Source organism: Plutella xylostella, chromosome 23 (genome assembly GCF_932276165.1).
Source record: "Plutella xylostella chromosome 23, ilPluXylo3.1, whole genome shotgun sequence".
Lineage (NCBI taxonomy): Eukaryota > Metazoa > Arthropoda > Insecta > Lepidoptera > Plutellidae > Plutella > Plutella xylostella.
The window spans coordinates 2543603-2670561 of record NC_064003.1 but is presented as its reverse complement, the minus strand read 5'-3'; the positions used below and the strand labels follow the sequence as shown (position 1 = coordinate 2670561).

At 38.1% G+C, this 126959-nt stretch overlaps 7 protein-coding genes across 10 annotated transcripts; 4 read left to right on the top strand and 3 right to left on the bottom strand.

The window, feature by feature from the left end:
* Positions 1 to 8343: 8343 nt before the first annotated feature.
* LOC105384730 (probable oligoribonuclease) lies at positions 8344 to 9606 on the bottom strand. Its single transcript, XM_011555008.3, has 3 exons — positions 9431 to 9606; positions 8993 to 9231; positions 8344 to 8735 (listed from the first exon to the last, which is right to left on the bottom strand). The coding sequence occupies exons 1-3, from the start codon at positions 9501 to 9503 to the stop codon at positions 8367 to 8369; spliced, it is 681 nt and encodes a 226-aa protein (XP_011553310.1). The 5' UTR covers positions 9504 to 9606; the 3' UTR covers positions 8344 to 8366.
* Positions 9607 to 10276: 670 nt separating this feature from the next.
* LOC105384731 (mitochondrial proton/calcium exchanger protein) lies at positions 10277 to 18702 on the top strand. The gene is made up of 7 exons (XM_038113368.2): positions 10277 to 10437; positions 10810 to 12032; positions 12449 to 12719; positions 14996 to 15143; positions 15804 to 16077; positions 16447 to 16623; positions 17200 to 18702. The coding sequence occupies exons 1-7, from the start codon at positions 10392 to 10394 to the stop codon at positions 17347 to 17349; spliced, it is 2289 nt and encodes a 762-aa protein (XP_037969296.1). The 5' UTR covers positions 10277 to 10391; the 3' UTR covers positions 17350 to 18702.
* A 1100-nt stretch (positions 18703 to 19802) lies between these two features.
* On the top strand, positions 19803 to 28181 carry LOC119692520. 2 transcript variants are annotated; one of them, XM_038113387.2, is made up of 4 exons: positions 19803 to 19960; positions 20402 to 20765; positions 21205 to 21299; positions 22110 to 28181. In XM_038113387.2, exons 3-4 carry the CDS (start codon positions 21210 to 21212, stop codon positions 23835 to 23837), a joined length of 1818 nt encoding a protein of 605 aa, XP_037969315.2. In that variant the 5' UTR covers positions 19803 to 19960; positions 20402 to 20765; positions 21205 to 21209; the 3' UTR covers positions 23838 to 28181. The 2 variants fall into 2 exon arrangements, with proteins under 2 accessions (XP_037969315.2, XP_037969316.2); XM_038113388.2 differs by lacking the exon at positions 21205 to 21299.
* Positions 28182 to 28361: 180 nt separating this feature from the next.
* On the top strand, positions 28362 to 90746 carry LOC105384732 (leucine zipper putative tumor suppressor 2 homolog). 3 transcript variants are annotated; one of them, XM_048629565.1, is made up of 7 exons: positions 28362 to 28699; positions 35128 to 35255; positions 77480 to 77606; positions 78046 to 78163; positions 87409 to 87531; positions 88758 to 88986; positions 89740 to 90746. In XM_048629565.1, the coding sequence occupies exons 2-7, from the start codon at positions 35160 to 35162 to the stop codon at positions 90439 to 90441; spliced, it is 1395 nt and encodes a 464-aa protein (XP_048485522.1). In that variant the 5' UTR covers positions 28362 to 28699; positions 35128 to 35159; the 3' UTR covers positions 90442 to 90746. The 3 variants fall into 3 exon arrangements, with proteins under 3 accessions (XP_048485522.1, XP_048485521.1, XP_048485523.1); XM_048629564.1 differs by having other exon boundaries at positions 87406 to 87531; XM_048629566.1 differs by lacking the exons at positions 28362 to 28699; positions 35128 to 35255 and adding an exon at positions 53275 to 53863 and having other exon boundaries at positions 87406 to 87531.
* A 27-nt stretch (positions 90747 to 90773) lies between these two features.
* On the bottom strand, positions 90774 to 102622 carry LOC105384753 (ionotropic receptor 25a). Its single transcript, XM_038113386.2, has 13 exons — positions 102307 to 102622; positions 101690 to 101839; positions 101144 to 101446; positions 100536 to 100950; positions 100175 to 100289; positions 99664 to 99903; positions 99057 to 99445; positions 96231 to 96434; positions 94450 to 94635; positions 93837 to 94021; positions 92696 to 92843; positions 91380 to 91629; positions 90774 to 91117 (listed from the first exon to the last, which is right to left on the bottom strand). The coding sequence occupies exons 1-13, from the start codon at positions 102389 to 102391 to the stop codon at positions 90989 to 90991; spliced, it is 2799 nt and encodes a 932-aa protein (XP_037969314.1). The 5' UTR covers positions 102392 to 102622; the 3' UTR covers positions 90774 to 90988.
* Positions 102623 to 103000: 378 nt separating this feature from the next.
* Positions 103001 to 106253, bottom strand: LOC119692521. Its single transcript, XM_038113391.2, has 3 exons — positions 106101 to 106253; positions 104893 to 105092; positions 103001 to 104422 (listed from the first exon to the last, which is right to left on the bottom strand). The coding sequence occupies exons 1-3, from the start codon at positions 106124 to 106126 to the stop codon at positions 104292 to 104294; spliced, it is 357 nt and encodes a 118-aa protein (XP_037969319.1). The 5' UTR covers positions 106127 to 106253; the 3' UTR covers positions 103001 to 104291.
* A 10247-nt stretch (positions 106254 to 116500) lies between these two features.
* On the top strand, positions 116501 to 120338 carry LOC105384754 (cAMP-dependent protein kinase catalytic subunit 1). The gene has a single exon (XM_038113267.2). It carries the CDS (start codon positions 116831 to 116833, stop codon positions 117890 to 117892), a length of 1062 nt encoding a protein of 353 aa, XP_037969195.1. The 5' UTR covers positions 116501 to 116830; the 3' UTR covers positions 117893 to 120338.
* Positions 120339 to 126959: the final 6621 nt, after the last annotated feature.

Genomic DNA, 126959 nt, shown 5'->3' with positions numbered 1-126959 from the left:
TTCAACACTACACTATTTTACAAAGAACTTTATATATTCTACCTATTTCATAGGATCTACATACATATAGGTATTTTATACTATTATATAAAATTACATTGTTTTTGTTAACCATTGACGGATTTTATGTTATGTTTAAATTTTATTTTACTTAGTTATTTAAGTTTGTTTTTTAATTACTATTCTTTTTGTACCGTATGATTTGTATCTTAAATGCTAACCAAATATACTACTTTCACCCTAATCTTACTCAAAATGTTGACAACAAGCCACCTGTTCTCAAATGTTACAGTCTGCCTACTGGTTACTCACGGCACAGGCTTAGCCTAGTGTGAGAACCCTAGCTACCATAGTTTTTTTTTAATCTGGTCCAAATAATTTATAACTGTTTTATATTCATAATATTTATTAACCTGTGTAAATTTTTTGGTTAAATAAACATTTTTTCATTTTTTTTCATTTTTTCAAAGCACGCCACTAGATGCGATATTTAGCTTTCCGCATCCAAATTAAGTTACAACTTGTGTATTTTATTAATCTTTTGGGGTGTAAGTACAAATAAAGTGTATTCTATTCTATAATCGGTTTTGTCTATGGTGGAAAATCCCAACAAGTTACTGTGACTTGTTGGGAATTTTCATTTTTATAATCCCAACTAGTTACAGTGTTACAGTTGTATGTGACACGTTGGGAATGAAGGAAAAAGGTGTTTCAACGAGTAATAGAGTGTGGACTGATGGGAATTTTGAACATAAAATTCCCAACGAGTAACAGTGTGACTGGTTGAGGTGTGACTGGCTGGGAACAAAGGTTTTAATGTTATAAGTTGGCCATATTATGCTGACAAATCAACTCAAAATTCTTTCACTATTTAAGTAGGTATTTCAGTTAAAAAAACATTTACTTTTTTACTGATAAATGTAAATAATGAAACCTTACCGCTAAGGCTCAGCACGAAACGGACCGCTTATTGTTTTATTTTATTCAGAAAAGTTAATGCAAGAACATAATACACTCTGGTTTATGTTAGACGTACCTACATAGACGACCGAATGGCGTAGTGGTTAGTGACCTGACTACTGAGCCGATGGTCCCGGGTTCGATTCCCGGCTGGGGCAGATATTTGTTTAAAGACAGATATTTGTACTCGGGTCTTGGGTGTTGATATTTATATTTAGTATCTATCTATCTATGTATTTGTGTAGATATATCAGCTGTCCGGCACCCATAACACAGGTTCTGCCTAGCTTGGGGTCGGATGGCCGTGTGTGAGATGTCCCCACATATTTATTTATTTATTTATTTATTTATATTATAGGGTTGTTAACTCTTTTGAAAACAAACAGACCCAGATCACAGCAGGGTTACATTAATTATCATTACTAGCTTTAGTTTTAAAAGTCTGTCCGGTTACGTACCTAACCTCCAGCTATTTTGAATAAAACTAGCGAGGCCGAGGGTTGGTTGTTAAGTTGCGTCAATTAGCAAAACTAGAGTGTAAAGCAGATACTTAGGTATAGGTATTTAAGGGTTACTTAGTTATTTATGAAAATTAAGTAAAGGAGGTTAATATTATTGAAACCCTTTGTTTTTAAACCAAGGATAGGAACTTACTACGTACCTATATAAGTAACATCACGTACAATACAACATAAGCAAACCAAGTAACAACATGCACAAAAAGAAAGAAAAAATAAACGAAACTTTCCTTTTCTGTCACATACATTTCATAGAACTATAATTTTACTATCAGCATACGGAAGTCAGGGACGAACTTACACAAAAGCTTCCTAACTCATACAGAGAGCTTTGTCACAAAAGCTCCATCATATTTAAAGTTCCTGTTCCGTCCTTCTATAGCCACTGTCTTGTTAGTTGTTTTACTGCAAGTATAGTCAGATTTACTTATAAGGTTCTACGTTGTTTTTGACGCTTTTGTTTTAATTTCATAAATATTGACATGAGTACTAGGCCTAATGCATTGGTGGCAGTGTACTAACAAATCGCATTTTATTCATTAAATAAAATCGCTCATGTCCTTCAAATATGAGTCACTCCAAGGTTATAGCCATAATCTCCAGGCCCGGAAGGAGGGTTGGAGATATAACACAGTACTAACATTTTACTTCCACACACATACTATATTATGAGTACAATAACCGTACCCTTCTTACCATCAGTGGTCTACCGTGGTATGGGAAAAGAAAGAGTTATTATAGGCTATCTAAAAGGCGGTTCAGGAAAACTGAAATAAAAATGTGTGCGTATAAATCTATGTCGTGTTTATTAAATCACCAGTCAGGCTCAGTGGAATGGAGAAAAATGGTGGCGAGCTTACCCTTTTAAAGAAGATATTATTATAGGTACCGATAACGACCGTAATTTTTCAGGTAAATAGTCCTCATCTGCAGTACCTGAATAAAAAACTCTTTCACTGAAAATCTAGGGCCATCAGATACATAACCTACTAAATATTAATTAGATAAGATTTCTTTGGTTTTTCTTTCATCTTTTTATAAAATGTTTTGCTCAAACCGTTAGTAAACAATCGAGGCAGCTTTATGCAATCTATTAGAGTCTTAAGCAATCTAAAACTCATACTTTCTAATTAATTTGTACTAATCGCGAACGATTAAGGATACTCTGGGACCACCCTCAGCTGATCCAAACAACTATTAGTAGCGCTATTCCATTATTCTAAGCAATCCTAAGGCCGTATAAAGAAAGAAAGCTGGAAACTTATAAGCGCTTAATTTTTCATACTTTCCCGAACCAGCGGTGATAAGCGTGTGAAAAATATCTATAATAATAAAGTAAGCTTATATAGGTAAGTTTCCCACTTTCTTTCTGTATACTGCTTAAAGCAAGTGTGATAAGATGCGAATTCCGAGATTGCTAACCCACGCGGTAAAACTGCGATAAATCTGGTAACCTATTATGGTATTATTGCGTAGGTAGCTAAATCATCCATCATCTTCATTCAACTGTCAAGAAAGTGTTTCACATCTCAAATCCCTTCCCGGGAAATTCATAAACCGTAGCACAAGTCCTAGCACCTAACTAGTTAACTACACACATTTTATTAAAAGTAAGGACAAAAACTCTTTTAAAACTATTGTCACTCAGTTGTCCGAAGACATAAGCAAGATCAAAGTTTAGTTAGTATTTCACCCTCGACCACAAGGGTCCGTACTATTCTATTTCTTTCCAAATGTTAGTTAACCAGCTCAAAAGTGCAGAGTAACAAATCACGACGTTTAAGTATTTTTGATTTTGATTTAATTCTTGAGACCAATTTGACTCTACCAGTTTGAAAATCCCTAACATCCCTGAATAGTTCTTGGTCCGCTCGTGTCTGCTTGGCGATGTAAACCAATTTATCTGAGCTCCGGATTGTGATAACAACCTCGTTTTAATTAAACTTCGACGTAGTCTGCAACCGCAGCGATGCCTTGCCGACTTACTGTACTCGTGATTAGGCACCGTTTGGAACTTTTGTAATTAAGCTCGTACTTACGTTACACTTCATCGACTAGGCAAACCAGAAAGCCAGTCAAGAGAGAAAAGTTCTCAGCAATTATAAAACAGGGAAAAGTATCTACAATAAGTTTATGTACCATTTATACACGCGTCAAACTTATTACACCCAATTTTATTTGACAAGAGTGCAGAGATGTCGTGTAGGTAGAGGCGTACAGCGTACAACCACCTTGCAAATAACTGAAATAACAACAAGTTACAGCTGAAATGTGGATGTGGGTCGGGCTACGACGACGCTACGACATTGCTACGACACGACTCTGCTACGACGTGTTGCTACGAGAACCCAAGTTTGTTTTATTCAGGTACGGCAGGTATTTTTTTCATCACGACCAAGGAAAAGGAAGGGTTATAATATAATTTATGATGACCGGTAGCTATCTTGGTACCTATGTAGAAACTTAATGTAATTAGTGAAAAATAACGAAGTGCCGACGTATTATATGCCATATACATAAAACAGCCATTCTGTCTGCGCCTATATTTAACAAACTAGGCTTCCAGAATTTTCTCGTTACATTCCTGTAACGAAACCTTCAGCGGAGGCCACCGATCAATACTGCAGGGCGTAAATAAACCAACATCGCCAGCGGCGGGCGATATAATAAACCTTTTACGATTTTCAATACACTTGGCCAATCTCTCGCTATAAATATTATCGATGGTTCTGGCTAAACCTCACTTCATTCACTTGATCCCTATAAGTAGATGGCTATCTTATGGCTATATGCAGCTGTTAAACATGCATTGGGTTATATATTTATATATTTTTTATTATATATATTTTTTTGAAAATTGTGACTAAGGTTCCTGAAAATTCTGAAGTTCATTTCGTATTCGTAGAAAAAGAAGTACTTAGATTCACGCCTTTTCGGCTTGCTAAGTATAACCTTTTTGCAACATCCTGTACACATGAAATATGTATAAAAGTGTCTACGGAAGAGTAGGTACCTATGTGCATAAAATAGAATTTGAAGATAAATTTTCCACCGGCAGCGGCGATGAAATTGTCGCCTTTAAATTTCCCTGTAAAAGAACGAGAGAGGAATTTTATTTCCCTTCGTGTCACCTACTTTTTACACTTCCGCGAATAGGAGGTAACGTTAAATTATTAGAAAATTAATATTTTTCGCATTCATTATTTTTATCGATGGTCAACACGAATTTCCTGTAAAGAGTGCTGAGGAACACTTTTTACCTTGCAACATTGTTACAAAACTTGCAGCATACACAGAAGTGATAATCTGCTCTCACTTTTCCTCAAAATATAAATTGTCAAAATATATACGGTTAACTAGATTTTTCAATAGTCAGATAAAAGTTATCTGAGGAAATATTCTGATGCTGCTGCACCTGAATGTTTGTATTAGACAATGACAGCAACAAATGAGAATGGCCAAATCTGACCCGATTTGCAGCCACTAACCAAACCTATTTTTATTCAATGATAAAGGTGTTCTAAATGAGGGCAAAATATTTAAAAAAATCTAAACCACGTTTAAAAAAAACTTAGTATGAGGGAAACATCTAGTCAGTACAAAGACTTGATCTTTCAGCACCTATATCTTCGTTCTCCCATGCCGTATAAAATAAAATTTACACCAGGATATACTGTAGTCTAGGGCATGCAATACCGGTAATTTTTTCAATACCGGTATTGAGTCCCGGTATTAGAACTCAATACCGGGATCCCGGTCAAACTGATCTGTCCTTTTTTTGGATACTGTGGGTGTACAATGTACATGTCCCACACCACCTATTTTACTTTAACTCATTCCAACATGACTTACCCTTAATAAATTCAGTCAGATAAATTTCCTTCAAACAATTTTACATCGAGGTCGTTTTGTACTAAAATAGCAATAACTTTTTTGTTAATTGAAACAATAGCAACGTTTCATACCATTTTGGAAACTGCATTAAATGAGAAATCTTTTCAAATAAGGTGCCAGGTTTGCGTGGTATATTTTTTTTACAGTATGTAGAGTCAAAGTTGTTTATAAAAAAATACGATTACCTTTTATGACTTTGAAAACCGTGTTTTTTTTAAACATACAGCATTACTCGATATTTTTTTGACTGCGATCAATAGCAGGGCTATACAGGGTGATGCAACACCATACAAATTCTAACAACATGGATTTTTATACCGGCGGCACGCAAAAAACTGATCCAAGGTGTCGATTTTCAGCAAATTTATAAAAGTGTCAGTATCTCGAAAATTATCGAGTTTTTACTAAGGTCATATTGTGATATTCTGGCCTCTCATGAGCTGACCTATCAGCCCTTTAAGGGATGACGTTGACTTTTGGGACACCCTGTATGTTACATCAATGACGCCACAGCAGTGTGGCGGATCATGGCGCTATAGAGAAATGGCCATTATCCTTTATTTTTGAAAAATCTGCCCTGTATACTTATATATTTTTTACTTTTAATTATTAGTCTGCCAAAAAAGGATTTATATCATATTGGAGACTGTCCTAAAACGGTCCTCTCGAAAGCTTCTCATCACCGGTATCCAATTCCTTACCATATTATTTCTTATAGGTATTACCTACTAACTTACTTATATCGTAACTTTATCTTATGAAAGTTCCAGTTTCCAGGTAAGTTCATTTCATTCCGAACGCGTAGCGAAGTTAGGCACAAGTAAAACTTATCAGGACAAAGTAGATGAACAAAACTTTCCTTGGAAACTTCACGGCTTATCCGTTATATCCACCTAAATGAAGATAAAAAAAACCTTTTACCAAGTCTCGTTTTTAAGCCACCGGAAAAAAGGCATTTAAGCTCGCGTGACTTTTTCAAGTAAAAGTAGCCGGATATAGGATTTCCGGTTCGTTGTAAATTGTTTTCTTTACCACCCATTTACATTCTGACTAGTTTTAAAGCTGCGCCTAACATGAGGTTTCATGATGTTCTGCGTTATGTGCACAAGTAGAATTGAATATTATCGCTGATCTTGCTGCCTTCGGTCCTGTCTACTGCTTAACAACAACTAAACAACACTTCTGAGTCTTCTGACGTAAAAATCTGTGAAATTTTCTAAACACTGTTTATTTTCAGGTACTTACACCGCATGTTTTATTATTATTATTGTTCATTTATTTATAATATTTCTTAATAATTTCGATCACTCGAACTTTTAGCAGGGTCAAGTATTGTCATAAAACCATTACTTAACTCTATACTACAAGGTACTACGTTACGTACTCAGTAGGTACTTACAAGAAACCAAAAGACTACAGACAGATAGATAAAATCTGGGCGTTAGGTAGGTACGTAGGTTGAACTCTGGATTCATTGCAAGCTGAGGTCATCAAACCATTACACTTGAGAAGCTTCGATAAACAATTTTATCAAAGTTGAGAAGACAACACTACTGCCTGAAAGCACCCTACCCTAACTAACCTAACCATTACTAAACTTTTTTATGGAAGAGATATTTTCTTGGGGTTTAGGAGTCAGTACCTACTTAATTTAAATATTCAAGAACAATCTCATCAGGACCAATAAAATTTACTTCTTACTTCCGAGGGGTCTCGCATAAAATAGGATTTACTTACCGAAGGTACTTATACTATCTACTTATATACTTACTTTTTTGTAACAAAAATAGTGATTTTTTCTGTGTGTGTAAGTTTTCTCTGTTTTATAGATCCTAGTAGAATGTAAGTTTGGTTTCTACATACTGTAGGCATACCACGGTTGACCTACCCCAAAAGTGTATTTATTTTAACTACAAGCTACTGCCCAAGTGTTTGGGTTAAACAAATATACGAATCCCTAGTCCAGTCCGAACTCGTCAATCACAAAACCACTTAACCTTTCAACCTGAAAAGTCTAGATAAAAGGTTGCAAACGGGTCAGTAATCAGAACTTTTAAACTTCCAACAAGAGATATAGAGAAAAAGGTTTAAAATTGGGACTAACATAACACCGACTAGAAGTGGAACAATCAATGTATCTCTGCCTACTCATAACCTAAAGGTAGGCGAGTTATAAAATGTACCAATTTGATATTCAAATAACTGATACCTTCTATCTCTCTTATAAATAAAACACGTGAAAAGCTTTTACGCGTCTATTTGCTCACTTATTCAAATACATACATCTACCTCCAGTCTTTTCAATTCAACTATTCTACACATTCCAGGTGTCTATCGAAAGGTACCATCCTCGATATAGCTTCTCTCCTGTCTAACTTGACTCTTACGGCTCATGAGATAAGAACTATGAACTAAGCTAGTAGGTAGTTAGTGCCATATGTACGACTTTCGCCTAGCTATTTACTGACTCCGCACCTTGGTAAAGTAAATAGGGGAGGGTAAACAGACGAAGCCGCGGCCACGACTGTAGGTAGCTAGACTGGGTACTTAGAACCTGGTTTGCTGAAAGTTATTGACGTGTGTTGGGTTCAGCTTGGGTTAGTGAAAGATTTATGAGAGAAATTGCTTATACATAAGTATACTATACCTATACCTTTTGAATAACAGAACTGTCAGCTTCGTAAGTAGCTTTACAATTTTTTACAATTTATTTATTTAGTTGTCAAATTGCACACCACCTTTTATGTACTCTAATATTTATTAGTTTGACAAGGTACGAAAGTGTATAGCTACTTAGCTAGTGGTAGGTAGTTATGAAGTCGATATGGGTGTGGCGTTGTATGGCATGGCATCATAGCTTTCGTCAACAAATGATTTGTTGTTGACCAAAGCTTACAAAGGAAGTGACCAACTTCCACTATAATTAATACTTAGCTAATTAAAAAAGGTAAGGTAAAATAAACAAAGAACATAATGTAGGCAAGTGACCATGATTTATTTATCCACCTTATCATCATCTTTATTCTTGAATATGTGCTCCCTATAATATTTGAGCTCCTCAATGCTTTCTAAGATATCACTCATGGTTCTATGTTGGAACTGTTTTGGTGGCAACCTCGAGAACTCACTTTGAAACCAGCGCTTTGCTAGTTCTTTGACTGTACTGACATCTATTATCCTATAATGCATGTAGGAGTCAAATTTGGGCATATGTTTCCTTAGGAAGAGCCGGTCCATATAAACACTATTGCCTCCCAATGGACACTTATTCTCTGGTGCATGTTTCTGGACAAATGATAACACTTGGCTTTCTGCATCCTTTAAACTGACCTTAGATTTTCGGCTAGCCTCCGTCAGTCCACTCTGTAATGAAATAAAAGGTTTTTCTAACTGTATTTATACAGAAATATGTATATTTGTATAATACATAGCTGCATACTTTAGCTCTTCCTTTCAATCAATTAATTTCCATTTAAATTATAATTATATAAAAAGCATCATCACATAAAAATCTGATGCTACCCCTAATCAAGGGCATAAGGCTCAAAGTATAGTAAATAAATCATAATAAACATACACAGCTTAAGTTCACAAGATAATAAATGAAGAAAAATAAGTACCTCACCATGCTGTGTGATGCACCATTGGTTCATAGAATCTAGAACCTCGTCTGGTTGATGAATTATCAGATTGGGACCTGTAGCAATGACATTAAGCTGGGCATCAGTGACTAGGCATGCTATCTCCAATATGTGGTCCTTGTCTATGTCTAGACCCGTCATCTCTAGGTCTACCCAGACTATGCGCTTAGCGCCATCCCTGATTATACCGCTCATTGGGTTGCGGTGAAGTGTGATGCCTGAAAAAATTAATGAAAAAAAATAATCTAAGGGAAAAAGGTTTATAGCTTTGATTATATCGTTACAACGGTTTATAAGGACTTATTTAATTAATTATTTACTTACTTAATAGATGTACGAATGTATTTAGGTTATTATGTATTGAGGTTATTATTTTGAATAATAACCTCAAAATAGTTTTTCAATAAGACAACTTACCAGTAGAAAAATTACGTCCGAAATAAATCGAGGTGTTACTGAAGGTTTTAAATATATTCCGAGTAAAATTCATTTAAAAATAGTAAATAATCAACACAAATAATATTAAATTCACAGGTCAATCAAAGAAAACAGCCAGCCAGCCAGAGCCAGCTGTCACATTTTTTGAGAATGTCAAAACAAAAGTAAACAAATGAATACGATATTTATCTGTGAGTTTACTTTCTTTTATAATGCTCTTTCACATTCTCCACGGTGACCAAATCAAACATAGGGTACCTAATGGGAGTGTGAATCATGCGGAGTTCACACTGTGGTATAGTACCTAAAGATTTTTCGGAGCTACAAAGAGCTAAGCAAGAGACCGTTATTATTCTGAGGATAGTATAAATATTTTATGGTGTACACAGATTAGAAACTAAAAACACAACCTTGCCTGAGGAAATGGAAATAAAAATATTTTGATTGGTTGTTGTTGTATAATAGGCACATGATTGGTCCAAAGTATGCAGATCCGTATTTTCATTGGTAACATGAAGAAAAACATAGGAAACAAAATTAACGAGACCGTAGATAATTTATTTTTCACACCGGTTTGCCAATAAAACGGAAATGGAAACTTTGGTTTTAGCCAGTTGTACCGTTTTTTTATAATATCTAAGTTGTGTATGTTATTATCTAATAATAGTGACTTTTCTAACTAATCCACCCCTGTGGATTAATCACTTTTGCTAACTATACCTATTCTCTCTAAAAGTCTAAAAGCTGCAGAAACAATGAATTCCTTATTCTTAGGTTTTTAATTTATCCCAGCCACAATGACAAATTTGACAGATCACACGAGTTGTTGTAAGTGAAAACTAATTTATTTTCGAATTGTCATGGTGTGGAAAAGTTGATTTTGTTTTTATAAAATTTTACTTCAATATTATTGATACGACTGCTCTAAAGGTGCCTGAAGATGAACAGAATTATCTTTTCCCAGTGCCGGTGCTTAAGAAAATCAAGTAAGTAGCGACATCAATCATATTCCGGTAGTGACATTGGACTTACTAACCTATTTCACCAAGAGCCACTTTTATTATGAATGTATTATGATTTCATCTTTAAATGTATTCCCCTGACGACGATATTAAGGTGTAAATGTAAGGGTATCACCTGCCCTTACTATCTTAGTTAGGCTACCATTTTAAAACTATAAATATAATGGTGATACTATCTCAAGGTTTTATGCAATCATAACATAACTCATGCAATATATTTTTCAATATATATTTTAATAGTAAATAAACAACACGTTAATTCAAGTAACACTCTATTTATAATAACACAATAACACAGGAGATGCATCATAATAATACATTTATTTGACTTTTTAGATTTGATATGGGAATCTAACCAGCACAATCCTTACATTACCCTGTCAAGGCCATTGTCCTACTACACAACAAGAACTCCACAACTGCAGCAAGATGCCTACAGGAGGCCTCTGTTCAACTCCAGGGCATACCTGGACCTGCCACTCATCAGACCGATTTCCACAAGCATGTGCAACTATGATAAAGATCCCCTCAAACCATCCTCCAAAGTAGAAGCAACAGTTGAAACAGTAAAGAAAGACCTTGAGGAGAAAGCGAAACTGCCACAAAAGGAAGTGAAAAAAAAGAAAAGTATAGGCACACGGATCATGGATGAGCTAAGGCATTACTACCATGGGTTCAGGTTATTTTTCATTGAAATCAAAATTTCTACTGCACTCGTGTTCAGTCTGGTGCGAGGTCACCAGCTTACTCGGCGAGAGCACAAGCTCCTGGTCACTACTATCGGTGATCTCTTCAGAATGGTGCCATTCATTGTCTTCATTGCGGTGCCATTCTTGGAGTTTACCCTCCCGTTGTTCATCAAACTTTTTCCCAACATGTTGCCGTCCACCTTTGAGAGCACAGACCAGAGAGAAGCAAAGCTCAAACAGCATCTGAAGGTCAAACTAGAAATGGCCAAGTTCTTCCAAGAGACACTGGACCAAATGGCACCACAAGCCAGCAACAGACACTCAGATCTCGCTAAAGAGTTTTCAGTGTTCTTCAGTAAGGTCAGAACTACTGGTGATGTGGCCACAAGTGAAGAAATTATGAAGTTCTCTAAATTGTTTGAGGATGAGATTACCCTGGACTCTCTTCAGCGGTCTCATCTGGTTGCTCTGTGTAAGATATTGAACTGTACGTCCATTGGAACTAGTGCCATGTTGCGGTGGAACTTGAGGATGAAGCTACGGTCTCTGGCTGCTGATGACAAAATGATAGCCAAGGAGGGTGTGGACAGCCTTACCTTCAATGAGCTGCAGCAGGCATGTCGGGCGCGAGGAATGAGGGCTTACGGAGTGTCAGAAGAGAGGTTGAGGAAGGAGCTACGGAACTGGCTAGACCTGTCACTTAATGAGAAGGTTCCGCCATCCCTGCTGCTGCTGTCTCGTGCCCTGATGGTTCCGGACCATGTGCCTACGTCGTACAAGCTGAAGGCAACTATCTCGGCCCTGCCAGAACAAGTTGTCACACAGACAAAGGCTGCCATTGGTGAGAAAGAGGGTAAACTGGACTTTAAGGTGAGTTTATTTCTATTATTTGGTTTAGCTAGTATTGGAATTGACTAAGTGAGGACCTCTACTCCTAACCAGCATAAACATTTGTTAATATTATTTTTATCATGGCAGTGACAAACACTTGAGCATTAAATGGCTACAAAGTTTTCTCTATACATTATAAGGAAGTAACTTATTTTAGGACCCGCCTTTCAAGCTCCACCATATTTGTTAGTAAATTACAGTTTGGCAATACTCTAAAGTTGGTCCTTATCCGCATAGGATGGCAGTTGGCCCACCTCTTATTACATCCACCCCTTGTAACTAATCACAGGCGAAATTATTCATGCTAAACTGCCTACCATGTATAGGAGTGTTTACGAGTATGTTAAGTTGTTAGTTGTTGCACACATTCTTAATCTTAACCTTTCCCATTCCAGACCAAAGCAGACGCAATCAAACTCGAAGCGGAAAGGATCAAGGAAGAGAAGAGAGAAATGCAAGAGGCAGAAAGAGAGAGGCAGATCCTCGAAGCCAAAAAGAAAGAGAAGGAAGATCTCAAGGATAAGGCTCCAATCATCGACACGGGCTCCGAAGCTGCAATGGCTGATTCTGCTCCAGTAGTGAATGTGGACTCCGCGAAGGAAAAGTCGGAGGAAGGACTTTCTGGAAAGGATATTGAAGTTATTGAGGACGCTTTAGAGAAATTAGGTAAGACTACTGATTATTTTTTAATAAAAAAAAAAAAACACACACACTCACGCCTTGTACTAATGAACTCCCTTGCGGGGTAGGCAGAGGTGCATTGCTGCACCCGCCAGAGTGTTATGTTAGTCCCAATGTAATAGGGGGCAGGCCTATTGCCATTTTACGGGCACATCCAAGACCCGAGAACAAATATCTGTGTTTAAACAAATATCTGCCCCAGCCGGGAATCGAACCCGGGACCTTCGGCTCAGTAGTCAGGGTCACTAACCACTACGCCATTCGGTCGTCATTTTCGTATTTTTTGATTAAGTTTTCAAATAAAATAGGCTGTAATCACATTGACAAAGGAATAAAGAGAGGACATGGCATATCCACGAAAAAAATGCGCCTACCTAAACTTTGGTGTCAATTAAAATGGCGGCTTTTTTCTTGAAAAATGTAAACAAATTGTTTGACAGCTGAAGTACCTTGTGTTTGGATGTCAATCAACATGGCGACCGGTCGCAATGTTGTAATTTTAGGCAAAGACAAAACTACTGTTGTCCTTTTCTACGTAGGATAACACCAATAAGTTAAAAAGAGACGACGATATATTTTTAAGTACCGATTTTTATGCCAGGTCCTCTCTTTATTCCTTTGTCAATGTGTAATCAGGAGTCTTTGGGTACTCAATGTACCATAAAGTTTATTTCTGAAATAGATTAATTAATAATTATACAACTTTTTTCACGCTGATTAAGTACTTACATCCAGGTTTTCTCAAACAATAATAGAATTTCATTCTTACTATAGTAAAATTATTAAAATCACAACATCTTATTCACACAAATAGATATGAAGTAATTTGGCAGGACTCCATATTGTCAGAATAGTATTTTGGTAAGAAGTTGGAACTAGCAAGTTCAAGTTTATTTTGTGGCCCTGTCACTATATTACGTACGTGCCTACACAAAAGAAATGGAAACTAGTTCTGCATATTTACGATTACAAATTCGCTTGTATGTGCGCTTATCATGACCTACTGACAAATAATATGATGTGTCCTAAAGTACCTATATGCAAATTAAGTTAAACATAATCTGATGTTGGTATTGTTAAGCCTAATTTTCCGCAGTAGACCTATTAGATAAAGCCAATAGGTATCAATAAAAATACATCCAATCTTTAAAGGTCGTTTAGTGACGGTTATACACTTTATGTTGAGATTATTGTTAACTGATTATAAATGATAAGTTTGATATTAACTGCAGTACATTAACATCAAATTGTACCACACGCAAGATAGCAAGATAATATATTATTATGATAAAGAATAAAAAAAGTTAAGTAAGTTGAACATGAATATTTGAAAAATTATAACATAAAATTAGTTACTGGGTAAGTGCATGTGAAGTTACGTCACATTCCTCTTTATATAACCTTTGAATCATATTAATCACGCTATGTGAAGTTCAGTGAAACACGTGGTGATAATGTGTGTTTTATCAGTTCAATGTTTATTTTCCGATGGCTAACGACGAGACATGGCGTCGCCTAGACTATGACGTCATCGCACTCTGCTGCCAAAAAATATACAAAGATATAAAATAATGAAAGTACGTAATGTCTGTATTGGACATAAAGAGGGTTTAAATGAGTTCAGGCGACCCTCTGGATTAGGAACTAAAAATGCAATGATATCTCAAAAAATATTTCCCATTATCCATATCACTAATTATGGTGCCCAACTATCCATAATAGGTGCAAAAATACTGAATGTAGAAAGAAACCTCATTTAAATATACCCCACGGCAAACTAAAGGTACTGTTAGTTACATAAAGACTAGCATAGATAGTATTCCAGTAGCGACTGATAACATTGTAGACGTCATTTATCTAGGAAGTCGCATCTATGTAAAATACAGCGGACGGAGCTGATTAGTATTCAAAGCATTCATTCAAATGTAGGCCAATAATGAAGTCTTCTCTAGGGCTCTATTGTGTTGCGTAGGAAGAAAATAAACGACGACGATCAATATTATTTTAAAATGTCTTCAGTTTTGTTGCGTTTTCATCTGTTTTGCATCTCATTTTTATATTATTCATACTTACATACATATATTATAATGGCATAGTTTTATGATAGCGGCCGCTAGAAGCACTACAATCAAGTCCATGATCCGTTAAGGCTGTGAAAAAATCAGCCTCTATTGTACATACATAGATTTATAATTTATAAAACAAAATTCATAGGCTTATTCATCTGTTCCTATCTAACTTTCCCACTCACTTCTCCTCAGCGGAACAAAAGAAGTCGCTACTCCTGGAGCGCGAGAGCATCCAGGACATGAAGGCGGAGCTGCTGGACTACAGCGAGGACGTGCTGGAGCTGGACGAGATCGTGAGCACGCGCCGCGCCGACCTCAAGCTGTCCAAGGGGGCCACGAGGTACCGTTGATACTAGACAACTACACATAATTAACCTTACTCTTAAGTCACTATCAATGCTTTTTGAGGCAGCTAGGAGGTTACGAAGATTTGAAACGGGAGTTTCTGAACAAAAGAACGAGTTTTCGAGTGAAGACCACGAACAAGCAAGCGTAGCGTAGGTCCTCCGACCCTGTGGACCAACGACCTTATGCTCAGTATACACGAGGATAGTTTTTCAGCTCAGGATACCCAAGTTTAGTTTTTCACATTGAGATGATGGCAAGCTAGTATTTCTACTTAGTACAAATGAAGATAGTTCGATAATAAAGTTATCATGTAGCCATTCCTAGCTTACTAGACACTACGTAAAAGTAAAAAATTTAAAAAGTTCTTGAATCGAAATTTCGTATTATTGTAAAATACCACAACATCCGCAGCTAATTAATAAATAATTACCGCGTACACCGCAATGCACTCTAAAACTCGTATTACCCTTCTATCCTATCCATACATATCAACTATGCTTTCCACTTTATTCAATTAACATAAAATATTTACCTACTAAACCTTTACCACATTTGGTTAACATGAAACTATTGATATTTATTACAGCTCGCAAAATTCCTCACAAATCTCACAAAAACCGTGACATTAATTTCAATCTTCTCTGCATTCCAGATTATACAAGGCAGTCAACAACATGATCAGCAAACTGGACGCAGTCTTGGCAGAAATGGAGAGCAAAGAAAAAGCTCTGAAGACCACCCTCGAGAAAACTCAAAGCGAACCGGAGAAAGCCAAAGAACATCTTATACACATTGATGAGCTGATGACGTCTATTAAGAGTCTACAGAAGGTTCCAGACGAAGCTAAATTGAAGATGATACAGGATGTTCTCGGCAGATTGGACGATGACTTCGACGGGCAGTTGAAGGTTGATGATGTTATGAAGGTGGGTTTTGGTTTTTCATATTATTTTATTGGTCATTTGGTCAACTAGCTACTCTGTGCGAGCTTTCATTTGCTTTTAAAGGATTTGCCGTGAGTTAAATTAGTCAGGGATAAAATTGATGAAAGAAACCAAGCTAAGATATGACGATGGCATGTAGGTAAACGGTATAAGTTAAAAAAAAATTGTAGTTTGTCATCATAACAAACATTACAAACTCTCATTTCTTTTATCTTTACATTATGAACGACATGTATGATGGAAATTTAATTGTTTTTTATGTATACACTAGCAGTGCCTACCGTAAACTATGGCACACAATAATATACCAAACACATAACCAAGTTAACATAACAATTCCACCACCAACAGATGCTCGAGATAATCGGCAACGAGAACGTGAACCTCTCCGAGAAGCAGATGCAAGAACTCATCGAACTGCTGGACAAGGAGGAAGTACTCGAGGTGGAAAGCAAGATACAGAAGGCTTTGGACAAGGCAGCCACTGCTGAGAAGGAGAAGAGCGCTAAGGCCACTATTGATGGACGGGTATGTGTTGTTGGATGTGGTGTTTTTTATATTATTTTTTTATATGTGGGACATCTCACACACGGCCATCCGACCCGAAACTAACCTGTGATATGGGTGTGGGACAGCTGTTACATCTAAGTATACAAATATGTACATAGTTTTCGTCGACCAGACACAAGGCAAACACAAGTAAAATGTTTGCCCAGGGCCGGAATGAACCCGCGGCCCCTAGCTTCGGAAGCAGCTTCACTACCATCTAAGCCACGGCGCTGTCAAATATGTCTGATAGTCTGTTTTAGATACGGTAACTACGTACCTATATGCGTAGTGTACTTCATGCTAACATTGTAAGTAATAAAATCGTTCTTCTCATCTGTTGTCGGTGACAAATCCTAGATTTGGACTTCGGTTTGTCAATGTGATGAAGGGTTTATGCGTCCTCTCTAGAGGTGTATTATGTCCTTTGAACTGGCCAGTCGGAATAGCTATCAGTTACTCATTTCGTTGAAAAAAGAACTTACCGTTTGGTAGAGGTGACCTTTTCATAGAGTTCCAAAACCATATTTATTAATCTTAATAATTTTCCCTCCCCAGAACTTATTCGACCTCATAAGAGAAGCGCAGCGGCGGCGGGAGCTCAAGAGGCAAACAGAGAAATTCGGAGAGGACTCACCTTTACCCAAACGAGACGAGATCGTGACCAAACCAGAGGACAAGTCGCCGCCGCGACCGGAGAAACAATGAGCCATAGACTACGCACGTAGTCATAGACTAGGTAGACGAAGTTGTAAATAAAACCTTTTTAGTTGAGCTTGTGTGCGGCCTTCTTACGCGTTTGACCGCCAAATTGGGTAAAGATGGCTGTGGATTGTGGTTTCTTTCCAATATAATTTTGCATGAATCCTATTGCGGGTGATAGACAGGTCCTTATGTCTGGCTTAGTTGAACAAATGACAACTAAAATGTATGGATTTAACAGCTGTCATAGGGCTCATGCTATGATTTACAAAGTAAAGTTCACTTGAGATTATTTAACGAAAATGACAGCTTTTATGGCGGGTTCAATGGTTTATGTAGTACGGGAATATAGTGTAAATGTTGGTAGTTTATGTTGCGTTTTCGTTAAGTAATTTAAAGTACTGGCATCTGGGACTGGGTCTGCCCTTCAGGTTTTAGTTATAAAGTACAAGCTGAAATGATTCCACTAAAACAACACTAATTGAAGTACTTACCCAATACCTTAACCACAAAACCGGAAATATTTAAAACCTACTGCGTGATATAGTTATGTGTTCAATATGCATGTCATTCATTTCCCAAACAAAAGTTTTGTAACGAATCCCAAAATAGACAAATGCAAGTTAGGCTTGGCCATAAACCATGTTTTTGAGTCATGAATTCTAAATTTTGTATGCTTAATCAATATTCTAAATAATGTTGTTAAAGTTAACCTAATGACAATAAGAACTTTTTGTAAACATTTAATCAATCACTTTGTAAATACAGTTTTAAATGTTTAAGTTATTCCACATCATACAAAATAAGGTGTTGTAAAATTGCTGTTGTGAGTTTCTTTAGTGAAAATGTCTGCAGTTGACTTTATTTATCAGAGATTTATTGTTATGTATCTATCGTTTATGCATTTCTGTGATCACGACTCAGTCATAAGTTTATTTTTAATGTGATTTAGTTTATTAGTTGGAGACTCTGTTATGCACAAATTGGGGCCTGTTATCTAGCCAAGTCATCATGATGTGAGAATCGGATTTGCATTTTTCACAAATGTGTAAAGATGAGATGTTAAACTAGTTATGTTTGTAACTATTTATTTTACCGTTAATGTAAAGTCCAACGATTATAATGTATTTTTCATAATGTATGTATAACGTTTAAAATTCCAATTCCCATCGGGAATACACATATTAAATTTGTTTATTTATGTTAGTACTTATGTATGTTAATTTTCTGGCAAATACTTAATAAGTATCTCTGTCGCAGTGTAACATTGGTATTGTGTATTAGTTATATTATACTTAGCTAACTTTGAATAGATGTGCTGAGATGAATAAACTAAGAGAATAAATATCGAAAAACAAATCATAATTTCATTTATTCTTCGCTAGTCCACCATGTAAAAGATCTTTTAGACAAAAATAAATATCTAGTTGTTCTATCCTACCTAATCAAAATACACAGCAAAGCAAACTGTAGATGTAGGTAATGGATCATGAACCTCGTCCAAGACGCTGGTGATTGCCATAATCTCCACGCTAGGTAGGCGGGTTGGAGATATCATTCAACTCAAACTTATACGACCCGAGAACAAATAAAATCTGTCTAAACAAATATCTTGCCCTCTCGACCATGCAGTTGTTTCATCCAAAAAGGGTATGCTACTATCACCTTTCGGCCTACTACTCTGCCATCTGTATACCTCGAGGAGTTCACAGGAGTCCGCCATTTTGTTCTATACTCATGCTATGCTCAAGAAAAGTAGGTAGGTAGGTACGTCGTGTGAAGTGGAGTATAGAAGCATGATTGAAGATATTGCAATCGGAACACACTTTCTTGGCGTCAAATACCTACAACGAATCCATTACGATGATATGATCATGATAGAACTTCAGACCAAGGACTTTGTTCTATAAAGTCCTTGCTTCAGACAACTTCAGAAGAGATGTATATTCCAAGGACTTTGAATTATATTCCGAACAAACTTTCAAATACCTACTTTATGTTTGTATAAATAAAAAATATGAAAAAAAAATCAAATAGGTTTTTGGTTTTTTTTTTAAGTACAGGTAGGTAGGTAGGTCTACCATCTTATTTTATTTTTATTTAAACAAACAATAAATTTTAATACTAAGCTCTAAAACTAATTAACAACCTAAACTAAAAAATGTATTTAAAAAAGTTTTTCTTGCCAATGTAGTAGGTCTATGTTGCCAATACTAAATCATAGGATGCGATCCAAAACAAATAAATGTTGCATTTTGTAAAGTCCTAAAGATTTCCTACAAACATATAGTTGTTCAAAATTGCCGCTGGAAATGTCAGGTTCCAAGTCGCTTTTCATTGGCTTAGACTGGTTTGACACGCACCAATCAGAGGAACTATTCAAAAAATCCGCCATTCAGTATCCAGCTCTGTCAATTTCGTCGCCATGTTTAATGATTTTGAAAATCAACGCGATGTCATTGGTCAACTCTTGAAACGTCATTACATTTTTGACGGCGTTGCGCAAAAATTATCATTTTTTGACTCTCACTACTGTAGCTCGCCATGTTTTTTTTCATGTGGGGTGTGTGTGTGTAAAGTTTATCATGTTATTTTAAACCCCACAAAACCGAAACAGGTAAGAAATTGTTATTTCCATCTAATCTTTGTTCCCATCGCGGAAATAGTGCGCGCAACCTCAGTGAAAGTGCATCATGTAATACTGTCACCTTCTTGTGAAATTGCATCGTTCCTGTCTGATTATTCATGACTCAGTGCAAAATAAAGGACCAAGGTTATTGCATCCTGAGTGCGCAGGTTCCTTTGTTGATGAAAACTGCATAGCTTGCTAACCTGGTGCATCTAAATCCGTGATTGTGAGCCATCCCACCCAATTTTTCACCTCTGACGTTTTGGCGCCATCGCATCGCATCGACCCATTTGGCGCGTCAAGCACGACCCAATGCATAATGTGCCTTTCCTTTGTAAATATTCAATACGTCATAACATTGGTTGCAAATGTTTTAGTACTATAGAAAATTGCATGTAGGTGATACCTTGAACCTTATTCGCATTGCAGAGTCACGGGGAGCCCGAGTGCGTCATTGCTGCGAGCTAGTGACCATGCGACCGCACTCACGGAACTAGACGAGGGATCCTTTACTTCATAAAAAAATTGAATCACTAGCAAAGAACAGGCCAAAGAAAATAAGGATGTATTAGTTGTAAGACATCCTAAAGGATCGATTTCACCTCACACGGCCCCCGGCGTTTGTATAATGGACACACGATTTCTGACCACCATGATGGTGTTTGACTATGGCAAGAGGTACCCGGGGCAGGATGCGTAAGCACAAACGGGAGAGACAGGCTCGTGCCTGCCGCCCCGCCCAGTTCAGCATACTTCACTCACACTACAATCTCATCTAGACCCGCTGCAGCAGGTAAGAAACACTCTTTACTGCTATATTTATTTAAGGATCCGGTCAGCTAAGTTGGCTCCCAGTGGCCTAGCTAGAAATATGCACATGATTTAATGAGGCCATCAAAAATGTAAACAAACTTGTTTTTGGAGAAATCAGAAGTTGTTTGTGGCTAGTACTGTTGTTAAACATTCTCCCTCAACACAATGATTGATAAGGAAGCAAGCTGGAATGCAGACAAAGTTCATTCAATGATGACATCACTATTTACTACACATATTTTGTATTGGCATATTGTTCTAATTCAATTTAGTATAGACTCTTAATGTATACTCATTTGTGCTCCAGTCCTTGTTTTCTCAATCCCTAATGAGCAGAATGCAGCCATTAGCTAATTACACTCATCTACATGTTAGGGCTAAAGTTCTTCCACTAATTCTGTTATTTTTTGGCTGCAAAGAGGACATGAAGTGTTGGAAGACTCAGGACAGGGACCATATTGGTGGCAACGTAAAAGTGAAGATGGTCAATCACCTTAAGAGTCCTTATAGAAAGGTCGGTTATTGCACTTATTGCACAATGTTTTTCTTGGGCAACAAGATAAAGTAGGATCTGCGAATGTGACTGATAGTGACATATTTTTTCTGTATTACTATATTGTAATGGTGGTTGATTGGTGTGAAATTACTTGTATTTAATCTGCCTTTGTGGAAATGTAGACTTGTTGCCTTTGAAATCTGGGTTGCACCTTAGAGTAGTAGTTGGTATGGTCTTCCCCTTAGTTTGATTGCATCTAGTGTGTGTGTGAGTTATTTTGAGTTAAGTATAATATTCCAGCAGCAATGCACCTCTGCCTATCCTACAAGGGATTACATTAGTACATTATGTTTGTTATATTAAAATATTCCTGTCCCTAAGTCCCTATGTGTTTAACCTGTGAATAATATTGATAATATTAGATTTGTCCTGGGCAAATTACATAATCATACTTTTAAGTTATTTCTGCCCCTTTAGTTTACACACATTGTGTTATCAAGATCTCTACAGTAATGGTATCTGATTGCTTATGTATACTTTGGCTTTGTAATAAAAGATTATTACCATTTGGGATAAAAAATTAAGAGATTTTGAAAGTTAAATGTTATCTACAGTATATTTATCTCCAGACTTAAACATAAAAAAACCATTATTTCTAGTAGCATAACAACCTCTTAGCTTTTTCTAGCCTACTATGTTAATTTTTGGATTGTAATCGATTATGTAGTCTTAAAATGAAACTCAAAGAACTATGATAATATGAGATACCCACTACCATCAACACAAAGCCACAACTTCCTTTTTAAAATTCGTCTCTTCTCTTTTCAGGAACCAGACTTTGACAACATAGTCGACCAACTCTGCACTCGACTACAGGACATCAAGGATCACGGCGCTACAGAAGTAGGCATGCACCTAGACTCCCTGGAGCAAAGAGAAGCTGTCCGAAGGTACTACGCTGCATTCCCGGCTCTGAAGAAAGGTGAGGAGTCGCCACAGCAGTATTATTTACCTCCGCCGGCTTGGTGTCGCAAGATACCGGACAACACAAGCAAAGTCAAGATGCAAAGTGAGTCACTGTCGAAGGATTACAACTCAAAGAAGAAGCTTTCAACGGGCAAGGAACGTCGCAACTCATACCACGGGCAGAGGAAGGGAAAGAAGCGCAGTCACAACCACAGCCGGTCCTTTGACAGCAAGGAGCACCTCCCCGAGTGGGTCACTCACGAGGGAGTCTGGGACATGGAGACTCAGGACCCCATCAAAGAGTTCATCAAGGCGATAGCAGTGGACGAAGGCTACGGCACTTGTGAGAACACAGTCACGGACGACTTTAGGGAGATGGCCCAGGCAAAGCTGCGGATGCAGGCCGAGTGGGACGAGGGGCAGGTGAAGTGGGATGTGGGGCAAGCGGAGTGGGACATGGGGCAATTAGGCTGGGATGCAGGGCTGGACGAGCGCTGGCCCGGCGAAGACGAGCTGAAGCCGCGCTCGCCTATAGAAGAGGAACTATACGCCAAGTTCGAAGCCAAGTTCGACCGCAGCATCGAGGCGCTGTGGGCGCGCGACGCCACGCCGGACGAGTGCCAGGAGCTGCCCATCGACTTCCACGACCTGCTGGCCTCGCCCTCCGACCAGAGGGACAAGTGCGAGACCGTCTGGTCGCCCACCGACCAGCGGGACAAGTGCGAGACCGTCTGGTCGCCCACGGACAAGTGCGAGGCGGTGTGGTCGCCCTGCGTGTCGCCGGCGCAGCGCCTCACGGAGCGCCTGCAGCCGCTGAACCTCAACGAGCCACTCGACCTCAGCCGGCCCTTCATCGCCGCCGAGCCCTTCTCGCTGTACAGCTGCGACGGCATCTACGAGGCGGTGGCCGGCGTGGGCGACGTGATGCGCTCGCTGGCCGCGCTCAACCACAGCCGCGGCAGCCGCTTCGCTGAGGTGGTCCCGCGCCGCGCCCCCCGCCCCCCCGCGCCGCCGCGCCCCGCCCCCGCGCCGCCCCGCCACGACGACGACCCGCTGGTCTCCGAGCGCACGCACTTCAAGCCCATCCGCCGCTCGCCGCCGCCCGCGCCCGCGCGCTACGCCGACGGCGCCACCTTCGACGTGCGCGCCTCCCTCTCCCCCGCACCCTTCGCCCGCTCGCCCTCCGGCTTCCTGCGCCTGCCCGGCGACGACCTGCGCTACCTCGAGTACCGCACGCGCAGCATCAACTACGGCCGGCTCGGCCTCACGCCGGCGCAGCGCGAGGGCAACGACCTCGACGACGCCGCCTGCTTCCGGCTCAAGTTCGCGGTGACGGCGGCCGAGTGCGCCGTGCAGACGGACCCGCCGGCGGAAAGCGGGCGGGCGAAGCGCATGCGCGGGGCGGAGGGGGGGGACGAGCGCGAGTGGGACGAGCTGCTGTCGGACATCTCGGCGGCGACGGGGCTGGCGGGGGGCGCGGGGGGGGAGCGCAAGCGCCGGCACAGCGCGCGCCGCTGCCCGCGCGCCTGCGCCGTGCCGCACGCGCCCTTCCTGCGCTGCGGCGACGCGGCGCGCCCGCTGACGCGCTGACGTCATCACCCAGCCCCCGACGACGACCCTGCACACAAGCCAGTGAATACTAGCCGCTGAAAGTCGGGACTTGCATGCCTTAGGCCGTTAAGAAGCTGAAACAGAAACGAGCGACGGTAACTCTAAATGCATCATTCTAAGTAAGGAGTACCGAGTGTTTTACTGGTCATCTGCATCGTTTTTAAGTAAGTTAATGAAAGCTACGGTATTGTGGAAAATCGTAAGGCATGCAGTCTCAGTAAAGATCGTTTAGACTGAAACACTGTTATGTTTAACAGTGATTCAGCCTAAACATGTCGGCGTGGACTTGTGACGTTGTCAGGCTTCTCCCGGGTCGCACTAGGTTAATGTTTATTGTGAGCTTATGCACCTCTACTTGTACTGAATCAGCACATGACTCAGACGACTTGGCTTGTCGATGAAATGAACATTTTACAGTAGTCATATGATCATGGTAGCCTCTCGTATACTTCACGTCTTGACATAGACTCGACTCTTGAAAAAATAATATATTAAAAACGAACCGTTTGTGCCATTGATGATAGAAAAGAATCCGTTATTTACAAAGTTGCTTATTTTTGTTAAAAAAATCATGAATTCTGTTGACTGTTATTGATTACATATTTTTACACTGAATCTATGTCAAGATGATTATTTATGATATGTTTAAATCAAACTCATTGCTTTGCCTCATGATATTGTGTAAGTGGCAGGGTGTGCGAGGTCTAAAGTATTTACATAATGTTAGATACTTAGAACTGAAGATTCGACTTGTTATGAATTGATGACGGCAATAATGGGTGGTAGCACTCGAATGGCTCGCGAAGACTATTGTCTCGATTATTTACGAGAAGATTAGATACTGAAGTGCTAACATATCTATAAACGATGTAGTTTTTAATCAAGGGGAAGGCGTTATGGATAGATCATTAATTTTAGTTCAATTTCTTTGTAGTGGTTTCATAAGTGCTGCTTGATGCAATGCTCTTACACTTCGTAATCTGTAAAGCGTCAAAATTTGTTTGTCGTAACCCGAGCAAAGTTAAGTATTTAAGAATAATAACATTGCATATGTTGCTAGCATCGAGCCTACAACGCAGTGAATTAACTAATTATTCTTAGAATTAACTTCTCCTAAAAGGCACTTTGGTGCTACTTTTTTTTTGTTCAGAATCAAAGTGTTGTACCATTACGGTATGCTATCGAAGGAGTGTGCGAGCATTGCGTACAAGCAGGGACGATTCTAATATAATTCTTACAATAATATCGTCCAGAGTTGTTCAAAATTGTTATTGTAAATTGTAGATAGAACTGGTATTTTATTTTTGTTAGTATTTTTTCCGTTTTCCTCTGTAATATTCGAAAATTCTATGTTTAAAGACCTGCTGTTTTACGTTTACCTTTTCTTTCTTTTTTTGAGACAAATACGAGAATGTTGTATAAAGAGATGAAGTATCTTTCGTTAGGTTAGCCGATGTTGAAGGGTTTGTTGTAAAGATTGTCCAATGTAAGTTTTAAGTTTAGCGGCGTTGTATTGTGCCCGCTCCGCTTATGTTTAAGATTGGAAGCGGTGTAGGGATGTAACAAGGAGGATAATTAATAGTATCGTGGAGTGCCGTGCCGTGTCTTATCTTGCTATAATGTTATGTACACTGGACATAGGCTACAGGGGAAAACCCTACGGTGTGTTGGAAACAGTTTAATCATTTTTTGTATCGTGCTTTATATAATATGGTGCAGTAGCCGTGAAACAGTTCCATACGCCACTCGCAATGGACATGTAAATACGAGTTATCAATGTAGTAATACCCATTCGGTTTGTAGTCATAGCAACTGTCCTTAGGGAGTGTTGCACGGCTGTTGCACATTTGTAACATAATTTACGACATCATATATGAATTGCAATGGTTCATATAGGTGGTAACTGTTAATAGTTTATGTAAAGCATAAGAGACGTACTTGTTATATTTTGGTATATTTTCTAATTATGAGGTCCCTGTTGTATACAACGATAGTGTATGTGCAGAGCATAATATGAAGAGGCTTTGCGAGTGTAGTGTCCTTATCTTGTAATTGTCAGTGACATCGAGCTCTGCACATGGCCTCAATATATTATTTATTCCCTCGTATTGTAGCTACAATTTCATATACAAAATTGAATACTTGTGCGAACTTTGCTACTGATGTGTCGTGTTTTATATATTTTATTTTGTGTAGTGTGATTTACTTCTGTTTGTTAATTATAACTGAAAAGAAAACGATAAAACCAAATAAAAATAAATGTCGTAATAAAGTTCGTAACAAAGGCTGCATAGTGTAAATATATATTAACGATTTATTCATGTCAAACTCTTTCAGTTATGTATTTTAATTATCATTATTTCCATATCCAATACCTTTCGAAGTATTTAACCATCACGCCTTCGTTAGGGTCAGTTTAAATATTTTATAATTTCAAATCAAAATCAGTTGGATATGGAAATTTCTATATTTTATGTATATACAATTATATATTAATTTCAGTTGGTATGTTTGGATCTGTATAAACTTAGTTTACTCATTCTTATTAATTTTATTCACGTTCGTAAGAGTAACTGCTCATTTTTCATTCATCCACTAAGTTTATATATTGTACTTATTCCATTGTTAATATTCGCTAAATGATACCTCCAAAAAAAATTAAAAAATATGAAAAAAACAAAAAAGATTAGCATCAAGGTTGCATGTAATATTATGTTTGGTTAGAAATTAATCTCATATAATGTGCGAATGCGCTTGATTGCCTGAGTTATCCGTAAGATCCACGGAAATGCTTGTTTCTCGACGAAAATATAGCGTTTTGAAATGAGCCGATTAATTTAAGGCGGCCACACTCTGGGGACTGCCCTTTCCTGTAAGTTAAAAAAATAAGCTTTCAACTGTCATTAATGTTCACGGCACCTATTACAGGGAAGGGTTCACATTTATAATAGTAACGTAAAATGATGTGGCCGTCCTTAAAATCTTGATGTGATGTTGCCCATGGGACATGTTGACATTCGATTGATTGTAAGCAATTTGAGATTGGGCGGCATCACATCATGTCTAATGCTGAAAGTAGAAATGGAAAAATAACATATTCTAAATTAATTAAAATAAAAGCAATTTCTATCTTCAATCTAAATTCTTTTTCTGAAAATATGCTTTATTTAGTTTATGTTTCTACTTTCAGGATCAGATATGTAATAATTAATTGTAAGTGTCCCCGGAAATTAAATAATTTTGTAATAAGCACCACACACAGTTGGGGTGAGCAAACCGGGACTCAATTCGAAACAATCAACTATTTGAATACTCAAAATTCGCATTCGTTTGTTCACGCCAACTGAGCTATGTAATCGAAATTAGATCTTGTGGTAATTATTGTATACTGAATAATTAATGTAACACCCTCATAGTCAGCAAAGTAATTAATTGTTATGACTTGTGTTTTAACTTTTCGTAGATTTCGTTGAGATGAGGAAACGTGTAATCTGAAAGTTGGTTTGATAACTGTTGAAGTAATGCGAGCACAACATTTGCAATGTCATGTTATCGTATCGGCAACGGGGGAAATAAAATGAAATTTTTGATCAGTCACAGAACAAATTACGACCAAAGCGCCTCACGCGTACGGTTTAGGAACTATAATATAATACCATACTTTTTTTCAAGCACTTCTAATATTAACTAAGATTTATATTCAGTTTACATAAGGAGTCTTGTGTATTTTTCATGGTTTTTCAACAAAACATTGCTTAATCTACCCGCTGCCGATACGCTGACTTGAAATGTGGAAAGCAAGGCTGTGTGTAACTAATACCTGGAGATAAATACACCTAAGGTCTTGGTTACACGCATATTTGTTTTCTCAATCTCTGCGAGACGTTTCTTTCTGAGAGTTTTATTAATTCACTAGATAATAAAACATAATGTTTATACCGGGGTAGGAGCTCTGTAAAGGGATAGCCACATGTTTTAAAGTTTATAAACTGAAATTTTTAGACATGTAAACACTGTTTTTTTGTGTAATTCAAACGAAATTAGTATTTCAATCGTAGCATGTCCCCGAATAGGGATGAAAGAAATTATTATGATGAAGATCCATAGGATTCTTAGATAGTAACATAAAATTTAATAAATAAACACCATGTAAAGTTTATATTCATAATGCATCCATAGTGATAATCAAGATAACTATTGGTTGCGTTTATTTAGAAGTGTTTGTAAATCCCTGAAAAATAGTTACCATTTTCATATTTTAGATTATGCTCACTACTCTGGTTCTTGCCAATTTTGGGAAGAAAATAAAAATAATACAATCCATCTGTCTGTCTTTTTTGTTCCTTGCATAAGATATAAGTTTCCCAACTAGCTAGAGTTACATAGGTAGGTAACAAAAAATCTTGGTCTGGGTAGGTCCTAACTCCTACCCTACTTGTTATAGCAGTTCTATTTAAACAAAACTGGTTCCAGTTATCTTTACCTACGAGATTTTAGACCCTCCATTCATAGCTCGGGAAGATCAAGAAATAAACAAGGACTTACTGGGCCTTCCAAGTCCTATCTTCCGCCTCACTCGCTCCATCGAGAGTGAGCGAGAGGCAGCGACATACAAAAACCATCGCTACACTTTCGTCTATTGAAATGTGAGCGGTTCTCAGTGGTAGCCGGTTCGTCGATTCAAAATAACAGCTTATCGCCGCGTTAAAAAAACAACTGAACGTCCAAGTTGAATGAAGGATTTATTTTGCCTCATTTCTCTGCCAAAAGTGCCGTGCTTGAACTGTGAACCTGTAAATTTTAAGTGAAGTTTGTTCCGGTACATAAGAAAATATTATTTGGTGAGTTGATTGTTTATTATTGTTGTCAATATCTTACAGATACAAACTTAATGCTAATAGTATTCTCTTCCAGCAACATAAGAGTAGGATTATAATACTTTGGATATAAGTTGATACGGTAGGGTAGGTTACTACAAAACAATTCATTTTAGATTAATTTTAATGCTAGAAGAATAATGTTATTTATTAGAAGTTCACACAGCGGTACTAATTTAGATGTGTGAATGGAGGAACGGTAACCGAAGACTACAAACAGTACAAAACGGTATCTACAAATTTGTTATATTTAATTATGTATACAATACAAGTATTATTTTCTAGGTATCTACACAAATTTTCGTTTAACTAGACCTATTCTAACCTGCAGTTAAGGACCACCACCTCTTTTTTCGCCTATTTTTCCCCGACCACTAGTTTCTTTCACTACATAATTATTTATGTATAATTGTCTATTCATACGTTATACCTACATTTACCCTAGGCAGACAGATACACATACATACACATCTACGTAGATGCCCAGCATAATACTTACTAACCAGCCTCAACATTATCTACCTACTTAATTCAAGTGAACATGCACAAAGAACCATAAAGTACCAGCCCCGAGCTCGGCAGAACGGTCCACAAATCAGAGAGCTCATTAGACCCCCGACTATACCATAGCAGATGTACCGATAGCCCCAGATGCGCTGAAGCATGGAGAGTTGGTTGGAGACCTTATGGAGGATTCTTATAGGCGGGCGTTTAAACCTCATAAGAAGGCCTCTAATGGGACGGCTATTTAACACTGTTTATTGGCAGACCCTGCTAGCTGCTGTCTTCGTCTTATTTCACATTATAACCTTATACTTACCCCTTATTCTAAAATGTGCAGTGCAGCCTTTGAATTTGTATCCGACTTCGAAAAAAGAGTTGGTTCTTCAATTCGTCCATTTATTTTTAAATATTCCTCTTCGTCATAAAATACATCTTACTGACTACTGAGATGCAAATATTATATAGTGAATTATGACTAAACTATAAGTTTAAGATTCATCGGTTATCTATAGACCTAACTATACCTTCTGTGACTTCAGCCCCTATCGAACCAGAGTAGGTATAGTATCCACGTATGTAGCTAAGTAGTCTAAGTACCTACTTATTATTAGACATAGCTAACTACCTAACTACCTATGTTGCAATAAGTAATTAAAACTTAACGAAGCAGAGAAAGAACCAAGGCAAAGGAAGAGTGTTACGAGTTACATAATTCATCACGAGGCCTTTGGTATAGAATAAAATAAACCTAGGTTACCTAGATAGGTAGACTAGGTATATTGGTAGTACTTTTTAGCTTTTGTTCCGTCACAGATCAACTTTTACATCATAATCATCATACTATCCAAATCAGGTCATTATACTGTATTATCGAACCAGGATAACTTTGCATCGAACTAACAACTTAAAAAAATATCTAAGAGCCTATTCAGTATCACTAACTAAACAGTCGTTTGTTAGCCTAACTTGAGTTGTAGACAGCAGCAGCATAGGTACCTGCTAGGTATTCATGTAACCTAAAAAGAGTACCTACCTACCTAAGTCTAGATTTACATTAGGAATAAGTTTTTGCATACACTCTTGTAGGTTTCTAACCTTTAGTATTAAGTTACGTTCGGTATCAAATATCAAGATCGAATCGGTCACGCTAATTCCGAGTAATCTCACTGCCTAGGTAGATAGGTCTAACTACATACAGGGTGGAAAAAATTGATGAGGCAGGAAGGGCACCTATATTAACATAACACTTAGGTACTTACCTACTTATTTTTTGAATAATAAAAAAAAATTACGGGATAAACTCTGAAATCGAGAAAATTTTGATTGAGTAGGTAGGTACTTATACCTAGTTATGTTTTACTTGCCCATAATGAAAATTCCTCAGTATGAGATGTAAGTAGATAGATAGATAGAATATTCTTTATTTGTACAAAAGAATACATTATACAAAGCTTAAATATAAACACATAGGTACAAAAAAGGCGGTCTTATCACTAAAAGCGATTTTTTCAAGACAACCTTTAGGTGGAAGAATATTTATGTTCAGATAGGGTCAAGTGTACTAAAGAATTTATTAATTACTTAACTATAAATACCTACAAACTAAACAATATACTTACGTGAAATTATACTTATATACCCATAACAATCATATATATCATATAATAAACTACATATACCTACATAAATATAATTATCAGATTTAAGTGCTTACATGCACTACCCAACGGGAACATCACTGATAAAAAATCGCATCCTGTAGTATCATATAACTACTTACCTATGTGTATGTAAACTAGTATTACTGAAATAGAACCCTATTATGCTAACTGCCAAGCGAAGCATAGAAAATCGTCATTGACGATTTCAAATCTAGGAAACAATAAATGCGGAGTTATTGAACAAAAATCAGGTCAAACGTGAGAGCTTGTGATAGATTTAGACAAGAAGAGAATAAATAAACAGTTGATTTTATACATAAAAGGATAATAGAAGTAATTTTCGTGATGCCGTCCAATTTTGTTTCTAGAGATCGTGGTCCATTTCGATGCTTAATTATTTATGCTGCTGGGCAATAAAATTATTTGAAATGTAGGGCGCAATAAAATAAAAGGCTATACCTACCTTACCTACCTATAGGGTATTTATTTATTTTCTAATAACTAACTGTCTAACTAGGTTATCGAGTAACGATTATGATCAGGTAGGTAAGGTAGGTACATACGAACCCAATTTGGCAACCTACTTAGGTAGCTCGCAATCTCACTATCTCATCAATATGCAATAAGATTAGAGGTTTTGAAACCTGACAGCACCTAACTAATCCCTGTGAATTTTGAATATCCGATATTTTGTAAATGAGGATCAGGGGGGTTACTCTGTACTGATGAAAAACTAACATAACTACGAGAGCTACAATCAGCACGTTTAACTATGTTTAAGATAGAGCCGTGGCTGCAGCGCTCTGAAAATTATTTTTCGTCATAGGTACTTATATTTCCTTACATTACTTAGAGTGGCCACCAGTACCTTCGTATTCCTGCCACACGTGCAGCACACAAGCTCGAGAGCCTCTAGATTGCAGCTATTTATCTGGCTTGGCATAAAACGCCAAACGCCAGTCAGTGAATTATGTTGGAAAATATCCGTTAAATCCGAGAATCCAGCCGCTCCAAGTACCTAGTCACGGTGCCCATGCCCCTACAAGATAATCTGCGGACTGACGAGTCACGACCAATCCCGAGATATGAAATGGCAGATCTAATTATTCGGTCCCGCCATGGAATATCCACCTTAAAGCTTGAGAGGTTAAGAGTGGTGTTAGCTGCGGTTTCGCTGTGTTTTGGTTATCCTAAATCGAGTGCTTTGTCAAGCTTCGAACACCGAAATGTGTAGTTTCTTGTTCTGTTAGCGCCGCCAAAGGTAGCTTTGGAGTGGATGGAAGCACCCTGCCCCCCACGGTTAGATTTTTTATTATTATTTATGACTAGGTTGGTATCTGCTCTGCTGGTAACTGGTGTCCTTTATTTTATTTTTTCAGTCGTGTCTACTGTTAATTTATTTTGAATTTTGATCAAGTACTTACTTAGTTACTTTTATATTTACGGTACTTATTCGTATATACGGCTGCCACGCGATACGATTGGGGTGAGTGTGGTGTGATAAAAATATCACCCGATGCCCTGGGAGGAATCGTAGCTTGGGAGGTCAATTAATTAATGTCCCTATGGTATTATACGACCATAGTGGTCAGTTTTTTAAATCATGTTAACTATGTGACCAAAGGTTTCAAATTAATAACGCTAGCATGTTTGTTTAAGTTTATTAGGGTAGATATAAATGTCAGTGAGGGAGGATGCCGAATGTTTGGATATAGAAACATTGATATTGTATGCCATGCACCGAACCAGCCTGCCCCATCTATCTTTTCCATCCTGTATAATTATTAGTTCCTATACGTACAGGCACATTCACAACCTGCCACATACTTCGGTGGAGGCTGAGCCATAGACTCGGGTGTATCCTCATATTTTCCCACAGGATACGCCTGGCTATGGGCCATCGGGGCGGGCACCATACATTGTGTATTCAATGCGATAGTAATAATAATATCATCGAAGCAGACGGCCCTCCATTGAAACGATAGGGAAAATTAATTTTCTATTGCCGGAGCACCACCCCCCGTATTGTGCCTGGCTCAGACTTCCTGAGTGTTCAATGTTCTTCTTGGAGAGATATTGGCTTAGGTAACTTAGGTTATCCTCCTCAACCAAAAAGTTAGGCGCAATATGTTTAACGCATGTACTTAGGTACCTACACCTATAGCATCAGCATAGATGAACTTCTTCAAATTAAACTTGTTTCATAAGAATGGGTTCAGTCGTTCAAAACTTAATTAAGGTAAGAAATTAATACAATTACAATACAATAAGTACATGCCTGCTGTTATAAAAGTTTAATGTTTATAAATATTAAGTACTTACCTAAGACGTACATAATTAACTTTCTCTAAGATTTAAGTAGGTATCATTGAAAGTTATGAACAACACCCACTTACAAAATTACCTACCTGTAGACAAAAATACAGTTATTAATCTGGTCGACCTTTCTAGATTAGGTAGGCAGGTACTTACAGATTTGGATTTACAAACTTGTTATCTGGCCTGATTCCATTCTTTCCACATTTATTTGGAACTGAGAATATAAAATTGGAAGTATTACCTACTTATGCTTTTCTATAAAACTAAAGTGATAGATTTATTTAGCCGTCTAGAGACAAATTACAATTGGTTATTACCCTTAACTTAAGGGTAATGACCAATTGTAATTTGGTCTCTTAAGGGCCTTAAGAGACCGTCGTTAAAATGCATTAAATAAGAATAAGGGTGCCTTTCCACCAGAGATCTGCTATGCGATGAAGTGAAAGAAATCCGTTCTCACTTATGCTATAATGTTATTTGCAATAATATGATTCGCGGATATCAAACGCATTCATAGCAACGTAGGGGTAGCACATATCTAATGGGAAATCACCCTATGGCCAGGAAGAAGTCAATGTCAATACTTATTGTAAATTGCATTTTTTAGATGTAATATTCTATAATATATCTTATTATACTTAGACACAGAATCAGACGTGTTCGAGTTGAATGAACGGCCTCGATCGTCAACGGTTGATTGCCAATTTAAATATATTTATTTATCTCCCACAACACAATACACATCCGCCTCGGAACATTATTTATATGACAAATTCGATTCGAGTTTTTCTTGTTTCTTTTTGTAGGTTTTTACTACGACATCATAGCCAACGGCTGATTTTCTAATGGGTTTTAGTTTGGTACGATGATGCTACTTTTAGCTTTTACGTTATTGAATTACATAACACAAGGATAAGTTACATATTCCATTGAGTATTTTAAACCTATAAGTACCTGTACTTACCATATAATTAATATATGGTGCTCTGTGATCCTAGACAACAGGCTCTGTAAGTAGATTAGTGCTGAAAAGGTGCTGAAATACAGAATCATGTAAGTATATCCCATTCCACGGGGAAAGAAATCTGATACAAACAAAAACTACCCATTATTCGAATAAGGGTTCTGTCTTCTGTCCCTTTCCCCGTGGAATGGGATATAAATAGGGATGATCAGTTTTAGAGCAGCAGAGGCTTTAATTAACATTTACATATTATTATCTTATTACCTCTTGATGTTCCCACATACTATAGTGTAAAAGGTGAGCAAAATAGGTCAGTGAAATAGCATTGCTACTCTCAGAGAGGTCAGGTTTCTTTGCCAATTAGGTACTTACTGTACAATTTTTCCAGTTGTGTTTTTGCTTTATTGCCGTCTAAATTAATGAAGCAATGATTATGTTAAATATGTTAATCATTATTATTTTTATTTCCAATGGGTTGGTGCAATATTCTCCCAACTTCTTAATCGGCATTTAATAACGGCTCTTCTTATTATTAGGTATAAAATTAAAAAAAGATAATTTCGTTTTTATATGGCATTAAAACTTTTAAAGTATGAGACTCATGTTTTAATAAATTTATAGCATATAAATGGTCTTATGTATCGTGCATAATTGTGTTAAGAAGTTGTCTTCATTTGAATAGGAGCATTCAAATAAAGTCAACTTATGTATGGATATAAAGAGCGAAAATATTATAGTTGACGATTAAATTTAGAGTACTCACTTACGTACTAAATTTTGCTTTTACCATCGTAGACATTTGTTAGGATAAACAATTGAAAATTGTTTCCCTATAGGTTCAAAAATTATTGAATTTCTTCTAAATTAATATTTTGGCGACCAATAAAACTCTAATCTTCCAATAACCATCTCCAACCACCCTTAACTCCGTCATTTCTCTCCAGGTACCTCGAATGACACCCCACTGAACGCCCCTATGGGTGGTCCCGAGGGTGCGGGGGACGTCCCCCCGCGTCCCCCCTCGCCGCAGTTGCCGCCCCCGATCCTGCCTTGCAGCGGCGTCGCCCCACACGTGAGTACCTCCCTGTCGTGGAGTTTGAGATTGGGATGAAGCTCCTTGGTGTTCTGACAGCCTAGTAGGTGCTACTGTCAATCGTGGTGATCCTCACCCTCTGTTGTGTATACTTGAGATTTGATTTGAAGCTCCTTGGTGTTCTGACAGCCTGGTAGGAGATGTCTATTGTGATGAATTTAACATTCATAAAGTAATCCTTCAGTGTTGTACTGGGTAAAGACGTACTAGAGACGTACTATAGGTACGTGCATACTATGCACTGCATAGATTAGGTGTGTTATGTAGGGAGCTTTCAAAAACTCGCATATCTGACCAATACCAATAACTGGTGAGTAATGTGACATAGTATATAGTAAGGTACTGTAAAAATTATATATATAAAATAAGAAAATAGGGTTATTGAATAAAACTAGCCATAGGATAAAATATAAAATATAAGTAACCACTGTAACCAAAACTAAATTATTTATGTAAGTACTATCAATTACGGATATCAGTTTCTTTTCGCGAACATAAACTTACATTATCAGCACACGTCTGGTATAGGTTACCAAATTTATTGGCATCGCAAATACCAGCTGCAGACTTATACAGTCAACTACAGTCAAACACCATCCTCAGTATCCTCACCAATCATATTTCACTTAAACGTTAATAACTTAGTGCAAAACGCCGATCCATCTTACTTTGCCGACTTTCCATCTGAAACTTATCATCAGTTTAAAAGCTGTAACGGTATCCCGACGAAAGTGACATATAAATCATATCGCATAAAGATGACATTATAGCCGTATCATTCAGCATAAATTCTGACTGTTAGTGAGTCGGTAAATATCAGATAAGCTATGGGTGGTAATCTGGTAAACCTTTAAGTATCTGGTACGCCGGTAAACTTTATAAATGCATCGGTTTATAGTTTACAACAAGCAAATTCATCCGTCCATTTTCCCGGAAGACGAAACCATGATTCATCTGTGGAAATGAAACGTTGTGCAACAAAGCGGGGTCCTGTTATACGCATCTTAGTAGGCAAATGGCTCCCCGTAAACAGTAGATCCGAACTAGCAAAGTGGCTCGCAGCGCTGAATAAAATAGAATTAACAGTGTCAAAGGAGGTCCGAGTAAGCCCCATAAATCGTAGGGCTTGCAGTCAGGGGAACAACGGAGCGTTTCATAACATCGGGTAATTGTGGTGGTGTACCGGCCGAGCGTCATAATTCCTCAGTAACTGTGCTGACTGCTCGTTCGCAGCGTATAATCTGATTCTATAACGATTGGCTAAACCGCGAGTGCGCGGAGGTATCACAAATCTCGGCTATTTATGCGGTGGAAGCGCTGGGGCCGGCGGCGACAGGCGGTAATGTTGAGGGTCCAATCTGCTTACGTCCATAAATTGTACGTGTAGCCCCGGCTGGCGGCCGGTCGCTAGAGAGGCGCCGCCACAGTTCTCACGCGGCGGGCTCGACCTCTGCCGCCGCGTCACCTCGCCTCTGAAAGCAATGACAATAAAATTATGAGGACGGATCTGGGATAGGTAATAATTATGTTGGTATGTTAGTTCTTGATTAGAGCTACGACCGTCGGTCGTCGCCTATAGTTAAGAGATTTTATAATTTAATAAAGTGTTAGTGTTACTGCAAACTTAGGTACGGTTAGTTTTAGAAAAGTTTATGGACACTCGAATTGGTCCACCAATCATATCGTCATCATTAGCACTATGCACCATATCATTCGCTTTATCCCTGCTTTTTCCCTATAAACCGAACCTTATTTTCACAGTCCACCTTCATCAGCTAACCCGTCTATCGTGGCTTAGTTTTGTCGAAAGGCTCTGAATTTCTCTAGAACAAGGCCAGTTGGTAATGGGCTCCACTGACCGTTACCGAGGAGAATACAAGCACTCGGACAGTACTTGAGCTGGGGGTCACTCTATTTGACGAAAAACGAAGTTTCGCAGCGCTGCTGCGCGAACCACGACTGTATCCTCCTTGTATTAAACTGCCGATTGCACTTGCGTTTTTCGTCAGTATAGAGCAACCCCCCTGCACCCACCGTGACGAGAGGTGATAGAGCGCGGACATGGAAGTAGAAGGAGTATTCTGCTACTGCTTGCAAAACGCCCTTGATTTTTATAAAACCTTAACATAAAGATAAAAAACTTTTTTTTTAACAAGTGATAATTCTGAAGTACCTACAGGTAATTATAGGTACTTATTACTAAAATTAAAATTTCAGGTTTTTAGCTATAACACCCGTTGCTCCAAATTCTATAACTTTCCTCTTATAGGTATATTTATTAGTTGTACTTATATACTTAAGAAGTAAGTAATGTACCCTGCGTCCGCCACTCAACGAAACAATCATCTCACGTATTTTATTTACAACTCTTTTTATTCATCCGAGAGTGGTGCAACTTATTATCTACCTACATTAGATGTTCATTGTTCGACGCCATCACCCTTTGTTCCTTGCACCGTCCACGTTAACTCTACATTGTTGCTAGATGTGCCCGCATATACCTAGGTAACCTAGGTATGTACCTAGGTTCTCACAATGTGTTCATAATAGGGATGAACCTTTTGAAAGCAATAAGGAGGAGGGGATTTGTCTCGGCTTTTATTGTTGTACTTACCTCTATTCCCTGAAAAAAAACAACTGCCCTATACTTACTAACCTATGATGAGTAAGGTCCTCTTGTTTCCATCGTGGCGATCACAACACCCAGATTGTAGCATAGCGTCACAGACAAAGGGTCGCCTCGTCTGGGCATCACCTCCTCAATATTTACGTTTTATTTTATACCTCTACAAAGTGATGTAGAACTAGAAAGCAAAGCATTAGTTCTGTGCTGAATAATAAATATATCCTTTTCCAAAGAAACTTTGTTGGTCACATGACTTTTTACTATGGAGAACGACTAGGTATTTTTTTTCGCGAATTTCCAAAACTCGTAGAACAAAAGTGGTTCAGAATGACCCCCTGAGTCTCCCCCTTTCGGATTAGTATACCCTTTTTACAACACCCTGTAGATGTATATTACTACACAGGTAGGAATTTATGTGAAAACTTAGCGCATGTCCGGAGCGCTGGCAGGATGCGAGGGTTGTATACAGGGTGTTATTTAACTCAGGGTGGTGATGGTGAGAGCTTATACTTGATTAAATGTATTTTTTTATTATTAAACCGACTTCGAAAAAAGGAGGAGGCAAGTAATCAATCTGTCTGAATGAATGATTCTTTTGTATGTAGTATGTACATATGTTCAATTGTTCACTGATATCCGTTAAATAAAATAACAAAAGTAAACATTTAGACGCGACAGCATCAGAATTATATCCTAGATAAATTTTATCAGACCATTACAAATCAGCCCTTGGATTGAAATCAACCTGTACGTCAGTACACGTTAGAACTTATTTCACGGAGGATGCGCATTATAGTACTTATCTAGACATAAATAAGTACCTACCTAAGTGTAAGTAGATGGTCTTTTTGCGCTTTGAATGCACCTAGACTATAATTATAATCTTTGAGACCGCTTGGTTTAATGTTATGTAATATTTTCTATCGCTATTAACGGCGAGCTTTTAAAAAATAATACAAAGTTTTTTTATACATTTCTTTCTATGCTCTCTTTGTTATTTTTGTTAAGTACTCGTATATTGAATGGGTGTTATGTTAACGCTGTCTATGAGAATTCGAAACGTAAGAATTTTATATTTTTTCAAACATATCTACCATACCGACCTATTTTACTCGTTTAGAATACGTTTTAAACATCAATCGGATGTAATCCTCATTGGGAAACACATAAAGTTCATTGCGACGAAGAGCTTTCCTCGGCCTTCCTCATCCATACTCTTACCAGCTACCTGTCGTCGTCGTCCTAAGGTCGTTGTCGGTGTAGCTAGCCGGTTGGAGGGTGATTTCTCTATATTTTCCTCTAATTTCAGATCACCACTCGTGAAGTTGCCAGGTCTAACAAATAAAAGTTTATCACTCCTTTTCAGAGAACAAAAGCTCTGCCAAGGTAGAGCCTCTATGGATTTCTTGTTTAGTCATCAAATCGAATTAAGATGTCGTAATCTACGATGCAAACAAATCTGTTGACTTACCGTGGTGCTTTGGGTAGGAGTAATTGATTCTGAATTAATTGGCTCATGAAAGCCTCATCATTGCGCTCATCTTCAATGTTGCCATGCTGACCGTACCTGATAATGTACTTGATTGGTTTTGATATTATTATATTCTATTCTCTTTATTAACAATGGTTCAGTAATTAGACTAATTAGTCCATATAGGATAACTTGCAGTTGCATTAGGTTTTTATTGTTAAAAGTTTGTGTTGTGTATTCTGCTGTGTTGCATGAATTATATTATGTGTCTGTGGGTCGACAATAGTCAACATACCTACGAGTACCTAGGCTTAGCTTTATAGGTGTTATGATCAAGATCATTCTCCCACCAAAATCTAATTCCATGATTGATTTCTAACTCGCTAAAACAGTGTCAGAGGATTGTCACTAAAGTCACGATATTCTCCAAAAACTGGCAACACCAGGCTACCTATTCTCGAGTAGGGGTGGGCGTCGATCGTCAGGCGGGCTTATGCAAAATGCCAATTAGCCGGCCCACCTGCGTCAGTGTAGACTCCACAACTCCACATCCATCATTCAACGTCAGCGGGGTTAATCTATCGTGACAAAAAACGAACGAACGCGAGCTGTTGTGCTATCGGTACAACGCAACGAGCAGGCTGCGCTCCGAAACTTTAGTTTTTCTAGAGTCACCCTCTCAGCTCCCAATAGCTACTGCCAACTCAACTGGTCATCATAGCCAGTGATGTTCATTTGTTCGGGACTGGGTGAAGCAAGAATAGGGGCGGCTAGGTTCAAATTGATGTTGTAGAATAGATGGGTGGTAAGGACCTCACCATAGAATCAGCATAGCTACATAGCATAGAAGCTTTCCGAAAGTCATCGTGAATCAGATAAATGCTGCCGTGGGACAATAACTTACGGACCTACTACTGAAAGATGTTTTATATTTATCATAACCAAATTGTTGTCCGTAGTATTCGTCCTAAAAAATATACATAGCAAACCGACTCAATCTAAAGGCAAGTTCACACTTCTCACACGCTCCACAGTTTCAATCATTGTAATTACGTATAACGAGTTACGAGTGCTTGAACTTTTCCAGCTCAAGATCTTTGTCAGTCAGATTGACAGGTCGTCCTTGTCTCATTGAAAGGCCGTGAAGAGGACAGAAAAAGAAACAAATGAAGATCGGGGCATCTAGTTGGTCTGACGGATTCAGTGGCCCATTATAATACCTCTACATAGTTGCAATGTATTCTTTCGATGAGTGAGCGTGAATGGTGATTTTAAAAATAGATTCTGCGAGTCGTCTTTTGCTTTTATTGGTCCAGCTTTTTCTTGCTTTCTGTTGAGCTAAGATTAGCTTCCTTTGCCGGCTTTGAAAGAAAACTAGTTATATCCTAGGTACTCTTGATAAAGAATGGTAAGGAAATAAATACGGTTTTATTTAGTAATAGAGTTAGAGGCTATCTCACACCAAATTTTCATACTATTCACAATTTACACTTTCTATGTGGTCTACCTATACTTATGACTAAATAAGTTTTTTTTTCTAAAATTAACCTACTTACTTTAAACCAGCTGAAAGACTCTAGCCCACACGATTTCCCACACGTCAATAAGTCTCTAATACCAAAATTTAATAACAATTTCACCTGCAACCATATCCAATATTGCCATCATTCTCTACTAGCAGCTAAGTGGTATTGTATGTGTGTCGACGAGATCGTGAGGTGTTCTGGCCTAATTTTGTATAAGTTCACCCCGGCTTGTGTATATGTATACATAATGTATTGTTGTATATGTGCAGTGTTTGTGTAAGTAACTTCCTTTTTAGGCAGAGACAAAGGACTGCGCGGGTCATTCCAGATTGCGGAAAACTAAGTTTGAAGCGATGCTGTCTCGACTTTATCTTGTAGCATTAAGCGTACCGATTGCATGGCCTTTATTATTATTAAATTCTTTATTGCACAAAGTAAATTGGTACAAAGGCGAACTTAATGCTAGCAGCATTTTCTACCAGTTAACCTTTGATGATGTTGAAAAAGTGATTGGTAGTGCTTACAATAGAAGATGGTCTAAATTGAGTACCTAACCAAAATATTAATATAACTATACCTATACAATATAAATAATACAATATAAGGTCTTTCTCGTTTGCTTTATGTTAAGCTGAAGTGACCCTCCTGCTGCGTATGTGGAAAGGTTTCAGGTGCTAAACGGTGGTGTTTAAATGGTGGCCAGACATTTTATTTCGTTTTAAACTACCTTTTAAATGGGACCTTCGCTTACACTTATTTTTCCTGTGGGAATGTTATTCTGTGAGTGTTCTGCGATGATGATTTTGCAGACCCAACTGAATTTCTCAGAATTTCTAATGAAATGACAGTGTGTGTTAGAGATCTTCAGAAAGTGATTTGAACAGATGTTCATTCCGATGATCAGATTGTCAGGGTTCAGCAACCATTTCAACTCCCTACGTCACTCCCTATATAGTTGCTTATTGCATCTCATTTTGCATTCTCACAGATGCAATACCTAAGTACTAAAGTATATCCTTGTTCTCAGGTAATACCTACCATGCTTATAACTTTTACATAACTCTAAACTTATACTGAACAAAAGAGGACACCAAACAGCCCCTTTGTTTAAAAGCAATACGAGCATAATTTATTGTTTTTGTTCTGCTGAGAATGTGTAACAAATCATATTTTATGTGGACAGCGCTTGTCACAATTTGTAAAACAGTCTTTATTATACATTGAAGAAAAATTACTTTCGCTATCCATCATTCAGTAATGGACACTGAATGATAGGATTTGGCACGAAGAATAGATCTTTGAAGTCTGTAGGTACCTATACTTACCTATAATAAAGAATGACAATATCATGAGTATCCATTAAGTAAGTCGTAAGAGAACTCAGGTAACCGACATAGCTCTTAAAATCTTCGAGCTGTTGAAGTGGCAATGGGCCGGCCATTTATGCCGAAGAACCGATGACCGGTGGGGTTCACAAGTGGAGACCTCGTTTAACGAGAGAGATTGAGATACCTACTTACCACCCATTTATACCTATAAATATCCTTCCACCCTAAGGTTGTCTTGAAAAAATCGCTTTAAGCGATAAGGCCGCCATTTTTGTACATATGTGTTAGTATTTAAGTTATGTAAGTTTATTTCATGTGTGTGTGCAAATAAAGAATATTCTATCTATCTATCTATACCCACTACAACATCAACATTAACCTCTAGCTGCCCCTATTTTTGATTCAGCCAGCCCCAAACAAATGAACATCACTGGCTATGATGACCAGGTAAGCGTAGGGTGGGACACCATCCAGCCCACTGCACCGCCGACCTTAGGCAGGTATACGGTAGAGGCTGGATGAGGAAGGCCGAGGAGAGAATGTTGAGAAGCCACTTGGGAGAGAACAATGTATAGTAGTGGATCATTATGGGCTGATCATGATGATCGATCAGGATCTTTATGGATATACCTTATGGCTGGATGAAGAAAACTGTGGCGAGTAAGAGTATTGGGGCGCTCTTTGATTGAGGTCACAATCACAAGGCAATACTCTGGTCTATACATTCAAGTTCAGAAGTGGGAAATTTTGGGCTGATGATGTCTATATCCTACGTTTAGTTATAATAATATCGATTGCCTTATCCATCACAACACACTTTCTTCCCCCCACCACGTCCAAAACAACAACAAAGACCCCCCAACAATTACCCCTCCATTCGGCCAATAACTTCAAATTCCGAACCATTATTCACCGCACTTAGAGACTCTTCATTTATTAACTGCATTTCGAGCTTTAATTAAAACGGAGTCCAATTTAATCCAATTCTGAGGACGGACGGTACAAAAGCATTAATGAAGTTACGTTGACGGGCGGGAGAGTTATAGTCTATGGTTTGTGCTGCAGTAGTTACCTCCAGTACTGTCGGAGCTTCATCCAAGTTTAGTGAGATATTTATCGGTTGAGAAGTTCAGGGTCTAGAGAGAAGGAAGATTCCTTTTTGTGCCTAAATATGCCAGGGGTTTACTGAAACAATATTCCTTTTTACAAAATGGGATTGTAGTGTAGATACGTAGACAGAATGATACTGCAATGCAATTCGGTTAAGAAAATGGAATGATAATTCCCCTGGTAAAGTTATTCAGCTCGGGACCTGCTCTGCGCTATCGTCCAATGTTTGCATGCATCTCATTTCGGAAGGCCTACTTACTCGACTGTACGTTTCCAAGAGCTAATTTTCCTATCGGATAACCAAAGCGTGGACCGGTGGGGTCACTTTATCTTATGGAAACAGAAGTTTCTACGCGCTGCTTCTTACCACTACTCTAACTTGTTTCTTATTAAGCTGCGAGAGCTCTGGTTCGTTCGTTCGTTTGTTTGTTGTTAAGATAGAGTAACCTTCCGGGTCATACCTCGGAGCGGTGAAAGGGCCTAGAAAAGTGTTCTGTTCGAGACAACATTTCCATGAAAAGATGTATCTGGAGCCCATTTTTCGTTGTATGTCATCCAGCTGGCCCAGTGACCGAGTAGACTATTCTGGACAATAAAGAGATTTCGAATTTTAGCTGAAATGAATAATTAAAAACGCGTAAACGCACAAGAATTTATTTTATTTTTTTGCAATACCATGCATCGATGGACGATTATTGGATGATGGTGTTACGGTAATAAGCATATTATTAGGGATACAAGGGCCACATTTTCGTCCGTTTCGGAACTTAGACATAAAGACGCATATTACACCAATGTATTTTTTTTTGTAACGGGAATAAATTGCTCGGCTCTCCAGAATAACTCCGCCAGAATATGTGTGTTACCATTCAATATACATCACGAGATTAACACAAACGATACGCGTCGAAAACTGGTTGGTTTGAGACGCCATAAGTGGTCGTTTAACTTTCGTTATGGCAGATAAAATTGTATGCAAGTGTCTTTGAATGGCCCTCGGCAGTTTGGGCCATGGAGTGCCGGCCTTGGCTTCATTGCTACAACAATGTCGGTGGTGGTAGGTCATCGGAAACCCGTGGAAACTGGCGGGTTAAATGATTTTTTATGACTTACTCTGATAATGCCATGATCTCCTCTATAACATATATGTGAGGCTTGCCTGGAGATAGAGATCAAGAAACTAATGGGATGCCATCCTATGATATTTAGTTTCTAATTGTTAAAGTACCATTCAATTCGTCTCCTTGTAACATTAGATCTGTTACCATAAAGACCAACGATTTCGAGTTTTGAAACTCAGTTAGGTATTTTATAATTGTTTTCGAGTCTTGATGTCCCGAAAGATTTTGATATGCCCAACGCATATTACCTAGATTTATTGTGACTGTGACTAACATATAGCTAAGTGGGGTGCAACAAAGTACATCTAGGCATCACATATAGAATTACAGGGGGGCACCATGAGGTCACCCAACTTACTTGAACTTACCCAAACCTAGAGCACGAAATATTTGACGCTTGTGAAATAACGCTTGGCGCTGGTTTTTTTGTGAGATTCATTGATTGAATATGATTTTTTTTGCACTTCCTTACGTTCTGCTCCTGAACCTCCTGCAGGTTGACTGGTAGAGGATGCTCTTAGCATTAAGTCCACCTGATTGTACATCTACTTTTGTAAATTGTGCAATAAAAGTATAAATAAATAAATAAACCTAGAGGAAGTGTTTAGTAGCGAAAAGCTATAGATACTAAGTATGGCGTTTTGTCATCGTTCGGACACGAAACCTACTCGATAGCTTCTCCGATCTCAAGGAATTTAATAGTTAACTCTCTCGCAAATCTCTCATATTTTTTATCCGTCAATGTAAATAAAAGCCGACCAATTTTCGGAGTCGAATGAAAGTGTCGAGTGGGCTTGAAGCACCCGAGGTGTCGGCACACTTTCTCGACAGTACGATAGAGGCCTTTCTACGGAATTAGTGCTTAAATTAAACTGCATAAAGCGTGATTGCTGCAATCTCGCCGGGCGATCACGGCCAATGGGGATGATGGAATGTCAATGTATCGCAGGGTTTCTAGGTCTGCAGCTGGGCTAGGTAGAGACCTAGCTTTCATTGGCTTACAGATTTAGTTACCTTCTACATTAGTGGCAATCACCATGTGTGCCCAACCTGTGTACTGTTGAACTACTTATAAGCTTATAAAGTATATGACCGAACTGAAGAGGAAAACCCCGATTATTTGTAATCAGTTCAACTGTGAAAACAATCCCCTTTCAAACTTATAGATAATTAGATAGATAAATAGTACTGGATAGATATAATTATTATCATCTTTATGTGAACTACGCTGCTTAGTAATGCGAGTATACGGAAATTACATTATGTAGTAAGCCCATTTCCGTACCTCACTAAGCAGCGTAGTTCACACACCCACATTCTCTCCGAGTAAAAACCATAAACAATTGTACCCGCAAGCCGATACTGATCTTGACCTCGCCTCGGAGGGTTACTCTATACTGACGAAAAACTGATGAACGAGAGCTGTTGTGTAGTCGGCACCTTTAATACAACGAGATAGAGTCGTGGCTCACGCAGCAGTGCTCCGAAACTTAAGTTTTTCGTCATGAATATAGAGTGACCCCCCTGAATGTGGAAAATCACGTGAATAGTGACAGTGTGCTGATCTCTGGAGTCTCTGGACACAAGGAACCTCCGGTTTCTTCTTCTTCATTCGTGAAAAGGCACTATATTTATCATTAAAGATTTCGCGAGCTTACAAAAGTTGGTCAGCCGAATCAATTTTAACGTCCTCACAAACATCATGAAGTAGTATTATGTACTTACATAAAAATATGTACTTGCATAACTACATTAAATACTGTTGGTGTACATATTTTAATTGTATCGATATCTTGATTAATTGCTGTACCGATTATGTAAAAAACTTTCATTATTAGAATATTATTACGCGCTGAAAGTTAACGAACTGATATAAGAGGATGTTGATGATATTTAATTTGACTATTGGTATCTAATTATCACCACTTATTAGTTATATGAGTTTAAGATGCAGGCAAACCATAGCGGATACAGCAATAAAAATAATTAAATCAATTTGTACAAGTAACTCTTTGCAAAATAAAACTTGCTTACAAAAACTTCTTACTAGCAACAGTCCTTTACAGCGTTTTAAAAAAGTCGTGCAATTAAACGTAAACTCGAATTCATTTTAGTAGCAATTAAGTAACGTTACATTACTTTATTGGCTATTTAAATTTATGAATGGAAGCAGTATCCATTGATCGTTTAATTTTAATTGAAGGTAAATAAAGGAATCCAGTTTGTGAAATTTAATTGTTCTGAGGCCAAATTCTGGTGACTTTGGAGATAAAATCCGGGTTTCTTTTATAAATTGACAAAACCTCTAGGTACTTCAGTTCTGTTCACTGTATTTTTGGACCACCATTTCACCAGAATAACTCCGTCTAGGAAAGCAAGACTAGGTAGGCAAGAAGTTTTGACGGTAGGTCGGTAAAGCACCGATTGCATTCGCAAATTTACATGTATTTTTTTAAAACCTATCATCAACATAAGGCTACCAAGACCTCTATGTAGTCACTATGTCGTCTACTAATAAATTATTCGAGTCGTGATATAAAATTGGACATGATGGTTTTTGCAGTAAATTGAGTAATCTTCAATTGGGGAATATGCATTTAAAATATTCACTTGCTTCAAGATTACATGATTTTATTTTTGACTATTACGAAGAAAGTCTCAACAACAAAAAATCACGCAATAATATTATGGGTGCGGCTCAAATTACTATAGAGGTGGGTACCAACTACTAATAAATGGTTTCGGACGCCCTCTGGCCAAATATGAGTCATGTTAGTTGGTAGCGTTCAAAAAGTTCTCAGCCAACAAACTAAATCGCTGCGTTCCAGAATTCTTTAATCGTTTTTTTACCTGTTCTCAGGCTCACAGATGGTTGCTGGTCTTCCGGTATGTACTGCTATTCTTGTGAGGATTACGTACCTACATACATTCATAATTATACATGTGTAAAAAGTAAGTATTGTTAGGTGTAGCAGCAGCGAAATCTATCGGTGTTTGCAGTCATACCGTCCATCTAGCTAACTGGAAACAATTAAGTTTTTGTTCTTCTGCCGATTCACCTCATTAGATGGATAGCTTTTGGGCTCTACGGTGTTCTGTGGAAGAACTAATACTTAGCCGCTGGGCAAAAGCAGCAAGCATGAAATAAATAATAATTATGTCACAGTTTAGTGATCGTGGAATAGGAGTACAAAAAGCTACACACATCGTTGAATAGTGAAGCAGATTTGACCGACAAAAGACAGCTTAGCGGCTCAGCGATTAGTAAATACATAAGCATCTAAATACATAAATAATAAATAAGCATATAAACCCAACTAAACACTCGTCCCACAGCTCATCTCGAGTGTGTAATTTCACGGCACATTTGTGCAGGCCTCCTCGCGATTTGGGACGCCACACAACCAGCATTAGGAACTGACAGGGCAAAGGATGCAGCTTATTTTTCAACTTAGATTAACGATTTAGGAACAAGATGGTGTGTCACATCACATACAAAGACAAAGCAAAATACTTTTTGTATTTTGTTTACTGTAAAGTTGTGGTGGTAAAAAAAGTTGATGAGTTTTACATCGAATAAAAAATATTTATTTTCTGAATATCACTTAAAAAGTAAGCTGAATAATAAAGCATTTTTCTTTGACAAGTTGTTCCAAAAGTACTTATCACATACATATTAGGTCCTTACATATGAAATTGGCGTTTTCTATAGGAGGAACATAAAGTCGTTTTTTTTTTTAATGAAATATATTAAATTAATCAAAGTATGTACCATTGCTATGTATGCACTTTTGCCATCTCATAGGTAGTTCATTGATCCCTTTAATAAAAAAACCATTCGGGCGGGAATCAATAAAATCTTTGAAGGCGGTTTGGACTGCCCCATCGGAGTTGATTTTTTTTCCTTGCAAGTAGTTATCCAAATTGCGAAAAAAATGGTAATCTGTTGGAGCAAGGTCCGGAGAGTACGGTAGATGTCTAAGACATTCTAATTGAAGCTCCTCTAATTTGGTAGCCGTCTGTTGTGCAGTGTGTGGTCTAGCGTTGTCCTGAAGCAGCAGTGGCCTAGAGCGATTGACCAGCCTCGGTTGTTTAGCAGCTAGCTTTTCCATCATGGTTTGCAGTTGCTGACAATAGATATCTGCCGTAATCGTCTGGCCAGATTTAAGAAAGCTGTAGTGAACGACACCGGCACTAGTCCACCAAACACTTACAAGCAACTTTTTTTTAGTCAATTTTCGCTTAGGGCAAGATTTGGCTGGTTCGCTAGGGTACAGCCATTGCGATGAGCGCTTCCGATTATCGTAGAGGATCCACTTTTCATCACAGGTAATGATTCGATTTAAAATTCCTTAATTATTGTGCCGGTTGAGTAACGTAACGCAGCAGTCGACGCGCCTCCAAGCCACCTTTCAAGCTTTTTCACCTTCCCAATTTACTTCAAGTGGATTAGAATAGTTTTATCACTAACACCGGAGCCTGCAACTAACTCGGACGTGGTTTGCGATGGATCCGCTTCCACAATAGCCTTCAATTCTTCATTATCAACTTTGGTCTCCGGCCGTCCACGAGGCTTGTTCTGCAGGTCGAAATTTCCAGAACGAAAACGTTGGAACCAAAAACGCACTGTGTTTTCTTTTGCGACACCGTCACCATACACATCATTAATCCTTCGAGCCGTTTCTGCAGCACTGGTGCCACGGTGGAACTCATACTCGTAAATAACGCGATATTTCAAGTTTTCCATTTTGTAAACAGAGTGACACAAAGAAAAAAACAAATGAATTAGGGGGTTTGAAACACAAATGCATGAGTAAATAGCTGTATGAATTTGAATTTGGAATTCCTAACCATAAAGGTAATATTTGAGATCAAAGTGGCCAGTACGACAAAACGCCAATTTCATATGTAAGGACCTAATATTATGTAGTCGACTTTACCTGAAAATAACCAGGGGTTTTCAAACTTTAACACCTGTATACCATTGAATTTGAATGGTCACCCGAATCCGCTTGTTCTATGCTCTACCCCTATCACGTTAACCTTCTTTGTAGAAGTTACAACAGCAGGACTTATCAAGATTAATGTCGACCAATAGCACACTCAGTAATGATGGCAATCTGTTACAAGTTACAATCATACGGGCTGATATTGGGTTTGAACTACAAATAGAAGAATCAATAAAATGTAACGTCTACTTCGGTTGGTAAGCTTTCTGAAACTTTCAAATAAATAAAAAACGGTTCTTAAAACGTTGCCAAATGACAATGGGCGTTTTGGGACCTATGTCCAATAAAGATGAGACATACATAGTTGGATAGCTCTTTTCAAGTGAGCAAAAAAGTATTATGACGACAAATCCGTATATGTTGTCCATTTTGAAATATATTCGTCGGAAGGAAGTATTTTTCTATGGCATTGCACTCTCTCTCCTGATGACAGTTAAGGCGTAATACACGTAAACACGTATTATTGAAATTGGAGAAATTACTTTCAACTGGTTTTATTTACTGAGATAATAAACAAATATAATATTATATGAACTATGATCATTTCGTTATAAAAATTAAAAATGAATGTGAAAAACTAACAAAAACATTAAAATTACAGAAATAAAATATAAAAACTTTCAAGGTACGATTATTCTTATTGGACAGGAAATCAAGACTAGCGCTTCCATTATTCATATTCTGCAAAAAAATTCCTTTTCAACGACGTATCACCCATTTCTATTGGTGCTGGTCCCAGCTTCCATATATTGGTGCCCATCATCATTTACAAAGGACTTCATTTACCATATAACCCAACCTACACAATACACATATCTAAATATAGGTATTTTTTTCTAATTTTGAACCAATTAACCAGCAGGAGTTTCAGTAAACAAAAACTATTTGCTATTATAGAGGTATTGTTATTGCTATGTCAAATAATAACAACATTCGTTTCTGTTATTAAAACAAAAAAAAACTTAATGCTCACTTGTACGGATGCTGTAAACGGACTAAAATGTGAGTGAATCAGTACAAAGATGTCAAAAAAATCGCATGACTTATGTAGAGTAGGATTTGCGGAGAAACCCTCAAGGTGTATGCCTGGGCACGTGAGCCCCGCCACGCCACCTGCTGGGGATAGTCGTTTTTAACCCTTGACCAAACGGGTGCTTCGATTACAGTAAAAATATATTTATTTATTTATTTAATTCTTTATTGCACAAATATAAAATAAATGTACAAAAGGTGGGCTTAATGCTAAGATACTTTGGTAACTATAAATAAATATGTAGGTACATATATCTTATTTTACGAAAATTTGTTTACAGGTAGACATACAATATGATACGTAGGTATATATGAATGGATTCACTGACTATATTGGGGTGGAAAGTACACATACGTTAGGTTATGGAAATTCTTGTTAACATTCTTCATTAGATATTTCAGGGAATCCTAGGAATCGTACATAGGAATAAAAAAAAACCTGTTTTATAATGTGGGATAAGCATTTATTAACTTTATAATATATGTATTTGCCCTAAGTAGTGCCTTTATTTATTCATTCATACTAGTTTATAAAACTTATATACAAAAGCCTCTAACTACAAATTGATTCCACAAGTAAAACTAGGGAGGTACAATTTATAAACTAAGTGATCATTTATCCCTATCGTTATACCTATGAGATGCTGTTGGTTTTTCATTGGTACTGGATCATGTTACGTGCTGACCGTAATGGTTTATGGATTACAGGAGAAAAAACGTCCAACATGCCACGGTCTTCGGGATAACGTTTCTTGAACAAAAACACTTTGCTGCACGTGTACACTTATAATTTATAATAATATAACGTTATAAATAGATATAAGCAATGCATTACATTACAACAATACAATTTGTATAAGTAATATAGCCTCTGAATTATAACGTACCTGAAATTAGTTATTAGAATCGGATTATGGGACTCCTCATAATCTAGTTCATAAAACCATAACTCATGTTTGCAGCTAAAAACCGCAGTCATGTTCATCCTTTTCTTCGACCTTTTTATATCATGGACATGGACAATGGCCAAGCCAAGTTATCTGAAGGTACCCAACTTCAAACGAAACCTTATAAAGCCGTTCAGCGACTAATCTCAATCTGCCCAGTCGAATCCTATTTCGTAACTATTAATAACGAATTGCCGCAGATAACACACAATGGCTTGACGTTTATTTTTTTCTAAACGGGTGATTTAGAATCGTCGCCGGCGCCATATTGCGCCGAGATCGATGCGATAGCGCCGCACGCGCAGCCGCAATGCGCGGTATTCTTTGAATTTATCGATAGAACGCCGTGACTCTATGGTTTTCTTTTTTTCTTTCTTTGGATCAAGTTGCTTGAACTCTTGCCATTGCCGGCAATGACTCGTCATATTCGATCAGCCTCAAGCTTTAATAAAATCCTACATTAAGACTTAACGATCAGAATGAAGCTAAAATATCGATAAAACCGCGTCCCGTCACTACAAAACCCGGCAGGCGCCACTCTCTATCTATCCATCATGATTTCTATCTTAAATTTAGATAGGAATTGCATTAAATTTCTCCCGGGTTATTTATATGGAAGTCCTGCGACATTGGCTATAAACAAGTCGGCAATTTCGCTTTGTGCAGTTGTTCCCACGATAAAAAACACAATCGATTGTTCTGAGCACTCGCAGGGAACCTGTGCTCTTTGGCACAAGTGGGTCTTGCGAGCGTGTGGAGATAGCATTTACCTACAGAAGACAACTGCTGCAAAATCTAGGTATCCCATACCCATAACATTCCATAAAAAAGTAGAATCGCTAGTCGATTCTATTCTAATGTTTGCTCAATTCTATATCATCAGAAGGTGAAAGTAGCATACGAAGATGCAGTCCAGTTCAATTCAGTGCATCATACGCATCCTTTTTTTACTTTATTGCCGCCCTTCTCCAGTGTGTAACTTTAACTGTAATTTTATTAAATCTTAGGTATACCAAGTCCTACTAGTAATTTTTTTTCCATGACTTGGGCCACCATGGACGACCCCTGATACGATCTCCGTATCGTCTCGTTCTTTAATAATGAATGTAATGAGCGTCCCGCGCACCCACCTTATAAACTGTTGCGTTTTTTAATTTGATTGAGTTCGATTATGTTCGTAATAAGAAGGCATTTTCTAGTGCGCGTAGAAAAGATGAAGGCACCGATAGTTTGGAATGTTTTATTGCGCTTGATTTTTTATTTTTGTTCTCTAGTCGGGTAAAAGGATACGAGTTGTAGAAATATTTCAAGTTTTTATTATTTATTGGATCCGACAGCCGGCTGTATAAATTACCCTTCGCGGATATGTTCTTAACTGATTTCAATTTTATGAGAATTACTGGTACTAAAAACACTGATTATTTACCTAGGTATGCTGTTCAACGGTTCCCAGGAAGAAATCGCTTTTAGCAATGCGTTTGATTAACTCTCGGGCGCTTTAGAGTCACGATGTTCGTCATGACAAATTGATAAAAAAATACTTCAAGAGGATATCGAATGGTAGTTAGTTTTTTATTTTAGCATACTTTACTCAGTCATGAGACTATAGCTCGCTCAATGACAAATGCCCCGTTGTAGATACTATCTGCAGAACATGGTACTTACATACTACTACTGGTGTGTATCGTGACGTGAGAGATCTTGTAGTTAAATGTAGGTAGGTTGTAACTGTAACACAAATTTTGCATTAAGTTCTCAGGCGGCTACTATTTCTCGGACGACTAAGTATGTCTATCGTTTCGAGGAACTAGCATTGTAGTGTCGATGTGATGTCAGCCTCTGGAGTCCCTATGTGAGATGTCCCAAAATAAATATTATTATTATAAATGATCCCAACTCTAATTCGAATCCAATTTTTTTTCATAGCTGTCTCTACAAACACATCCACAATCACCTTTTTATCCCCTGACTCATACGAGCGAGACCGATCGGACGGCTATTGGGTTAAACGTTTATAGAAAACTTGCCCGAATCGATGGGGGTCAAGTGATCAAGTCGATTGGCGACCTCCGAACCCAGAGCTCAATGGGCACAGCTGACTCCGCCATTCAGCCAGTCCCTCGCTGCCTGCGTCGCTCGGCGCTCGCAAAACATTCGTCGCGTCACTCGCGCCACAGCTGGCTGCGTAAACTTGTGCCTTTGCCTTTATTTATTTTTTCTAAACTCGCGCTGCGTTTCGGCGGGAACATTTGACATTTATTAATTTAGACTTGATTTTATTTTGCTGACTCTTGTTAAAAACATTTATTTATGTTTAAATTGCGTGTGAAATGTGGTTTTAGTGAATAAAATTGGTTGTAAAATAAACAAACAGAACTGTTCAGTGATCCCTAATGATGACGTCGCTATACAACGAGGTGAGTGCTCGACATTTTGCATTGGCATTTAGGTTTTGTTGAGTAATTAGTCGGGACTTGGGCAACTGAATTCTTCTATTGCGAGACCTAACCTTAGGGTACCTTTTTATTTTGTTTTGTTCACTTAAGTGTGACACTATGGTTTTTTTTAAATCGCCTTCTTACGTCTACGTACCGTATAAAGGCTGTATATTTTTTGGTTTTATTAATAACTGTAGCGAATGGAGAGAGCAGAAACAAGGCTTGTTTTACAGTAACTAGATGATAAGACCAGTGCTATAGGTTACCCGACTCACTTTTCACTACAGGTTTCGCCGGCTCACCTCACCTACTTTTACGTGGATTAATAGTATCATCATAAATATCTAATAAAGCTTTGAATACCTACCTGCTTATTTACGATACCATAAATTCCAATTAATAAGAAATTACTTAAATGAGAATATCTTAACTGTATCCAATACAATATCGAACGATTTAGACACGTTAAACTAAGACACACTTACCGATACGTAAGTACTAAGTATGTCTATCTAGATAATATATCTACATAAATGCTCCTCCACAATGTAATGCTCCTTCAATTTATTCTAAACCACAAACGGACGCGGAAAATCGACTCAAAGTCAGTAATTTTACATTTCACGGAACAAAAAAGCATTCATTTAACATTGTAAGGTGTCTGTTTAGGATTCCGAGGAAGTTGTATTGATTGGTCTGTAGCCGTGAATGGCTCGGCGTCAATATTGACACTGTCAATAAACGTTCTCACGTCCAAGATACAAGTTCATGGGCCAGAGGATACATTATTCTTTTCACAAAGAAAATGAAACATGGTTAATTTTTAAGTATTAAATTCACCTATAAATTTAAGGCATACTGAATAATAATGTTTACTGAAAGTGTTTATTTTCACACCTAGACACCTAAGTAAGCAGATTGTGAGCTTAATTAAAGTATAATCGGATTGCCAATTAATCCATTCGTATAGATTATAGATGATTTATTTGGCATTGACGAAAACGCTGACTAGGTAAGTACCTATGAGAATTAGATAGGTACCACTTTAGTAGGGCATACTTAATTATAATATTAGTTAAATTTACATACGGGTTTACTAAAGCTATTGCATTATTACTTGACTATAGATTTACATTTCAGTACTTACTTATCTATATTTTCATAAATGAGCTATATTATAAGTTATAACCAATATTAAGAAATTGTTCTTCATGACTCTAGGCCAGTACAAAGTTGTCCCCAATGTAAAGTCCATACTTTTCACTTCACTGGTGTTGTTTTGTTTGCACTCGGAGTTATCAGAATGGAAGTGTCGATCGTCTACATGTTCTACTCAATGTTTGTTTTGCACTTTAAAAACTTTTGAAATATTAATGGTTCATTTTATAAAATCTAATAAAATTATTGCACGCCTATGTAATCTGCCAAATACCGACATAAGTATCTGGATATACCTACTAGATGTTAGATTACTTAACTGAGGCACTGCAACAGACAAGTACCTTATTGGTTACATTTATTTTATAAATATGTATCGAAGCCCTATATTTATCTCAAAATCATAACGGCGCGGGCGCAGCGTCGCGCTTACTATTGATATAAAATTTATACTATTTCTGACGGACTGTCGGTAAAACCGTTACATGTAAAATATTTACATTTAAATTCCCGATAATAAACAGATAAAGCTTGTGATCGATGCCGTGAGAAAAGATTATATTGTGTCCTAACACAGATTGATACCTTGCGATATGGACACAGACACCGCTTTGTTGGAAACGATGAAACTCGATACATTTTATCACCTTTCCTCTTTCATTATCTCGTTTCCTGTTATTTACGGCATTAGATACTTCTGGTTATTTTTAGAATATGCATATTATTTAATTTCTTAGACCTAATAGTTATTGTCACCTATACTTGTCGCTTATTGTTGCCCTTATAATATATATACTTAGGTGCTTAACATTTTTAATCGTGTATGCTATGATACTGTAAGTATTCAAGTATGAATAAACCATGCAATACATTGCCTGTGTTTAGTATAAATTTCTTCACTTTCTCTTTTCTGCAGTCAAAATTGTGATAATGTGTACGATAGGCCTCATTATCTGTTGTTCATTCGAAAGCTCAATCATGTTTATCTTCCGATTTTTTACTTTCACTCTTGGTTACTTGCACTATTATTTTGACATTAATATTGTGTGCTTTATTCAGTCCGTTTACTAACATCGAATCATTGTTTAATAGTTTAACCTTTTCAACATCCCTTTCAAAATATGAATGTTACTTAGAAACGATTATAGGTAATGTTATGTTCCTATTTTAATGTCAATCATAACGTATTTGTATTAAAAAAATACTTACCGTAATCTTTTTAATAGGTATACCCTCCATTACTTAGAGGAATTTCAATTTTAGCTTTCTCCACATAAACATAAGCACAGTACTCGTATCTTCTCATAAACAAGAATTCATTGCCCCCCCATTCACGAAATGAGTTATTTATCATCAAACCGTACTTGTTTTGTCACTCTTTGTAGAATGCCCGAAAAGGAATGGACTATTATAACTTTAGAAAGTGTCGAGTTAACAAGTTATCAGTCAAAAATATAATGAACCTGATTAATGCTTTTTCCTTTCAAAGTGTCGGGGTCGAAGAACTAATAAGTACATTTTAATACCGTGATTGAAACAAGCCGTAAAGTAGTTAGGTTAGAAAGGATCATAATTACCTATTCATTTTTCAAAAAATTTAAGCTAGTTAGAGGCTAGTAACAAAAGTTTGACTGCGCTATCGATTTATTTAAGGCTCAGGTACTAAATAGACAAAATTATCTTATAATTAACAAACAGCTTCTTCTAAGATATACGCAGAGCTCTTTTGCTCTTAAATATAGTAATAAGTAACAGCCAAAGAATGGTGTTCCGCAAGGCACCATCCTAGGTCCACTTTTTTCCCAATCTGTTTCACACAGAGTTGATATCCGTCGCTGATTATTCTGTCGCGCCCCGACGGTGACGTCATCAGGTCTCCAGCCGGTGACTCACTCACCATGTGGCCATGGCTGCGTCTGCGTGTAGACCCGGTCTGCCCTTTATTATTACTTCCTTCGCCAATGCGCCGAATGCCGATCCTGTTATTTAACTTGCGACCCATACATCACTAGCGTGGATTGTAAAATTTTTGGCGACAGGCTTCAGTTGTTATCTTTTTCTTTTACACGAAAGTCACATCTACATAATTAAGTTTAACCTTTTAAAAACAAAATTATGTCCTTACATAGCCTTTTAAAAGAAAAATTTTGTCTCACTGTGTTTTTTCTTAATGCATTGTTAAGAGCTTTGATGACCTAGGAATTAGTCAATGCTATTTTATTTGTCGAGGTAGTTTTTAAACTTTTCAGTTTATAAATATTACTTTCTGGCATTTATTCTTCACAAAATATATATTTCTAACTTCATCTTATAGCTATACAACATCTGTAAGACATTGTGGACCTAAATGAAAAGCATGGTCTACATTAGTCGAGAACACGTTTGTTTAATTAACGTCCACCTTTTATGGACAACTATTCTTGTTCCTTGCATTTTCCCAAGGTATTTAGTGTTCTTGATCAATCGCATTGTATTTTGAGGTTCGTGAGAAATTTTCTCATCTTATCAAAGCTCTTTCCGTATTATTTTTAATGTGAGTCATTTAGCGATAAGTGATATGTCTAGCTTTGAGATACATCCTAACTAATATTATAAATCCGAAAGTAACTGTGTCTGTCTGTCTGTCTGTTACTCTTTCACGCCAAAACTACTGAACGGATTTGAATGAAACTTGGTATACATACCTTCTAGACCCTGGGAAAGAACATAGGCTACTTTTTATCCCGGGATTCCCACGGGAAAACTTTTTAAGGCGAAGCGAAGCGCGCGGGAACAGCTAGTAGTAAATAAGTGTCACCTAACTAATTTCCGACATCAGTATTTCTCTAAAGCGTTAGAACGTGGGATTTTGTTTGTGGTAAGGTTGAATGATCGTAACTATTACAACCATTATTAATGATTAACCGATATCGCTATGTGCTTAGACTATGACTCATAATATACAACAGACTTTACATTTTAATTATATTATTGCCTCTCTCCTCTTTCTCCTTTAATGATGTGATGATTTTAAAGAATAAATGTTCGAAATCCTATAAGCAACTCATAATTTACTAGGTCTACATAAAGTTTGAAATTATTTAAAATATTTTAGTCATACATGTAGAATACGCTATTCACACACTTTTCACGCCCACATCTAAAAAAATAGTTCATCAAAAGAGTTCAATTCGGTATCCACAACATATTTTACACTGGTTGTCTAAAAACTATTATAATTTGGTAATAAAATTCATGCGGTGAGGCCATCAGTCTTCCGTATACGATGGAAGCGCCCGCCCACCGCACTCCCATCACCTGGGTGTAGTGATAAGTAGGCAGAGTTTTAGGTCATAAAAATTCCGAACGATTAGCATAAGTAGATTCCGGTCACCGATTATGGTGATTGAGATAGCCAACGGTTTTATAGCACAGTTTATAAATAAAAAATGACATCTCCACTGCCAAAGGGACAACGTATTTGATATCGATTCCTAATTTAAATTAAGCGTGATATCAGCGTCCGGAACGTTTGCGTATAATCTAATTATTTCACCACCTTCACACATAATGAATTTCGCGACGGTCTTGCCCTTGACTTTACATCATCGTTCTCTGTCACGATTTACTGCCGCGTCTTTACCGATATTGACTCCATCCTAATTGCATTTTGCTCCATTATCGTTAAATATCATCTGCATGACCTCATCTATATCTAAATTGAGATAAGCATCTTGTCTAATGAATCGATCGACATTACAATAGCCTCAAATACCACTTTCTAAGTGACCTTAACAGAAGCGGGCATAATACGGTGTATGGAAATAGTCCAAGGCTATCCAGATTTATTAGTGGCTGGCGGACCCATTCAAGATCCGGTGGTCACGAATAGTTGCCAGGTAAGTGGTCCTTAGTCACATTTTGTATGGCATTGTTAAAGGATTTTGCACTGTCTATTGCACTGGTGACTATATCCGAGTCGGCAGCGTTTGTTACGGTGGATAGAGCGTTGATGCAATCGCGACGTTCTTTTTTGAAGGCATCTGCATTTGATGGGATTACGAAAATCACGAGCTGTAGTACAGTTGTCTGATGCAGCGCGATGGCGGCCGGTCACGGTCACGAGCGACCCGCGTCGTGACAAATTTTAATTTTATGCAATCGTAACGTTGTTACTCGCTCGCCTATCTCTGGATCCGAGTGTAGAATTTCTGGCGTAGAAATTGCTGCAGTTCCATTTTGCGGGTTAAATTACGAAAATTCAGATCTGAATGTTGTTTATACAATAAGTACTTATAAGGACAATTGCATTTCTGAGAAAAGTCTTCGGCTTTTCTCATTGAGCACTTGCAATTCTCTTTACGTTCTTGAAGGTTTGTATGTATATTTAAAGCCAATTTCAAGTGGATAAACATATTAAAATCCAACATCCTTTTTCGGTATCTTGTGTGCGGTAAGTAAATATTTATGTGTTTACAAAGAGAGATGGAATTGTACCGCGCAACTTAATATGCCCAGCTGGTAAAAGTATCAGACCAAAAATAAAAATATAAACATTTCTCTTGTCGCACGACCTCTTCGTCTTTTTTATCTGCTTGTGTTCCATTTTCCGCATATGTCGGTATTTATTTTAACATTGGCCGGTGTTTATGCAAATGCACTGAAAGCTTTGACCCACAAACCAGGCGGGCTGAAGACCCTGCATGCAAATCAAGAGCTTGAAGGCGCTATTATTTGCGCTAATATGGTACTTTAGTGAATAAGTATACTGTTTTATTAAATTTGACATAGGCACCTCTCCATCCTCATTCTCACAAAGACTGTATGCAAAAGCCCCATTAAAAGCATCACGATTCTCCACTTCTTCATCTAACGATGTTCCTGTATGAATAAATGTTCGTATAGTATAGCTTCGGCACCGTTGGCCGCAGTGCGATCGGCGGCCGGTTGGTTATCGGGCGGCGCATCGCCGACCACCGGCGGTGAGTTTAGCATATCGGCCTCGTCCACGGCCCTATCTCACCAACCTGTTGCTTCTCCCTGCGGGGGACCGTTACATCACGTCCTTTTTAGAAAACGTTTGACGTCTCTGTTGCTTACTTGTCCTAGTGAGTGTCTGGTGACTACAGTCTCATGTCTTGGATGTTGAGGTAAGGCTACACATTCAAAACAATAAACAACGCAATCAATTCGATATCAATATTGCATATTGCGTGTTTCGAATTAAACGATCGCCATTAAAGGCGGAGAGCGAAAATGCAGAAATTATGCAAGAAAAGTTCTTGATCAGCATAAAAGTCGCGTTTCATCGGTTGGCTGTAAAAAGCAAAGTGTCGGTGTTATCACAACTTGCGTAGTGCCGGATTATTCACGGTCGTCTAGCCCGTGCCGAGACCCCTAATGACAGAAACTATGCGCCTACACGCAACTACGCGCATTCGATAATACGTGACAGATCTATTTATTCAGTGACTTCTTGCAATTTAACTTGAGCAGAGTTATCGTAGGAGCTTATTCATCAGCCGGCAAGTCGTTTTTATTCAGTCTTTTTTTACTGTTCATTATTTTAAATCGAGATTGCTTTGTCTATCCTCCATGTTTAGTTAACATTTGGTGATGTTGGGTTTCATAAGTCACATTAACGCGTGTATAAATGACACCCGAATATATGGGGGAAAAAAATATTTTCAATTGCAAACTTAATCCTTAAAAGTTCCGATTGAGATTTCCAAAATTAAGACCGTAAAGGTACTGTTCCGAGTGACAATGTGTGATGATGAAGCACCTGCCTGGGTAATGAAGAGCTTGTTAACAGAGTTCTCTTGCACTCTCGCTTTCCCTCCGCAGGCGTCTTGCCTCATGATTAAAATTCCCCACAGCACGCAGTCTTATTGTAATTCAGCAATGCTGCAGCCCTCCAATCAAGCTTTTATTACTTGCATTCTTAACTTGACAACTCAATGCTACTCTATAAGGAATTGCAATGAGCAGATCAAAATATACTGCTGCCCACGCGCCGATTTAAAATTATTGAGATAGCCTTTTTAAGAGGGCCCTACAAATACATTGGTTAATTTCGAAACACATAAGTAATTATAAGCAGATGGGTTCCTCGATATATCCATTACAAGAAATCAAACGTGGGATCCGGTGTTGCGTGATAGTTATTATTCTGTTACCTTCAAGCTTTGATTCTCATTTAACAATGTCATTGTTAAGTTTACCACATGTGAAAAGATAATATTTTAAACTTAATTAAGTATTTATATGTTACTGTAAAAGCCCGAACAACGGTAAATCCTAAGATTTACGCGTAAAACCTAAGATTTACCAACTCTTAATGGTAAAAGCCCGAAAGATTTTGCGATTCGTACTTTTACCACTATTCACTTGGTAAATCTTAGGATTTACATTAAGGCACGGTAAATGTTGAAAAAGCCAGGTTATAACTTATAACCTCCGTAGTCGAACAAAGCGTCCGTAGTCGAGCGGGCTTCAGTGATCGTAACTGATCACTGAGGTTTAGCAACAACCAGCATGGTCAGCCATTGGATGGGTGACCGATTTCAAGTGGTTCTTTTCAAAATGTGAGACTGAAAGTACCTGACATTGACAGAGCTAAAACTGACTCTAAAAGCATTATTGCAGTTGTGATAGATATAAAGGACAGTGAGTTTTACCAATTGGGTACCAAAATTGGAGTATTAAAGCAGCTTTACACAAAGAATCAGTTCACCACATCTTCTGAAGATTTTATAAAAATAGAAAAAGTTGCTAAAGATAAAGAAGTGAGTCTTCGAGAAGTTGTTGGAAAATTGTCGTTGACTGGAGGACAAGGATTCAAAAAATGTAACTGTCTCAAAAAATGCTCGTCGAAGAAATGCACTTGCAAGTCATCAGGATTACTTTGTAATTCAAAATGCCATAACAGCACTCCGTGTTGTAACAAGTATTTTTTTTTAACCTAGCTACCTATCTTTAATAATAGGTAGGTTCTTTTGTTTTTTTCTCAATTTATTTGTTAAGTTACAAGCTAATTTGTTTTCAACAAGTATAATTCTGTACCTACTAATTAATGCCAATAATAAACAAAAAATTATATAATATCGATTCTGTTATGTTTTTGAGAAGACATTTTAATAGTTTTAATTTTAACTATTTAGGAAATAATTTAGAGGTGGATAATAATTACAAAATGAAAAAATATATGATTATTACACATTGTTAAAATAATTATGTTGATTTAAAGGTTTTAAAATGACTGTTCATAAAAAATAATATAAATTCTCAAAGAAAATAATGTAAGTTTTTGATTGAAATAAATGAATAGGTAATAATTAATCTTTGTTTTATTCCCAAAACCAACTTTTAGTAGGTGTCAGTGGTAAAACCTAGCATTTACCAAATTCTAATGGTAAAAGCCCGAAAAAAATGACCCATTTTCACAAATCCTTACATTTACCAACTCATGTTGGTAAATCCTAAGATTTACTGGTGAATCCTAGGATTTACCGTTGTTCGGGCTTTTACAGTAACATATATACTATACTTATACAAGAAAAGGCAGTAAGTCACGAAGTGCTTAAACATCGTTGTTAATCCTACGCCGATTTTTATTGATATTTTATTAAGTGACTCTATTGTTTTTTAATGAATTGTTTGTTGATTGTTCATCATCGCCTAATAAATGAGTGTCTAGTGTTTCTGCAATTTAAGTGGGAGGTAATGACAAAATCAGATAAGTGAATAATGAACGCCTACGCACAGCGAACAATAGAACTAATGTTGTGCAAATTTACACCACTACAGCCGCAACTATCCAGAATGACCTATCATCAACGTATCCGAGTGTATATTTACTAGACGATAGATGGTTTACGATTACGCCAAATAATTCTAGCTAAATTTCAATATCTAGATGGGAACTAAGTTTGCTCTCATTTTCCGAAATATCTCTGTTTACGTTCGCAACCGTTTCCACCCATTGTATGCTAATCATTTTAAGGAAGTTATTCGCAATGCGATACGTTTCTTTGTTTTAAACATACATAATACCGTTGCAACAAATATGTAAAAAAATAATGTTTTAAGTATATTTTAGCTATTTATAGTCTTTATAATAAAATCTGTCTTTTAAGAGTTATACCTTAGCAAAGTAATTAAATTATATTAGTAACTTTATGTGGTTTGGAATTATAACATTTACCCAAATCATGTTTTGCGTGAGTGAAGATAATGATACAGTTTATGTGATCGTCACGAGTAATGTGTATTATTGGTGCCAAGGTTCTTTAGATTTCACTAATGTGGACTATATGTATATTCATAACAATATCACAACTAAATTTGTTCTTCTATGACTGTGATTATCTTCACAGTGGTGATGGGGTCAAAGCCGACACCTTCAAGCATATGGCCATTTATTTCATTGTTACTATAATTCAATATGTTACGGTTTTGTCTGTAATTGTGCCTCGTGAAGAGGTAATCGCGGTGAACACCAAATCAGAGTGAGTACCGTTTTCTAGGTCAGCTAGACAGCCTAATACTAGCCGCAGATAGGTGCTAAGCCCTTCAAACTGTGCTAGATACTGGTGTAACAGCACTAATCCATATCGATCCACATACACTTTCCCAAGTACTCGGCAGTCACGTTTTAATCTGACCTCGTCAAACAAACGATCGTCTATAAATTGTTGTTCGCCGATAGTGTTGCCGGTGTCTCAGATAAGTCGGTATCGAGATGTATGGCCGATTCGGGATCCACTTTCGGCTACTTTCTCCTCGGCACAAAAACCGGGGACCTGTTGGTGAAGGCGAAGTCTATTGATTGCGCTTATCTGAACATAACCGGACTTTTTTTAAATGTGCACGTGTCGTGAGCAGATGGCCATCTCCGGTCGCTGGTAACTGACAGGGAAAAGTTTGTTCGTAAGCTTCTTTTTTGGGCTTGCTTGTTTTGGATGTATATTTTTCAAAATATTAACGTGATTATTGCCATTAGGCTGATATTGAAAATAAAATTACAGTATTAATAAATATAAAATTATAAACTGAAAGCTCACAGCTGCTATAAGCTGAGCATTGCAACCGCTTTTTCAATTACTTTCATGCAAACAATATGAATATGCAAAACCTATCCAATTGAATAACACTTTTACTGTTGTTCTTTTTTCGTTCGCCAACCTGTCTGTCTGCATTGTGCGATTGATTGCCCCGAGTTTAATTTTGTTCATCTTTTTTTGCGATAAAGTATTTTACAGCGAAAGTTATGTCAGCAAGTGGGGTTACATCCGGTTGTAAAAAGCCGCAGATAACAATAACTGGCATATTGTGTTTTGGGCTGAACTTTTATTAATGGCTTCCACTTTGTTCCTCTCCCCTCGCATCTGTATTGGAAAGGTGATCAGAAATTAATTGTTTCTCTATTTATACAAGGGTGTGTCGAATTTAACAGGCAGCTGGGATGAGCTCTTTTTGTAGCTCACATCTGCCTGACACGTGTGCTCTATGTTTTTGCGCCCTAGTTCCAGTTCCAGCGTTGTCCTTTGGGAGATAATGACCGGTAAAATAAGAGCATCTTTGCCATTAACAAGACCAACGATTTCACAAACGGCGAGTGCGTGTTCATTATTCCTGATATCTTATTTGGGGCAGCATTACAAGCCGGCAACATTAGTCCGCTCGCGACAAGCGTCATCCATCTTGCCGCAACACAAGGATGCAACGTGTAACATTGCATTCGTCTTGTACGGCTAAGATTGTAATCGTCTAATTTACGATGGTGTTAGCGCTTTGCGATCAAACGATGCGGTCGTGTTTTGGTATGTAACGCAGGATCGTATACCATTTCTTGAATATGTGTGACTGTGTTTTAGCATTCAATGTACGGCTTGATCTCTACTCGAGGAGTTCTTAGATAAATTAATTATACTTTTAAAAGGCGGTAACCAATTAAATTATTATGTCTTGTTCTGTGCAGTATCCAATTACTGTATAATTTAGACCCAAAGCACCATTTACAACAAAGTTTCTTTCGCATAAATGGGCTATTTAAGCACCCAAAATACCTTGGGAAAATTTAAAACTGTGACTGCATTTTTGAGAATCCGTTAAGCTACCCCGTGCGTGCGCGCAGACGCGCCGGCGGAATGAAAACGACCGGGCCGTCCCGAATGCGGCATGCAACCGAAAAATAATTTAATGGCGGAAATTATTCATAATTCCGCACACTCGAAACGTAAATCTCGGGCAATAAAAGCCTGGGATATCGCCCGAGGGTGTTTTAAAGAGCGAGTGCCCCTTTCTCTCGTGTGGAGTTAGAGCGGCGCGTGGCCCGGCGTGGGAGCCCCCCGCGGCCGCTCTCAGCTGTTATTAGCCAGCCCCGCTTGTTTAGTGACATGCTAATTTAGATTTTTGCAACCGATTCTGTGGTGGGCGGGGCCAGAGCAGCCCGTCTCGGCTCGAGGCCATTAGTAGTATTAGTACCCGAGTGTTTAATGTTTCTGCAAAGGTTAACGTCTGATTGCGGATGCGACTCCCATTTTGTCATCATTATGAGTATAAACAGATTAAGTACCAACATTGTTTCATCTTAACTTTACCGACACAATCTTACACACAACAATTTACCACAAAGCAATTTGAGGGAACCTTCACTGGTTCTATAGCCCTAGCGTGCCCACGACAAGCAACATCCAAATTAAATGCTATAAACGTCCAGTGTACAGTGTACACTAGTGGTAGCCTCCACATAGTAAATCATCGATGTATAGGCGCGGTCGCCACCCAGGCGACGACTCGTTCCGAAGTAGGCCGAGCGCCGGCAAGTGTTTCACTACAGAAACTACTAGAGGTAGATGTGGGAACGTTTCCGCCTTTGGTCATACCGAGGGAATGCAGCTGAATTATACTTGAACTTGGATTGATTGAGAATGCGAAAGGTATCTTGTTGCGGTAAATGATTATCATTGTGGCTTCGACGCGGTTGTAACCACACAATATTAAACGGACTAAATTGTATGTTTCTTTTCTACACACAATTGACTTAGCTAATGTTGGGCTATGTTTCTTTTTGCTCTTATTCTCATTATCTGCCTTGATAATTATGAGTGATGATGCGTATTGATGGACTAGCGACGGCTTGACAACAAATACCGAACACGCAATGATGTCGAACAGTCATGAGACCGTGACGGTCGCTGACAAGGTGTAGCAATCACTGGGATCATCCGAGACTCAGATCTGATATCAGAAGTACAGGGTACTATCGGGTAAATACTCTAGGCTCTACTTAATATTAACATTAGGTAAGTACATACGCAGCGTATAGTCCACACGGTCCGTTGAGTCAATAGTAAAAATAAGAAATAAGTTTAGATTTTTGAGAATGTGCACATGAAAATGTGCAGAATGTTTTGATTGTTGGGTGCATGGTGGCGTAACAGGTAATTAATAACGAACGCTTTTTCCTCTCATTCACGAGTTCATGGGTCCTCACACATGATGTCTACCAATGCGCAATGGTTTCTTTTAATTATAATAACATACCCATGATGAACATCGTGAGGTGGAGGGTGGAGGATACCTTCTACACATCCATAGATAGAACTTTACAATTTACAATTCCTACCACGTTTTTCCTTTTTATTTCATCTCAAGTTGGTCCTGTAGTGTGTCCCAATTACACGTCAGCTACAGCCCGTGGTTGTAATACTTGTAATAGGTAGTACAAGCTCAGCGGTGGGAAGAACATTAATTGGCAATATATCACGGTATCCACACCCAACAGGTTTGTTCGGTTAATATCCACCGCCACAATAAACACGCTCATTTATTCAACGGTCTTTGATATTGGAAGATGTGGTATTGATGTCGGTCAGTTAAGTAGGTTTAAGCTAGATAAGTTCACTTTTGTTATGTTCAAAACAATATTAGGAAGACCTATAATTATTTGAAAACCGCTAGTGGCGAATATTCACAAAAAAATGCCAAACGAACGTCAAAGTAATCATACAACTGTCTGCAACTGTCCAAACATGAATAATCTCTTTAGCTGGCAGAAGCCACAAAATACATAACGAAACGTTTTCACAATAGATTCGAAGAAACACAAATAATTATGAAGCCTTGTATGATGGTAACTATAATCTATATGTTTATTCCTGGTAAAGCAATTATATCTTTTCATCACTCCCATATTTCAGTCTGCAATATTGAAGTAGGTAATTTAATCAGCGCATTAAAATGTTACCTACTAAAAACTTTCATATTTGATGAAAATTCAAATAAAATGATTTAAAAAATTGGGTTAATTTGATGTTGACTTTTTGTAAATGGAACTGTTTCATTGCTCGTGAGTGTATAATAAATTACTTATCAATACAGCAAGCATAGCAATAGTAAACATGAGCGCATAATTTTAGTAGTTTCTGCCCTGCAGCTCACGGGATGCGTCAGAAAAAGCGTATGAATGCTGAGAGGAGGCACCAAGCTTGCGGTTTCCGCGCTCCATCTGACGCCAACTACAATACTCAACAGTTAGAACATGCAAAAACACTAGGAACTTGACATTCCACTACCAGTCGTACACCGTCGTTTCTGAAAGCAAAGCAATTTGGTATTGTATGAATATGACATCGTTTGGCGATGCTAATAATTGATTTTATATACTTTGGTACAGTAAAATTTGCTTCCAATGACCAATAATTGCAGCATTGAGCCATAAACATGGAAACTGTGCCGGCCTAACTCTGTTTCCTTTAATTATCTTCAATCTACTTTATTGCATCCGCAAATTTATCGTAATGACATAGAGACTATACAATATTGTAATAAGTTTTACAGTTTTTTAAATCTTTCGGAGGTTTAAAAAAATTAACCTCCTTTTGACTTACTTACAGTTTACACGAGTTATGTCGCTTCACAAATTACGATACGATCACAATTTGCTATGTTCGATTGTTCATGACCATTTAATCCATATGGTAAAAGTGTTTAAATTTACCAGCGCAAGAGGTTTTTGCATAGGTATAGATTCTAATTCACTTCAGTGAGAAATTCAAGATGATAATTAATTGTATGTACTTGATACTTCCACACTCGAGGGGATATTATTATGTATTTATTATGTAGGTACTAGTTGTGAGACTTATGATATGATATGATACGAGTTATGAGTATGAGAATAAATTTTAAGTGCACAATAGACCTGTTTTGCATTACAACAAAACAGATATTATGTGTATGAAGAAACACACAGCGTTGAGTGAAGAAACAATTATTTGATTTCTTAGTATAAATAGGAAAAAATGGGTTTTTACATACCAATCTGCTGTATTTTCCTCTCTTTCACTTTAGCCAGTGGACAGTGCAGTCTAGAATCTGGATTCTACTCTGTGACGCGCTGTCAAATTTCTGACATAGTAGTCTTCAAAACTCACCTGCAAGCCGTTGCTGCAACGCTGTGTGTTTCTTCATACACATAATATCTGTTTTGTTGTAATGCAAAACAGGTCTATTATGTGTTCTTTCGAAACACACAGCGTTGAGTGAAGACTTGTTTGTTATCTGCTGGTGAAAGAGATTAGAAAATCTAAACGCTATGTGATCTCCTTTTTAGGTAAAATATACCTAAAATATAATAAAGATTCCTGTTAGACAACATCATAGTTGTAAAGGAAACATACTTAAAATGTACCTTCATCATAAAGGTACTTGCACCTAAAAGAAAGAAAATTAATTAAAAACAAAATTTATAAGTACATAGGTACTCTAGTTAATGATCAATAGGTGTGTATCCACTACATACCTAGTGTGATACACAACATGTCACATACTTACCTACACTTATGATCTGTAAGTATGTTGCTAATGGGATCATAAATCATACCATTATTAATTTAAGTAAGTATAACATAAATAAGCCAATTTCTTATCAAATTAAAGTTAGAACTAGTAAAGGACCAATCCAGGTGTGAGGAATACCTAATAGCATAGAAACAGACAATAGAAAATATAAAATTTTACATCATTGTCTTTATATAAGTACCTATCAATTTGTATTACATAGGCCCTCTAGGTAATACATAACCATAGGTAATTTGTACATATTAGGTAGTCAAACATATTATTAGGTAGTATTCCTTTTTAGTTGAAGTAAAATTGATCTTTATAAAGCACAGAAATATGGATTGTATTAGACTTATGTCACTGCACCACCCTTGCTAGGTAGTTGAATAGCCTACTGCAATAGGATTACATGACAGCTGTCTATGTGTACACTATCATAATTTTCCTTTTGAGATATACATGGGTGATGACTAGTCTCTAGGTACACGAAAAAATTTATAGATGTAACTACCAATTTCAATCAAACATGACTAATTTTACCAAGATTTTACAGGACCAACAGTCTTTAAAAAGTCAAGCCTGCATGTAGGTAGCAACCTACTTAAGTAAAGGGCCAGTTAGAATAGAAACAGCTTTTGTACAGCTATTAGGCTTACACCCTTCTCTCAGGTTGAAATATAAAGTTTCAGAACCGCACATGATCTCTATCTATACTTGATAAACAATTTACTACTGTAATATAATCCACCATAAATGCAAGTAAACACTTTATAGGGACTATTCAATAGCCTAACCAATATGGATAATTGGATAGGTATTTTCACAGCCATCAGTCATAGGCTCCACATGATGTAGGTATATGGTATACATATAAAAATCAATATAATATAGGCACCTTACCAGATAGATCCTTAGAAAGGCTCATAAAGGCCAAATATTAACACAACTTGGTGAACAAAAGTCCAGGACAATAATAGGCACTTAGACTTGTAGCTATCTCATGTTTGTACTCTCCAGAGACTACAAACTTGTGCAATGTGGGTATTAGAAAGCTACCTGGGCAAAATCATTTGACAACCACCTGCCATGTGGGTACACTAGGTCAGGAGTACTCAAATCCGGGCTCAAACAATATCAGCCAACATAGTGGTAAAATATGTGCTGTGGCATACACCTTGTATAGGTGATATTAATGCCAATGTCTACTGAATAAACATTCATTCTGAAGTCAACTTTACTGTTGTAATCACTGAGCTCTTCCTTATGGCAAGCCTGTGTTAGCTATTAAGACCAAATTAAATTCAGAAAAAATATGTATTGTATGCAATATTAAGTATAGGCACAATACAAGAGCTCACCTTTAAGATAGAAGATATGAGATCTCAGGTTATGTCTTTCAAGAAAAGATCCCTGAAAAAGTAAGCTAGCAAGTTACAACACAATATATTAGATTGAAAATGTGTAACTCTAGCTGCCAAGGCGCAGACGCTTCAACATCAACCCATCACGTCCCTACTGCTGGGGAACGGGTCTCCTTCCAATGAAGGTAGGGCTTGGGCCTAGAAAGCTGCTTTATCAGCTTTCATTATGTTTGGCCACTGCATATCAATAATCATATGTCCCAATAGCACATGGCCTCCGCGGCAACAATCTTGTCATTATGGGTTTAGCCAGAAACCGTTAAGTGGTGTTATTTGTAAAAATAAATAGGGATGTGATGGTGGTCCCATGCTATCCCCACTGGAAAGGGAGGATCTCCCAACCTGTTTGGACTGTGCTTTGTTCTGGCGGGCAGCTGCTTTGGTAAACAGGAGAAAAAATTGGCAATTCACCTTTTTATGAGTGGATTATGCCTATTATCAGTTTTAAACTGTAAGACTTATGGATGCAATCATTGATTGAGTATTAAGTATTGAAACTCCCATAAATTCTTGCTTAAAAACCCCAAATAGCTACAAAGTCAAGGGTATGACATGAACAACTTTGAAAAAGTTATAATCATGAAAAAATATTACAGATAGAAAGTAAACAGTTAATTTTCTTTATGTAATAATAAAATAAGTACAGTTAAGTTCACCAGAGCCCATGGCTTTTCGACTGGTTAAAAGCTATACAAATGGTTGTTAAACATCATAATATTTGCATATATAATTGCAAAAACTTGGTGGCAATGCATTTTAGTTTACCAGAGCCCATGGCTTTTCGACTGGTTAAATGCTATATAAAGCGGTTGTGAACCATCATAAACTTCGCATATATAGGTATCCCATGAACAATGTGTGTGAATAATTGCAGATACCATATAAGATTTTACCTCTCCGTGAGGAAGGTTCCAGCAATTATGCAAATATAATATAATACATTTTACTTCACCAGTGCCATAAACAGCATTTCGACTGGTCAATGTATTACAATGAACTTATAAGTTCAAACCTTCATAAACTTTGCATAAAATCCCCAATAATTAGGTACTTGAAGATGGGTCCGACACCACCAATGTGTGTGTCATCAATAATATTGCAGTTAGTAACTGCTACATTTAACTTTCCGAAAGTTTAATGAAATTATGCAAAGTTAAAATACATTATGAGATGATCCATGAGTTCATCATAGCCAGTGCCTATCAGCATTTAGACTGGCAATGTATTTTGTTGCTCTGTCCATTACACCCGCATGTAAAAGGACATAATATGTATACCTAGGTAATAGGTAAATAGGAATAAAAAGGCCACGAGCCAGTTTAAATCCTGTGGGTGAGCAAAAAACAACATATTTATATGTATACATACATGTTGTAAGAAGTTATTATGGTTAATAACTAAGTCAATATGGTAAATAGGGGCCCCGAGCCAGTTTTAAATGCTATGTGAGCATAAAACAACATGTATACATATAAGTTGTAAGAAGGTATTATGGTAAAAAACCTATAAGACAACAAAGGTTGTAAATATAGGGATAAATATTAGCCAAGAGATTTTATAAATTATAATCTCATCAACCCATCCGCTAGGTCAAACTATGCTACTGGCTTAAGCCATTGGTTGCAAGTCAATATTGTCAACCACAGCACTGCATGTCATATTTAATTTATTTTAAGATGACAGTCTCAATAGTGAAACTGCTAATATAAGTGTAAAGTTCTCTGTATAATATACACACGACTGCAAATCCCCGAAGGGGTAGTCAGAGGTGACCCACATAAGGGCATAAATAGTGACTTATTTTCATTGACACAATGCACACAACCCTTCATAAACACTTGGTAAATAAATAATGTAATCAACAAATTACAAATATTTTGCGACAACACATCTATGCATGCAGCAATCAAAAGGTTGGTATATTATGTAGATAGGTAGGTACATGTTAACTAATTAATACCAGATGTGAAAATATTTTCAAACTTTTGAAACCAAGTATCAATACCATGTTTACAATTGAAACATTTAAATTCAAAGTAAGCAGTGTAAAGGTTATAAACCCAACAACCAAAGGTCTAACAAGCATCTGTAGCCCATCTGGGAGGCTTCCTAATGCTAGATAACATGGCATTAAATGAATAGGAACAAACTTAAATGTTCTCATATAAGTAAGCATTCTCTTATGAGAATTTTTAGCTTTACCAAATGGAGTTAAACTATGTAAATACAGTATGTAACAACGTAAATACTATTTGAATAAAGAAACACCATTGAACAGAGCTGGTTTCTGGTTTAAAGGTATAAGCACAAAGATAAAATATCATTTGTAAATTGCAATGTTTTTGTACCGAAAGATTCATGCGTGAAATAGTTTTCTGACTTACTCAGTTCAGACTTCGAAGGTAGGTATGAATCCAATTTGCTGGAGAGCATATTTCACACTATCACAGAGATTTATCATAATATCTTCATGTAATCTTGTGATCTTCTCGGTTTTCTGAAAAAAATATTAATACCGGCCCGCGGGCGGGGCGTCGGTAGCGGCGCGAAACTATTTTTTGTACATTGACGAAAAGTACGATGTCTCATACAGAGTTTTTTATACATTAAGTGAATTAACACTTTTATTGATTGTTTTATTCCACAAACACGAATATTATCATGGATTATTAGTAAAAAATCCATTTTCAAAAATATATAAACGCGTTTGATTCAAGAAATCAAAAAGCTATGTCAGAAATTTGACAGCGCGTCACAGAGTAGAATCCAGATTCTAGACTGCACTGTCCACTGGCTAAAGTGAAAGAGAGGAAAATACAGCAGATTGGTATGTAAAAACCCATTTTTTCCTATTTATACTAAGAAATCAAATAATTGTTTCTTCACTCAACGCTGTGTGTTTCGAAAGAACACATAATAGATAGTTACTAGAAAAGACGTACAAGGCCACATTCATCTTCAATAGTATTACGAAAGCTATAGGCCAATTTGTAAATGAAGATCGATAAGTTAGATTAGATTAAGGATTTGTAATACTTGGCAATTAGGCTCTATGCTATTATTATAGCTATATCGAAGAAGGTGAGGTAAGCAAAATTGTTCCAAGTAACAGAACCTAAGATTGTACACAACACAACACTCATGTTGTACAAATACATAATTTAAAATCTAAGTTGAGGTAAATTTATTTTAGAGTTATAGTATTGCTCTATGGTCCCAATTAAGATTTAAAAATGATTGTGTAAAATTCTGACAAAACAGGTGACTCTGACACCTAACTGAAACTGTATTTGTATACTCGTAACTACCGCTTTAATTTGGTACAGTGAGAGTTCCTTGAAATTTCACGTGGGAAACAAACTCAAAAGTTATGTCAAAGATTAGTTTAAATAATGTATGCTGATCTCATGTAAAGCTATGTAATCCATCAACCAAACGAAAGCGAAAGGAATAGAACGTCAGCTAATAAAACACCAATTTTAGGTAATAAATATAAAGTAACATATTATATTATTTACATAGATACACACTTTTAATTTACATTAATGACTACAAGCGTTATAGAAGTTATAAAATTCCAATCAAAATACACATAACACCATAACTTCGCCACGTAACTGAAGTTGTTAGTTGATCCATGAATAAGAGCATTAAAACTAATGATAATCTTACTTTTTGCTACATCCACAAATTGGCATGAACTTTTTCCGTCTCTTGAACTTTCCCAACGCAATTCAATTCAATTCAATTCTAATTCCAACTAAGAATAATGTTCAGTACAACATCTTCGCATGAATAACAACGTTTGTTTCTTTTGTTCTTCTATTCTATTAATTATTTAAAGGTCGTGAGTGATGTTGTCGTTTTGTCCGATTTATTGGGGGAATTAAAAAGTCCACCCATTTGGTTAAAGTTCAGTGCCTAAGTACATGCTCGTGATGTCATTGAATTATACGGTACAATGCATCTCTAACAATACTAGAACATAGAGCTTTGTTCTGAACTTTGTAACGTTATTTATTTCTTCCAAATAAATAACTTACATCATAATAATTAACTTCATAATTTATTTGTAAATTCCCTTTTAAAGTATCGACTTTATCGATAACTTAATCTTCGCGTCGATAATTCTTCAAATTATCGACGCGTTCCCATCCCTAGCCAGCGAAGCGGTCTTTTGTTATTGTCCCCACTATCGCGGCAGCCCCACGTTGGGCGCCAGTGTCGCGCTTATAAAAATGGCTAGCTAACGGAGAGGTAGAAATGAGAAGCCAGGTTTAAGCTTGACACAAATTTATTAAGAGGTCAAGTGTGGGTTAGGCCTACACTACACGATCAGTCAATTTTCAGTTGGCACGGATAGGGACTCCCCTGAGTCGAAGAGTATCGGCGTGGAATCCCGATAACGCGACCGGCGTGGAAGTCCTCTTCTCCAGTGCCCAGGTAGGTAGGCAGGCAGGTCACGTGGCCGTTGCGTGCGCGTGGCGTGTAGCTCGGCTGCGCGGCGTGGTCAGCAACACGAAGGTAGGGGGTTGCCGAACCAGCACGTAGAGGGCGAGCCGTAGAAGTAGGTAGTTACGTGCAGTAGGTACACCGTACCGTGGACCCCGATATTGGGGAAGACACGCACAAGGCACCACTGGTAAAGTCTAGGTCATTCGACACTTTAGAGCGGGCTAGGCACCTAGAGGACTGCCGTGAGGTAGGGTCACGCGCAGTCGATGCCGTAGCCCGTGGACGAATGATCGAGAGCCAGTGGTCACCGAGTGGGGCTGCCGTGAGAGGTGGGGACAATAACAAAAGACCGCTTCGCTGGCTAGGGATGGGAACGCGTCGATAATTTGAAGAATTATCGACGCGAAGATTAAGTTATCGATAAAGTCGATACTTTAAAAGGGAATTTACAAATAAATTATGAAGTTAATTATTATGATGTAAGTTATTTATTTGGAAGAAATAAATAACGTTACAACTTTAATTTTAATTTAAACATAACACTTAACTTTGGACCCACTTCTAAATTCTTCTAAATGATTTTATTTCTTATGGGTATTTTCAATTTATTTTATACCCTATTGAATTTGTACAATAGTAACAATAGATGTTTAGAATGGTCACCTGGGTTACCCTCCAGACACACACTTAACGGTTCTTCTTACTTCTGTTTGACGGTATGAGGTAACGTCTCTTGTTTGCTTGCTGTGCGTGATCTCATAAATAATTATCTAATCCTAATTGCGTCGTGCGTTCAAAATATTCAGTCATTACGGGATGAGCAGTGTCGCATCATATATTATACCTTTATTGACCTTTCCGCCGTGACATTTCATTGCGTGATCTGCGTGCAAAATGTCAAATCCGTGCTCAGCAAGCGAGATAACTAAAATATTACCTAAGTACTATAAGTACCTTGAAGTATTTTGAAAAAGAACCCGAGTATAATGTTACAAAAATTGATTTCGGGTCGTATGCTGTCACTTTTTGTACCGTATCTTGTGTTCTCCGTACAAGGAATGAAATTATTTATGAGACTTATGATCTACTTGAAAAATATTTTACTGCAATGTGTGTGTAGGAGGCTGGTACTGTCGAAAAGTTATCAGACATATGTAATCTAAACGCCCTAATTTTACACCTCAAGCATAAAATGGCTTAACCGTTAATACTCGTAACGTAAGTTTGTCCTATGCATTGCCATAGCCAGACACAAATCTTTCAATCTTCACGATGTAACTTAAAAAAAACTAAGGCCTGCTTTCAATGTAAAAACAAGCTACTAATATTTGTATCTCACCGGCCTTATGTTATGTCAGGCGTTACAAAGACTACGGTCCAAATAACACAAGGACATTCGCAAATTTGGTATGGACCATTACGATAATTGAAATCACCAAAAGAGTCTACATGAGGAAATCTTACATTTAGTTCAATTTACAGGTGTAGGTTCTTAGGTAACATACCGATTTTGTGTAATTTTCTGGTAGGTAATACATGTTTTAAAGCAACTGATTACCTCCGTTTATTAAAATATAATTGATCATTAGGTTTGGTTGGTGTAGCTTACATATTTACCTGTTTATACATTTTTACAGAATTTATGAACAGAACCAGACTCTTATTGGATTTTCAAGTTTATACGAGTGCTTTTATCAATCTGTATTCTTTTATCCTGACGGTATCACTATTACTTACCTAGAATATTATGATTGTTTACCATGTCTGTTATTAACCATGCATTACAATTTGATCACATACTAATGTACAATATTATGTATACCTACAAGTTAAGTTCCCATATTTGCAACTACACCGATCACTTTAGTTTTCCCCAATTAATCTATCAGATTGAAATTTCTTTTGGCGTTATGCAAAACACCTTTTGTTATAGTCGTAATTATAATAAGCACGTAGAGCTGTACATCTATTAGATACGCTCACTGAATAGTTAAATTGATTGAGACTTAAGCTTGGGGACATATTGCATAAAAGCAGCAATAGGCAGTAGCGTTTTTTAAAATCTATAATCGTTGTAAGTGAGTGTGTAATATTGTAAATAAATAAATAAATAAATAAATAAATATGTGGGGACATCTCACACACGGCCATCCGACCCCAAGCTAGGCAGAACCTGTGTTATGGGTGTCGGACAGCTGATATATCTACACAAATACATAGATAGATAGATACTAAATATAAATATCAACACCCAAGACCCGAGTACAAATATCTGTCTTTAAACAAATATCTGCCCCAGCCGGGAATCGAACCCGGGACCGTCGGCTCAGTAGTCAGGTCACTAACCACTACGCCATTCGGTCGTCATTGTAGATTCTCTTATGCTTTTATATTGAAATTATATCCTTCGACGCAAAAAGAAGGGTGTCATAATTTTAACAAGGCTATGTGTTTGTGTCTGTGATCGTAGCTCCCAAACGGCCGAACCGATTTCCTCTATCAAACGAAACTCTTATGTTACTATTTTTGCCTGCTTCCGCTGAGTACCTTTGACTTTTAGTCTAATCTTATCTTTAGTCAAAGCCTGGAAGAGATCACTTTTAGCGATAAGGCAGCCCTTATTGTATTGTGTTTCAGTTTTATGTCTTTGTTATCTAAAGTGTTTTTATGTACGTATAAATATATACTACTACTAATCATGAACCATCTAACCATTTCTCCCTTGTTGCAGGGCAAGTCCGTGATCCGCCCTATCGCGTTCAAGCCGCTGGGCGGCCGGCTGTCGGCGGGCGGCGAGCGCTACGGCTCCACGCCTGTGCTGGCCAGCCGCCCGCCTTCGCACATGACTCTTTATGGCAGTAAGTATGATGACGTGTGTCACTTATATCTAAACTTACTGTTTACATGTATTATGAACGAAAGAGACTGGCCCCCTAAATCAGGGTATTCTAGTGGGGGATCTTAAAGTTTTTCTTGAGTTCAATAAATAATTTTATTATTATGATAATGTATGTTTGTTGTTTATTCAATGGCAGTAGTAGGGATTACAAGCCACTGACTTAGAGTTATGCTGTTGTGTGAAGACGATCCTTCGTTAGCAATGGAAAATATGACAGGTAAGGCACAAACGCTACATGATGCTGCTATTGTGTTTCTTTCCCATTCCCTTTCTTCTCTTGATAGATCGAGCCTTTGAACAAAATATTCTGCAATTTTCATCACAAAATCAAGTTTTTTTTATGTTTACTATCACGAGTTAAGTTCGTACCCATCTCACAATTTTACTTCCACCCCCAGGCTCATCCGACGTCCGCGAGGCGCGCTGGTGCGGGTCGCCGCAGCCCGCGTCGCTGTCCGCGCTCCCTCCCGCCCCGCTCCCCGCGCCGCTGCACCACAGACACCACTCTGCTATTGTGTGAGTCTTCAGAATTTAGTCGAGCTTTGCTACTCGGCAAGTCAGCATGCACTCACGAGCGAGCAACATAAAAGTTCCACCTGCCATTGCCGTTCCATATGTCACTGGTACTTTTTCATTGCTCGTGTATTATCTGTCGCATGGTTATTATAGAGGTCTAACTGAGCCAAAATAGCCCATCCTCCCCTCTGTTAATGAGTGAGGTAAGATTTTTTTACAGCATCACTCAGCAGTGTGTTGTGGGCTGTGGCGGTCTTTGGGAGATGTTATGTGTGGTAGAAGATTGCTTGTTCATGAGTAATACCTACTAGGAAATTGGTATCCATTTTCCTACGTCACGATAGATAGTTAGGAAAATTAATGACTTAAGTATACTCCCAAACACAAACTCCCAACCAAGCCTTTGAAACTTACATTGTAAATTGTAACCAAGTAAAAATATTCCAAACAGCTGGCCGTGTATGTGTTCACAGTATTCAGTGTATTTCACTAACGGTGCGCGGTGTTGGGAGGCATGCTACACCCCCGGCCAGTGATGGTCACGACTTGGCCAGTCGTAGCCTTATTATACTGGCGTATTCATAATGTTTACTGACACAGTTTCCACAGGTATACAGTTGTATAGGTAAATGTTTTCCAACTCTTTGGATTAAAGGGTAGGAAAGTATAAAGGCTAACTAGGATAGCTTTTTGCTAATGAGATCTCGTTTACTTAATTTTTTTTAATTTACTTTACTGCGGTATAAGTACCTACCTATTCTAGTAACTATTGACGGTACCTACATTTTAATAATGAGTTAAAAAGGCCGGATACTTACGAGTAAGCCATGAAAATAACTATAAGTACCTACTTAATAACAATGTGTAAAAAATACAATAGTCATACTAGAGACAATGATTTTTGTTATAAAATACAAATTGTCTGAATATGGCGCATTAAAAAAGGTTGAACTTTTATATTATACATATTACACAGTATTTGTATTAGGTAAGCATATAGGTACATATATAATTATATTACATCCTAAATTTTCATAATTTTATTTATGAAAAAACTGAATACCCTGTATACGAAGTAACTGAAAACTCCGAAACCACTGTTTCTTGCTGAAATTCCAGTCTTACGAAGTTACGAGTATGTTTAATTTCGCATTCGGTAATTAATGTTTGCTATTGCCTGATGCGTTTAAGAATAACACATACAATGTTAATTAAGTGCGTGTGTGGTATAATTACTATCTTATTGTCAGATTTAGATAAGCTAAATTATAAAAAAAAAACTACCCATTACTTAATAAAAACGTATTATGCATGTCGTGCTAAGCGTAATTAAGTAGTTATTTTTACAATAGTTACGTTTTCCTTGTAGATATGAAGTGAACAAAAACTAGATAAAAACAATGTAATGTAGCTTATTTATAATTAATTCTTGTTAGTACATATTGTATATAAATTGTAGTCCGTAGGTCCACACATATTAATACGGATTAGAAGGCTGAGTCCTTTTGTATAACAAAAAATAAAATTAAAAAATCACAAAAATTTCCTTATTTTAATCAGATGTTTTTCAATAAGTATCTAGATCGGATCCATTGCCCAATCATACCTCGCGGTCAATCACTGATAAAACTGAACCCTGTAGATACCAATTCACAGAATGTCATCGACTTACATGAGGGCGACCATCGTTCCTCTTAATTAATTTCATTCGACTACAATTAACGCAATGAGAGTTAAGACAACTATGGAACTTTGCGTGACGAACCCTGTTACACCAAACACAACCATATACCCTTGCATTAAAGTTAAATATCAGTCAATGGTGTAACATCATCTCATACATACAAGATACCTCGTTTGAATTCGTGAATGGTGGCCTAGTAGATGATTGAGTGGTGAGGGAGCTAAAATGGCCCTGTCGTTTTCTAAAACTACAAAAAACAACAAAAGTTAAGTAAATTTTAAATTATGGATTCCTTTTCCTTAGTACAACATGTTCCAATGAATGTTACTGCTTCATAAACTAGGATGATTTACTAAAATGACTGAAAATTCAATTGAATTCTCCCACCCTTAATAATAAATGCATTAAGTAAGTAAGTTTAATTGTATTAAAGTTAATATCAACATCCATATTCCAAATTTCCTCAAATTAAGATCGATAGCTTACTGCACATCGTTGTGCAATACCCTAAGTCCATAAAAATGACTTCAACTTTCATCATAAAATGAAAAGGAAACCCACAATCCACAGCTAAAACGTTCATCTTAGCACCCCGGCCGCAGCGCGTAAACATACATCGTGCAATATGACGGACTGCTACCGACGACGTAGTCAGTCCGTCGCGCGTGATACGATCATACATGTTGTACCAACGCCTATTCCTAATTTGAAATCGTTCTATTCTATTCGAAATTCAACGAAAGAAAAGTTGCAGTTTGTTAGTGGCCAGTGGTTTTTTTTTTTTTCGAATTTCGTGGTCATAGTCTGAATATTCTTGGGAACGCGGATTTTTTTGTGATTATTTTGTGTTTTTGTTGTGCCAAGTTTTTTTAGGAAATGCTCTAATATTACTGTGATAGATACTGTGCAGTGTGCACTAATATTCTGCTAAACGGATTATAGGGATATACGGGATGTTGAAGTAAGTATTATCTAGATCTAGATTAAATTGGATTAATCTGTAAGGTCCTACTTTATAAGGCAACCGCATTGCGTATTACCAGCTGACACTCCTATACATTTTCTTATGTAAATTAATCAGTAACTTTCAATCCAGTTTAGCGCATCTAGTTTTTAAACCGTTTTCATAAACCACCTCATTTTCTTACGTTTACGTTGTTTTACTCCTCTTCGCTCTAGTTACCACATCTCAGCTAAGTGCTCTGTCAAAATGCTATTTTAAATATTAATTGTAGACTAATTTATTCCTCGTATTATGCTGTTGTAAGTGCATGGTTCCACTCTGATAAACTGACGAGCTGCGTTGAGGTTTCATCGCCATTTGATGGGCATTTTAATATTTAACCTTTATAAGGGAAAAAAGCTGAATGATGACGAAGGAGGAGGCAGAGGCTTTGAGTTTGTCCCGCAGTCGACCATTGCTGGGCGATGCTGATGATGAAGATATAAGTGGTCTAGTAAGACTTTACGTTTCAGGGATATTAAGGGTGGTTTGATAGCTCGGTGGTAGAGGTAGATTAATTAAATATTAGCATAATAAAATACCTACATAGGTATTTGAATATTTACTAAGTATATTGAAGGATAGCACAGTTCTCTAATCGCTTTCCTATGTGCTCAATGTATGTAATATGTTCCTCTATCAAATAAAGGGAAATTGCGCAAAAACTATGATGATGCATTCTGATTGTATCTAGGAACGGGAAGAACAATAGCAAATGGACAACGGATGTTGTTATCTATCTTCTTGCTATATTGTAATTATTTACTGTTCATCATACTGTTTATTGCAACATAGTTACTATTTCGACCTATCCTAAAATAAGAAGCCTAGTATTTGCAGAAAATCCTAGATTTATCACTTAAGTATATCATTATTTTATCTGAATTATACGACCTCCTAATTAGTTCACGCTACGAATTACGAATTAAAAAAAAACGAACAACTGTCATGACTTCCCAATTTTTTCATTAGGGATAATGATAGCTACACATACACAGATCACCATTCTGAATACGATACTACGTATTATGTTGGTTGTAACAATACTACCTGAATGTTTGATGTACAGATGCATCTTACATAGGAAGTGCGGTCTGCTGCGTACATACATAATAAAGCTATGTACTTATGGGCTAAGTATGTGTTACTAGTACCATCTTATGTAAATAGGGTCCGAGTAGCGGTTTAATTGAATTTGTAATTAGGAATCTTGTCGCCCTACGGTATGTGAGTGTGCCGCGGCTTTACACATTCTTACTACATTCTGTACCCGCGTGCAGTACTGTACTACAACATAGTAATGCAAGGTACCTATGTAAGTTTTTACGCCGAATGCTATTTAAATATACCTCTACGGTTACATACTGCAACATCCAAATTAAGTTTGAAAATTTTGTTTGAGTTTTGCGTACTTAAATCAAAAGGTTGAAATTCGTATACCACAACGTCAATTTTAAACCTATTGTAAATGTAAAATGTCAAAAATCTCTATGAATTTGGGGGTAAGAATATAATACTTAACAAACATGCCTAGCTTAAAATGTATTTGGGTCCGCGCCGCCTTACATTACCAACTCAATTTTCCACCCGCTACTTCAGAGAAAAGCCCATAACCCATAACAATTTACAATCTCAGCCTACTTGTTATTCATTCTTCACAAAAAGCACTATAATAGTACTCACTGGCACGTTACGACGGTAGGTATCTAGTACATGGTCCGTCTTGGACGCCATCACCATCGAACCGACACACGCCGCCAAGCGAGACGCCTCTCCACCACTGAGTATTTATTTATTTATTTATTTATTAATAAAGCATGGAAAACCAACAGCATGGAATTACAGAACTAGGAATAGTAAAAATTAATAGTAACAAACATGCCAGTTAAAGGTTTTCACATATAGAAACCTTATACTTTACTTAAAATTTACGATTAGCATCACAGTGAGCTAACAAATTTATTAATAATGTGGTCCTTAATTGAGTTATAACTACTATAAAATAGATCAACACCGGTATTGCTACATAGACGGTTGTATGTTTCGGCAGCTCTAATCACAAAAGTGTTATGTCTATAATTGCTATTTGAGCGAGGGATGGAAAGGAGGGGCCGAGAGCGGGTCCTCCTGGTTGGAATCCGCAAGCCGAGTTTGTTAAGTAAGTCTGGGCAGTCGACTTGGCCACGAAAGGTTTTCACCAGAAAAATTACATCATTTATGTCTCTACGTAATTTGAGAGGTAGAAGATGCAATTTGACACATCGTTTGTTGTAGTCCATACTTGGGAGTTTGAATTTGAAACCTAAGTATCTTACAAATTTTTTTTGGATACGTTCAAGCCTCCCAATGTATAAATCGTACTGCGGATTCCAAATTTGTGACGCATATTCAAGGTGGCTTCGGACGTAGGCACAATACAGTATTTTAATAGTTTTCATATTTCTAAAGGGCTTAGAAGATCGCATAATGAAGCCAAGGGATCGTGAAGCTTTATTGAGAATGCTATCTATGTGGAGATCAAATATTAATTTTTGGTCATGAATTACACCCAAATCCTTAGTAGCAGTAAGTTTAGATATTATCTTATCCTGTAGTGTGTAAGAACTTGGGAACACATTAACTCTCCGTGTATATGTTAATAGGAAGCATTTTTCAACATTAATATCGAGCTTATTCATAACACAGTAAGCGTCAAACCTACGTAGATCCTCTTGGAGAAGCCTCTCGTCGTCCGCGTTATTCACAACTCCAAAAACCTTCATATCATCAGCAAATAGTAGGTGATTGGAATGGTGAAAACACGTACCAATATCGTTGATGAAAATAATGAACAGGAGTGGCCCTAAAAGGGATCCCTGCGGTACTCCAGATGGGATGCTCATCCAAGAAGATGTGAATCCATTGAGTACAACGGCCTGAGACCTCGCAGTGACGTATGACTTGAAAAACGATAACAAGCAGCCCCGAACACCTATGTCCTGTAGCTTGCATATAAGCAGTGAGTGGTCAATGCGGTCGAAGGCCTTGCTATAGTCCGTATATATAACATCAACCTGGTTACGAGTATCCATCTTCTCCGTAAGGTAGTCGTTGAACAGACAAAGGTTGGACACTGTGGAGCGGCCTTTCAGGAAGCCGTGCTGGGATGGACTAAATGAGTATTTAAGGCTAGGGTATAGCTGATCGTGGATGAGACGCTCAAGGACTTTAGCTAAGAGACAGAGTTTGGAGATAGGCCTGTAATTTTCAACCTTATTTTTAGTGTTCTTTTTGTGAATGGGAGAGATAAATGCACGTTTCCAAATAAGTGGCATTACACCCTCTGTTAAAATTTTGCGAAAGAGTAATGTGACAGGCAAAGATAATTCAGAAGCACAAGATACAAGTAAGATAGCGGGCAATTCATCAGGACCTGCAGATTTGCATAGGTCCAGAGAGCGTAGAAGTTGTTCAACTGCATGGGAAGAAATGTCGATGCATGAGATGTCACCGATAATAGGCTTGTCTGCGTTGTCCGCGATTGGGCAATCGTTAATACTAGTGTTACAACTCAGGAAAGTTGAGTGGAAGAACGAGGCAAAAAGTTCGCTAATACCATGGCCAGAGTCACTAAACTTATCACCATATGTCATAGTAGAAGGGTATGTGCAATTGGATCTTATGCTTTTGACATATGACCAAAATGCCTTTGGGTTATTGTTAACTGACTCCTCTATTTTTGTATGCCTGCTATAATGAGGTATAGGAAGGTTCTTATGTAATGTATAAGGTCAGACGTGAAGATGTTATAGTGTCAAGTGTAGGGCTTTAGATTTGGTAGATACTCCTACTTTACGGGCTCTAACTAACGAAAAGGTACGTAATATCCACTTTTAAGAGTTAGAAAATTTGGTTAACCTATCTAGCAGTGGACGATTATATTGGCTGATAATGATGAAATTTACGAGCACCATGAAAAACTACTTAGGGAAAGTCTCCACTATACCTAGCTGTATTTCATATCTTCAGTCATATCACAAACTAGATCACTCTATTGGAACTTTTATGAATGCGCTTTGCTCTAATACTCCGGGAGATTTAAAAAAAAACTTCGCATAATCTTTTTATAATTAATTAAATCTAAATTACGACAGTAAACACTTTCGTTACTCAATTTGAGCATATAGTTCTTCTAGTCTATAATTAAATGAATCACCCTGTATATGTATAATTCCTGTAATTTCATTTCACTGGACCGTAACAGTTTAACTGCCACTGCAATAAAACAATAATTACATTAGATAGAGGTAAATCTAACTATCAAGAGATTAAGGCATTCGGAAAAGAATGATATAAAAATGACCACTTTAACTCACTTCCAGTTAAAAGATGTAATTATCTATCTGCAAATGCCATCGTGTATGAATGTAAGAAATTAGCCAAAGCAGTGACCAGAATATTTAAGTACGGAGCTAATAAGTACTCCATATATGGGCGTAAGTACCGAGGCAATATCGGCAATGACTTCCGCAATCATTGAAGATAATTACTCAAGCCGGTACATAAGTCAAATTAGAGCTAAAACGATTGCGTTTTTTGGGGTTTGTTCTCATGGTTAGTAAATAAGTTCTACCTTATGTGTAAGTTTGTTGTTTTCGTGCTGTACGCCACTTCACGCCATGGCCATATCCGAGCATGAGCATGACCAATTATAAAAAATTGGTAATTTTCACACTCCCTGGGTAGGTAGATATATTTCGTAGGCGTTGTTGGTATATACTTAAATATCATGTCTGCTTCGTAATTCTTATCTAATAGAGATCGATTGAGTAAGGCTTTTCTAAACTTTCTAGATCCAGTTTAAATAAATAGATCGTAATCCTAATTAGTTAATTTATTTCAAAATTCATTCATTAGCGGCTAATTCAAGCCAAATTAGGCTCGGGCCATAAATCTCAGAATCTGAAATTCTAATAAACCATACCACCCGTCATTCCATCACATGGCTGTATAGAAGTAGCCATGCCATAATACCTATGTACAGTAGGGGAACCAAAAGATGGCCACCTTATATTTCATTTCGGCTTCAGACAAGTTTATATTTTATATTGAGTAGGTATGTAAGCACATTATTAAGCTTAGCACAAACACATTATTAAATTAAGCTTAAGCACCCTTAGATCGCAAGCATGGGTTCTGTTCTGACAGTTCACGAAAACGAAACTGCTGGTGATTCTGTAAAATAATCTTCAGCAATCACTCGGCAATCCATGATAATGACACAGTCAGCTGTAAAATACCACAATGGCATCGTGTTTAGTCAGTGACATGTTTTCATATTTTAATCCCCCGACTGTACATTACGGAAAGGATGTCATTATCAGCTGTCACATTTTCCCGCCAACATTTGTCACAGAGCAGAAAGCACAGAACAGATCTCAATCGGTTCACTTTCGCTTGTTGCGTATCGTTACAGATAATCTGTAATCTCGTGCCATCACTCACGGCCGACCAGCATTCGCTTTCATCGAGTGTTACGTTCTGCTGTTACTGTAGTGTCTAGTAAAGTCTAGTTTCCTTCCGCATAGGGCAGTATGTTTTAAATAACGTGCGAGATTTATTATTGTACGGCTAATGAGGTTTTCTTAGCTCGCCTCGGAACAATGACTTTATGCGTATGCGTCGGTTTTACCGGATGGGGATAATGAACGATCGACGTTACGTAATTTATTATTAATTAAAGTTTGAATAAGTTTTTAACACGACTTTAATTATTATCAACATCTAACATCCTCTGCTAAGGATCATTACAGTCTGGATAGGCCTCCCTAACATCTACTATCGATTACCTTACGTCATCTGATCAACGGCAACAGGAGAGGTCCCTCAATTTATCAGTTTAATGTTAATTATACAGCCCAATGCTAGTCCAGTTCTTCTGTTAGTCCTAGCCCAGCCCAGTAACTATGTGTCCGTATCTTACACCATGCCTGAAGTTCATAAGCGTAAGTCTCATGTAAACTCGCTATCCCGGGGTTAAATCGCATCCTGGGCAGTCAGCGACTGACGGTAACTCCAGTGTCAGCAACAGACTAGAAGAAAAATCTTTAACCAGCGAACAACAACCAACCTAACTATCTCAACCTTCTCATTCCAGCAGCAAGTTCCACTATCTCCTCTCAACTCACGAGTGCAAGCAGCTGCCGGTTCCCTCTATAATAATAGATATACCTGGCCCGGCATACGTCCAGTGCACCCTAGGCAGTTAGCGATTGACGATAAGCTCCAATGCCATAAACCATAGTCTAGCTTTACTCTTTGTCTTCAACACACTCTAACCCACCTCCTCCTTCTCATTCCAGCAGCAAGTCCCACTCGCTGCTCTCGAGCCACAAGTGCAAGGAGCACCCGGCGCCCTGCATAGTTACAATTATTATGTAATACCATACCGTCCTGCCCTTGCATACGTCCAGTGCAACCTGGGCAGTCAGTGATGACGCTAATCTTATACCCTCCACCACGGCCACAAACCATAGTCTTTGTCACCAACCTAACCCCTCACTCTTCTCATTCCAGCAGCAAGTCCCACTCTCTCCTCTCCACTCACGAGTGCAAGGAGCCGGCCGCGCCGTCGCCCGCGGATTCGGGGGTGGCCGAGCTAGGCGAGCCCACGCCAAGGCACCAGGAGCATCATGACTACAGGTTAGTGGCGTGAGGAATGTGGGGGTTAATGGCCACTCTTAGTGATGTATACCTACAGAATGTTCTGATCAGTTTAGTACAGCAGTATAGAGGGTATAAAAGTGGTATAGTAAGCCGAAGGCGGGTAAGTCAGGGGTTCATACTGAACAAGTTGTTCTAGGACTTTTTAAAATTCGCGAAAAAACAGCTCTTTATAAATAGTTAAGTCACGTGATGACGTGACCAACAAAATTTCTATGGTGGAGCAATATTAGTCACCCCCTTTCGGCTTATTAGGTATAAGTATACCACTTTTGGAAGATCTAGTAAAATATAGTCTTGACAAAAATATAGTCATGAAGTGCAGCAATCTTCGTTTTACCATAAAATTGGCGTTGACAAGCTTTTATACCTATAGTTTACTATGTAAACTAGTCCTAGACTGGATGCTACTACAAACGAAAACATGAAATATCCTATAGAACACCGTGTAAATTACATTCAAACTACAATGCTTGTAGGTGTGACCTTTTCACTTTGATCGAATTAAGTTTCTTTTTGTAACATCCTAAAATTACTGACCGGCACAGTTTTTTATGCCGGTTCAAGCAGCCGACAAAACTATAGCCCATTACCGCTTTACTAGCTAATAGGCTATGATCATAAAGTTCCTTAACCCCTTATAATAGTATGGTATTAGGAGGGTATTAGATGCTTCCTTTCATTCACTTCCATGCCGTAGCATCCGTGTAGAAGACCGGTCAAGCGTAACTTCAAGTTGTTCTAAGATCTTAATGCAAAACATGAAAAGGGCACTATGAGGTGACTACAGGGAACACAATTTCAGGGAGGTCTTTAATCAAGACTTAAATCATAAAAAATATTATTGTTGATTATTGAAAGTTGAAGCATGGCAAACAGTCCCAACTCCAAACTTGCCCAACACTGCTCAAAATTATAAAGGTGGTGGCTTTAGATGTATCTAAACTGCGACAGTGTCCAGTAGCCCTTAATCGTCAGTTCACTGTAACAGTCCACTATTGGACATATACTTTTTGTTAGTCACTAAATACATAGTACCGTATACCATATACGATACATACATACTGTAACTGCCTACCCCTAAACATTGAGCCTCCTTCAAGACACCGGTTTAATTTCACTCTACAGGTATTCTATAAGGGTATGCATGTAACTTATACCTACCTAATTCACCAATCTCAAACCGCAAATCCATCCACTTCCAGCACAACAGACCGTCTCCGAGCCCACGAGGTGCGAGTGCGGGCGTCGCGCGGGCTCACGCTACAGAGCTACGCCACCCGCGGCCCTCGCGACGGCGAGAGAGAAGCGGAGATGGCCCGGCTGAGGAGAGATAGGGCGCTGCTGAGACAGAGACTCGAGGATACCGAGTGGAGCTTGTGCCAGAGGGCTGGGGAGATATCGCTGCTGAAGACTCAGTTGAAGGATGCCCAGGTAATGCATATCTAGATTATAATGTATAGGTAGCAGTCTTGTCTTTTAATAGACCGTTTGATGATGATGACGATGGAAAAGGGGTTAAAATTGCAAGCGGGACTGCCATTTAAGGGACTGCTTATATAAATGTATAAAGGTAAACTAGACAGTAAGGATTATAAAAAAGGCCCCAGGCACGCGTATAGAAAGGTAAACTAGACAGTAAGGGATGAGGAGAGAGAGGCGGAGATGGCTCGGCTGAGACGAGGCAGAGCCTTGCTGGGACAGAGACTCGAGGATACCGAGTGGAGCTTGTGCCAGAGGGCTGGCGAGATATCGCTGCTGAAGACACAGTTGAAGGATGCTCAGGTAATGTATAATATCTAGATGATTAGACACTTAGGACTATAAAAGGCCTCGATACGTGGAAAGAGAGGCGAGAGGCTTGACGATACCCAGTTGAAGGATGCTTAAGATACCTCTAAATTTCTTGAGTGGACAGTCCTAAAATATTAAACTTGGACTACCCTCCAGCCCTTTGGACTAAAGACAGGTTGCCAGTAGAGAAGCCTAAATTAGGTTGAGGACAGAGTGTTGGCATGGCAGAGGACCAAGTCCAGCTGTTGGTTAATAAAATATAGACGCTTTGAAAGTTGGATCTATTGAGATTAGGTTACATGCAAGAGCACATATTGACATCATTAGTCCACTCAACAAGCCTAATAATCTACTACGTACTTAAACTAACCGAATATATTTATCTATTTCCAGAACGAGCAAACAGCAAAAGGCCACGAGTACCTCACGCTGAAGGCAGACTGTCGCCAGCTGAGGGAAGCTCTCGACAAGAAAGAGAAAGAAATCACGAGACTCCGAACAGAGTCCGAAGAGAAAGACAAGACCGTCAAACGACTGCAAGCAGAAGTGGACCGACTCACCAACGATCTCATGGAAAGCGTCTCCGACTTATCCAAGACTAAGGAATCCGGCAAAATCGAAGTCGAACGACTGAAAACTGAACTGAAGGAACTAAGACAAGAATTATCCGATGTATCTCTCAGTAACTATGAAGGCATACAGTGTGGGAGAACTATGAGGGGCATTTACGAAGTGTGCAAAAGCAACGAGTACCATTGGACGCCGACAGACAGTGCGTTAGAAGACGCGGAAGTACAAAGACTGAACGGAGAACTCCCTGACTCTTGCCACGAGCCGTGCCAAGCCACCGCCATGGTGGAAAGACTCAAATGCGAGTTGGAAGCGAAAGACACACAGTTCAACAGCGAACGGAGAAAATGGTCGGAGGAAAAGGACAAAGTGCTGAGATACCAGAAGCAGTTACAACTGAATTACGTGCAGATGTTCAGGAAATCTCGCACTTTAGAGGCTGAGGTTGACAGTTTGAGGTTGGAGCTAGAACTTTGCAATAAGAACGGCAAAAACGTCAAACACGGGAAAGCTATAGAGTTGTAAACCCAAACAAGACTATATTCTTGCATTTTGTAAATACATTTAGGCGTTATTTAGTTAGGGTAATTCGATTTAGGTCCATTGATGACTTGTTTCTTGATGAATAGATAATTGAGCTTCTAATAGTTCGTATAATACTCAGGGTTAAGTTATTTTCGTCAAACAATGGCTTAAATTATTGTACATTACATTTTATGATTACGTAATTATTCTAATACCGTACCTTGTATTTCTTATAGATGATTTTATTGAAATAATTTCTAAGTTATTGTAGATAAGAGTAAATAAAAATATTTTGAGAAATAATACTAATTATTGTTTAAAATTAAAATCTGTTTGGGTGCAAAGTGTTTATTTGTGGACACACTTGCAGCTTACATTAGAATACTGGAGTAGACCTATATCTAAGTTTGCTATTATCTAATTCAAACCAATAATTTATTTAATTATATGAACACATGGAAAATACCTCTTAAACCTAAGTAAAAGCTACGAGTATAAAGCTAATGAGATCAATATTTCAAAGTTTCGTCACATTCTCATTGTCAAGTTAGAACTTAGACCTTAAGTTAGCAAGACCTAGGTTCCTAGATCTGAATGAAAATCCTTCCCCCACTTTACTGGTGTTGTGGTGATCGGCCGGTCCCACATTGTTTCTCGTCACTTTTGCTGGTTCAACCTGGCAAATAGAAGATAATCATATAATTGTTTTGCTCCTACAATAAGGCTCTGGTGATTTACTGGTGATGATAAATGTTGATATATTGCACGGGGTTCGAGCGGAAAATAATAACAGCATCAAAATATAGATTAAGGTTCGACGGTTTTAGCCGGGACGTAGAAAAATGTCATACGATAAGACATTGGCCGAAAGTGTCTATTACCAAAATGGTCTTACAAGGATAAAGCATCTATGTAATTTTCGTACTAAAAACCCTTACCTGAGTAACCTGAGTGACATCCCCAATGGTGGGTCGTTTCCTCCACTTGTACCACCAGTACTCGACCCCCAACGTGATACAAGCCAGTCCTATACCCATGAATATGACTATGAAGACCCCGCCAATGTTCTGTATGGAGATCCCGTCAGACTGGTCGTCTTGTTTGTCGCACTTCATCGCCGCTGGGTTGTTGTTCCACCAGTTTTCCTTGAGCTTCTCGAGCTTGCGTTTGTTTAGCAGTTGAAGGATTCTGTGGATATAAATATAGTAAAGTAGTTAGTAAAGTGAAAAATCTATGATGCCTAAAACGCAGTGCTTCTGCGCTCCAATAATTCTAGAGTGAATCTTCAGGAGGCGTCCCACCCTAAGCTTGCATGTTCCCGCGTCACCCACCACCGTTTATTTTATTAACGTGTATAGAAGATCTTCAGCAGATGTGACGAATCTCACTTAGCGCGTATATAAATTGAAAAGTAGATTATAATAGGTAAGTAAACATTGTTCATAATAATTATGTTATGGCAATAATGTTCAAAGTTTTCACCACCAAGTTACATGCGTAAGGGTAAATTTAAAAGAAACCACACTGTTTTAATAGACATTGAACCCATATGGCAAGAGGTCGATAACACTTTTTGTTATAGCAGATCCGCAAATAAAATAAGTGATACGTAAAAGATAAGCGGTCATTCACCTGCTCCGGTAGGCTCACTATAGGCCGATAAGATTGCGTTGCTATGCGATATTGGAGCGTAACATATGGGTCTATTCCAATGGGAATGTGTGTACATAATATATATTTGTAGTGCACACATGTGTGCCTACGCAATGATAAACTTAATTGAAACCTAAACTCTGATAGATATTATGTTTGCATTCCGTCCATTTCAGTGTAAATGTATGTAACCCTAGTCTAGCTCTAGTGTTTTTCACCGATGAATAAGAAGACTAGAATGCTCTGAAGCAAGTAATATATCGCCTGTTGGTGAATGGGTGACCCCGAAGTGATATGTGAGCTAGCAACGGACCTGTTTTCTGCCTGCAGCTTGTGCCTATACAATAAATATCATCTTAATACAGGAAGTTATTGTCTCTAATACAAGCAGCACTCTCGCATTAGTGAACTGACACCGGAGCGGCGCCCCTGCTGCACCGCATTGGCTGACTTCTATGGCAAATTGGTGACCCCGACGTGATATGTAAACCAGAAACTTACCTATTTTTTACCTGCGCCTATTCGTTTAACATTATTGATGGATGCTAAATGCTAATTCTGCAACCTACATACATCATAGTATAGGTGGTAATGTACTTACGCATTATTAAACTGGTCTCTCAACGGCGATCCCTGCTGAACGGCGATGGCGTAGGGCTTGCGCGAGAACTCGTCGCCCACCATCTGCAGCTCGCACGAGGTGAGCACGTGGTAGCGCACGTCCGTCGCGTCGCCCAGCCACGCGAACCCTGGGGGAGAGGGGTATTTAGCCTTCTCTTCTTCTTAGGCTCTTTTTAACAGCACGTGGATTACTTCACGCACGCGGGATGGCACGCCATCTTCCATTCCACGCGTTACAATGAATACTTGTATGAACGCATGCAATCCGCATGCTGTTAAAACAGCCTTAGTAGGTATAATAGACCGTGCAATACTACTTAAGCACAAGCGTAAAAAAATACACTAAGCTGAACGACAGCTAACGCATTTTCAAATAAAATAGATGCGGATGTATTTTACGATGTGGCACGGCTTGATGTTACTCTCAACTACACAAGGGAGGCCCAACAGTAGCCGATGAATTAACTGTTATAGGTAGTTGCTGAACATAGCTATAGCTACATATAGAGCCATCTAGCTCGCTTGAATGGAAACTTAGTTTATATCCCCTAGGTTGAAACTCCCTTTCTAAACTTTCCTACATGACTATCACCCAATGCGCTGCAGAATATTGACACACATAATGTAAAGTACATAGGTTAGCCATTTAATAATAAATAAGGAATTTTGAAGCGTAGCAAACCTTGCTAACTGTACGGTGTAACGATTAGGGAAGGAAGTAGGTGAGTTATGGAAAACCCTCAATTTTCTGAACGAATAAAACGCTCTGCAGTTCCAGTGCCACTCACTAGATGGCGCTAGTTGTTCTAAAGTAAAACTTTTGCTACCGAAGTAGTTAAATAATAAGTAGGTAGGTTCTAACAAAACAATACGTTCAGTACAAAGCAAAACCCATTAAATTACATGGCATTCGTCTATGTGAGCTGGTAATTATTCAGAAATTTTTAGTCTAGATACCAACTTACGTCATAGCCGTCACAGGTAAGTTAGTAGTTAGTTCTATTACCCGTTTATAGTTAGTTTTTATTTTCATAGCTTGGACCTTTATGATATTGCTGGCTGGATAGAAAATACTAACTAATTATAAATAGGTTGGCACATTTATATCCAGCCAGTCTCACCTTCGCTGGAACTCTTTGAATCACGAACTCTTTGCACCGCTTCCTCTATGGAGTTGGGCAAGCCGGCCTCTTTCATCGCTTGCCACATCTTGCTATATTTGTCGCTCACTGGATAGTCCCACACGGCTAGTTTGGCCCGCTCCACGTCGCTTAGACTGTCGTTTAGACTCATCTCTTTCCAAATTCTGGAAGACATCATTTTGTTATTAATTAAGTAGATAATTACTTACTTACGTAGTTTATTTGGATCTAGGCTATGCCATAGTCACGACTTAATTTTTTACGGCTATACTGTACATTGCATCTATTCATTTGAGTAACCTAAACTGGCATTAAAACACGCTGTAAGGTGGGTAATTAAACAGCAAATGTGCTGTCACATGTTTAGTTGATTGGTCAAACAAACATCTTAGAGAATTCCCGAATTTAATGATAACAAAGACAAGTCAACACACACGGAATTCCTTTTGATCATTTGACCGATAACAGCAATATACTGACACAAAGGCGTTTCAAAACTTTTGCAAATTACACGATAATGTAACCGAGACTGCGAATAGGTAACTACAGTTGGCAAACAATAAAACCAAGAAGCATAAAGCGAAACACTCACTCATAAAATCTGACTTCAATATGCGCCATGCGTTCGAAATATGTCATAGCGGCTGACCCATTCAGCGGAGCATACTGTATCTTGTACTGTTTGGAGAGGTCATCCAGGGATTCTATCGGTGTGTCCAGTCGAGATACTGTGAGGAAAGCTGCCAGGTTTGCAGTGTATGATGCTATTATGATGAATCTGAAAGAAAACGGTTAAGTTCCATGACCGAAAAAGTAGAAAGTCGGTTGTCCATCTGTTAAAAAATGCCTTCCTCATTCATAAATTCAGGTGTTCTCTCCTTCACTCATCCGTCAAAATGTCACAACTATTTTTAATTATTATTTCTATGATGTCAACGGACGGCGGAGGCAAGGCAAAGCAGGCAGGTGATTAAATAATGAGTTAATACTTAGGTAGGACATGAGTGTGGCCAAGCAAGCGGTAAGCCGAAGACCAGCATTACCACTTTGCCGTAAAAAATTACAGCGGCCAAGCCCAAGGACAAAAAGTTAGTTAGAATTTAAAATGAGCATTGAACGCGGAATTCAGTTTATTCAGGGGCAAATTAAACAGTCAGTGACCCCAAAAACGTAACGTTTAAGACTTTATTCATTACACTAGCAAGGTAGACACTTCAAATTACTCGATATTTTTGGTCTAGGTAGAGTTCGATTTGGATTCACGCAACTTGACCAATTGTTTCAGTTAACACTGGATTTTACATTAATAAATGCAACTTGGTGTGGACAGGGAACATCCACTATTTTCGTCTGACAAAAATAGTTTCGGAATTTTTGGTCAAGTTACGTGAATCGCAGTCTAGTCTAGGCAGTTTGTGGAATAGGAATAAATATTTTTCTTCGTGCGCTGTAATTTTATAAGCTTCGCCTGTCGTTGATTTCATCTGGCGCCCGTTTATTTGATATAATAATATTGTGATGGCCTATTTTACTCGTCTATTTTAAGTTACAAATTTAATTCATATTCGAAGACTCACGACGACGTAGGAAGGTATATTGATCCATACATCCAATATCAGAAAGACCTATCGTTTATCTTTCATGACACATATTGTATAATCCTAAACTAATCATGGTAATGGCTTTACACTACATCAAGTTGTCGTTTGTCGTATTCAACCAACTTCGAACATAGCACTTAGTACATCTATGTATAAGTCTAGACCTAGAAAGTAGGGCACCTGCTTACTTCGCTAGGGATAACCAAACAACGTTACACTCCATAAAGGCATAACTATGTCACTGATGAAACAGGAACATGCACAATCAATACATACCTACCCTAGTGTTTATAACTATCTACCTGCATGACCTACTGCCAATTAATGTGCTGCTTGTTTAACCTACTTATAATATTTAGGTTAGAATGATAGGGTATGCAAATATCGAGTTGCATAGTGTCAAATTAAATACCTAAAAGAATCCGAAAACCGTGCATGGTCACAACAAGTTTGCGATCGGAAACCTCGCTAAAGTTTACACTTTTGACTTGAATGTTCTTAACTAGACGACAAATTAGTTAAAATTTAAAATAAACTTCAACTCCGTATTTTGGGAGGTCACGAAAGAATTGGTGGCCTCAATACCTTTATTTCCTTGCCAATAGATCTTAAACTCACCCAAACAGCCACCAGGTCGCAGCCAGCAGTCTGCCGCTGACGTTTGTTCGGCGACTCTCGTATCCAGTGACATCATGCAGAACCATAGACAATACATCGTTGACTACTGTCTGCCACATGACCCTCATTCCCTTCCCAATAGACTGAAACTCACCCAAACAGCCACCAGGTGGCAGCCAGCAGTCTTCCGCTGAGGTTCTTGGGCGCCTCCCCGCCTCCTTGCGGTGTCAGTGACGTCATACAGAACCAGAGACACTCCTTGAGGGTGAACTCTCGCTTCTCTTCGTCGTCTTTGTACTTCTCGCGATTGTTCTGGAAGCTGTAGGGGCTCCACTTGTCGAATACCCACATGAGGAAGCTGGAATAATAAATTATGATAAGTAAGTAACAACGGCCGCCGGCGCAGAGGCAGACCAAGAAGGAGAGATGGCGGGATGACCTGGACAATAATTTTAGCACGGAATGGTGTGAGCAGGCCCAAGAAAGGGATAAGTGGAAAGTTCAAGGAGAGACCTTTGCCCAGCAGTGGGACACTCTAGAGGTTGAGGAAAAAAAAAGTAAGTATATTCGGCCATGTAGATTTGACCCGCTTGATGACATGATGTAAGTCTGACAATTTTATTAACCTAAATCAAAATCCCTTCGTGGATGGTCAACTCTCTGCTCGGCAGGCATCTAGAATGGTCGATAGCTGAGCAGATACCACCGTAATGGGCCATCCCATTGGCGAATTAGTCGGTGTCGGTAATTATGGTAGATGAGGACTATGTTTTGGGGCTTCTTCGATATATATCTATTTCCAGCAGTAGACAGACTGCTACTTAATAAACTTACTTACTACAACAATATTGCGCATACATAAGGTTCAATTAAGTACATGAGTGGGTGTATAAAGCTACGTGAGATCCACTACAACTAGAGGTTACATTCCATATTATCTTATTTATGATTCTTCACATGTGAGATCAGCATTTTAGGAGGATTAACGTATAAATTCTACTTTACTAGCGTGTTAATATCCATTTGATTGTATTGTAACATGATCACAATGCCTCATTCCCATAGGAAATTCACGTTATCAGTAATCATAATGTCATTTCTGTGGTTCCATGGAAAATATATTGCGGTGTGGACACCGTTAAATTTACTGTTTGGCTTAACGGAAGCTTCAACATATTTGCTTCTAATTATTATCAAAAAATGTAGCCTTTAATCAAATTTATAAAGCTTTTTAATATTGTGTAATTAAGTTAATGAGTAATGCAGTGACAATGTGCAAGCGCGTGGGAATTCATTAGGTTGCAGTCAAACAATCATTCATTTATTTCTCAGCAAAAATATCCAACATTACCTACGTGTTGAAAATGTGACCATAATGTTGCGTTGTGTACGTTATAATGTACTTAGGTACAATACCTCATTCACTAGAACTATGCAGTTAATCACAGGAATATCGGGAATCGATATATAGCTATGTGGGATGGCTTCGCTGTCCCCTTGGATATACAGTTCCTACTTTGTTATTTCGGCCTAGATTAGATAGATTGGAAGCCACCAACATTCCAAATAAGTATGTACTAGTAGGTAGGTAAGTATAGTACATGGGTTAAGCTCAAGTCCTAAAAATCCACCAGGGTCACACCATCATTTCCATTTGAGGACTTGACGTCATGCACATGACATAAACAGAGTTAGTAATAACACTAATACGCTAAGCACTTATGTATGTATCAAGATTTGAGAATGTAAGCGTGTGGTCATGTTATGAAGGTATCCACATGTTACATAGCGACCTCGTTCTATGAAATCTAGATAAGAAAATAATGGAAAAAGTAGAACCATTCCGGTTGCTTCTATCGATCCACACATTATACACAACACACTGGCTCGTAAGGAGGGTTAGTCTAGTTTGACAAAAACGAACGAACGATAGCTGTTCTTCAATCGATAATTTAACACAAGACGAGATAGAGTCGTTAGTGATTTTTCTTCGTAAGCTGGTCTTCAGTCCCTGTGTGGTGTCCAAACTTAACACAAGAGTAGGAACAAATGAACTATTCTGTATGCAAAAGTTAACACATACTTCATGTCGCTGCCGGGATTCGAACCCAAACCTCGAGTATCTGTGGCACAAGCAGCCAGAGCAATACTGCAATAGGATTGTGATGTATTATTGATCAAATTGTCAGAGACTGACTGCATTATTGTTCTTTGATTCAGCTGTTGTAATACTCGTATGTTTCTAAAAAAGAACCCTACCTATATTGAGTAGTTAGTGCCGCGGTTGTATGATGATGATGAATCAATTCTTTTTTTCATTTGCTGTATCAATCCTTATAAAGGTTTGGTGTGGGTAACAGTTTGTTTAAGTTAAGTATAAAGATAGAAGTTGTACTTATCCTAATTAACAGAACAAGTTAATTGTAAATAGTGTTACTTTTAGGGTCCTGTGCGATAGCTACCTACGTCAATGAATTATTCAAACTGTAGCTAGTGGTTTGTACACAACATGATGGTAATAGCATAATGGGGGGCCTACTATGTTGGAAGTTGTTTTTATACAAACACAAGTGCTGTTTCATCTTCATCATCATAAATTATACCAAATGCTTTCTTTGAAGCCAGACTAAGTATAGCTATTAGATATTTATGAGAAAACGCCAATTAATTATTGAATGCTGTCAAGAACTCTCATAAGTATACTTTTAGTTTTTCAAGTTACTAAATTATTAACTAGAAATATTTAGTCAGCAACGCAAAAAAATAATGGAAAAATTGCACTATCAATTTACTTAGGTAGTTCCAACTAGCCTAATTCCTAACCCTGGATAGGTACGAAACGTATCAAAAATGAGTGACATCAAAATGATGATGGTGATTATGGGTTCAATGGCTTTTCCTGCGTGCGCTGACGACAGGCCGCGCCGGCCGGCTGACTTTAAAAGGTTTCCGCTTTTAATAACGTAGGAAACTTACTTACCTAGTGAAGAAATATGCGGCCAGAATGGACAACCACACATCGTTCTCTAGCACGGTCAGAAACTTGAATAGCGAAGTAGGGGTCCGTGGTAGCTTCATCAGAATGGTGATTCCAACCAGGTCGTAGTACGGAACCGTGAAATCTACCACATTCTCCCGTTCTGCCATGACGGATAAGGACGTCAAGCCAATATCAGCCCTCTTCTCAATCAACTCCTTTATTATCCCGTTCCAATTTCCATTCTCATCCATCGTGCCGAAATTGTTGTCGGGCGCCAAAGTGATTTCATAGTCGAACTTCACAATTTGCCGGATTTCTTCTATGAGGTCGATACAATAGCCTTTGAAGCCTTTCGGTGCGTCATCGTCTCGTATAATAAACGGCTGTTGCTACGGGGGAAACAATTAGTTCAGCATCTAGGAATTGTAACGTGCATCCGCGTCTCAGTCGTCTCAGGTGCGAAAATGAAAACAATAGGCGTTCCGAGAACTTGGGTAAACATTAAACACAGATGTCTTGAGTCGTACGAATTTTTGGCCGCCATTTTTGGGCAGAATGATGCGTTTTACCGCGCCGGAGGCCTGCGGTTGCGGGGTCATTGACTTACCTCGACCGTCACGATTCTGTAGACTAATTGTGCGGAGTAGTCGCTCATATTCTCCGGGTCCGACAGAGAGAGCGGGTTGGCCAGCCCTGCCTTCCACGAGCCCAGAGATCTGCTGCCAATCGAGGCGCCATCTTTAACCGTCACTGCTGAAATTTCCGTGTTGAACTCCATGTAACTTCGCCCGTTCATGGGTTCGTCCTCTGGTATGAAGAATGGTGCGTAGGTAGGAGATTCTTTCACCTGAAATGCAACAAACGTTTACTGCGTAGGAAATGTTAGCGAACCTAGGCATCCTACTGATGATGCTTGCGTACCTTCCGTGTCACGTTATGTAATGTCATTGTTATAAAGTTTAACGCAGCGTGGAACTCGTTCAAAGATAGATTTCATTCGTAACGTAATGCTTATGTACTTACATCATTAGTATTCATTAGAAAGAACAATTGTTGCGATTCCGACTGTCTTAGTGGAATAATGTAGGTATGTAAATGCAAATAAGTTACACACCCACCTCCTGAAAAGCAGCTTTCAGATCCAAGGAGCGGTTTGGGGTATTCTTACCGTCATAATCATCGCAAGTTATGTATTTCATGTCATTTGGCCACTTGCCAGAATCCAGTAATGATCTGGAATATAAAATTCAAGACTAGTGGAATTGCCAAGCTTAAATTTAGAAAAGCAGGTATAAAACAAAACATACAACGCAAAATTTATAACGGACTTTTTGACTTGGCCGCGTATTAAAAATTCATGAAGTGTAAATTTTGGCGGTCAGGATATTATTCCAACAGTATTCTAGCGGTATCTAGTACCTGTACAACATCTTTAAAAACCTGAATTTCACATAAAACGCAATTGACGTTAATTATTACTTGATAGCTAAGAACGTCCGGAGTGAAAGATCGAAGTAAAACGCGGAGGTGACTTCCGGTTCCCCATTCATGCTATACGTGGTTTTGATCTTCCCCAGCCGGTCCCTGCTTTTAGCATCTGGCGTCGGTCGCAAGTAAACTATCGTGGCATCTTTACACCCACAGCTTATATCTCCCTTGTCCAATGAAAGCGCGAACCACGCCGTCTTTCGACCAAAGTACTGGTTTTCGTCTGCCGCGTCTAGAACGTTCTTTATGGTCCTCAAACTCCCAATCACGAAGAAGTTGACGATGTCCAACTGGCGAAGACTCTTCAACTGATTCTTGATCTCGTCTCTATTGAAACTCTTGACGGGTGTTATGACATGCCTAGTGGGAATGTTCTGCAGCAGCGACTTATATTTATGGTCCATTACTGCAACGTGTAAACAGCGTTAGTCGCAGTATTTCTATTTTAAGAAAAGCAGCTAAGGTTAACGAGCACCGACACTGGTTACACAGCTAGTTTCTAGTTCAAACCGAAATAGATCTCAATCGGGTGTCAGGCCCGTCAACCGACGAATTAAGACACGACTAATCGATAGCGATTGACGAGGTTGGTAACTCACCGAAATATTCGTCGAAAATTATAGCAGCATTAGTTATGTCCTGTTTAGTGACAATAGCCCTAATGGACTCCGGTAGGATGTCTGCTGGTGGCATGACCTGGAGCATAAACTTGGTCTGATTCGCCGTGAGGGTGCGCCACTGTCGCAGGTCGCCGATTTGGCCGAATGATCCAGATATCGTGGGTAAAGATAGCGCGGCGGTGAAAGACTTGACGGTCTCCGAGCCGATACCGGTCATCGTGAAGTCTAACACCACGTGGGGAGACTTCTTGGCTAATATCATGTCGTTGTATTTTCTGCAAACTGGAATGGTATTGGAAAAGTCAAAACAGATACTTAGTATACTTTAGATGTTTGTACCTGTTATAAATTAGCAATTTAAAATTACTACTTTATCAGCCTGTATTATGGTTCTGCAATAGATATGCAAGAATTTGCATTTGGGGTACCTAGCAAGTTTGCAGCCTTTCGGTACTGATTCACCTAACCTAGCTACTACTTAGCAAAAAAATTCAAGTAGGTATATAGACCAGTATGTATTCTTACCATTCTCCAGGAAAGCCTTGGCGTCGGTTCGGTTTCCGACTACGATGACTGGGTCGACTGCCAGGCCGAGGCTCGGGTTCCTCCGCACATACTCCTTGGCCACCTCAAACGCCTTCTCAGCCAACGCATTGCTCTCTTCATTTACTAGCACTGTGTGAGACGAGTAATTTGTACCCAGTTGAAAGGTTTTTTATTTTATAAGCTAGCTCTATGTAGGAAGTTACCAACACATAGTTAGCTATAAGTATTATGACGTTGATAAGTCATAATGAATGCATTTTTCGTGGTATTACATCAATGCGCATACTCATTCATAAAATAACGGTTTCCTTTAATTCCTAGACCGTTCACATGAGAGCGCCAAAATTTGCCATTTGAATCAACATAATACATCTAAGTAATTCAGATGTCTGTGCTTTAGAATATAAATGTACCTTCTTAGCTCACTACCGAGCTTTCATCCAGGGTGAAGTGAAGTATTACAACATTGGACTAATGGCCACATACAATAGGTAGGTACTTATATGTATGTACAATAATTTATACATAGAAAACTCGTAAACATAATTAATATTGATGACGGTAATAATCAATCAAGTGAAATGAGGTTTACTCACAAACATTGATATTTTGCGTCGTCTGCGAAGTGCAGAGCCTCAGAGAGCCACCCACCACCAAAATCACCAGAAGCGACGCCGTCATGTTTTTGCGTGACTTTTTACTTCTTCATTTTCACTTTCTTTCGAACATTCATGCTACGTCCATCGACCGAGTCTGGTATTGGCCCACTGAACTGTATCTGTAATGATAGGGACACACGTGCCTCTGTGTACGCGATAGGTTGCCACAGCGATGACCGACCTTGGTATTAGTGCTTTATTGATGACATTACTGACCATCTATCATTATGAAAGTCTATTTGCACTGTTCTACCACCGTGCACACAGTATGTTTTCATTATAATGGCTACATGTAACAGAATTTATAATGTAGGTACTTAATCAGTACCTACCTTCATGCTTCATAATATCGTATGAGGAAGACTAGGAAGAGTAGACCTAACTGGCTAGCTAGAATCATGGGCTAAAATATCTCGAGGCACAAAACTAAGTTATAGGTTAGTAACCTAAGATTGAAGTTCAGAATTTTGGAGGAATCTGTGTATAAAACTCCTGATCGCGCCATAGGTACCGTTGGTGTGCGTCAGTCTCTATTCATAAACCATAAAACGGTTAATTATTCAGAAGAACTCATAACACCGTGACTAACGAAGTTATGCTATGAAGATGGCGTGTAATAAGAACAACGAACTTAGTTTGGACTATTTTATTGCCAGAAACGTTTTCAAACACTAACTCAACACAGAGAAGTGCAATACCTGTACACGCTACCATAAATCTAATACTAAATGTACTTTTGAATTAAAATCTTTGAAAAATTTAAGTACCAGAAAAAGTTAGTCAAAATCTTATCGTAAAATCCCTTAGCACAGAACACAGTCATGTGTATAGTTTTGGCAATAAAAAAGAAGATTCATTTCCATAAGGTCTTAGTTGCCTTATATTCGAGGTTTGTGTGTATCACATCACATATCAATTAGAAGAAAAAAATAAGTTACAAAAACACTGGATAAGAAAATAAACACATGTCAATAGGATACCAAATAGCACAAACAATATTATGTCAATATAATATGAACTATCACCTTGTAGTTTTTGAACTTTTAATTAAATTTCAATCTTATGTTACTGTTATAAAGTGAACTTTTGTTAGGAGCTCGCCTGTGAAACAGATGAAAGCTATGAGCCCGGGATGTTGTTAGTGCATGCCAATTCGTTGTGTTGTAGAAGTCTGCTTATAGTCTTCATCTAGACTCACATAAGTTAATTCAAATAGATGTTAGGAAAATACCGAAATTCACAATATATCAATAACCAAAATTCGAAAGGAATGTTTAAATGGTAATATGCTTATGAAAAATATAATGTGCGATATTTTACTGCTAAACTTAAATTTACAACTGAATTATTTATCTAAACATTTAAATCTTAATTAGTCTAGTATCCTTGTATTACGGAAGCTGTTATATAAATCGCGTCGTTCACAGAACGGACCGTGAATGATTCCACACTGGGTGAAGTACTTTGGCAGTATTGTAACTGGTGAAATGCTTTCCGATACCAGAATGTAAATAATTCATCAATTCAATAACCCTCCTACCTGTCCGTTGAAATAGACACCAAAAGTCGAAACAGCATACAACATCTACATCCATTATGCTTAGGTCAGTTCACTGCGATGCACATTATTAAGTCACCATACATCTGACAGTAATCCAACATTAATTTACACTTTACAGGTACTTCACAGGTAATCTTAATACACATAGTATTATTTATAAAACTAGAATGTCGTCACAATAGAGCTCAACTCAATGGCAAGTTAAAACACTGTATGACACTGGTGCTATTGTTTTGGTACCATCAGTTACAAGGGATATTTTGTTAATGGATATGTGTTTGTAATCAGTCTATGGAGAGTTGAACTCTAATGGGCACCGATGCATTGCAGTAAACCGAGCGAGATGCGACACTAACATAGTTTAGGCAGCCACTTCCTCCGCATCTGCTGCAGGGGCCTCTTCCACTACTTTGGCCTTCTTCTCAGGTGTGGTCTTCTCAGCGGTGCCGTTGTCAGCGGTGGATTTCCTCTTCACGGCCGCCTCTTTTTTCTCTGAAAATAACAAGAAATTATATAAGAAATTTATCCAGTAAACATTTGTGATTCAATGAGGAAGGCACTGAAAGAACTCCTGTCTACCTGAATACCACTCATGTAAACAGCTCACTGAGCAATATGTAAATCACTGGTTCAACAGGTTGACTTAACTGTGCTCATTTACATAGCACGCATCTTGTACCTACCTACAACATTTCTGGGACACGCACGTAACTTGCTAAGTAAAAGATGGAACATTCCTCCTTATATTGACCTAGAGTTGAGAATGGCTCGAATTGGGGGAACTCTTGTGTGAAACCTAATTAATCAGTACGCCAACCATGAGTTACCCACGCAAAAACATAGTCTAATAAAATTTCCTTTCATAACCAATCGCGCGCGCTACTACACCGTCGCGTCGTACGCACACACATTTCCTTCGCAACCCATGGTTGGCGTACAATCAATCTGTCACGGTGAATTACCTGTCGCGTCTCCATTCTCGCTGGCGTCGTTGCTCTCATCGGCGTCTCCGTTCTCGGCGGGCGAGTCGGCGGGCGCGTCTCCACTGCCGTTCTCTTCCTTGCCGTTGCTCTCGGCCTCCTTGGTCTCCTTGACCGGGGCCTTCTTCACTGGAGACTCCTTCGCCGCCTCCGTAGAGGTCACCTCCTCGGGCGCGACTTCCCTGGAAAAGGTTAAGGATCGTTAGTTGAAAGGATTTCGGTTTGATACTTCTGATGTTAGTGTTGGAAGTTTGGATGGAGTCCAACCTAGGTGAGTTTATGTGGTAACTTTGATAAGTTCAAACAAAGTTTGTTGCGCCACTTATAAGTTACATAGCAACAAGTTAAGCGCGCCTTGTGCTCCATAGTACCGACCTATAGTTGATAACATGAACGAATAATAAACTTGTTGCTAGGCCGAGTGGGGGAACGCAAAAGGAAAAGTGGCGGTGCAAAAACAAGGCAGGCGGTTACGCAAGATCGCATGTGGGAAAGTTGCAACTGCAACGGCGGAAACTGAACGTAAACATCATTGCTGCATACGTTACTCGCTCCAGTACGTCGACGGTTAAAAGAGGTGAGTTAAAAATAACAAATGACGAAAGCGGCGGCAAAGCGTCCTCGGCCGACCGAGTTGCAAAAGTTGCAGGGTCGGCGAGTTCGAATGTTCAAAACGAGCGCGCGCCGCCGCCGCCGCCGGTAGGAAGCCGGTCGGTGACGCTCGCCGAGGCGCCGGCACGCCGCGCATGAGCGCCATCTTGGAAATAGCGGCTCGCGCCTTCTTCGACCGGCGCGGCGACCAGCATTTTCCAACAAAAGGGCTTCTCAAAACGGACCCGATACTAACAACGACGCCTACTGAACTACCCAGCATTTACGAAACACCGTAACGCAACGAATACAACTACAATAACATGGATACAACAAAAAAAGTTTTTCCCGCGTGTATGTAATTATGACATTTACACGATACAAATAGGCGAAAATTAGTCACATTGCTAACTGAAACACGTACATTATTTACTGATAAGTATTAAGTACAGCGAACAAGAGAAAACCACACGTATTGATAGCATTTTGTCCTCAAAATAGGAAGCCATTTTGGTCACGTTTTCGAAACCGCCAAACACAGGTAAAATAATGCAATATTGACATAAAACTACAACTTTAGGAATTAAAATGTAACTTACTTGGTGTCAACTGCAGCGTCTGCCATTTTAGTTTGGTTTTGTAGAGAAATAACTTAGAATAATTTATAATACACGTGCTTCGCACACTGAACAACACCACACTTCACAAACGCCGGCAACCAAATGAAGGAGGGGGGGGAAAAAAGCGGGCTTCGCCGCTTCGCGTCTGTATCGGTGTTGCCATGCATGCATTATTTTTCGCCTATTATTTTCTAACTTATCCCATATCTCTCACATACCTACCTTACATATTTTTATTAATTACTTACTGACTACGGCGTATTGCATAGCTTCTTGGCAAATCAAATAATAGAAAAACGTTTATACTATTTATACACGCTAAGCGACTAGCTTGGCGCCATGCGCGTATTGCGGCCGTTCACGAAGATTCTAGACTACTCTCTGATTTTTAATTGGAAAGAATTCTGACATTTTATAAGTGATGCTACTAAAAAAGTTCTTTACCGAAAAAATGAAAAATTGCGATCCATTTCTGGGCAATAATTTTTTCTTAATATTTTTATACAAAAAGATAAATCTAAATATTTACTTGCTCAAGTAAACTAATACAAAAATAACAAATATTTCAATATAATAGCTGTTCCCGCGAGCTTCGCTTCGCCTTAATAAGTTTTCCCGTGGGAATTCCGCGATAAAAAGTAACATATGTGTTAATCCAGGGTGTCAGCTAACTTCATTCCAAATTTCATTAAAATCGGTTCAGCCGTTTTGACGTGAAGAAATAACAAACATACACACATACATACATACATACATACACATATACACTTACAAACTTTCGCATTTATAATATGAAGTAGGATCACGACTCACGACCCATGTATCGAATTAATTTTAATTGCTTTATTTTATTCTTTAGCATGGCATCACTTCCTACTAAATTCAGGGATAATAAACCTTTTTAATCAATTTCAAAAAAAGATTGTCTATTCGGTAAGTACATATAATATGTTCGGTATGTATGTAAGATTATTGGAACTGCACCATATTGACATATGACAATATACGAGTATTAGGGCTAATAAACAAATATTCAAAATTTTATAAATGTTTATGTACCTATGTACGTTTATATGCTTGTTGGCATGTATGTTTGTCCACGCATATCTCCGAAACGATTGATCCGATTGTCACTATTCTTTTTGAGGGTTCCGTACCTCAAAAGGAAAAAAAAGGAACCCTTATAAGATCACACTTTGTTGTCACCACCTTTTTTCTCGGAAACGGGTAAAGATATCAAGCTGATATCTGGGCAATAATTTTTTCTTAATATTTTTATACAAAAAGATAAATCTAAATATTTACTTGCTCAAGTAAACTAATACAAAAATAACAAATATTTCAATATAATAGCTGTTCCCGCGAGCTTCGCTTCGCCTTAATAAGTTTTCCCGTGGGAATTCCGCGATAAAAAGTAACATATGTGTTAATCCAGGGTGTCAGCTAACTTCATTCCAAATTTCATTAAAATCGGTTCAGCCGTTTTGACGTGAAGAAATAACAAACATACACACATACATACATACATACATACACATATACACTTACAAACTTTCGCATTTATAATATGAAGTAGGATCACGACTCACGACCCATGTATCGAATTAATTTTAATTGCTTTATTTTATTCTTTAGCATGGCATCACTTCCTACTAAATTCAGGGATAATAAACCTTTTTAATCAATTTCAAAAAAAGATTGTCTATTCGGTAAGTACATATAATATGTTCGGTATGTATGTAAGATTATTGGAACTGCACCATATTGACATATGACAATATACGAGTATTAGGGCTAATAAACAAATATTCAAAATTTTATAAATGTTTATGTACCTATGTACGTTTATATGCTTGTTGGCATGTATGTTTGTCCACGCATATCTCCGAAACGATTGATCCGATTGTCACTATTCTTTTTGAGGGTTCCGTACCTCAAAAGGAAAAAAAAGGAACCCTTATAAGATCACACTTTGTTGTCACCACCTTTTTTCTCGGAAACGGGTAAAGATATCAAGCTGATATTTCGTATAGATGTACATAATTATGATGAAATTAAAAGGAAAACTACCTCAGGTAATTAAGTATACTTGTACGGAACACTCACTGCGCGAGTCCAACTGGCTCAGTCGGGTAAGCGCCCGCTTCTCAAGCAAGAGATGCGGGTTCGAATCTCGGCGCTGACATGTAGGTAACAATGAGTTCTTTGAATTTAAGTACAATGTATACCATCGCTCTTACGGAGAAGGAAAACATCTGTGATCATATGTGAACCCACCAACACCGCAGTGGTCTTCTCGTCGCCCATACCACAAAGTCTCAAGACGAAAGTCTTTGATCAGTGTGTCCTACCGGTTATGACCTATGGGGCTAAAACGTGGACACTTACTGTGGGACTGGTTCACAAACTGAAGGTCACTCAGCGAGCTATGGAAAGAGCTATGCTTGGAGCTATGCTTGAAAGATCGCATCCGGAACGAAGTAATCTGACAGAGAACTAAAGTCACCGACATAGCTCACCGAGTTAGTAAGCTTAAGTGGCAATGGGCTGGTCACATCTGTCGAAGAACCGATGACCGATGGGGTAAACGTGTTCTGCTGTCAGCGATGAGTCGCTGACACAATTTCACCTGTATCGCTAATTTGATACCACCACCGCACATTTTAGACTCACAGTTTGCTGTGACGACACGCAAGCCAGTCAGTGCACACAATACAATTTTAAAGAGCGACATCTCTTTTTTTTAGCTCTATTCAAATACGAACGCAACATCGCCCTGACATCGGCGCGGCTACCGTTTCAAAAATACTAGTTTAAAAATTACTAGGTAGTTGTTTTTAGATATATTTTATACGACAGCGATAATTATATAAGATAATTGAGATTATCTTTAATTGTATTTTTCACTGTTTGTAATATATTTAGGTAGGTACGGTAATTATTTCTCACCGTAGGTAAATCCCCTTTTAATTTGGAGCGCCGCACTTAATAAAATGGATACAGGGACTAAAAAAAATATATTATAGTCTCAGATGTCCAGACTCGTATTGAAAAAGTGCCCAGCCCAAAAAGGTTTGTGATCTCTGATTTGTCTAAAATTGATAACTGTCAGAATTCCGTAAGATTACTAATAACAGTGTAGAACGTTCGTTTTACTGAGCTACTCGCTTGGTGACTCGCTAAGCACTAAGCAAACCTCCTGCCTATGCGGACGTAGCCTTACGGATTCACTACCGTACCAGCACCATAAATGCCATAATCAATAAACCATCCATAAGCTGCATTCCAATCTGGGTTAACTTGTGTGGGTGTGACAGATCTATGATACTTCTAAAATTCGATCATCTGTCAGATTCATTCAAGTTACCTCAGATTTGATAGGCGTGCGACGCTGCTTAAGGATTGTTAGTTGTTAAAGTTCGGTGGTAGTAACCCCGCCCTGTCTAAACCTGACCATAACTAATTATGATTCACGTGACCTGCAGCCCTGCCATCGAAAGACAGATCACCATCTATAGATTAGCACAAATCATTCTGTCATATTATGGGCTGTGGTTATTTAGAACATAGTGAACATACCTACTTATGTAACACAACTTTAACAACAACTGTGGGTTTTTTCTGAATAAGAAATACTTAGCTGCTAAATACCTGCTTAACCCAAGTGTTCACAAAAAAAGGACACATAATCCCTATATTTTGGGAAAATTATCAAAGTTGCCAACACTGATCATTCCGCCAGTAGCGAGGGATGTTCGTGCGTCTCCGTGCATTTGAGATAGCAATATGTACGTTACCGGTGCGAAAAAGAGAGGTAGTAATTTTTCACCTGCACAGCCTTGAATTTTTGCCGGATATTTTGTTTTGCTCTAAACAATTTCCCTCTCTTTTTCCCTTTCCCCGATATGCCGATCGACGACCAACGCCGCCGCCGCTGCCGCCGACGCCGCCGGCTCCGCTAGGTAGCTGTAGTGTAGGTAATAGGGCATGCAATACCGGAACAATTTTCAATACCGGTATTGAGTTCCGGTATTACAACTCAATACCGGGATCCCGGTATTAATACCGGTATTAGACTTCCTTGTAATAAATGGCATATACTGTGTTTAAAGGTCGTATACATCAAAATAAAACAAGAAAATGCAATCATATTCTGTATTTTGTTGTAGATTTTTACGAGAAATCAGTTTTAGAGTTTAAATTTTAGAATAAACTATTTTTTTACATCCGGTGCCGGTTTACGCATGGTCAACAGTAGATTTCTAGCAGCCGAAAACTGCATTAAACGGTTGGGAACAAGTGCGCTTTCACAGTATATACACACACAAGGCTAACTAAATCTTAATCGCTTTATTTATAGCCTAAAAAAGTCCGATTCCGGTATTACTTCAATACCGGTATTAACTTTCAATACCGGTATTGAAAAAAGCGGGAATTTTGTACGGGATCCCGGTATTACGAATACCGGTATTGCGGTATTGCATGCCCTAGTAGGTAAGGTATACATGTAATGTAGGTTCCTTCCTACTCTACTCTACTCTACTCTAGTCTATCTATTAAAGCAAGAATCTAGCATAGCTACACCAAATATGTTTCAAAGTTATATATAAGTAAGTAGTACCTAACTAGTTATTATTCTGTGGTAGTACCTACCTACAGAAGGCCTAGCACGGGGCGCAAGACCCCAAGACGTGACACTTTTGCGTCGCGTTCACTCACATCACATCCCGCGCTTTGAGAGCGAGTGAAACGGAAATCTTTTGTGACGTCTTGACTACTCTTGACATGCGTGTATTGCGCCCCGTGCTGGGCTAGCTAGATTTTACTTACTATAATTATTAAGTTTAGTAAAATAAAATACCTACTATGTACGTAATCGTCACCTTAAATCGTAAACCGCCCAACTCCACGCGAGCAAATTTTACAGGAGACAAAAAAAACTGTTTATTTTGTACTTCTACTTAGGATACCCCCTAATATTTTGTTGATACTAGACTAAAAAAGTGGTTGCGCATTCAACGGCGTTATGAAAAATTAGTTATTTTTATCGCTTTATACATAAAATGGACTTACGATCTTTTCCCAATCTCTATGTGAATACTATTATTGGAGATACGTGTTTTTCCTGGAAATACGAGTTTTTCGGACTTCGATTTTGCATAATATTGTTCTCTTTGATGGACTTACGCTATTAAAATATAGATAAATCTCCCAACCTTTTCCTATTTCTTCAAATTTAGAGTATTATTGATGTACTTAATAAAATGATTATATAATCAGCAGTCATCGTTATAAGCAGTAGAAAACATAAATCAGTACTAGGAGGCCATGGTCCCGGCGTTGCCGTTGAATCCCTGGTGGTAAGCACGCTGTTTCCCAGAGACTAGGAACATCATCACGTTTTATTTAATGGTGAAAAATAAAGAGTATTCTATTCTATTCTATCATCTGACGAGCAAGGAGTGACGGATCTAGAGTTGGAACGGAGCGCAAAAGACTGTTCCTAGCCCCGATGGAATACCAGACCGCGTGTGAGTGCTGGCGCTCAAAGCGAATTTGTACAGAAAGTTTATCTGTCTGTTGAACAGCAGCCAGAGTGCCAGTGAGGTGTCCACTGACTGAAACGAGGCCACGTTAAAGCTCCTGAAGAAAGAAAGCAGTCCTGCAGATTCTTTTTCTATGTACAGAGTACAGACCCATCTGCCTGCTATAAGAGGCTGACAAGCTTTTTAAATTAGTGACACCCCTGGATGAACGGTCATTACCTTTCGGATTGTCAGTTTGGCTTACGAAATGTACAATCGATAGTGGATACAATACGTATTAGTAGAAGTACTTCTATGTTCGTTCACTGTCAGAGCAGGATGTGAACCGCGGGGATAGTTGCGCTGGGTGTTAGATTAGACCAAGGATTAGACATGGTGTACCCGTTCAACTCTATCCCTTGAGGAACCTTCAGGGCCTCTCTTGAATACCATCGGCCGATCCTACCTCCAGCAAATAGTCAGAGGTCCAACTGGTACAATAATTACCCGATAAGAGAGGGTTAATGTTCGCAGAAGGAGGTCAGTTGTGGAGTTCCACAGGGGTCGGTCTTGGACACCTCTGCAATGTAACTTGGCATACAATACTATCCTGCAAATGAAGCTCGCAAATGGCGTTAGCACAATTCATTCTGCTGATCTCCATCTTCAATGTGTGTCACATTGAAGATGGCTGAGAGAGCGTCCATCGAGGATGATTTATCAAAGACGATAGTGGCATGATCCACCGCCTAGGCCTTAAAACAGCGCCCCTCCTGATATCCTACAAACTCCTAATGTGCAGGGAGCCAACAGATCTATCGGTGCGGGTTGGTGAGGTTCATATTGCTATAGAACGGCACATGTGCTACCTCAGCCTAGTCGTAGATATTTGCTGGTCATTCAAGGAGCATTGCAAGATGTTAGTTCCCCAGAATCAAAGAGTAGCTGGTGCTCTACACGCCATGCAGTGCACGGGCTACTTTCAAATCTGAGGGCCCTCGCAAATGAGTCCATCGCATCTATACGGGTGCCGTGCAATCTACTGTCCTTCAAGGAGCACCTATCTTGTCAAGTCGAAGAGAATGACTGTGATGAGATCGGTTAGAGGAGCCATGGATTCGTCAGCAACAGGTTGCAGCAGCCGTCCTGCCTTGTTTGCAAAAAACCTATATTAGTATGTAGTAAAGTGCTGATTCCAACCAAAATATACAAAATATTTTGTTTGTGATATACGCGTAACTTTTAATTTAAGAGCATAATATTGCTAAAAAAAATAGCAAAATTTAACTATAAATTGATCAATAAGAATGTTAAGTTCTATAATTTATTTATGTAGTAATAAAAACAAAGCCAAACACATAGTTTTATTGCAAAAATGTACGTTCACTCCCGCCTACATCGTTCGTTGTATGGGAGTAGGAGGAGTTACGAGGTTTTATTGTTTAAAAATCACGACTTAGAGTTAGGAGGAAAACGAAAACTAAATTTTCTCAGAATTCAAATTTTTTATCGATTTACGAGTAATACGAGTAGATGCGCCTTGAAAAAACGCTTCTATTGATACCAAAAAGTCATTTTCGCCAAAAAGTGGAGTTAGGCGGTTTACGATTTAAGGTGACGTAATTTACTTTTAAGAAAGTACGTAAGTACCTAGGTACCTACCTAATGGGGACTACCGTTTTTTTGCTCACCAGTTGGCGCCACTGTCGACTAAGGTTGAGGTACCATAGCTGTCAAACTTATCAAAGGCGACTTCATCAAATTGGCGCGAAATAAAGTTTTAAAATCTTGAATCTTATAAGCTTATTCATTATAAAATAACTATCATCATATCGAGTTACTATCCCGCAATGTTGTGCAGATGCGTTATGTTCGGAAAGAAAAGGAGGACATATGTTACCAAGTGATAAAACTGTTCTAAAAAAGGGCTTGTGAAATAATTATTATCCGTCTATCCGTGTTTGTGAAAATCATTATAACTAATTTCAGAAAGAACATAATGTAAATAAGGATTAGGCATTTAATAAATACAATAAAAATAAAAGAGTTACACACTGATTTAACTTTTATTTATCCTTTTCGTTTAAACACACTGCTATACAAAAAATATAACACATTAGTAATCCACACAATGAATGCTGGTTGAGTTGTTAGTTGAAACTAAATAATGGTAGTATAGTATACTAAGTATTCTATTATTTGTGAGGGTGTCAGTACCTGCACCTAGCTCACTCGAATGGAGCCTTTGTGCATATCGCCTTAAGGTCTAAACTCCACTCCTAAGCTTGGACCATTTCCTACCACGCTGGTCCTCTGCAGGTTTGTGGGTTCGAAAATCTAGATATGCAGGTTTTATCACGATGTTTTCATTCACCGTAAGAGCGACGGTATGTACGTACACTGTGCATAAATTCCAAAGTAGTTACTCATTGTTGACAATATCTAGATCTGGAGTTTCATTTTTAGTGTTCACACTGCTATACAAAGTTTCTGAAGGCCACTCAACAGTACTGAATCATTTTGTTGTATGATGCTGTCCTCTACGTTTCCAACCAAGTTACTGTTACGGTCATAGTCTTGGTGTCTGTAAAAAGAAAAAACATAGCTGTTACCTAAGCAAACAAGCATACATTTCGTAACAAATAAGTTTGTAAACAGTAAACAAACTAACCTCTGAATTAGCTGCTCTTTGAGACCGCTTATTTATGCGCCTCTTTTCCTTAATTCAGCTTTCAAAGCATGCGCAACTGCACATTCATCGATAAATAATCCATATTTGCGATAATTTCGCGAAGAGATCACTTTTCAACAGGGAAATGAACGAAAATATAATTTATCACGAAGCCCGCCAAACAAATTATATGAAAAGTAAAATGTCACTTAACCTCAGTCAACACCAGCGCCCCTAGCGGCAAATTCACACGCGTTAGCCCCCATTAGAACATTTTGAACTCAGGACAATCCCGTAAGCTTGCTTCTTGCTTGCATCATGGTAGCATCATTGATCATTGCATCCATACTATCCATAGATAGGTACTATAGGTAGACCTAGAGCACCTACCTCTCTGAAGGTAGAAAAATGAAACTTTTTACTGTCGGTAGGTTACCTAGCCTAGGTACCTACTTACTCACTGGGAGTAGATTACCTACATTTTCTTGAATTACCAAATTTCAATAGAGGTACCTTTTGACTATCTAATACAGTACTTATAAATATAAAGTAGGTACTGTCGTGCAACAGTGGGGCTGCTGCTTCTCATTCCCAAACTTGGAAATAACCGTTTAGAAACACAAAAATTATGTGGTATTTAAAATCGATACCTATCTTAAATAAGTAAAAAAAACTTGTACCTCTAGTTACCTAGATCCCAGTAGAATTAAAACATTGTTTTAGAACTTTTAGATTTACAGCAGTGGCCGATATTTTTGCCAATTTCTGAACGAAAAGAGGCAAAAATATCGATTGAAATTAATTAGTTACGCAATCTGCCGCGGTGGCAGCACATTACACAAACAGTTACCACCGCGCAGCATCTACTGCGCAATACAGTGCTGCCCCCGCGGCAGTGTTGTGAAACTGTGCCATAATGTTGCCAACGTGAAATAAAAGCTTCTAAGTGGTAGTATTTAGGATGCAATGGTATGCTGTGGGTTATTCCTAAAAGATTAGTGGGTAAGTACTTTCTATAGTTAAATAAATAAAAGGATGTTTGATCAAAATAAATAAAAGGTGGATGATTTGAATTATTTATTTATACTTTTATTGCACAATATACAGAAGTAAATATGTACAATGAGGTGGACTTAATGCTGTGTTTGACCTTTATGATAATTATTATTGTGTTCATTATCATTACAATCACATTACATACGTAAGTACCTACAACTCTACACTATTTTTTAATAGTTCTCTGCTACGGAATGAATGGATGAGTTTTGATGAAATTCGATATTATGCAGAAAGCTAACACTCAAGATTAACATAAACAGATTAGTTCGAGAAATCTTTTGGAAAAACCTAGAAAATCTAAAACAATAACTTTTTTTAAATTTATTGTTTTTTTTTAATAGGTTGCTGAATAAAAAATATACCTGTATTAACTGAATTTTTGCTCATGATTTTATGCTGCATTTTTGTTAGTATTAATAACAAAGATTCTAGTCACACACGGCGACAACTAGGTACCTAGCATTACAATAAACGTAATTAATGGATATTTCCACGAGAATAGGAAAGTCAAGATGGGTGATTGGGTGGTGGTGGACTTCTAATAAATGATTAAATAAATTATTTACCGGCTATAAACTATCACTGAGAAACATAGGAACTCTTTTATTATTTACGTGCCATCTGAAATCACGTTATTTTTCAGTGTCCTAAAACGATAAAACCTAATAAGGTATAGTGAAACTCGCGGGCTGGTAAATAGCCTCATAAAATGTAACTCTGTGTATTTTATGATAAATAAAATAATAAATTATAATAAATCATGTACTTTTTAAGGATACCCATCACCAGCAGAAAGCTGTGTGCGTGATTATATGATTAAGTATATCCGTAAATATACATATATTTGATAATTTTTTCATATGTATGAGTATTTAAAAAAACAGTTGTATAGTTGCTTCCATACATTATTTTGTTGTATGATCTAGAAAACTATACTACTCCTAGTCTGAAATGGACTAAACCTATAGTTTATGTGTTTATTCGTTTTATATTTTTAATAAAGTGAGATGAGAAGTATGTATTTATAAAAAATAAATCAATATAGTAGTAATAATGTTAAAATGGTAGAATAAAATAGTATTTGATGGCAACACTGGTAGAAATCAGCGCCACCCGTGAGCAAATCGCCCTATTCGTTCATCCGTTCGCTCGCTCGGTCTCGCTCTGTCGCTGTGTCGATTGAGCCCGGTTGTGGAGGCCATTTTCTTTTTGTGAATGTGACGAAATTTTTATTGGAATTTTTGTACTCAAAATTGTGTCAATGTGTGCCTGCATCGAGTGTCGTTTGTGACGCGTAATCGTGCATTATAGAATTGAGAATGTATGTGTTTCAAATTGGATTGTGTTGTTGACCTAGCCCGTTTGTTAGACGGTCGTACAGCAGGCATCGATTAGTGCAATAAGGCGGCCCCCAATAACGGCGACTAGACTCTGAACTCGTCGTGGTTTGAGCCATGGGAAACAATGCTGCCACCGCCAACAAAAAGGTGGACGCCGCCGAAAGCGTCAAGGAATTCCTCGATCAGGCCAAGGAGGACTTCGAGGAGAAATGGAAGAAGAATCCTACCAACACCGCCGGACTGAATGACTTCGAACGAATAAAAACCCTCGGCACCGGATCGTTCGGGAGAGTCATGATAGTCCAACATAAACCTACAAAAGAGTATTATGCCATGAAAATACTGGACAAACAAAAAGTAGTCAAACTGAAGCAGGTAGAGCACACACTGAACGAGAAACGGATCTTACAAGCGATAAACTTTCCCTTCCTGGTGAGTCTGAGATTCCACTTCAAAGACAACTCCAACTTGTACATGGTGCTGGAGTACGTCCCGGGCGGTGAGATGTTCTCGCACCTGCGCAAGGTCGGCCGCTTCTCGGAGCCTCACTCGCGGTTCTACGCGGCGCAGATAGTGCTGGCCTTCGAGTACCTGCACTACCTCGACCTCATCTACCGGGACCTCAAGCCCGAGAACCTGCTCATCGACTCGCAGGGCTACCTCAAGGTGACGGACTTCGGCTTCGCGAAGCGCGTCAAGGGCCGCACGTGGACCCTGTGTGGGACCCCCGAGTACCTCGCGCCTGAAATCATCCTCTCGAAAGGCTACAACAAGGCCGTGGACTGGTGGGCGCTGGGCGTCCTCGTCTACGAGATGGCCGCCGGCTATCCCCCCTTCTTTGCCGACCAACCGATTCAAATATACGAGAAAATCGTCTCGGGTAAAGTCCGATTCCCCTCACATTTTGGCTCAGATCTGAAAGATCTCCTCCGCAACTTGCTACAAGTCGATTTAACAAAACGTTACGGCAACCTGAAGGCGGGTGTGAACGACATTAAAGGGCACAAATGGTTTGCGAGCACCGACTGGATAGCCGTCTTCCAGAAGAAGATTGAAGCTCCGTTCATCCCGCGCTGCAAGGGGCCCGGAGACACCAGCAACTTCGATGACTACGAGGAAGAAGCACTACGCATTTCGTCGACTGAAAAGTGCGCGAAGGAATTTGCCGAGTTCTGAGCTCTCAGGCGGTGCCTGCCTGCGGACACTCCCGTGAGTAGGTGTTGTGTGTTAGTGGTCCTTCCGTTCCATCGTTGGTATGGGAGGGAAAAGAGTGTGTATTGGTGCCGGCCACCTTGTGTGACTATGGACGCAGCGGCGCTCGCAAGTCGGCCCCGCAGGTGCATCACATATGGAGTGTAGGTGAATTGATAGTAGAACTAATTTCCGAAATTTCGGTGGCGTTCATTTGCTTAGTGCCCTTGAGTCGTTGGTAGTTGGTACAGCATAGAGCAGTTAGAGGAAGTTCAAGAGACTCCTGTACTGGTGAAGAGGGTATCCTCTTGACATAAATGTTACTACTGATGTATGTACCCGGTAAAATCTCCAAACTCATGTTGGTAATGAATTATTTTTAGTTCATACAATAGAGGACAGTTCTCGCCATTATATTGTGTGGTTAATGATCAATCATAAACATTCAAACTGTTCCAAAGTTTGAATATTTTTTTAATTTTTTAAGGAGTTAATTTTTTAGGGTGTCAATTGATCAAATTTTCTTAATTCTTATGGTAATTTTTTCACAATCATAACTAGCTATTATCCACATCACTATCTACAAGTTCAACAACATTATTATGATAATTTAATCGCTAATTATTATACAATGTATCGTTTTTAACATTTTCTCAGTATCTTTACTCTAAATAGAATGCTACGTTCATTCACGCAGCATGATTTTTATTAATTGACATTTCGTTATTGATTTTTACGTTAAATTGTTATAAAGGTTGATATTTTATTTTATAACTTACACACTACATAAAATTATTAAAGAGATTAATTTATTGTATCAGTAGTGTTCAATTGTGCAATTTGACCTATGTGTTTGTGATCTGATGAGAGGATTTATTTGGATTTAAGTGTAATTTGTATAGTTCCTTATTTTGTAGTTTTATGTGTTTGTTGTATAATCGGTACACGGAGAGCACCCGCAGCAAGTCGTCATTTGTCGAGCTTCACGAGGGACTTATTGCTAGCATCAGTTTTTTAAAGCAATAAATTATTCTAAATTAACCCTAGAAACAATTTGCTCTTCAAATGTAAATAGAGTCTCTGTTTGTGTCATTTGACGACCTTCGCATGAATGGAAGTGCTTAGGCTTTTTGCACAATTCTACCATGGAGTCCTATTTGTTTACATTTGAGGAGTCTCTAATCTTCTTAAATGCCGACAGGGCATTATATCTTGTCAGAGGCTGATGTTATCAATAAGTGTAAACTATATTGAAAGAGCTGTTTCAATAAATACAACGGCTCTGATTCCCAGCAGTGCCGAGCTGAGCTGATGATACAGTCATTCTGACGAGCTCACGGTGTTTATTATAAAGTTTGTTAGCTATTAGATGTAGGACTTTGATCCAGGCTGTACAAATAAACTAGTTATTTGTAGTTTACATTTTACATTGTGAAAACATTTGTGCGCAACTGTGGTAATAGTCTTAGGTATATTTTAAATGGTTACTTAATACTAACCACTGTGCACATTTATCATTTCATTTCTGTGTAACCCTGAAGCTAATTCTATTGCATGAATGTCAGTGTCTGTATTAGATAAACTAAACAATTTACATTGCTATTAATTCAAGGGAATCATATCAGATATTATATTTAAAAAAATAAATTTAATATAAATTGCCTGCCAGTGTCATTAATGGTAAATTCTTGACTTTATGATAATGAAGCTATAAAGAGTTTAAAGTATAGTACAATAATGGTAATTGAACTTGTAAATTATCCTTATGATGAAGTAGAAGCGGGCTACCTGTTAGTAACAATGTTAAACGGTGAAATGTCTTACAGATTTGTAAGAAACAATGAAGGCATAAATAAAGGAACGGAGGACAACAAAGATAGAGTCTCTTTTGTAATGTAATGGTGCCATATTGTGTCTTACACACATATTATTCGAAACTTGTGCGTCAAAGAAACAACTATTCGTCAAACCCTTTCTCCAGATTTCTTGTTTCACTTTCAATGCCATAATTTTCCTAAGCTTGATTTAAGGTGTACCAGGGTTTCAAGATTTAAATCAATTTGTAATATTTGTGGGTATAAAACGTACATTATTTTATTGATTTTGAGACACAGTTTGCTTATATTTGGGACTAATGATTCATGAGTAGCTAGTCAATTTATTATATTAGTATAATTTTCCTATATTCGACGTATTGGGCTGCGGACTTTTAGTTAGTAGTTTTAATTTAAGTAGGCTAGGTATAAGTGGAAACTTTGAATGTATAAACAGCTTATTAAGTTGTAAGAAGCGAGGGATTTATAGCGTATTCGCTTACTCTTAGAGGAGATATTTATTTCCCAGGACACTTTCAGTCTATTGTTTTGTTTCATGTCTATCTAATGTTTTTCTTCGTGGGAAGAAAACGGAATCATGATGTTCTTGTTTAAAACAGTAATTTACTCGAGACTGCAGAAGACATTCACCGTTTAGACATTGTTTAACAAGTATTTTCAAGGTATACATAGTTCTAGTAGGTCTTAAATAACACCAAAAATATTCTCCTTTGAGCAAATGTAGATTCAGAACAATATTATTTAAATTCAATATAAAATGTAGACAATTCTGACGTGTACTTTTGTTACTTACTATTATTTATAATTTTGGAGTGATTGTGTCCCAAGTAATTAAGAGATTTGGTATCAGCTTCGATCCGACGACGAATCACGAGTCGATCCTTCATTCCACTAGCTTCACAACTTGCTCATCACACGCATGTGGAAGCTCTAATGTGAACATTTTAAAACCATTTTGGATATTATATAATTATTGTGTGACAGTATGTGTATTTGCGAGCAGTCGTTTTTTATATCTGTGCATATTAATGTTAAAATGTTCACGTCTAGATCTAATTAATATTGAGTGCCTATAGCATTGAAGTTCAAGTGTAAAAAGTCAGTTAATTTCAGTAATTATTTGTCACCATGTATTGATCTTCCATAAAATTACGATGAAATTAAAATATCGATGTAACAGTACGAATCGTTTTTGATTGTTATCTCTTTAGTTTTAGATGGGTCGTAAACGCGTAACAGGCGAGAGTGGTAACGAGACGTTGGCAGAAGAAGAAACAAAGCTTGTGTCTGCGATAAATTTGGCTTGATGTACATGAATGATTGTACGAAGCATCTGCCGCCGCGCGGCACGTGGGACGCCCGTGGCCCGTTAATATGCAACTTCCTAATAAAAACTGAACGCCTGTTCCACCTCGCGCCCGCTCTTTATCATTGTCAAACATTACAGACAAAAGAGCACCACAAATATGCGTGGTTGCTATCAGACGAGTCTTTCTAAAGATATGCCATATAGGTACCTACCTACATACTATATAAAATATTTATGCACAAGTACAACCATCCATCGTCAGGGTGGCAATTAGGACATGTTTGTGATTATAATGGTTTCTGTTGTACGAAACTTTATCTACATAATGCTTGGAGTGTAGCCAGATGTATTTGCCATTCAAAGTTTTTTTAGAATTTGCTTGTTTCCAGTCATGTCCGATTGTTTTATAAATTGAAAAGTTGATCGCGATATAAACGTTTGCGAAGTCTAGACTAGAACATCTGTTCCATAATATATTTTATTTTGTTTTTAGAAGTACATATGTTAGCTACGTTGTTATTTTCGGTATAAGTACTTAGTTTTTTTTAAATAATGAAAATATTATTCAAGCAGACGTCATCTTTAGTTTACTGTTCGTATTAGATAGGTACTTACTTACCTAATTAATGATGGACAGCGGACATGAAAAGCAAAATCTGAAAACGAAATTTAAACCTTAGTAATTTAAGTACTTATAGTATTTTACTTGTTTAGTTTTACCTCTACGTATTTACCATATTCTAGATAACGGTATGTTAGGTAAGTGTAGGTACTTAAGTATGTCGTATCAAGAAAACTGGTAGGCAGGAGTACTACGGTACCAAGACAAATTAAAAGGAGTCACGGTTTTAATTAACTTTCCTATAAGGAAGCCTTATCAAACACTTGGAAATTTCGTTTCAAACATTAACAACGATACCTAAGTACATGATAACAACACCCATACATACACACATACATATACATATAATATACGCTGATATAATTTTAAATGTAACCAAGTCGACCTTTAAAAGTGAATGGTTCTTGTTGACCGGCAATAAAAGCTAAATTTGTTTGTCGCTATCGGCCGGTCAAGCCGAGTCGGTTTTCAACAGCTCCATCATCTTCTGGCTTCGTCGAGTCAAAATGAACTATATGTCATGTAATTAAGGCAGGGTTTAGCTTAAGTTTTATTGAGTTAGTCTTAACAGATAGGCCTTGGCGTAGATGTTGCGAGGCTTGAGAAAGCAATCAACGATGCATGTTGTATACTTTTGCAACACAACACACATAACCTCACGCGTATAACTTCAAGGGTGATACTGGCAACACTGGCAAGCAGCATAGACGACCAAATTTGGTTATGTGTTGTGTATGTACCTACTATATAACTTGGCCTCCTCAAGTTATCACAGTAAGGTGTTTTATACCTATTTAAATGCTAGTGTAACCATAATTGTTACAGTTACCGCTGTATTCTACTTAAAAACCGTCATTCAACAATGTTTTCTCTCTAATCTAAACGGACTATAGACATTGACCTATAAAAAATCAATTCATATCAGACAGGATAAGTAATTAAGTAGTCAGACAATGATATCCCGGTAAAAGATGGTAGTTTTTTTTAAATTTTATATTGGTATCCCTAAATTGTTACTGAAGAAAGAGGACTAAATTAGTATAAATTGTGTTTGGTAGAAAATAAGTCATTTTGGAGCGTGCCAAATGAAAAAAAGGATGAACTCTAATTTAAAATAATTTGGAATGTTGTAGGTACGTTGGCCGTGAAATCATAATGTAAATCGGTGGCCTTTCTGAGAAAAACTAACATCTGGCTTCATTTAGTAGTTAGGTACACACCTGTGCTATTATTAATTAACATTTTATAGTGACATACATTTTATAGTTATTTTACAGTTTGCAAATACTACTACGCGTACTTCAACTTATACTCTATCCATTATATTTTTGGTTTTTAGACATTCGAAATCCCATACATATTTGACGACTGCAAAGGAAAACCAACTTTACTTACCAGACAGGCAGACATAAGGAAACGTCAAAAATACAATAACATAGTGGAAGAAAGCTGCTGTATAGGTCAGAGTTTTCTTATGTTCGATTTTTATCCGCAGATTTTTTGTTTCTGTCACTTTCTAACACGTATAGATAGATGACAAACGTGACAGCTGCAGCATCAAAAGATAAAAATTACTATCGTATCGATAAAGGAGCGGCTGTTGAATTAACCAGATCCTTTATCGAGATCAGCCAATAAGTTTTATAATCATGATTATCATGATCACCATGGTAAATAACTCTAAGATTAAAAAAAATAATAAAATACGAATCATAATATAAGTAGGTACGCTTACTTACCTAAGATTTTGTAATAACCACCACAATAACTCAGAAAATTATTGAAGACATGAAAAAACTCTTAGACGCTGCGGTATTTTCTGATAACGTTACAATAGGAGCCATTTATCTTATCTTCGCGATAAAAAAGTCTTTCAGAGTGAATCGGCGAGGTCATTGCTAGACGAGTGTTAATTTTTTATTTATTTCATGAATAATTGCTTTAGCGTTCTGTTGTAAAACTATGGTCTATAGTAGTCTATACGATTTGTTAAGTTGGTATCCAAAGCAATCTTTGGAATACAGGTAAAGGTATAAGCTTGACATTTAATTTGTTAAGTTGTTATGGCATGGTAATTGGTAAGTTGGTAAGCCCAAAGACTAATTCTGAATAAGTTTTTAGTAAATATTACAAAGATTTTTTTACGAATTTCCAAATGTTAACCTAGCATAATATACAATGTGCTTCTGCCTTCCATGTATTTAATCCGTGTGTACATAAGTATGTGAGTACATAATATGATACAACCACGCCTGTAATTCCTACTACCCACCTTTGCCTTTTAGCTTATTGCCTTTGGCCTGTTGCCATCGTTATTCTAGATATATGTACTTGTATACTGTGTACATATGCTTAAGTATATATTATGCTAGGTAGATATTACATATGTTTTGTGAAAAAGTTATAACGTAACGCAACGCAACGGTGCCGAAAGCTATCTGTTTCAGCTACAAAAAGCCTTTGACGACATTGAGGATGAGAGTGAAAGATGGCGTCGGAGGAGGTCCAAATTTGAAAGTAATATTTAATATCTTATTAGGTTACCTACCTACATAATTCATCTATATGCATTATGTACTTAGTGTAGTGTAAGTATTTCCATCGTGATAAACTTTATTTAGTTAAAACAGATCGCTTTTGAATTCGTCTAGGACGGAATTATGCTGAATCACCCTACAGGTACAGACTACAGCAGATTCAAATACCTATTACAATGCTTCGGTAACAAAAGTGTTAGCCGGAAGCCCCAGCAGAGCAATATCAGTAACAATTATTACGTGACTTGAAAAGTAATGACAGTAATGTTTGAACAAGTTTTTTCAATGTGTTTTTTAGTAAGTGAGTTCGCAGTTTTTGTAAGGTGACAAATGAGTATTTAGTAGTACTACATTATAATGTACGAGGAGCGTAGTTATGGTTTAAAGAATTAAAAAAGAAATAGTTCGGTAAGTAGGTACCCATATGTAACTGTACTAAAGACTAACTCAAGCAAAATGAATTGTTGATTTTCAATGCAATTCCGAAAGATACGAAGAAATTAAATTGATGGTGGAGTTGGTAAGTATTTCGCCGGGCAATTTTCAGCTGAAAGCCACTATTTGTTTTGTATGTTGACATTCCTGAAGTCTAATGAATGGGTGATCAAGATAAGCTTTGTTTGAGGTAACATTGTCTTGAGATCGCTGACCGGATAGGGGTCATCTAAAAGTAAAAGTTCAGACGATTGATTTACGAGCGCCGTTTAATATTCAGTTTTTTTTAACAAATCCATAAATTATCTAGCTCATATTAATATATTTTAAATTATTATGTTATTTTTAAGTGCCACAAAAAGTACTAACTCGCTCTAATAAAGAGTCGGTCCTAAAATAATTGAAACACATACCCTACATACCAAATAAAATTACCTATGTGGAAAATGAGCTGATTTTCCGTAGAGTAGCAACAATAAGATAAAAGTAAAAAACGGTCGAATCCTAGATTGGTCGCCGGACTTGTCGGACAATAAAGCAGTCAACATCCCTACTTCATGGCGATTCGGCAACAAATCATGTAGTTAATCTCCACGGGCGTCTGCCAAACTTTATGAAAAGCATTTTCTTAGCAACTGGGGTCACTTTATATGACGAAAAGCAAAGTTTCGCCAGCTACAAACGAGTCGATCGCACGACAGTGTTCGTTCTTTATTTTTTCGTCAGTATAGAGTAACCCTCCTTTATACATTAGGTACTAAAGCGTGTGAAATTGTGACGAGACGGACATTGTTAGTTCGGTGTATTCCTGTATAGCCCAGCTAATGTTTTGGCAGAATTTCAACCGGCATTTTGTTAAGAGACAACGTGTAATCTATTTCTGTTTGACATTGCTCTTGGGTGCCGAGGGTACAAGGACGGTAGTGTCTTCGCATTTTTGTTTATAGTTATTTTTTTGATTTTTAGCTTACGTTACGACAGAAATAGCCCGTGATGTTAGCAGAGTTTTGGATCGGTGTGACATTAAAAAACTTTACTTAGTTCTTTTTTAATGACCGACACCTAAGAAGAACCGGACTACAATCGGTAAGAACATTTTTGCCAGGCATCAGACACAATATGAGAAGTTTCATAAAAAAAATATGAGATGGTTGAATCCCCTTGTTTCTGCTATCTTCGCCCACGCTATGATACGAGACTTGTGGCTCGGGCGGGGGCGGGCGGGGGCGGGCGGGGCGAATGCCTGAAATCTTGATGTAGGTAAGTACGTCTATAATGTTTCTGATTGTAAAATTTTAAACCCCAGACAAAAATGAAGAGGATTTTTGGGTCATAGCACTCATAGCCTATGACTCATAGATAACTATTACCACGAGTTTTCTTCTATACTTAGCTAGGTATATTTTATGATAATTAGCTTTAGTCGTTCAAAATTTTTCCAATTTTTAAGATTGAATTTTGGGGTTTTTAATTTTAGTTCAGTTATTATGAACTATTTTCCTCCCATATCATCGGAACTAATGAATTTAATTCCACAAGGAACCAGTTGTGTCGTGGTCGCCGGTCGTAGTATGGAAAATACCCGGCAGCCAACAACAAGAGTCCGCCAGCACTTCATTGAGTAATCGTCGCCAGGTGCCATAATGTGCAAGTGAAATATCTATCTCTATCACTTTATACAGTAGCCAAAGTTGGCTTAGTTACCAATTACTAACACAAAATTGCTCCAAATACCTATCGCATTTTTTTTCATACTTGGCATAAAAGGGAAACAATTAAAACAACCAATGAAATATTAGCAAAAAGAGTTACTTTCGCAATGAAACCAATTTTATTTTACTTTTATGCCAAGTATAAAAAATCAGTTTTTAAATCACAGCACGTTTTAGATTTGAAGCTATTGCGATCATGATTATTTCACAATCCCCTCGAGGTGCATAGCAGGGCCTCCACAGTTCTTGCTCGAGACGTCCCTGTCCTGGACTCTTTCCTTCGTCCCAGGAGATCCCGATGGAAGTGAACTCGAGTGTTGGTAACCCCACAGGTCACCCTTTACGCCTACTATAATAGCCTGCGGGTAACTAATTCCATCTATAGCAATGTGATAGGGGACTATTTTGTCTATCTGTGATAGAGGTTAGTTATTGCCAATAAGTCGGCAGATTCGCCGGCGCAGCAGACGCAATGGATGTAAGTACTGTAACCAATCTATATTGTCTTCATTTATCATTATTAGGCAATATTATCCACGTACATTGTAGCTCAAGTAGGTACCTAAGAACAGTTGCAAGTTATATAAATATAAGTAAATAAT

Bases quoted from the DNA above. Each gene is read 5' to 3' on its own strand.
- LOC105384730 (XM_011555008.3), bottom strand. From the start codon at position 9,503: ATGAATTTTACTCGGAATATATTTAAAACCTTCAGTAACACCTCGATT. The intron at 9,232-9,430 runs GTAAGTTGTCTT...TAATTTTTTCAG, and splicing joins CGGACGTAATTTTTCTACTG to GCATCACACTTCACCGCAAC. The intron at 8,736-8,992 runs GTACTTATTTTT...ATTTCATTACAG, and splicing joins GCATCACACAGCATGGTGAG to AGTGGACTGACGGAGGCTAG.
- LOC105384731 (XM_038113368.2), top strand. From the start codon at position 10,392: ATGAACAGAATTATCTTTTCCCAGTGCCGGTGCTTAAGAAAATCAA. The intron at 16,078-16,446 runs GTGGGTTTTGGT...CACCACCAACAG, and splicing joins AGGTTGATGATGTTATGAAG to ATGCTCGAGATAATCGGCAA. The intron at 16,624-17,199 runs GTATGTGTTGTT...TTCCCTCCCCAG, and splicing joins AGGCCACTATTGATGGACGG to AACTTATTCGACCTCATAAG.
- LOC119692520 (XM_038113387.2), top strand. From the start codon at position 21,210: ATGAAGTGTTGGAAGACTCAGGACAGGGACCATATTGGTGGCAACGTA. The intron at 21,300-22,109 runs GTCGGTTATTGC...TTCTCTTTTCAG, and splicing joins TTAAGAGTCCTTATAGAAAG to GAACCAGACTTTGACAACAT.
- LOC105384732 (XM_048629564.1), top strand. From the start codon at position 35,160: ATGGGTGGTCCCGAGGGTGCGGGGGACGTCCCCCCGCGTCCCCCCTCG. The intron at 35,256-77,479 runs GTGAGTACCTCC...CCCTTGTTGCAG, and splicing joins GCAGCGGCGTCGCCCCACAC to GGCAAGTCCGTGATCCGCCC. The intron at 88,987-89,739 runs GTAATGCATATC...ATCTATTTCCAG, and splicing joins CTCAGTTGAAGGATGCCCAG to AACGAGCAAACAGCAAAAGG.
- LOC105384753 (XM_038113386.2), bottom strand. From the start codon at position 102,391: ATGACGGCGTCGCTTCTGGTGATTTTGGTGGTGGGTGGCTCTCTGAGG. The intron at 101,840-102,306 runs GTGAGTAAACCT...CGTCTCACACAG, and splicing joins GACGCAAAATATCAATGTTT to TGCTAGTAAATGAAGAGAGC. The intron at 101,447-101,689 runs GTAAGAATACAT...ATACCATTCCAG, and splicing joins CAAGGCTTTCCTGGAGAATG to TTTGCAGAAAATACAACGAC.
- LOC119692521 (XM_038113391.2), bottom strand. From the start codon at position 106,126: ATGGCAGACGCTGCAGTTGACACCAA. The intron at 105,093-106,100 runs GTAAGTTACATT...AACCTTTTCCAG, and splicing joins GACGCTGCAGTTGACACCAA to GGAAGTCGCGCCCGAGGAGG. The intron at 104,423-104,892 runs GTAATTCACCGT...TGTTATTTTCAG, and splicing joins CGAGAATGGAGACGCGACAG to AGAAAAAAGAGGCGGCCGTG.
- LOC105384754 (XM_038113267.2), top strand. From the start codon at position 116,831: ATGGGAAACAATGCTGCCACCGCCAACAAAAAGGTGGACGCCGCCGAA.